The sequence below is a fragment of the Asterias rubens genome, chromosome 8 (genome assembly GCF_902459465.1).
Source record: "Asterias rubens chromosome 8, eAstRub1.3, whole genome shotgun sequence".
NCBI classification, from domain to species: Eukaryota; Metazoa; Echinodermata; class Asteroidea; order Forcipulatida; family Asteriidae; genus Asterias; species Asterias rubens.
Window position 1 is genome coordinate 16,007,687 of NC_047069.1, and position 141,641 is coordinate 16,149,327.

The 141,641-nt window shown below is 38.4% G+C and overlaps 2 protein-coding genes across 2 annotated transcripts; one reads left to right on the top strand and one right to left on the bottom strand.

Annotated features, from left to right (window-relative positions):
* Positions 1 to 1,418: 1,418 nt before the first annotated feature.
* On the top strand, positions 1,419 to 63,238 carry LOC117293890 (guanylate cyclase soluble subunit beta-1-like). The gene is made up of 8 exons (XM_033776366.1): positions 1,419 to 1,792; positions 2,994 to 3,067; positions 28,886 to 28,986; positions 45,052 to 46,027; positions 46,929 to 47,154; positions 50,757 to 50,897; positions 52,381 to 52,535; positions 63,085 to 63,238. Exons 1-8 carry the CDS (start codon positions 1,790 to 1,792, stop codon positions 63,224 to 63,226), a joined length of 1,818 nt encoding a protein of 605 aa, XP_033632257.1. The 5' UTR covers positions 1,419 to 1,789; the 3' UTR covers positions 63,227 to 63,238.
* Positions 63,239 to 69,431: 6,193 nt separating this feature from the next.
* LOC117293907 (L-aminoadipate-semialdehyde dehydrogenase-phosphopantetheinyl transferase-like) lies at positions 69,432 to 86,526 on the bottom strand. Its single transcript, XM_033776385.1, has 5 exons — positions 85,843 to 86,526; positions 85,224 to 85,458; positions 83,831 to 83,952; positions 82,780 to 82,998; positions 69,432 to 70,451 (listed from the first exon to the last, which is right to left on the bottom strand). Exons 1-5 carry the CDS (start codon positions 85,984 to 85,986, stop codon positions 70,296 to 70,298), a joined length of 876 nt encoding a protein of 291 aa, XP_033632276.1. The 5' UTR covers positions 85,987 to 86,526; the 3' UTR covers positions 69,432 to 70,295.
* Between the last annotated feature and the right edge of the window lie 55,115 nt (positions 86,527 to 141,641).

Here is a 141,641-nt window from a genome sequence, read left to right on the forward strand (position 1 = left end):
ATATTCATGTTGTAGTTTATTCTAACAGACCATGATTTACGTCTTTAAATTCTCGCTTCAGGACAAGATTTGTTGGTGTACATGTGTGAACAGAGTATTCAAATGGCCAGAATAAAACATATTCACAACCCTGCGTGCCTGGTTCTTCTCAAATTGCAGAATGTTGACTCATTTATGTCAAACCTATGGGGGACATGACACTGCTAAATATCATTCAACTTTACGGAGTTTATGAACTACTTTTACCAGCTTTAAAACACGTTAAAATAATTGACTTTATTAGGGATTATTTGTTTTTCACAAATTTGAAATTCGCTCAAGTTCACTTCAAGGAAGTCATCCTGCAAATCTCGTTTATAATATAATCGAATTATTTTCAAGTAGCATCAAAGACTCTCATGCTTCAGATTGAGTTTGTCTCTTTTGCTTATAATATTGTGCCCGGCTCGAAATTCCAGAAATATTTGGGTTTTTCTGACAAATATATACACATGTTCACACGCACGTGACCAGTACATCTGTTATTGCAATTTAGAAATTCAGGCAAACCGTCTTGTCATTGACAGTGTCTCAGACCCATCTAAGATGACATTGGTTTATTATTGTATACGGCGGACTGAGACTGTATACACTCCGACAGCTAGATCATCCTGGACTATAAAGGAGTTTGTAGAAAGAACGTTCTAAGGACGTCTTGAAAAAACAATTTTTTTTTATTGCAAATTCTTCTCTACGTCCAAACTGACCTTCGTCTCATGCCAAGGTGTCCAATTCAAATCTCAAGAATTGCTCCATAATTATTTTCAAGACCAAGGTGTTCAATTAAAATCTTTAAAAAGGTTGCTTTATTATAATTTAATCTGCTGACCTGGCAACTAGATACACACATGGTGTTACCGTCAACCAAAATTATCGATACCTCATCATGCAATGCCTCAAATTTTCCTTTGAGTTAACTTTGAATGCATGTGTGGACACTCAAGGGTTTATTTTAAGTGGTTGTTTTGACTTTTTGTGTTGTCTATATTTTTTTGGCGGGAATGGCGAAGCTTGGTGAATTCAAACTTCTTAAGGACAGTCTGTAATGGTTTCTCTTAGATCACATCACTCGTCAATCTCATAGCAGGCGTGTTTTGCATCCCCCTTGTACCATCCCTCTGATATGGTCTTCCACAGTGCTAGAATTCTTGCCGGTAATTTCATCTTTTTATGGATGGCGGCAACTGCCTCGCGTGTAATGTCCAGGAGCAATTGCAGCGCCTATCTCATCCAATCCGAACCCAGTGCTATTTTTAGCCTGCTGCGACATCAAACGAAAGACAGCACGGCCGTGTGCACTTTTCCCATCCACGGCTTGATACGAAAGTTAAGGAGAGAGAGAGAGAGAGAGAATCTATACATCACCGAATACGGTCACGAGAGGGAGCCCTAGCCCATTTGTAACATCACCAACCCAACACAGCGGTATAGTCGTAAGTGAAGGCAGCGAATTACTGCTTTGCTCATTCCCGTGTTTAATACAGGGACAGCTTCCCGCCGAAATAAGTTTCGGTAAGAAAACAGGATTTGGCTTCGATTTCGGGGGGATATTGCGAGAAAGAAAAGCCTTCGCGTAAAGCTCGCTTGATTGAAGGCATTGGTTTCTTGGCCGTGAATGCGTCTCTCAGCCCGCTCGAAAAATCGAGGGAAAAAAAGGTGATCCTTGGAGAAATTGTTTGCGATTATTGCCTGATAAAGCCGCAGTGACGGAGTGATCGAATTGTGACGACGTAAGACTAAAGATAGAGCCATGGTAAGTTTGTTTTTAATTTCATGTAAAGGAGTGTCATTTATCTGTGGAATGGGTTACCAATTTTATCAAAATACACTTTGCCGAAACGTGCGTATGCAATCACCTCATTTTAAGAATCGCACTGCCAGTATGTATATAACAACTTGATTATTTCGGCCCAGAAACATAACAGTACAAGTGGTAACCAATACACCTCATAGTACCTAATGAAAAAACATGGATTATCTCGAATAATACATGAACATGGAACAGACAATTGCGTTCGAGTGTGTATATCTATTGACCGTAACACACGAGGCTGGGTTTAGAGCACGAACTACAGGCTAGTGATACCCAACATGTTCCGGGCATCTCCAGAACGGACTTAATCTATGGGGCCGTTGACGTGTGTCAGCTATACGGCATGTAAGTAGCTTTCAGCCCGCCGAACCACTATGGTACATCAACTCTTATCAGCTAAAGTCCCAGGTTGGAGTGTGCTCCCCGCAAATAACAAACGAAAAGCTATCTCTACCCTCTCTCTCTTTCCATGGAAAATAAAAAAAACATCAAAGGAAAAAGGAGAGTTGAGGGTATACGGTAATTGTAGTCGCGGGTGAACTGTTGAAAAAGGCGCAGTCCGCCGACTCCTTGAGAAAGGCTGTTATATGTTGAAGAGTCAAATCATTTTTGCACGCTTTTTAGCTTCAAGTTTCGGCGGTTTTTCCGAACGTCCTTGTGGTGCTCTGAGAGGTAGCAATGCTTGATTTCATTTTTGAGTCACACGACTAAAAATAGACCACTTTGTGTGGATGGATAAAGGGCCGCTGGGATAGCATAAGATTGTGTATATAGACATCGTAAATGTTTATGTAAATTATTAGAAGTATTCTCTAGTATATCATTGTGTATAAATTATTCGACCTTTTCTGCAAGAAGAAAACAAAAAATCTTCGGCTATTCAAATGTTTACATTGTCTGATGCATTCACTTAAAACTCCGTGTTTACATAAAATTATCTTTTTTGATGGTTCGTTATACCAATCTAAAACTCAGGAAAAGTTTCCTTCCCAACAGCTTCATTCTGTGTGGTAAAATAATCATCAGTGTCAAAAAAAGAAGAAGTTAATTTCACTTTCTAAAAATCGTCAAACATTTCAAAAAGCATTGACCCCTTGTTCTGTTTGTGTTATTGCTCCCAACCCCCCTCTTTACTGCACAGTACGGTTTCGTCAACCATGCCTTGGAGCTACTGGTGCTTCGCAAGTTCGGTCAGGAACAGTGGGAGGCCATTAAGTAAGTCTCGGTTCCATTCCTTCCATATTATATTCCATGTTTTTTAATACCAGCTCCCCGTGATGTAGTACACTGACATTTTCATGTCCTTTTTTTATAAAGCTTGCGGACCGGGCCACATCAAACTAGAAGTTTATGCTAATTTGTGAAGTAGGCATGATGCGGATTAGCATAATTTTACGCATGGGTGTTGCTTCTTAGCTTCTCGATGACGGTTAAAAATGGCCGCTCTTAAAGTACTTGAGGCGTATGACCAATGAGTCGTATACTAGAAATAAGTACAGCGACCTCAGTAGTATTGGTAAAAGCAAGAGATGCTGATAAGAAAATAGTTCGATTGGTAATTTATCTTCACGCATTAGAGCAGGGACTGTGTGCTACTTGCTTTTCCTCATTGATCCCAAGTCTCGACACTCATGGGGTGACAGGTCTTTTTCTTCAGCCGCGCCACGCATCTGGAACTCTCTACCACTTAATCTTCGATCTTGTGTTTGTACCGCAAAATTCAAGTCTCTTCTCAAAACTTATCTTATGTCACAGGTTTTCAATGACTAATTTTGTTGTGTCTGTTTTTCGTTGTGTTGTGTTTTGTTTTTGTTTTGTTTTTGGTTTTACTGCGCCCTGAACACCCAGCAGGGTGGATATGTGCGCATTACAAGTCTTATTATTATTATTGCTATTTCCTTTACTTTGTCTTTATATTTGTATTAGAATAAATCAAATTTAGATCAACAGAAATTGTCATATGTTAGCATTGACACGATCCAGTGGTTTAGACCTTTCTTGATCGCGATAAATAACTGCTGTCAACTGCAAGCATCCAGCCGCTGAAATTGTTGTTTGAGCTGCTGCTGCTGGGCTGCATGATAATGCTGGTGTTGATATTTTTGCTGCTGCTTCGGGCTGATTTTGCTCATTGATGGTGTTTGTGCTGCTGCTGATGTTCGACTTCTCATATTGCTGATGTTGCTGCTGTTAGGCTGCATTGCTATTTGCTGCCTGGTTATTACTGCCCATGTTGCTGCTTCTGCTGCTTCTGAGTTGCGATTCTTCATGTTGCTGCTCGTGCTGCTGCAGGGATGTTATTGCCCATACATGCTGTTTGTGTTGCTCCTGAGTTGCTGACGGGCTGCTATTGATCATGCTGCTACTACTGTGATGCTATTTGTCACATGTCTTTTGGTGCTGCTGCTGTCTGGATGCTTTTTGAATGTTTTCGTGCCTAGTGTTGCTGCTGCCGCACTGCTGTTGCAAAGCTATTTGCTGGCGTATTGCTGTTGCTCCTGGTGTTGCTGCCGCGCTGATGCGCTTCTGTTGTTGATTTCGTGTGTGTTGTTGCTGCTGTCTCACTGCTGCCGAAATGCTGTTGCTGGTATAATCAACCAATCAATGCAGCATGCTGTTGTGCTACAGTTGCTCCTGTTTAGTTGCTGCTGTCAGGAGTTACATGTTTAGTAGTATAATGTATGGTCTTAAAGCTTTGTAGCAAACATTATTATGAGTTGTTATTAATAAAACGTACTCGCCATAGTACTTCTCCATTCTCTATAGGTTGAGCAATAAACAGCGTTTTTTAAACGCATGACTGAGCTCACTTCATTATAATATAAGTAGCACAAACCCATAAAACTGTTTCAGTACTTCCCTTATTGATCACAGCGGATATGAGTTATAATATTGCGTTTTTTATGACCCCCTCGAGATTCGATGTAACTCGACACTTCGTTTTCATTATGCGAAATATAGAGAATACATTATTTGAACAATCATCTTATGAGACGCAGTGAAATAGAGCCAAATATGGAGACATATTCCAAAAGACAAAGTCTTTACACCAACACAGAACTAAAGTTAAAGACAGTGGACACTGGTAATTGTCAAAGACCAGTCTTCTTTACTTGGTGTATCTCAACATATGCAAAAAATAACAAACCTGTGAAAATTTGAGCTCAATCGGTCGTCGAATTTGCGAGATAATAATGAAAGAAAAAACACCCTTGTCACACGAAGATGTGTGCTTTCAGATGCTTGATTTCGAGACCTTAAATTCTAAACTTGAGGTCTCGAAATCGAATTCGAATTCGTGGAAAATTGCTTCTTTCTCGAAAACTACTTCACTTCAGAGGGAGCTGTTTCTCACAATGATTTGTACTATCAACCTCTCCCTTATTACCCATTACCAAGTAAGGTTTTATGCTAATAATTATTTTGAGTAGTTACCAACAAGCTCGGACGGAGCAAGAATGTAAATCATATTGACTAGGAACTCAGAAAGGTGAAGGATGAACAAGAGAAGAAGCTACTCAAGACAATCAGAGACAAGATGTTTCTTGTAAGAGTTCTTAAAGCAACCCACAGACGACCCTGCCCTTTATTACTATTCCAAAGACGAGGTCCGCAAAATCTCAAGGTGTTCAGAGAATATGTGGTGCGTGTAAATGGAAGAAAAACTTTGAGGTTTGATCTGGTGTTATGACTAAAATGAACGATTGCAGAAAAATAGGAGGACGAAACTATACAAATACAATGTTAACCCATTATTACATAAATTGAAATGTTGCACATTACATGACGTCACTAAGAATGTTTGAAATCAAAAAGAACATTGATTCATAACATTGAATTTGGATTCATAATGTGGCTACTAGACAATATGATAATGTGAAACTAGACACTTATACAGGTGAAAGATAAAAAGAAAAAAGCTTCTCAAAATATATCCCATTTTGAATAGATTTGATGATGCACTTTACATGACGTCATTCAGAATATTTTAAATTTAAAAGAGCATTAAGCCAAGATATTGAGTTTAGATTCACCTTGCGTCTAGAAACTCACAGAGGTGAAGGTTTTGCACTTTACATGACGTCACTTATAAATAAATGCTTACATTGCAAATGCTTACATTATTTATAATGTTTGAAATCGAAAAGAGCATTGAACCATGACATTAAATTAAAATCCATGTTGTGGCTAGAAACTAGAAAAAGCTACTCAACATTTAACCCAATAGGATCCTATATTACATTTAATTAGATGTTGCGCATTACGTATTGTCATTTACAATATTTAAAATCGAAAAGAGCATTGAACCATGACATTAAATTAAAATCCATGTTGTGGCTAGAAACTAGAAAAAGCTACTCAACATTTAACCCAATAGGATCCTATATTACATTTAATTAGATGTTGCGCATTACGTGACGTCATTTACAATATTTAAAATCGAAAAGAGCATTGAAGCGTGACATTAAATTAAAATCCATGTTGTGGCTAGAAACTAGAAAAAGCTACTCAACATTTAACCCAATAGGATCCTATATTACATTTAATTAGATGTTGCGCATTACGTGACGTCATTTACAATATTTAAAATCGAAAGGAGCATTGAAGCGTGACATTGAATTGAAATCCATGTTGTGGCTAGAAACTAGAAAAAGCTACTCAACATTTAACTCATTAGGGACCTATATTACATTGAATTAGATGTTGCGCATTACGTGACGTCATTTACAATATTTAAAATCGAAAGGAGCATTGAACCGTGACATTGCATTTAATAGATTTATTTCGTGGCTTCCAATAGAATAGCCAAGAAAAAAGACAAGCATGAGAAAATGATGAAGACACCAAGCCACGTTTCCGCTTATTACATACAGTCATGTAAGCGAGCAAATCATACACGGTCTAATAGAGTTCCAGCGTACATGTGCATAGTTCACTGCAGCCTCTTTAGTCTGTAATTGCAATGGGCATGTTGCCCCGGGCCGGCCCAGAACACCACACAGACTAGCGAGTCCCTCGGGCACAAACTGCCATGAGTTGAATGATTCATTTAGGGAGAAATCAAAAATAAAAATGAAGGGGGGATGTTATTGGTGTATGAAAGTGAAAACGGTGTCTGGTTTCCGTGAGATATTTTAAACCACAGGATTGGTATTTCTTTACATGGAATGCCATGAAGAAATTGCATTACCTATAGTTGAGGGAAATACATTCCATCGAGTTAGGAAGATGATGTTAAAGATGATGTTTAAGACGATGTTAGATTCCTGTGAGATAGTCAAACCCATTTACCAGAATAACATTGATGTAGGATCAATAACTAGGAGTACGTACTTGATCGATTGATGTAAGCCACACAAAAAAACGTCCTGCCAAGTAATGATTACTGAAATAAGGAAATCTAACCATAAACCGTGCATCTCGTTTACAGTGACAGAGGTCCCCTCTTAGCACTTTATCAAAGGGCCAAATTTCATAGAGCTGCTAAGCACAAAAATTTGCTTAACGTGAAATTTCTTCCTTGATACAACAGGATTACCGACCAAATTTCCATGTGATTTTCAGGATTTAGCAAACAACATTTGGATACCAGTATTAAGCAATATGCAACATATGGAAATTTGGTTGGTAATCCTGTTTTTATCAGGGAAGAAAATTCATGCTAAGCAACTGTTTGTGCTTACAGGCTTTATGAAATTGGGCCCTGGTGTTACTATAAAACCTGGTAATGAGCAATGTAGAGTTGTAAATAGTTTAAAACATGGTGGTCTTAGGTAACGTTGTTTTCGAGAAAGAGGTATGATTTTTCATTAATAATGTTAAAAAAAACATTTTCAGGCAGCTGAAAACACCCACATTTGTGAAACAAGGATGTTTTGCTTTCGTAATTTTCTTGCAACTTCGATAATACCAATTGAGTCAAAATGTACACAGGTTTGTTAGTTTATACATATGTTGGGATACAACTTGTGTGAGAATACTAGTGTTTGAAATATACCAAAGGTGTCAAGGGATTGGTTTCACAAAGAGTTAAGACTAGTCTTATCTCGAGTTAGGATGGTTTACTCGTTCTAACTTGTCTTATCTCGAGTTAGGATGATTTACTCGTTCTTACTTAGGACTAGCTATATGTTTTTAATATCTCCTACAGGGCTAGTCCTAAGTAATATGACTAGTTTTAACTCTTTCTGAAATCGACCCCAGTGCCTTTAACATCCTCTCATTGATTGAACATGCACACCCATAAATGCACGACACAAAAAAACAGATACAACAAAAGGTATCTCACTTCACACACAGCATACCTCCATAATAAGGGCACCCAGCAGTTTGAAGTATTTTTTCAACAGGATCGCCAGAAGTTGACATGTTTTGCTAACATTCAACGGGGGGTCAATGATATGGGACAGTGTGTAATCACCAGAACAGTCAGTCGACCCATATTAACGGCTGGGGGCACAGTTCGTGTGTAATGTACGACACCTCCAGCTTTAGTGAAACATATAATCAAAAATTAATTACAACTCAAAGGACCCAATTCAATAGTCACAAAAAAAAAAAAAAAAAACACACACATGCCTTTCTTCATATTTTCCAAGGGTAACTTTTATATACACTGACCCGATTCTACTTACGTCAAAGGTCTATTGTGGCAATATGTAAACCTCCATAATTATATTTATTTATGCCCAGTCATAAGTCAGTTTTTGTATTACTGTCTGTATCTATATACTGTAGTTACAAATTTATTTATTCTACCAAAGAGCCGGTGCACCGCGGTGCAACACACTCATTGATCAACGTCATACAACGGCATTGTGTTTGGGTTTGTAATGTAATTTCGATTGAGAAATAAACAGGCCATGAATATAGTATTTTATACAACATTATTCAATTATGCATATGCTTGACAGAAATGGAACAAAAGCTCTTTAAGTTCACATCTGGAAAATATTTACTTCCCTGGTGAAGTGTGCCAGCGTCCTACAAGCTCATTTATAGCGATTACTGACTTTCGTTTCCCTAAAACACAGTCTTGTTCTCCACAATTGCACCTGGCAAACAATTTTCTAATGTTTCAATGGCGGCCAAGTGACGCATACAAGAAGAGAGCGTAGAGAGAGAGAGAGATAGATAGCCCGCTGGAGGGAACAGTTGCCCATGCCGGGGCATTTACTCTTCGAAATTAAACACACACTCAAGTTGGCCCACGGCTTTAAAGAGTTGTAAATTGTGGCGGCTCGCGAGCATTGGAAATCGCGTTCAAGTCACCGGTAAAAAAAAAAAAATTCCCGGCTTGACATGAAGAGCCTGATTGCTGTATTGCAATTTACGTGGGCAGGTTAAAGACACTGGACAGTATTGGTAGTTGTCAAAGACCAGTCTTCTCACTTGGTGTATCACAACATATGCACAAAATAACAAACGTGTAAAAATTTGAGCTCAATCGGTCATCGAAGTTGCGAGATATTAATGAAAGAAAATTACACCTTTGTCGATTTCAAGACCTCAAATTCAAAATCGGAGGTCTCGAAATCAAATTTGTGAAAATTTACTTCTTTCTCGAAAACTAGGTTACTTCAGAGGGAGCTGTTTCTCACAATGTTTTATACTATCAACCTCTCCCCATTACTCGTTACCAAGTAAGGTTTTATGCTAATAATTATTTTGAGTAATTACCAATAGTGTCCACTGCCTTTAAGACAGGCTGAGAGCAGTAAATGCAGCTTGGGAAAGAAATTGATCGATTCTACGGAGGATCGGGTTCATCTTTCAAGAGGATTTCAACATGGAATACAGTTTAAGTGAATAGAGAGAGATCTAGGGACGCGCATGGGGGAACAGGACAGGTAGATGTGGAAAACCAGTCAAGGACTAGTAACATAATAAAATGTGTCTGTGTTAACCTTGATTTTAAGTGTTGGATTTTTAAATGTGCATGGTGGAGGTATAGAAAGGTTTGCAGTAGCAACATTTGAATATCTCTTTTAGGTATAGTGTACGGAAAGAGTCGTTAAAGGCATGGACAATATTACTCAAAATAATTGTTAGCATCACAATCTACTTGGTTACGAGCAGTTGGGAGCTGTTGATAGTATAATATTGTGAGAAACGGCTCCCTCTGAAGTAACGTAGGTTTTGCGAAAGAGGTTATTTTTCACCAAAATATGAAAAGATTTAAGGTTTGAAGCCCTTTTGGAGATCTGAAAGTACACCATTTGGAGCAACCAGGTTTTTTTCTCCTCTTTCATTATAATTCTTAACACTTGAATGGCCAATTTAGTCCAAATTTGCGCGAGCTTGTTATTATTATGTTGGGATACAGCAAGTGAGAATACTGGTCTTTGACAATTACCAAAGCTGTCCAGTACCGCAAACCTTGATTTCACCATTTCTAGATTGAAAAACATAAATTATCCGTGGTTATATGTAAACAGACCATAAAGGTAACAGTGAACGACTCATTACTCAATGTTAAGTAAACAAACGAGGAACATTCGATCAGAGGTTACGTGTGTCTGTTCACGTGCGCCTGGAGTGTGCACTTAGTAGCAGTCAGTCATAAAATGCACTGGACACCTTTGGTAATTGTCAACAACCATCATTCTCACTTGGTGTATCCCAACCTTTGCATAAAATAAAACCCATGGAAATTTGGGCTCCATTGGTCATTGAAGGCGAAAGAGAGCAATGAAAGAAAAAACACATTTGTGTGCTTTCAGATGTAAAAAGGCTTCATATCAGGCCCTGAAATATTTTAATATTGAGTGAGAAATTCCTTTTTCTCAAAATCTACTTTATTTCAAAGGGAGCCGTTTCTCACAAAGTTTTATATTGTCAGAAGAAACCAAGTAAGTTTCTATGCAACATTTATATGGATTATTAACCAATAGTGTCCAGTGCCTTTAAACGGCCCTTTTAGAAATATAAGCACAGAGAGAGTACAAGTCAGTTAAAGGCAGTGGACACTATTGGTAATGGTCAAAGACTAGCCTTCACAGTTGGTGTATCTCAACATATTCATAAAATAACTGACCTGTGAAAATTTGAGCTCAATCGGTCATCAAAGTTGCGAGATAATAATGAAAGAAGAAAACACCCTAGTCACACGAAGTTGTGTGCGTTTAGATGGTTGATTTCGAGACCTCAAGTTCTAAACTTGAGGTCTCGAAATCAAATTCGTGGAAAATTACTTCTATCTCGAAAACTACTCCACTTCAGAGGGAGCCGTTTCTCATAATGTTTTATACCACCAACCTCTCCCCATTACTCTTTACCAAGTGAGGTTTAATGCTAATAATTATCTTGAGTAATTACCAATAGTGTCCACTGCCTTTAAGTCCTTGGTGCATGTGCATAGCTATACCAGGCATATCCCATACCAATCACTTATACCTTAAAGCAATGGATGAGATGATATAGCATTATAATGGCAATGCAACTGCTACTTATGGTCCGATTGGATCGATACCTGCCATGACATATCTAACCTCTTTCACTAACAAAGTACGGTAGCATTAAAGTCTACAATCATTCTTCGGTTAGTCAACCTTCTCCTTGTAGAAGAATTTGAAACAAACTCAGCTCAACATTAAAGGGTTTGGGTACTTTTGAACGACAAAAAACACACTGCCCAAAGATTTTATCTAAGCTTACACGGTTTTAATTTAAAGATGGTAGAAAGCTTCCCTTAAAATTGCTGAGGTGCTATAGTTTTTAAGCAATGTCACGAACAACGTTCATCTCAGGAAACGAAAACTATTTTAGCCTGTAAAACCTATTTACGCGACTCTCCTGAGCATTGCTTGTGATTTCACCTTTTTCTCAAAGACTTGACGGCAAATGAAGCTGAAACTTCTACAGTCATTAAACAAAAATACATCTTCCTCCATTCAGAGTGAATATGGATTCATGTCATTCAACAACGTGATCTACAAAAGGTATCAAAACCCTTTAAAGGGAAGGTAAACGTTTAGTTATCACTCTTCAAAATTAATGACAATAAAACTTACTTGGTTTAGAAGAACAGCAAAATCCGACGGTACAAAAAACATACGTCATACTATGTTTCTCCGAGTGTGCGTTCCAACTACGGGTTATTCTTCCTGCGTGGACATAACCGCTCCGGATATTCGGTGATATCTCGCGACAACCTTATGAAACGAAATTTTCACAGGTTAGTTTATCGTATCAGTCAGAGAACAATCGAATGGTAATTAAATGTATACTTGCACTTTAAAGGAACACGTTGCCTTGGTTGGAAAGATGTTTTAAAAGTAGAATACAATGATCCACACAGGTTTGCGTTGTGTTCCTTTTTACTGTGCGAACTAACACGGTCGGCCATTTATGGGAGTCAACAATTTGACTCCCATAAATGGCCGACCGTGTTAGTCGACGAGGTAAGAGGAAAACCGTGCAATTGCGAGGCATGTTTGTGTGGATCATTGTATTCTACTTTTACAACATCTTTCTACCCATATGCATTTTATAACAAACGGTTACAAACGCTTTTCAAAGACCAAGTCGACCGATTCAAGGCAACGTGTTCCTTTAGAGATGGGAAACAGACGAAACCAGTAGAGATTAAAAAAATGATTTCTTTACAGTTCAACATTGGGGGGGGGGGGTGCTTTGATTAAGTTAACCTTCTGTTACACTAAAGTCTGAAAAAGCTACTTGCTTATAAAGGGACAAGCATATAATATTACAACCATTTCCACATCCACAGTACTTTTAAGTGCTTAAAAGCAGCATGTAGCTTTAGAGTCCAGCTTCTCCAGAAGACGACCAGAGCATGCTAGTCGAAACGTCGAGTTGAAACCGACGGTTTTTCAGAACCACCTCAACTCATTTAGAGATAGTCATTACATGATGTTACCGCAACCCTTTCCATATCGTATTTCCACCATGAAAAGTTTCAAATCATACTGATACATTACAGTTAGTTAATTTGTCGATTAAAAATGTTACATGACTTATCTCTGTTCACGGGTTTATTTATTTGTTAATTTTTGCCCACTGAGTGTTCAAAGAAACGTACACATTCCCTTAGATTGTACAAATGTTTCATACAATATTCATCGACGTTGGACAAGTTCGACTGTAATCTCAAAAATACGCGAACCGCCAAAGTCCACATACCCCTTCTCAATTTATTCTCTCTATATACAGCACAAACAAACCACAAATCCAAGCAAACTTGTATTATATTGCCCGGCGGTTTTTGTAGGATTTGGAAAGTTATCAAGTCTGTATTCCTTCGTGATCCTGTGTAAATAAGTCTGAGAAAAGAATCGCCTTAAAGCCTTCAATCACAGAGCACTCAGTCTAAGGAAGAAAAAGAAAAATAGTCCGCGGTAAATCAAGAGGATAAATTCCCGAGCGTTCAACTACAGAAGATACTTTCCTTAACGTGAACAGAATTCTGAAGCGTGATGTTGGCACAGTTTGATGAGCAAAAGTTCCAATGCCCTCAAGGCCATCTTGTGAGAAGTTTCAGCTTTAATTTCGTGTCTCTAGTTATCTAGACTAGCTTCTTCTCTTTTTCATCCTTCACCTTCTTGAGTTTCTTGTTGGCAATTGGAGGGGAACAAATTATTGTAGATCAGAGTAAAAGAGAGTACGAGGCTGTCAGATAAAGCCCATGTTTGGAGAAGACAGCATGTAGACGGACAGACTACAATCACAGTTAAAGCAAAACAAAAACACAGACTGACTTAAAGTGATTTAGTTCAATTGATTGATTAGTTGATTGATTATTTGACATATTGATTGACTGACTGACTGGTATTGTTCAATATATATTGTAATGTCTCTCTGTGTTTGATAATTAATTCGTCGTGAAATACCATCTGAATGTATTATTTGTTCAAGAGAAACGCACACATATTACTTAGCAGTCGATCATAAGTATATACAGAAATGTTCCTCTCTTCAATTATTATCTGATATAAATTCCTTTTGACCATTTGCACCATCATGCTACAAATTTCACTAGATTAAGGCAATAGAACCATCCAAAGCCACGTCAAGACCACACATGAATCTGTAATACGATGGGAGGGGTCAGCTGTTATGGCATTCAGTGCAGTAATGATCACATCCGTCCAGAGAGAGAGAGAGTTAATCTTGATCACATCCGTCCAGAGAGAGAGAGAGAGAGTTAATCTTGAAAACTCTGGAGACTCTGGAGGGATTAAGCTTTCCTTGCTCATTATTTACCAAGATGAGAAAAAGAGTCTTAGATCAAGACAATCATCGGCTGTATTGAGAGTTTGATATGCTACCTACTGACCTCAGTGGTGTCTAAATATAGGCAGATTCTAACATTGAGATTATTGCCATATGGTACGCTAATGTTCGGATGTTTTCCTCCTCTGCTTTTTTTTTTTCATTAACAAATAATCGCAGGCGGAAGATCCTTCCAACGGATGGGTGAGCGAAGTAATCTGCAATAAAGAACACAATGGCTGGAAACAATTCGCCCGGATACAAAACAGAGTGTCCATAGATTTTTTTTTTTTAAATCAACAGCCACAAAACATCTTCGTGGTTAAAAATCCAAACAACGTCTACCTTCGCTCTGATATATTGTTTACTTCTTCCACGAGAATCTGATAATTTCCCCCACAACGTAAAAACAAAACTGTTTTCGTAAACAACAGACCACTTTACCTTCCGTACAAATTCAATTAGCTTCGTATTTTGACAACCTCAATAGTATACGTTACCACATTATTGAGAACACAATCCTTGCGTTCTAATAAATAAATCTCAATCTCTTTTTTTCTTCTCGAAAATGTTCATCTATTGCACTGAATCGATAAGTATCAGGTGACATTTTTATATATCCTCTTCAGCGCATGACCCAATGTAAATATTAAAAAGGAGAAACAATCCCCCCTTCCATCTGCCAAAGGGAAACCGATCCTGCGATTTCTGATTTGATAGCAATCATGAATAACTTCTCTGCGTTACATTTTAGTGTAGACCCGAGGATGTTGATACCATCCTGGCAGGCGGTAGGAACTGCATAGCATTAAAGGGTAGCTGCATTTAAACGATTAAACATGACTTTTTAAACCTGAAATATATATATATATATTTTGTAATAAATGCGTAAGTATTTTAAAAATAGTTTTCAAGAGTTTAGGGGAACCCACCCCGCCCCTAAAATGGAGCCTTCATTTGCCTAAACGTGACGTCATGTCGGTAACTCGAGCCGCCGGGCCCCCTGGCTGGGTGCATACAGAGACGTGTGCACTGTGTGGCCTGGTACCTAGGCGTGTGTAGTTAGGGACCAGACTCTTTTTGCCGACGATATGTTTGAATTCCCGACGTGACGTCGATGGTAGGGGGCGGTAACAATCCACAAAGGGGGGGGGGCATGACTTATTCGCTAATAACGCAAGTCAGATATGTCGGGAATAAACAAAACACATTTTATTGATGTTCAATACATTATCAGAAATAAATTACAGCAAAATGAACTGTTTTATTTGAATTCACTGCAGCATCCCTTTAAAGGCACTGAACACCTTTGTAATTGTCAAACACCAAATTCTCATTTGGTTTATCCTAACATATGGGATACAATTTGGACTCAAAAAAAAGAACCCTTGCTGCACAAATTGGAGTGCCTTTATGTGCCTTAAAAGGCTTCAGGACCGAAGTATTTTATTAGATTCAAATATTTTAATGAAAAATTGCCTCTTTCTCTAAAAAACTAAGTTACTTCAGAGGGAGCAGTTTCTCACCAAGTTTTATACTATCAACAGCTCTCCGTTGCTCGTTCAAAAATAATGCTTTTAATTTGTTTTATAGTATTTACCAGTTGTGTCTAGTGTCTTTAAAGGTATTCAAGCAGCATTGTTAGAGCTGACAGAATAGTCGTATACAGTGTTGTGCGATCAACTATATTCATGAAATAACAAACCTGTGAAAAATGGGCTTAAGCCATTCCGTGGGTCAGAAGCGAAAACCATTGAAGTTTTCATCATCAACAAAATGCATATACGTTAATAACGTTGGTTGTAAGAACAATCACGTGTTGCGTTTGTTTCTCCCGGATGCGATTTCATTTTAGAGAGAAATCTGTCACTTATAATAGTTATAGTATGAGATAATCAGTAAGCTTTCAGACTCAAATTAAACAAAGACGTGTTTTACCCTTACCAAATAATTATGAATAAATACCTACTATTCACACGTACCTATGGTTTTAGTGAATGGTATCAATGTTTGGATGGTTTATATGTTTACATTTAATCCACATTCCTGCCTTTTGCCCACCAACCCACTTAGCCTATCCAAAAACATCAGCACCATAGAAGTAGAACGCTTAATAATCTAGACAGAACTTTCACTGGCTCTCCTTGTCCTTAAATTGATTTCATATTTGATAGTTCAGATTTCTAATTGATTCTACAAGTTCATTACAAGTTTGCTCATTGGAATACAAGCTGACAAAGTTCAGTTAGGTTTCAAAACGTGTTCGTTTGCTGAGCAACAAATTTATTCAAATGTAAAACACTATTACGTCACAATATATGTTAAATTTGCATCGGGGATAAAGAATATTACGTCACAAATCAATAATTTTGTGAATATCTTGAAGCGTGTAAATTTTGAGTTTGAATTAATTTTGAAAGTTGGAATTTCCACAGTTATTTTTTTTTTTACGAAATGTTATTTGTTTATCTACAGCATTTTGTAATGTCATTGTTCATTTTGTCTGTCTTGTCCTTGTTTCTTCTTCGCTGTTTGTATGTCTGTATATGCTAATTTATACAAGCCTCGGTTTATACCCTAACAGCATCATGCTCTCGCTTCTCTCTTTCACATATTTAATTCCTATTTTAATCGTTTATTATTTGCTCTAACATTATTGTGGATACTTATTTGATGCGCTTTGGATTTTGTATGTACTGATAATTCTCATTATTGACTTGAATTGAATTGAGTGGAATTGTATTGAATGAAATTAAATTTAATATCTCTAGTATATAAAACAATTTCAGACACCGAAATGTTACTGGTCGTATTTGTTGTTCTGCCACGGCTTTGTTCTTCCTCCGTGCTAATCAATTGTCCAATCAAACTACTCAAGAAAGAAAAAACAGTCGGGTCACAAATCAGAATCCCAAAACACACTAATTTCAGCAGTCAGGGTACGAGACAGGATGCTCCAGCTTGAATCACAAGCCCTCTCAAAACGTCGGCATTTAGCTTATGCAGGCTCTACCTGACCGTTAAAACCTTGTACTGAAATCACACATTTTCATTTAACTGATGGATCCAAACGCCAGAGCCCATCAAGCAAAAGCCCGCAGTTTCGATAAGCGCCACAATGCGACTAATTACCCAAAATAAACCGCCACCGTAAGCTATGGTAATTCCCGACTGCAGACAAAAACAAATACCGTGTGATAAGAAGCCATTGATGAGTGTTTATTTCCTATGGATGACTTATTTATGGCGATGGTATTTCAGATGTAAATACTTGACGGCCCAACACCATATTCATTTCTAGACAGAGGCTCCTCTAAGATGAATAACAGACATACTCAATAATTTAGTCTGTGTCAGTAAGCTGAATATATCTAAGTTGTCTGGACAAGTATCGAGGTGATACATGTAAATCTATCTAACCATGAACCCTGCTTTGTTTGATTGAATTTATCAATGTGTGATTGAAAAACCTACTTGCAAATCTTGTCCAATTGACCTTTAACTGAGTTTGAAACTAAAACTTGGTGTGGAATATTGTCACTGTTAAAATGGCTTACATAGACGTTGAGGTCACTGTTACTATATCGTTAATACAGACGTTACTGGCACAGTTCTAAGCATTCACACACACGTTATTGTCACTGTAAATAGCGTTAACACACAAACGTTACTAAAAGTCATTAGCATCTATACACACGTTACCGTCAGTGTCATGAGCGTCCACTAATTAATAATAATTAGCGCTGACAAAGAAGTTGTTGTTCATTCGTTGTCATTCGTTGTTGTCACTGTCATTAGCGCTTACACAATTGACACAGCTTACACGTTACAAACAAATAATAAGCGTTGGCAAAACGTAATATTGTCACAGTTTTAACTGTTGACACAGACGTTATTGTCATATCTATTAGCGTTGACACATCCGACACTGTCATTGGCATTTACGTAAAAGGTGACACAGACGTTATTGTCAATGTCATTAGCATTAACGTAAAAGCAGATGGTGTTTAAATTCGAGTTTAATCTGTTATACAGACAACGTGATAATGTTCTCGTAAAAATACGTAATAATACAGTTCTCGGTAGTTAAACACACTACTGACATTAGACAGGAACTGAACTTGTTCCAATGTTGATCCACACGTACAGAAATGCAGAATTTGTTATTGGCTTCACGTTGGACCATAGCAGCAGATTTTTTCCTATTCAACAACACAACACAAACTTACAAGAAAATTTGTGCAAACAGAAGCAGTCGGGTGGAATAAAAGTAAATGGGAAAGGCACAGCTAGAACACATTGTGATTTGAACCTGAATACCCCATTAACGTTTACGTATAACAGCCGGCATTGACTGTGTAGTTGTCAATTTCATTGTCTTTTTCACGCACAAAAAAGAAGGCCACAGATTTACACTTGTGTAAGTTATGATTTTTTCAATCTAAATTATTTTCCCTTGTAAAGTCCTGATTACTTTCTCCCGAGCATTTAATTACATCAAGTACAAGGTCACCACGCGCCATTCCAGCCTAAATAAATAAAACGACTTTAACGAAGTTACCCTTGTATTCATTTCCTCAGTGTAGTTGTTCAATCGATCCCTTCATAATCACGGACATCAGGTCCCACCGTCCAAGAATATATCCCTTAATCAAAAAAGCAAGCCCCAGTGAGAAATCCCGGACGCAGCCAGCCAAGCCAGCCACATGCCAGACCCATCAATGAAAATTGATGACACCGGGATTTCAATCTGTCATCATAAGATAGTTTAAGGTCAGAAGTAAAAAGAAACGAATTCCTGGGTTTCTGTTTATGTTTTTGTGTTTCAAACTGGAACCCGGCTCTAATGTACGTCAAAGCTCGACGGTAGATGGTAGTGCAGACTGAGATCATCTTTCGTTCCGTTACCAGCAATGGGGGACCTAGTTTTGTTTGGGTGGATATTGACGTTTGTGCACACGTCATGATGAAGTTGAGAGGGTTGGAGAAATGGAAGGAGATTGAACGTGTATGATTGCACTCTTTATCATTTTGTGTTCTATTTCCACATGACAGGAATGAGCTCACATTGACTGGTTCTTTTTCATTGCTATTTGGCATACCATTCTCCTCTTTTTGCTTAAAGGCACTGGACACCTTTGGTAATTGCAAAAGACCAGTGTTCGCACTTGGTGTATCCAAACATAACATCCATGAAACAAAAAATCTGTGAAAATGTTGACTCAATTGGTAACCGAAGTTGCAAGAGATTAATGAAAGAAAAATTATTTGAGAGAGAAATTACCCCTGTCTCAAAAACTAAGTTACTTCAGACGTACCCGTTTCTCACAATGTTTTATACAGCTCTCCATTGCTTGTTACCAAGTAAGTTTAGTATGCTAACACTTAAAGACCAGTATTCTCACTTGGTGTATCCCAACATCATATGCATAAAATAACAAATCTGTGAACATTTTGACGTAAATGGTCATCGAGGTTGGAAAAGAATAACGAAAGAAAATTAGTTTAGTGAGAAATTACCTCTTTCTCAAAAACTACGTTACCTCAGAGAGAGCCGTTTCTCACAATGTTTTATACCATCAATAGCTCTCCATTGCTCGTTACCAAGTAAGTTCTCAAGATGACACTTATTGTGAGTAATTACCAATATTGTCTAGTGCCTTTAAATATAGGGGATGACTTGTGGCACTCGTATCTTCTATACATCCACTACTCGATCTTATTTGACAGCGAAGAAAATGAGGTACTATATGATTTAGAGTGTGGTGTGTTTTCATTTGATGGCATGCAGTGTTTTTGCATAAACGTGACATGTGCTGAAAATAGGTTTGAATAAATTGGAGCTACAACCGTGCACATTCCATGTATAAATCAAAACCATTGGAACATCTCTTAAAATAACCTTTTTTGTTTTAAAGCAGTGTCGTTTGTCAGTGATGGAAATAACACACTGGACACCACGAAGGAATTTGTCTGTTTTGGTCTTCTGTAACTCAATCAGATGTGGAAGTTCATTGGTTAAAGGCAGTAGACACTATTGGTAATTACTCAAAATAACTATCATCATAAAACCTTTCTTGATTACGAGTAATGGGGAGAGGTTGATAGTATAAAACATTGTGAGAAACAGCTCCCTCTGCTGAAGTGACCTAGTTTTCGAGAAAGAAGTAATTTTCCACGAGTTTGATTTCGAGATCTCAAGTTTAGAACTTCAGGTCTCGAAATCAAGCATAAAAAAAACACAACTTCGTGTGACAAGGGTGTTTTTTCTTTCATTATTATCTCGCAACTTCGACGACCGATTGAGCTAAAATTTTCACAGGTTTGTTATTTTATGCAGATGTTGAGATACACCAAGTGTGAAAACTAGTCTTTGACAATTACCAATAGTGTCCACTGTCTTTAACTAAGACAGTTTTGCGGTAACACCATGTGAATATCTTATTTGAGAAAAGGTTGGTTCTGAAAAAGAACCAGTTATTAACGCCTGAACGTTTTGGATCAATATGTTCTGAAGTCTATTGGAAAAATGTTGAAGAGTGGGATTAAATTTCAAGGCAAAACAAATGTATTTTTCTTGTTGATATTTATTGATCAATGGCTTCATAAAATGTGCTTTGTATATAGTGAGCTAATTCAAAACTGCAAGTCAAAAGAGCAAGAGTATAGTTATACTCATCCCCGGTTTACAACACTGCAAAGTCTGTGTGTTTGTTTGTTTGTTTGTTTGTTTGTTTGTTTGTTTGTTTGTTTGTATGTTTGTTTGTTTGTTTGTTTGTTCGTATGTTTGTTTGTTTTTTTGTTTTTTTGTTTGTTTTTTTGTTTGTTGTTTGTTTGTTTGTTTGTTTGTTTGTTTGTTTGTTTGTTTGTTTGTTTGTATGTTTGTTTGTTTTTTGTTTTTTTGTTTGTTTGTTTGTTTGTTTGTTTGTTTGTTTGTTTGTTTGTTTGTTTGTTTGTTTGTTTGTTTGTTTTTTTGTTTGTTTGTTTGTTTATTTATTTGATTTCAATCCATACATTCATGCACTGTTTCTTGAATCCAAACTTATTTCGTGGTAATAAACAACATACAAAGAGCAAGTTTGTCATATAATAATAATAATAGTTTGAATGGGGGTGTCATCCTGTGAGGACTGGCCTACTTTAATATACAGGAGCATCCAGAACTGCTTAAATGTGATAAAATATTCAGTCAGATGTGATATACATTATGTTTTTAATTTCAAACATGTTTTAAATAGCGATGGATATTCTTTCCACATGGTTGGGATTGAAATTAGTTTAAAAAGGTTGAAATGTCACTCCGAACATTAATGTCAGTAAGTGATGTTTGAAGCTTTGCATGTTGTAAAGGAACATAATAAACTATAAGTTATAGTACACTTGCGGGTACAACCATGTATAAGTATATCTCTTTTGATGGAGTGTTGGCTCTGAAAAGCCAGGGATGCAAACTGACGCAGAATCTGACTAAAATCACATCATTACCTCTTTTGTGAGTCAGGCTAACTCATTTCTGGGTCAACACGACACTTTTCCGGGTCAGGTTAATCCGGAAACGGGTCAGGCCCGAAATCCAGATCACTTCTGACCTGGTTGCTTTTAGAGTGAACAAATAATGTTGGAGCGTATGTTGAACTGGTTATAGCAGTCCAATGCATTGCCACTGTGATCCGTTCACCGATGCGTCGCAAGCAATCATTCCTCATAAGGTGTCACAATATCAACGATTGGTATTCAGTTTGCTCGTGTGATTACCAACGGTTCACTGAAGAGATCAAAGGGACTCATATGGTACCCGGAAACCTTTGTATTAATAATACACGAAGAAGGAGGTCAGACTTCATCGTGTATGAATCAATCACAGAGAGACCCATGGTGATGCCGCTAGTCAAACTAGAATACTGGAGTACATGAATAACGGCCCTTGTGAAACATTGAAGACAGTTAAACACTCACTTCATAACCTGCATCCTTTGCATAAGACCAGTTACACATTTTAGATCACAATGGTGTTATAACTGCACTTATTCGAAGTTCAAGGGCATGCACCCATAAGATATACGTGGATTCTGACGTAAGGCCAAAGAGCTTACTAAACACACATCATTTCTCAAAATAATTATTAGCATAAAACCTTACTTGGTAACGAGTAATGGGGAGCTGTTGTTAGTATAAAACGTTGTGAGAAACGGCTCCCTCTGAAGTAACGTAGTTTTTTTAAAAGGAGTAATTTTCCACGAATTTGATTTCGAGACCTCAGACTTAGAATTTGAGGTCTCGAAATAAAGCATCTGAAAGCACACAACTTCGTGAGATAAGTGTGATTTTTCTTTCAATGTAATCTCGCAACTTCGACGACCAATTGAGCTAAAATTTTTACAGGTTTGTTATTTTACGAACATGTTGGGTTACACCAAGTGAGAAGACTGATTTTTGACAATTACCAATAGTGTCCAGTCTTTTTAAGGAACTCAACACCTTTTGTGAATGTCAAAGACCATTTTTCTCACATGGTGTATCCCAACATATACATAACATAACAAATCTGTGAAAAAAAATTCTCAGTTGGTCATCAAAGCTGCAAACAAATAATAAAGAAAAACTACCCTTATTTCACTTCAGAGGGAGCCGTTTCTCACAAAATGTTAAACTATCAACAGCTCTCCATTGTTGTTACCAAGTTAGACTTAAAGCAAACAATCATTTGGAGTAATTACCCATACCACACATGACCTTAAATACTAGTCTCACTTATTTAATTTCCACATTTCTGCAGTATCGGAAACTTCACAAAAGGCAATGAAAAAAAATTGCTTATAAAACGAGGTCTCCCATCCCCTGTATCGATTTGATACAAATAGCTGCACGTGTGAAGGCATTTTAGCTATGGCTTATAAAGCAAAAAGAGATAAAATATTATATCTTCAGCTGTCACGTGACCTTGATGACGCGCCAACCTTCACCTGACTTGAAAAGGTCAGCACACTTCTCGACAGGGAGACTACCAGCTGAGAGGTATCAACGTGCCATGCATCAACTTCTTGAGATGCCACCACGCATCTTAAGACTGTTACACGCGTAGTAACGAAATTGACAGCATACCTGGGCGGTTGCCAAAATAGCATCACACTGCTAATAACAGAAGCTGCATTTAAAGGGGAAGTGTAATCCGAGTGTATACCAATCATTTACACAACTTTGTTTATTCTCTTTCTGAAAAAACAACATCCCACAACACGTTTCGTCAAAGAGGAGTTGGTACTACTTTGACCTTCACATTCGAAATTAAAAACTGTTTGAAGCTAAAACTGTTTACGACTCTCCTCTTAAACAGCCTTAAACAACTACATATTGGTAGTAATCGAAAAGTTGACTCAATGAAAAAAATGGAGTCGATGGTGGCGTATCACCTACATGGTAAGGACAGATACTTAGCATTTTTGTAGACTATGGGGCATACAGGATCGTGTATTGTTGGGTTTGGGACACATTTACCCAAACCTAATAGTGTCATTATAATTGTGCCCACCATTACTTAAAATTAGCTTATGATGTGGCGATATCACAGTATTGACAGCAAGAAAGTTTCCAATATTCTGCACTATTTCATGACAAGTATTCTAAAGATGACAGCTTCTTGTTGTATAATATTTGTAAAATTAAATCTCTGTCCCCTCGGTGTTTCTCTGACATTACGTGACAAACGACTTATTACTCCGTCAATTTTCCAGCTCAACAAACGTACACAAAACACCACTTAGAGAATTCTCAGGTTGCATTAAAATACTTCAAATTTTCACATTTTTATTGAAGTATAGGTGCACTTATCTTACGATTTTTTGTGTGTTCGCCCTACTCTTTGACTTGTGTCTCTAGCGCAGAATCTTGCCGTAAAAGGTAAATCTTCCGCTGTTTATGAATGTGTAAGTTAAGTAAATCTTAGGAAAGAGCCGCGAGGTTTCTGAACGTGCTGATCTGTGGCATACCAGCGGTGAGTGCTACACGCCCCTCGGGGCACCTCCCCATCAAGGGACTCATCCTCAGCGGGGTGCAGAGAGCTCATAGTACTTCTACTCTACGGGGTCGGCACAAAACCCATTTGAGATTGATACTTGTATATATATGGTCATCCGACGGGAGCTTCTTTCTTTACACAAATTTACATCTTTAAGAGGAAGTATTTTTAGTTTTACTTTGCTTGTCTCAGATGGTCTAAGGGGCTGATGGGGAAATGCTTTCAATATTAAGCAAGGTTTGGATAAAGGGGTTGCATTGAAGCAGAGAAATCGATTCGCGAATACGTTTTTTGTTATTATAGAGCGTTGAGACAAACTGGTGTTCCCACACACTAGGGAATTTACCTAGAACCGTCTCATTTGGCTACGACTTATAATATCACATCCCGAGTTTCATGAATGTTTTGGGTTTACATACATCTTTTTGTGCTTTCTCCTTCCTTATGCATAATTCCTCTTGAAACAATATATACTTTGGCTAACGCTGATCACTTTGCCTGCCTATATCTGTCTCTTCCTTTTATCGCTACAGACAAATCACCATCCATCCATCACAAAATCAAATAAACTATTCCACACTACGACTGATGTTTTTTAATACCCATTAACCAATGCACTGAATGTCCATGCAAATATAAGGTTACAAAATAACTACAATGAATAAATATTACAAGGAGAGAAAAACAATAATGGCCTATCGCACCGCTACACCGCAGGTCATCTCAAGAAAGTAAACCCAAATGATCGTCTTCGCTATCCGTGATTTGTTTTTGCTCGATTCTCAGAGACACCAAACATATAAATTAATTTTCTTAATGCCCGTCGTCTTTCTTAATGCTGTGCCTTCAGGGGGGTTAGCGAACTGGTTTGTCCAGTAATAATGCCGTGGAGAATTCTCAAAGCTACTCTCGCCAAGCTAGAGAGAGAGAGAGAGAGAGACAGAGCAGGCGAGAAATAGAGAAACGGCAACCGAGAGAGCATGAGCTACGCCGCGTAATACTTAGCTTTTACCCGGTAATTATTACAAACCCCCGGGTAGTCTTGGCATGGTCTTAGCTACAAATACCTGCCCCCCCCCCCCCAGTCTCTGTGATGTGTAATGTATCCTCAGCAATACATCTACATGTATTGCCGATAGGAGAGCTTCGTATAGCAAAAGGCATGCAGCGGTGTGTAATTAATATGAACCATTTTTAAATGGCTGCAGGAATTGTTATCTGTTATTAACATACTAATTTATTGTTGTGGTGTTTTCGTTCATAAGAGGAGCAAACGGGACTTTGCCAGAAATGCTATGTTATTGAATGATACGGTTGGGGAATGGCGAAACATCGAATTGCAACTTACTGAGTAGGCAATAAATACTCATGTTTCAAGTGGTCAAATTGGTATGTAAATTGTATAACAAGGATGTAGATGTCTATGCTCGAGAGCTTCCCGAAAGTACAAGACAGTGGACAGATCTTGTTAGGTCAACTGATTCCCTACTTAACAAGCTGTGTCACCAACGCACCCTTAAAGGCAGTGGACACTATTGGTAATTACTCAAAATAATTATTATCATAAAACCTTTCTTGATTACGTGTAATGGGGAGAGGTTGATAGTATAAAACATTGTGAGAAACAGCTCCCTCTGAAGTGACGTAGTTTTTGAGAAAGATGTAACTTTCCACGAATTTGATTTCGAGACCTCGTATTTAAAAAATTTGAGGTCTCGAAATCAAGCATCTGAAAGCACACAACTTCGTGTGACCATGGTGCGACAAGGGTGTTTTTTTCTTTCGTTAATATTCTCGCAATTTCGACGACCGATTGAGCTCAAATTTGTTATGCATATATGTTGAGATACACCAAATGACAAGCCTTTGACAATTACCAATAGTGTCCAGTGTCTTTAAAGGGGGTGTGCAAGAAATCAACCATCAAAACATCGTCTTCGGGAAAGTCATGTAAAACAAAAACTAGCGGCCACCAATGTTAGCTGTTGGATGCACATTCCAAGGATCATGCATATTCATTAGCATATTTGTGGCGTCATATTAGAGCAATTATTATTAGATGCATCCTTAGTTTATATTGTCTGCAAACATTGTAGATATAACAGCAATTAGAAGTCAAGGGTGCCATATCAAGTACACCCTGGAGGGGGAATATGCTAATTCAAGACAAATTTGCAAGAAACTCTCTCCAGCCAACTGGAAGAATTGTCGTCCGTTCGGAAGCAATCATCCGTTTTATGAAGTGCAAACGCAAGAAACCCATGACCAGCAAAACTGAACAGAATGAACATAATCAGAATGTGGTTGCTTATTGAATGGTACTTTACACGGAATCCCTAAATAAAACCTAAACCAACTAAAATCAGCCTATGCTACCGCGTCTGCTAACCTGCTTCGTGAAAACATTTCCGTGACTATGGAGCAGAGCTGCTAACATTAGCAGTTTGCAGTCAGCGATATTTTGGCATAACAATTTCGGAGATTTTGCAAAACAATTAGGGAGATACCGCAAAAACAATCATGGAGATAATGAACAACAATCAATGGATATCTATAGAGTTGCATCAACATAACGGGAAACACCTTTCCATTATCACTGAGAGAGGTCTGTGGTAGTATAACACACAATGTGGACATCTCTTTTTGAGTAGTGACGGTTCTGAAAAGAACTGGTGGATAACGACTCGACATTTCGATCAGTATGCTCTTGTGGTCTTCAGAAGAATGCCATATCCTGGGATATTTTCATTAGTTCTCAATAGATCATGTAAAGATTGTTTGATTTTCGTCTGCAAAACCAGAGAAAGAGACAGTTGGCATGCTCTTTAGAGATTTGTGTGCAAAGCGCAGTAGCCTCTGGGCTACCCGAACCATGACATGACGCGTATTCACAGCCCGTCGCACTGAGTCACGCCGCGGCGTTTCCCCCCATCATCACAACTGCACAGTGAGTTCTTTATCGATGAGCACATCCATCCATCATACACACCTGAAGATGTGCACCACAGGAAGAAGAAGACGAAGAAGAAGAGGAAGAAGAAGTCCCCGTCCCCTTCTCTCTATAAGACTCCCGGGGTTTTCAATCAATGCCAAGATATTACCCAAGGAGAGCGTCATCATAGATGCGGACTAATCAAGTCTACCTCAATCACCAGACGCTGTGCTATAGACTGGACTAGCATTCATAACAGCTCAACCAAGATGCACTACTGGAATAATGTGTAAACAGAGCGCCAGACTGCTGCAATTATAATTAGAGCTCTTGGGGGAAGGGGGGGGGGTCGAGTAGAGTACAAAACAAAGTTCATCTACATTTACAATCACACCACGAGATATTGGACTGACCTTTTATTAGGAAAGAGGGTCAAGTGATTAAAACCGGGGGTTTATTCTGGCCTATACTCGTTTGAATTCCAATTTGCCTTTTAGCAATTTTGTTGGGTTACATCGGGTCAGAAACAAACAACAAAACCCTGCACCTTTCAAGATATCTCCTTGACTATATTACAAAATGTTACTCTTGTATTTTGTGTATAAAAACTGCATATTTTAAATAGGAAACCTGGGACAAGTGCGCCCCGTGCACCCCCCCCCCCTTTTAAATGCAGTCATTAATTTACCATAAGGAGACCTCTCAGTGAAATATTGTTTTCAAAAGTGCCCAGCATCTACAAACAAACATCACCATTTTAAAATTGTATTAATATAAATACATAACATAATAACGATTCCATGGCAGTCAGTTTTAAGTTACTAGTGCAGACAATCGTCACTTGACAGTGAAAACATTTAAGTCCGTGAGGTTCAGAAGCACGGCAGTAATTTAATGCCCTTGACATTTCACTTCATTATTCGGTGCTTAAGAAACGACTTGAATAGAGTCTAAATTTACGACGATGCGTTGATATCATGATCCTCGCATTGTGTTTATAAAAGATCAGTATTTACACGCCTGACTACTATTTTGAGGCCATTGAAGAGAGCGCTGAATAGATTATTGTACAGAATTGAATGGGTCCTTGATTGAACACTTAATCAATGCAGAGACTACCATTGAACTGCTAAGTCAACATTGTTACCAAAATACATGTATGATTCACTACTAGAAAAACTGCCAGTCAAAAATAGTTCAACCTTCTGCCCTGCTTTCTTGTCCGTTCTCACCTTGCGATACGCCGGCGCAGAGCAAAGGTAATGTTTGACCCAATCCAGTGATGTTTTTTAGATCACCAGATTTACCACTTTGATCCATTGACCAACAAGTTGAATCAAAATAATGATATTAGCGAGCTTTGGTTGCACGTTACGTGAGCAAATACGTGAACGTTTACGTCAAAAAGTTGTGTGGTTTCTGGTTGACGTCACCACTTTGGGCTTATTGCATGCTCATGTATGACGTATGCAGGCACGTACGTACCTGACGTGAAAAATGGTAAATTCCCGTATGCTAAGATTGTGAGATTGTAACGCCAACATTTTCTGACGTTCACGTTCACGTTCACATTCACTTTCACGCGGAACGTTCACGTTCACGCGGAACGTGCAGCTAAACCTCCCATAGTAGTTAACAACAAAATGTGAAAAGGTTTAAAGATTTATCCACGGACTTACACAATCACATGACGTCATCACACAAATGTCAGTGGAGTAGAAAAAAAACAGTCTGGTCCCCATAACATCAACAAAATATTGCATTAACTTTACTGGCATAGCTTTGAATCTGATGGATTACAAGTGCGTGTGTCTCAATCGAACTTTTCTTATATCTACTTCGTACCTTACAGGAAAGAGGCAGCTGTGGAGGTAGATGGACATTTCCTAACTCGTATGGTATACGATGACATGAAGACATATGACTTGGTGACCGCTGCTGTTAATGTCCTAGGTAATGTATATTTAATGCCCATTTTGAATCACCATGCGGTTGGCAGACCATCATGCGCTGTACACACACCAACTAAGTTTCTTTTTGTTAAAGGATTTGGGTACCTTTTCAAAATGTCCATAGATTTACATTAAACTTTACTTACCGAGGTGCTGTACTTTTTGAGAAATGAGTAAAACAATGTAATGAAAATACGTTTGTAAATGATTAAAATAATTTTCGTCTCATGAGACGAAAATTATTTTCATGACATTGTTTTACTAATTTCCCAAAAAACTACAGCACCTCAGCACATAATATTTTCAGGGAGCTTTCTACTATCATTATCTTCAAACTGTGTAAGTTTAGTGTAAATCTGTTGACATTGGTTTGTTGTCCTACAGAAATTACATAGACCCTTTAAGGTCGTGCAGAGAGTATAGTGTTTTTGAGGTTACCCCCCCCCCAAACCCCAAAAATAATAGATTTGATCCACATTTTCCTTTCGAAATACATGCACATTATTTAAATATCAAAATTTAAAGGTCGTACGTAGGCTACTAATCCCTGCAAGTGTTGTAGCCTCTGTGGGCGGTGCTGCCCAGAACTAACATTTCGCCCAGCACTCTGAGCAAAATGCACTGTGATTCCCCCAGATTGCACAGGTTTCAGCAATGATGACGCCATATCTAAACATAAATAATTTTGCTGCTTGCAGTTTATGGACTAATAAATTTGCTTTAGAGCGCACCACTAAATTTGGTGTATGCTTCAACACGAGTCCCTGACCAACCCCCTCCCCGCGCTACTCACCGTGTGAACGCAACACGCCGGACACACTGGATATCTCCTGTATTTTCTCAACAGATGATTTTACATTTAAATGGTTTATCTGTCCCTCGGGGTGCACGAAGGAGATATTAAAATTGACTGTCGCAGTTGCTTCATTGGCATTTGAAAGGTATGATGAGCACAACTCGCTTAAAGACACTGGACACTAATGGTTATTGTCAAACACCAGTCTCCTCACTTGGTGTATCTCAACATATTATGCATAAAATAACAAACCTGTAAAAATTTGAGCTCAATTGGTCGTCAAAGTTGCGAGATAATATTGAAAGAAAAAAGAAGTCATGTCACACTAAGTTGTGTGCTTGATTTCGAGACCTCAAAATCTAATTTTGAGGGTCTCGAAATCAAAATCTTGGAAAATTACTTGTTTCTCGAAAACTACGCTACCTCAGAGAGAGCCGTTTCTCCTAATTTGTTATACTATCAACAGCTTCCCATTACTTCTTACCAAGTAAGGTTTCATGCTTATACATACTCTGAGTAATTACCAATAGTGCCACTGGCTTTAAACAAACAACGATCACAACAATATTCTGAGTATGCAGGTTTCTTAATTCACAACCCATCCAATGGGAATCGCGGTAAATGTCAACCCGTTTGTTGATTTGCATCACAAATAACTTTTAGATCACTATTTAAATACAAACCCTTTTTCAAACATGATGTATTTTCCTTGCATGATCTTGCTCTATATTTTCCCTCACCGCCTCAAGCATGGGCAAAATTTCTTAAAGCCTGGACGTAAGCATAACAATTTGCTAAGCACAAAACGCTTGCTAAACAGAAACTGGTTGGCAGTCATAAGTCCATTAAGTTTACATTATTGCAACTGGTGCCCCTCTCAGTAGGTTTATGACATTGGATGGGTCTAATTTAATGCATCTGCTTTAAACTGTTTGATGCTGTGCTTACGACGTCCGGTAAAACACACAGTTCTATAAATCGTAAGCACAGATTTCTACAGCAAGCATTGCCATAAAATTGTTTTGTTTTTTTCATAAAGCTGCTACGCAGACAATCTGCTTAGCAATTTTATTTTACTAAGCAAGAAATGACCGGCCACCAGTCGAAGTAGAGGTAACTGTAAGGTTTTCTCGCTGGTAACCTATTTTTGCAAGTTGTTGCTCTTTGGTTAAGAGAATAAGGCCATGGTCACTGTCTTATAAAAAAAATTCTTTAGAAGGATGTAGGTTGGACGTTTTAAGTGGGTTTATTTTGTTTGCTGGACCATTTAGGCTCACAGTGGTTGAGCCTTGGCTTTTAAAGTGGCTGTACACAATACTGTACCATTTAAAACCCTATGTATCATTCCGCTTAGCAATTTTGTTTTACTAACAAAGCAAGAAATGACCGGCCACAAGTCGAAGTTAAGGTAACTGTGTGATTTTTTCGCTGGTAACCTATTTTCTCAAGTTGTTGCTCTTTGCTTTAGAGAATTGGACCATGGTCACTTTATGTTTGTTTTTAAGGGATGTAGGTTAGATGTTTGAAGTGGGTTTCTTGTGTTTGCTGGACCATTAATTTGACTTATTCGTTGAAGTTTGGCTTTTAAAGTGGCTGTACACAGTACTGTACAAAATTAAACCTTACAAAGCATTCTGCTTAGCAATTTTGTTTTACTCAGCACGAAATGACCGGGTACCAGTCGAAGTAAAGGTAACTGTGTGGTTTTCTCACTGGTAACCTATGCTCTTTGCATTAGAAAATTAGACCATGGTCACTTTATGTTGTTTTTTAGAATGATGTACTATAGGTTGGATGTTTGAAGTGGGTTTATTGTGTTTGCTGGACCATTTTGACTTACTGTGGTTGATGCTTGGCCTTCAAAGGGACTGTACACAACACTGTACCATTTTAAACATGTTAAAGCATTCTGCTTAGCATTTTTGTTTTGCTCTTTGCTTTAGAAAATTAGGCATGAAGGTCCCTTAATGTGTTTTGTTTGTTAAAGATGTAGGTTGGATGTTACGGATGTGGGTTGGATGTTTGAAGTGGGTGTATTTTGTTTGCTGGACTATTTTGACTAATACTGGTTGAAGCCTGGCTTTTAAAGTGGCAGTACACAATACTGTGACGTTTTAACCCTTATATGGGTAAACATTGGAGGCCGAATCGCCATCTATCATCAATGCATTTGTTGACATTGGTTGCTTGCTTCTGTTCTTGCCTTGTTTGATAAATGGTATAAGGGAGGCTGAGTCAGACTAAACTCGGAAAGAATATTAATTTGACTAGAACCGAACTCGAACCTACTCAAGGAAAGCCGTCGTTTACGCTAAATCAATCATCACATATGCTGTTGTATCAATACAAGCATAAACTGGACTGTTACCCTGAAAATATTATGTCAAGCAGTAACGTTTAATGGTAAATTTGAAGGAAGTACAAATGAGTTTGATATGCCCCGATGTTTCGCACTAGGTGATTGATATTAACTTTCCATAAATTTTGTAGACCTTAGTAACGGGACATCAAGCAACGGACATTTATTTAATAATAATAACAAACATTATCATTTTTATATATTTTTTTTTTACATGTTTATTTATTTTTCGCAACTCTTTTAAAATTATTGTTTAAAACCTTATTTAGGTCCAATTGTTTTGTTTCATTAGCTATTATTTTCATTGGCTGTAATGATTAAATTGATATTCAAACACATCGGGGGTGGAAATAGACTCGAAACAGTCGTTAGATATTACTGAGTAGCCAAAGTTTCCTAAGGATCAAAGGGATATGATAAAAAACCTTTCTTCGATTTACAATTTTAGGAAAAAGCCAAGCATTATGGAAGTGTTAAAACCCTTCAGTCCATAAACAAAAATCAAATTCCTCCAGAAAAAATAGATTGACACGTACGGAGTATAGATTCTAGAACACACTGACAGACAAATCCATTAAACATGCTTAAATAATACCACTCTTCATAAGCCAATTGAAGACCAAATTGGATCAAAAATGGTTCTTCTCCAATCCTCTAGGCCGCAGTGACCCGGATAAAAATGGATTGAATACTTCGCCCAAGGATACAGGAAAAAATTACATATTGTGACCATTTTGAATCACGGCAATTCGGTTAAATATGACCCGGGGATGAAAGGTGTTCACACGAGCAGTTAAAAGTGTACTTTGTGGTCAAAGTTCACAAATCTTCACCCAAAACAATTTAAAAGTAGAACAAAGTTGTATAGGATATTTATAAACCTGAGTATTTATAACTCCTTTTTCCTTATGAATAGAAAATTGAGCCACGCAGTCTGTGAGATTAAATCACGCTATCGAAGCTATAATGCTCGCTGAATTGAGCAGGTTTTCTCATTGTGTTTTTTATTCATTTCACTGAACATGTAACGCAAGAAATGGCTCGAAAATAATTTAATTTATTCATTTGTCGGATTCCTAAAAGGCGAACTGTATAGATTGAATCAGTTAAAAGTTCATCGTAGCAAAGCCGCTTAAATCATGGCTGAATTCCCCTGACCATCGAGTAGTTTGTTGATGTGCTAAAGACTCAACACTTGTCCGGTTTTGGTTCTATTCCAATGACCAAGTCAATGTAACGACGGGCCCTAACGGACCTGTCCACGTTTTATGGGGGAGTTTCAAAGTAGCCAGGTAATACAACACGTCTAGGTACCACACTGCCCACCTTTATCTAATACCATACATGCATTATTGCGTTTAGTAAGGAGTTCCAATTTTATAAACATTAGTGTAATTAGGGAGTTCCAACGGGGTGGGGGGGGGGGGGAGCAACACGTCTAGGTACCCGATGCCCACCAACGTCACGTACATTTTAATACGTTTTAGTACATAATCCCAAAAGAACCAATACATACAACATATCCAGGTACCACACTGCCCACCTTCATGACATTAATATTTATACCCGAACTCCACAAAAAACGAATCTAAATTTAAACTAAGTCATTACCAAACGTTAATGAAAAACACGAACCACTTCTAACTCGACCCAGAAATCACCGCATTTTGCCAGATAGATTTTCAGGTGACGTGATGATGCAATTTTCCCGTTCATTTGACATGTAAAGAAACTATTCCTAAATCAACGATCTTTCTTCGGTTGCTTCAACCTTCAAACTAAACTCACATCGAAACACTGAAGATTCTGACTCTATACGAAGACACACTTTTGCTTCTCATCCAGCTATATGGTAATGTATATTTGAACTATTTCTGTGACGTCACTCAAATTCAGAGTTTGAGAGACGGTATTGAATGCGTGAAAGACTCTGCAGTACCGATAGCTTTGCTGATGGCTTCTCTTGATCCGCATGTTGTGCTCTTCAAGATCGTACACCAAATAAATGATAAGTGTAGTATAGCTTAGCATTATGAATATTGTTCGCATGAGTCATGTTACGAATCGACACTTTTTATTGAGGAATCCTTTGAGTTGAAATTGTTACATAACCAATGGCTTTGATGGGGGAAAGTTCAAGTCCGAGATTATACTCAAAAGTGTAGATTCGTTACTACAATGTACTCGCCTTCGGCTCGTCGTAGATGTACATTCTATCAACGAATCTACACTTCCTCGTACATCAACGTAAACATACACCCTCAGTGACTGCCACTTTCATCGCCTAATTTTAATTTACAATCCAACCAGACGTGTCTTGCGTTTTGTCGCGGTATACCTTTCTGTATCACTCAACTTACTGTTGCTTATCTCGTACCTATCAAGGACAGCACTAATTCAGTGACTGTTCCATCCAATGACTATATGCCTGATTTAACTATACGATTGAAAAGAGGAAGGGTATACCGGTAGGGAAACACAAACATAAACTAATGACAAGAGGATGGTTCGGGGCTAAGTGCACTTTCAACTTTTAGATGACCTATGGATGGAAATCTCTAGTTCTCCTCCTGAGCACTGAGATCTTTCGTTCGGTACGAAAATCACTGCAGATTTCCAGTACCAACTATTAATGACAAATGCCATACGACCCTCCGTAAACAACGCAATACAATTGTGAGTATTGTAATATAACGTCTTAAAAAAAGAAAAAAAAAAAAAAAAAAAAAACATACATTACTCGAGACAAGATGCTGGTTCGGCGCTGCACTATCAACTCTATGACCTCCTCTTGTTGATATCACTAGTGGAGATATCTACCCCCCCCCCCCCCCCGTGCATTCTGAGATCCCCTACATTCGGTATAAAAATCAGTGCTGAACTAACAAACATATTTCTAGTGTCCAATATTCATGACAAATGCTGTATGCCCCTCCCTTTACAACGCAATACAAATGTTAAGTTGTTGTAAAATGCCTGGGTTTAAAAAGAAAGCTTGACTCTTTGAGAAACAGAATCTTATTGTACGTAATCCTACCTCCCAACCTCTTTGCTGAGGCGCACAGACAACTATACTACGGTAATTGAGAAGAATACTACTAAATCTAGACATGAAGACAGAGTACATGAAACGTCAAGTCTGATATTCGAGCATGTATGGCTATACAGATGACCCAAAGCTTTTTAATACGAACACATCTGGAAGGCATGCAGAGTACATGAAACGTCAAGTCTGATATTGGAGCGTGTGTGGCTATACCAATAAATCCAACACTATTCAAATCAAAGTGGTGTCATGCAATTGTTCATTCAGCAAAATTAAACTGTCCATACACCTTTACAGCTAGCGCCAACAACTACCAACAGCTGTATACATGACAAACTAATGACATACTGAACCAATAGATGGCGGGTTTTTGTGTTACTGTCGTGTTCACGTACAAAGGATACCATAACGTGAACGGTCCCTTTCCTTGTCAGTACATGTGATAGTCCGTCATAATAATGGGCACTTATTCGTCAAAGTCACAGTGTGCAATATGTAATCATTACGTATTACCGTGTGCAATATGCAATCAATATGTAATCATTACGTAGCACAGAGGCACACCTGCATGTCATTTGTCACTTAAGCATTCCTTACATTTATGGTATCTCGAATGTGACTTTGATCTTTAATAACACATGTCTTATACTGCCTTCGTGTCAGGGTTTTATGTATGTTGTTTTAAATTCTAATGGTATGTCCAAAGGGGGCACCAGGGCAATTTCAAGGGGCACCAAGAAAATCACTAGGGACTATTAAGTGTTAAATATTGCTGGATTTGCCTTAAAGACACAGCCGTCGATTTCACCAAACTCTTTCTAAGTTAGGATTAATCATAGGAATTGGGACGAGTTCAATTCCGTATCCAAATACGTAGGACGCATTGAACTCATCCTAAGTTAGGACGGGTTACTCGTCCTAACTCGAGATAGGATTGATCCTAGCGTTTCGTGAAATCGACTGCTGGACACTTTTGGTAATTGTCAAAGACCGGTCTTCTCACTCGCTGTACCTCAACATATGCATAAAATAACAAACCTGTGCAAATTTGAGCTCAATCGGTCATCGATTCGAAGTTGTGAGATAAAATGAAAGAAAAAACACCCTTGTCACACGAAGTTGTGTGCTTTCAGATGCTTGATTTCGACACCTCAAGTTCTAAATCTTAGGACTCGAAACCAAGTTAGTGGAAAATTACTTCTTTCTCGAAAAGTACTCCACTTCAGAGGGAGCCATTTCTCACAATGTTTTATACTCCAAACCTCACCCCAATACTAGTTACCAAGTAAGGTTTTATGCTAATTATTATTTTGCGTAATTACCAATAGTGTCCAATGCCTTTAAGCCAATCCGATCTAACCAATGCTACCAAAACAAAGCTGTTTTTCTTTTGTAAACATTCCATTTTGTGTGCACAATGTTCAACCTATATGATATCAATCGTCCAATACAATTATAGTTCAAAATCATGTCCAAAAAAAATGCTTTCTTTAAAGTTCCCTCTTGTCTGTCTTATCTGTTTGGCGCCCAATTCAGCATATATATATTTCAATGGTCGTCTGCTGATTTAGTGTTACAGTTGGGATAATAAATTATGCACAATATTGCCCCCACTGGAACAGTTCATTCATATCACTCAAATTAAGGAGTTACACCATCTCATTCCCTCGTGCTGCAAACGATTTCGGGCATCATCTGACAGTTCCTCATCTATCTCATCTATATACCCGTCTTCAAGACGTGTTCTAAGGAGGAGGTATTGGGAGGGAGGAGGATAAATATAGCAGGCATTGATTGAGAGCGACGTGGGGGTCGATCTTGGGTCTTACCCAGGCGTGATGCTAAACTCTCTTGTGCCTGTCACTTGTTTCCCCCTCATGATTTTGGTATGTCCCTCACGGGGATGCGTCGCCGCTCTTACGGACTTCAAACGCTCGCTAAAGTGCTTGGTGTAGAGTGCACTATTGAAATAAAACAAGTTTTTTTTTATCCTGCGAGCCTATGGCCTTGGGTTGTTTTATTAGTGTTTTGGAGGGATAGTTTAGAGTATGAATTCTTATGGCGTGTGGTGCGGGGAGTTTTAAAGATGTCTTCTCACCAAATAGTGAGTTGTTCAAGTATCGTGTCACACTACTCGATTATCTATGGCAACTATAAAGTGTATACTGACTATTGTTACAAAATGATGACAGATGGGGTTAATTCACGACCCTAATTAAAAACTGTTGTACACACCCCTTGCATAATTATGACATCTCAAACACGGCTGCACTTAAGCAAAATGAGGCAGATAATTTAACTTAATGCACAAGACGTCATTTGAGTAGGGCACCCTCGCCGTGAGATCGAAAGAAGGTTGCTCATTGGTCTATTCTGTGCGCCGTCTGTATGCGGCTGCGCGTTTCCATTATTTCACCTCTAAGGTTGTCAGTGTAAATGCTTAAGGAGCAATGATCTCTTAATATAGATGTCAATGATGAGGCCAATACATAATATGCATTGTTACAACTTAAACAACCAATCATTCCCAATGAATGGATTGCGCGTTACGTCATTGGACGTCATCTTTGATGACAAACTAATTGGAAAGTTGCATGCAGTAACACGCTGCACCTAAACTCACAGCAAATGACGTTAGCATGTTTCACCAACGATAGGGGGCAATTCAAGGGGTCTATATCGTTCGCATTGTTTTTGAATCCTTACGAGAAATAATAAGGTAAAGACAAGTTATTATTCTGATCATATGGAAACCTGAAGCCGGTTTATTTGTCAATTCATGAATAAATGTACCTCGGCACTTAAAGGATTTGGGTACTTTTTCAAAATGTCCACAGATTTACTTTAAACTTACAGGGTTTGAGGATAATGATACTGGAAAGCTCCCCTTCAATCATTACTAACTGAAGTTCTGTAGTTTTGTTTTGAGAAATTTGTAAAACAAGTCACAAAATAATTTTCGTCTCACATGAGACGAAAATTATTTTAGCATGTAAAATCCCGTTAACCAGTTATGATATTATACCATAATCATAGCATAACTGGTTTTAATACGTTTTTACATGCTTAAACTCAGACGAAAATTATTTGTTTTACTCATTTCTCAAAAACTACAGGACCTCAGTAAGTAAAATTTCAAGTAGAACTATCATAACCTTCAAACTGTGTACAGTTTAATGTAAATATGTGGGCATTGTGTTTTGTGTTAGGAAAAAGTCCATAGACCCTTTAATGCGTTTTATCGCTTGTATGAATGATTGATAATAGATAGATACGAATGCTTGCCCAGTTTAATATAAAGTACTAGGTATATTGCTGATAGTTACAACAACAGCGCTATTTTGGAGTCACGCCATGCTAAAGCATACACGGAAAACATCTAGTATATGCAGTGCAACAAGAATGTCCCAAACCGTAACCTGGTTGTTTTGACCCTTCCAGTAATTCAGACACCTTCAGTAATAATTCAAAGGCCAGTACTCTCACTTAAGTGTATGCCAACATATGCATCAAATAACAAAACTGTGAAAATTTGTGTAAATTGGTCATTAAATTTGCAAGAGAATAGTGAAAGAACAAACACCACTGTTGCATTACTTTGTGTGCTTGCAGATGCATAATAAAGGCTTCAGCTCAAGTATGTTATAACTTGGGTGTGAAATTATACCTCTTTCTCCAAAAAGACGTTACTTCAGAGGGAGCCGTTCCTCACAATGTTTTATATCAACTACTCTCCAATGCTCGTTTCTATGCTAACAATTATTTTGAGTAATAACCAATAGTGTTCAGTGCCTTTACATATCTAATGCTTAATTATTACAACTTGTCAACTGACTCTCTTCCAGGAAGATGAGCCGCTGGTGACGTAGATATATCGGTAAGGGATTTCCGTGAACAAACATGGCGACTGTTTCTGCCGCTGTTTCTTAAGTGTCCTATTCTCTCCAGGGGAAGGAGAATGTGATCAGTATGCGAGCGAGTCTGTACCGGTGTCTCCTGCCGGTGTTTAAGCAGATGGATGCATCGCTAGCAACCTGAACAAGTAATGGCAGGAGTCTAGGATAATATGCACTGTTGTCATAAATATCATTTTCAGTTTGATGATGACGTTCTTGCCTGACTTTTCTTCAAGGTGTAAAGCATGCTGTTTTAGTTCATGTGTGCAGTGGAAATGAACCAGTCTTCGATTTCACCAAACTCTTCCTTACTTAGGATCAATCTTAGGACTTTAGGAGGAGTTAAGTTTCGTGACAAAAGACGTAAGGACGAATTGAACCCATCCTAGAGTTAGGACGGGTTACTCATCCTAACTCAAAATAGGATTAATCCTAGCGATTCATGAAATCGCCTGCAGGGTCGATTTTACAAAGACAGTCCTAACTTAGGACTAGTCCCATAGGAGTTATAAAAACGCAGGGCTCGTCCTAACTCCAGATAATACTAGTCGTAACTCTTTGAGATATCCACCCATTATGCAAGATTCGTGCAGTTTATACTCGCCTATAAAGGACGTGTTCAGTAAACAAACTACCTATATTTCATGAAAAACGCTTACCATCAACAGGTAATATAAAGACCTTGGGTCGAGTTGACATTTTGTTCCACTCGTGAAATAACGCAGGTCAGAGAGAAACTGTTTTAAAAGTTACTTTCACTGCCCCTAACTAAAAGTATTCTGGAGAATATGTTAACATTTATTGACAGAACTTCTTACTGTTTGAACTTAAGACCACGCAAGCTATTATTGAATCAATTCCAAGCAAAGCATTGTTTACACCTCCACTTTAACAAAATTAACATATTATTCAGTTTCTTTACGTGTAACACAACCCAAAAGATGGACATTTCCTGCGTGCAACTGGAAAAAAAACTTCCTTTGGATTAGAAAGTGACGTCGATATCAATCAAAGAAGGGTACACGATGCAGAACAGACAACTAAAAAAGGGTGAACGGACGATACAGGGCGAAGACTGTCAGCAAACACTGGTCCGGGAGTCTCACACACACCAAAGCCCTCGTTTTACATCGCGGTAGTATAAACTAGGCCGTGCCCTGCAAACATTCCACACGAAACATAATGCCAACCAATATTGATCAGGCTCGGGAGATGATGCGCTATTTGGCCAAGAGGTGTTTTATCGATGACAAAAAAAAATCAAACAAGGGTGATGATAGACTTAAATGAAAATGTATGCGTAGAGGTGTTCCATTTCAGAAAAAAAAGAAGTTAATACACGAAGGAAGACTATCTTTCAGGTTAATTAACCGTGAGTCTTCTCAGCTAATCTGAAAGGAAGTTCTCAGAAAACCGCGCAAGTGTATCCTACAGCCCGTCCCACCGTTTTTACATAATCGATGATTGTCTACTAGCATAACCAGAGAACCGTGTGCCCCCCCCCTTTGTCTACTACAGATCGTTTTACACCAGTTCAAAAAGATACGATTGAAACTGAAGACTTCCCCCCGTGAGCCCTAAACAGGTCAATCGTTACAAAGGTCTTGATCCCACATCGATCCTAAAATTGCAGCGGTCACTTTGATGAAAAATCCAAAACGTGCCTTTACAAGGTCGGGAGAAAGAGAGTCTGCTTAAATTTTGGAATTTTGACCAAATCCACAAGTCATACACAATATCTTGCGGTATTAAATTTACTTATTTGGTTGCAGGGATGGATATAATGCAAACAAAAAGCTATAATGGCCTGGCGTTTCGACCCTAGCAGCGTTTTTCTCGCAGACTAAAATACTACAGCAAAACAAACATGATCAGGTAACAAAGTGTAATACTTAACACACAACTAAATTTGTAGTTACTATTTTATTCTATTTTTTTAATTTTTTTTTATGACAGTTTTTTTTTCATATTTGTACCTGTCTCGTGGAAGGCGTCTGCTTGTATTACTAATTTTTGTATTGTCCGAGGAAGGAAAATAAAATAACTAACTGAGAGGACCTACCCTTTATACTTTTTATGTTTGTTGTGTTGTCATTAATTTAGCCTTCGAGAAAGACTCTGCTAGGGTCGAAACGTTGCGACGTTTCGACCCGGGCCATTAACTATTTACTGCATTTATGCCATCGTTCCTTTCGGTTGGAAAGTTGATTGCAGCAGCCAATTATGTTTTTTCAGGATGGAATTAAAAATATTAAATTTAATATTTAATTGTTCTCAACGCCCACGGGAAGCCAAGACAGAGGGTGTTATAATACAGAATATGCAATAAATCTTCCGGATGTGTTAAGGACTGTAGATGAATGTTCAGACTTCGATATAGATGAGGAAGTCACCATCGAGTTGACTATTTACCGTATCCAATAAATGGACTCGATTTCCTCCATGACTTATACCTAACCTCCCCAACACCTGCTAACCACTTAAGAAACAATAATACAAGAATAACCGAGCTCTACATCATGGCTTAATAGGACACTTCTACATGTTAGCTGCTTCCTTCCTTCCTTAGGAAATATCTCATTCCTAGAAACCATGATAACCCATTCTTCAAAAAGCAATGCTATCTTCTCTGTAGGCAGGTGGTATCTCCATTTGAACCATTTCTATTGAGTGAGTGAACGCACAAGTTAACCTGTTTCCGACGCTGTGTTATACAATGCGTCTCCATTCTATGAATTCAGCTGCGGCTGTAATCGTGGAACTGTTAGCGTTTTCTAATTCCCATGTGGCCTTCTTTGAGAAGCTGAATACAGTGAAGCAAAAACCCTCAGAAACCATTAATATGAATAGTTAAGGCCATTGACGCGAGACCAAGGTACATGGCTTTACAAAATTTATCAAGCAAGGATAAATTGTTATTTAGTTACTTGCAATTGGCGTCTGTACCAATGGCAGGGCTGCAAACCTTTTGCAGTTTACAATCAGGGAGACTTTAAACAGCAATTATTGAGATATTTAGAATCGCTTTCACCTTAAGAGGGGAAAAGTTTCCACAATCAGAGAGATTTCCGATTGGGTTAATCAGAACAGGGAAAGATTGGTTTACTTTCAGGGAACTCTTTCTGCAGAATCAGGGAGAGTTTGCAGCTGTGTAATGTAGGCCCAATTGGTGCTTCTTTGTAAACTAGGGGAAAAAACAACGTCTGGTACCCAAAGTTCACTAAGGTGATGAACAACATCACAAACCGGTACGCTACCAAAATGACTGGTCCATAGACGCAAATACAAATCTTGTTTTCAATTGGATTGTACTGCTAAATAAGTTGACTAGCATTCTGAGCAGATCAACGAATTTTTTTTTGTCGAACGTTTCTCTCTAAAAATTTACCGGGTAAAATTTAAACCATTACCGACTACCAAGTACCATGAGCCTGACCAGTTTCCGGGTCTGACCCGTTGAATCCGGTTAATTCTTACCCTGGATTGTTTAGGATATTACTGGGTTGTTCAGTGCTTTACAACTGCATATGTTACATAAATACCATTGTTTTCTCGGTTATCCAAGTAAACTTGAAAACTGAAGCTCGGCTCTAGGATGAATTCTCCTGTCCTTGCACGTTCGACCCCCCGGAATACAATAAGAAGTATAGCAAACTCTAACGTAAAGTGGGACACTTTTCACTGCAAAAATAAAATCCATCCATCCTCACCATCTTCCAACACCATACGACTTAGTAAATAAAATATTACAATCTTGACATCTTTCTCTGTAACTGAAGTCAGTATTTGGAGTACGTTATAAGGTTAAATTTCCAAAGGGACCGCGGTAGCTCTTGCGAGCACCCGTAAATTTACTCAAATACACGGTCCTGCCATGGGCCGTTGCTGATGTTTGCCAAGCGAAGATGCCTTCAACATGATCAGCAAACAAACATCGCAGAGTACAAGATATATATATAAAAAAAAAAACTAAGTTGTTTTTTTCTTGGGGGAGCGTACATTAACCTAATTTAAATGTAAAGCTACGTGACTTTTGGTTGATTTGGCGTGCCACGTGACCGACATGGTATAAGGGATAACTGGAATGAAAGAGTCAAAAACGTGTGCAAATGGGTTTTTTTATCTAGCCGGTATTACCTGATCGTGCCGGGTTCAAACCACTAGAGCCGGCCTGGACCGAAAATTGTTTCTAGTTCCTGGACGTTAAAAAACCTTCGAATACACCGAACAATGGCAACGAGGAATCACGGCAAAGAAAAAGACAGGAAGCAAAGCGAAGAAGAACAAAAAGTGTGAAAAGGAACTGCGTCTCAATGACAAAACTTCAAATAGATATATCTTATTCTAAAGCTAGGGAAAGGTATCCTGAAATCGGGGTCGAATACATTTGCATGGGTTGAATTAAGATAAGATAACACTAGATAAATGTAACTTGCAAGTTTCTAGTCAGGCATTCTCAAGAAGACGATCAGAGCATACTGATCGAAACGTCGAGTTAAAAACCACCTCAACGTGTACAGGGGTGGATTTCACAAAGGTAGTCCTAACTTAGGACTAGTCCTAGGCAATGCTAGGACCAGTCCTAAGTTAGGATGGGTTACTGGTCCTAACTTAGGACCAGTCCTATCTCTTAGCCATGCTTAGGACTAGTCCTAAGTTAGGACTACCTTTGTGAAATCCACCCCAGGCAACTTAGAGGCAACCAACTGCAGTGCATGCATGCTGCAGGACCACTTTGGTGGCACAAGAGTAATTCTTCGAACAATGTCTTACGATCCCTCCGATCAATTATGTGAATAAACAAATGTGAATGCATTTTCTTGTTGGAGATTGGATAGAACTAGTTACCTGAAAATTAAATTGAGGCGTGTGGCATGGGCCTTGGTGCTCACATACAAATTGCAGTACTAAACGAAATCTTATATTACGACTCTGACATCAATTTTGAAACTAGTCAGCTCACTTCTTCCAAAACCAATCATGATACATCCTTGATGTCTTTGATGGGTTAACCAAATCTTCTTGGATTTATTCCAAGGATCCATTAACTAATTGTTGGGAGTATTTAAAAAAATGTTGAGTTGGATACCGCATGGAATTCGGTATTTCGTGGTAAATAAATTGTAGCTTGAGCACTTCATCACCGTCTTCTTTCCCAACAGCTTTCTTCAGGCACGAGGGTATTTTAAAGACATTGGACACTTTCGGTAAACAGTATTGTCCAAGGCCCACACTTCGTGTATCACATTTTCTTTATACAATAAAAAACACCTGAAAATTAAGGCTCAATCAGTCATCGGAGTCGGGAGAAAATAACGGGAACACCCACCCTTGTTTCCGCACGTTTCACCGTGTTATGACATGTGTTTAAAATAAATCCGTAATTCTCGATGTTTTAATGTTTTCTCAACAATATTTCAAGAGAAGTATAATAATATTTCAAGAGAAGTCTTTCACTATTACCTTCTGTAAACCCTGTAAGTTATTTGTAAATCTGTGAACTATTAAATTTGTTTCTGTACCGAAAGTGTCCAATGGCTTTAATAACATTATTATTATGTATTTAATAATGAAATCAAGGAAGCCTCATAAAGTGAGCTTAATCACTTTACCTCACAGGCCTGAGGAAACCTGGGCACAATGGTGCTGGCTACGTGGACCAGAAACACCGGGTATAACCCCCCTACTCCTTCAAAGTGTTATGGGTTATTTTACGTTACGAAGACACAAATGGCACGAACGGGACTCGAACCCACATTCTGCTGATCAGAAACACCTAAAGATTTAGTCTGGTGCTCTTAAAGCTCAGCAACGTCACACATTACTTTAGTCACTGCTTCGGATTTTCCGATATATTGATATTTAGAGTAGAATAGTAAACTACGTTTATTGCAAATTAGAATACATGGTGCTTGTATTGTATTTTAACAATCATTTTGTCTTTTTTTCGTCCATTTGTGTTTTGACAGGAGTCAGTGCAACCGATCTTTTGGAGGCATTCGGGCGGATGTTTTTCGACTTCTGCCAAGAATCCGGCTACGATACCATCTTGACGGTTCTCGGTTCCAACACACGAGACTTCCTGCAGAATCTGGATGCTCTCCACGATCACTTGGCGTCCATCTATCCCGGGATGAGGGCTCCTTCGTTCAGGTGCAGTAAGCGAGAGAGTGACGGTGCCCTCGTGCTTCATTACTACTCAGAGAGACCAGGATTAGAGAGGATCGTAGTGGGTCTGGTCAAGTCTGTTTCAGAGAAGCTCCACAAGGGTGAGGTTGACGTGGAGATCATCAAGACCAAAGGAGATGACTGCGACCACGTGCAGTTTGCCATCATTGAAAAGAGTGAGGCTGAAGATGAGTCAGCCGTTCGCCAGGACCATGGTAACATGGGACTACTGTCCAAAGAACCTAGCATTAGTCCAGCAACCTTTTGCCGTATCTTCCCCTTTCATATAATGTTTGATGAGAACATGGTGATCCATCAGTGCGGAAACTCGGTTGTCCGTTTGATACCCACGTTGGGTTCAGACCGATGCGTCATCACAAACGCCTTCAACCTCGTACGCCCTCACATGGACTTTGCGTTCAAGTCGATCCTCAGTCATCTCAACACCATATTTGTCCTCCGGAGTAAGCAGGGGTTAGAGGACGTGAGTGACGCGGTGGCACACCACAGACTCAAGCTCAAAGGGCAGATGCTCTACGTCTCGGGCTCCAACGAGATCCTCTTCCTCTGCTCGCCCAATGTGGTCAATCTGGACGATCTGCGCCGGCGTGAGATGTACCTGAGTGACATACCGCTTCACGACGCAACGCGAGATCTCGTACTGGAGTCTGAGAAGTTTGAAGCTGAGTACAAGTTGACACAGAAGCTCGAGATCCTTACGGACAAGCTTCAGATGACATACAGAGAGTTGGAGTTGGAGAAGAGTAAGACAGACAGGTAGGGAGTAGAACCTAGAACCAGAATGCATCTATCGATGCCAAAATGGCCAAGCGATAGGTAGGGAGTGAATCCCAGAACCTAAAACCAGAGTGCATCTATTTATGCCAAAATGACCAAGCGACAGGTAGGGAGTAAAACCTAGAACATAGAACCAGAATGCATTTATAAATGACAAAATTACTTATTCAATCAGTTACAAATAGTTTGCTTCTTATATAGCCTTGTTACACGAGGTGATTCTTACTGGTAACTTAGAGGCAACCAGCTGCAGTGCACGCTACAGTAGCACATGAGTAATGTTGCCAATCTCCAGGAAAAATATGCATACATTCAAATTTGAATGGATTCTCTCTTCTTTTTTTTTTAAGATTACCAGGAACTGGTTGCCGTAAATTGCTATGTGTGACATGGCCCTTAGATACGGTCTGTCTCCGTGTGGTTGTTATTGTTTTAAATTAAGGACACATGCAAGATGACACAAAAGTGTCAAGGTCGAGATCTTGAAAGTACTTCACCGGGCAGATGCCAATCAATTACACTTAAAATCAGTATCCTCAAAATTAACCTGTTTTTGGTTACAAATCAAACGAGGCAATTTACATGCGACCAGTTCCAGGCAATCTCCAAGAAGAAAAGGCACGGACATTTGTAGGTTCACTTTTTTGTCCTGGGCATCGTTTGAAAAATTAAGCATGTGCTACCAAAGTGGTCATGTAGCATGTAGTTGGTTGCCTTCAAGTTGCATGCATAAGTCGCAAGGCCCTTAAGCTATGGTGACTTTATCAGTTTCAAACGAAGGGGTTCGTTAACAACTTTTCCCTGAAACAAACAGCATTTTCAATCACACAATGTTTCCTTATGTAAGAACTGATCTAAAAGCAGCCTTCTTAATTCGCAGATTACTCTATTCAGTTCTCCCGCCATCAGTCGCCCAGGAATTGCGCCACCGACGGCCAGTCCCAGCCAAGAAACACGAGAAGGTGACCATCATGTTCAGTGGAATCGCGGGATTTGCTGATTTCTGTCATCGCAAGTCCGGGGACGCCATGAAGATTGTCAACCTGCTCAACATGGTGTACACCAAGTATGACACACTGACTGATAAAAACCCAAATGTATACAAGGTGAAACATTATTATTGATCGCTGTTTAAAATCAACACCTTTCTTTTAGGTCAATGGGCGAAGGCTTCTGGCTGAATGAGTGCAAATAATTGGCTGCGGCTTGCTCACGACGTCATCACGTGTTCAAGCATAGCATACCCATAGCAACACCTTTAGCGACAGCCGTAGCCGTAGTTTTTGTGGCTTGATTGTGACGTCATCATGCGTTGATCCTTTGGATACCCGAAGTAACACCCTTAGCAACAGCCGTAGCCGCAGTCGTTGTGGCTTGATCGAGACGTAAATATGTGTTAAGCCTTATAGGACACCCACATGCAATACTCTTCGCAACAGCTGTAGCCGCACTCATTACGGCTTGGTAGTGACGTAATCGTGCGTTTAGGCTTTGGATGCACACAAAAAGCACCCTTAACAACAGCCGTAGTCATAGCCGCCGAATTGCTGCATTTTCTCAGTGCTTCTCTCAATTCATGTGTAAACCACACAGTTCTCGAAGTTCCCTCTCAACCAGTTACAACAAACCAAAATAGTCACGAGAGGCCGATCAAAATAGGATTAATTTGCAACCCAGTTACCAAATAAATTCACAGTTTTAAACTGCACGTAATAATGTCAGCTGGCTGTTGGTATCCCATGGTCTCGAATCCACATGTTACCATTTCGGATTTAATGCACCAGTCTATAAAGACGAGTTAAACCAACGGTTCTTTTCAGAACCACCCCAACTCATTTAGAGATAGTCAATACATGGTGTTACCGCAATTTCTTCTATATAAAGAACATTCCTCAGGGACAAACTTGATTCGAAAAATCCGAGTTGAATTGAAGGCTATTTCACTTATCACCAACTAATGCCACTAGCGTTTTGTTCCAGGATATTTACCTTCATCATCACAACACAAACAAAAAACATTTGTTATTTTCAAAATACACCGAGCTCAAAATCTCACAAAAATGCTTTATGCTCGCCGTTTTTTCTATCCATTTTGATCTCCATTAAGTGTTCGTTTTGACCGTCTAGCTTTCAATATTAAGTCAATACCTTTATGCCACTATACAGCCAAACCTATATGGAACCCAAGTCATTGACACTGTAATAGAAGCACGCTAAACAGACAGTCTTGAACAAATAGCAGGGGATTGTTCCTCAAGCTGCGAAGAAGACACATCCAAAACAAAAAAGGAGTAAGTCCCATTGATTGAAATCAGTGTTGTCCTGATGGTATAAAACACCATGTGTATTGAGAGAACCCGTAAAGCTGCCTCGAGCGATACTGCATTTCAGCCAGGCGCATGCAAGATACAATCCTTTTTAGATATATTTGAATCGCTCCGGGGTCATCGTCCTCGGAAGTTAGTTGAAGATTGATAACAAACTGAGATATTGCTTTAATCATTGGTTCATTGCCCTGAATCCCCTGTGGTTTTAATGGCAAAGATATGACAGGGTATCCACCAGCAACAATCCGCAAGGCACTGCGGGGGGAGAAATACACCCGTTAACCCCCAACTACGGGACCCGTGGTGACACGGCTCTGATAGGGCTTATTTCTCGCAGTCAAGCGAGATGTATTTATAAAGTCCCTCCACGTCCAACCGAGAAAACATGACTTCTCATCGTAGGTCGCTACATGAAATTACTCCTGCACTGGTGGGTTCTTCTGTCTCAAGGATGTTTTCATGCTGTCCTATTCTTAATGCACAAATAATTGGACATTCGGAGTTCGCAATTGACAAGGGGAGACAGTTTTCCACACTCGACATGACAGGAAAATTAGAACACTGCCTAAAGCAAACAACCAATTAAAAAAAAGAGAAGACTGCTTGACATTTTAAAAACAAAAGAGATAATGAGCATGATCACCTTAGGAGAACGTCTAGTCTTCGGTCATACTTCGTAAAATCAATATTAATTACATGAGGTATGGATTGAATTTTGAGAAGGGAGAAAAAAAACACTAATATAAGAAACATAATACAATTTGACATAACATTATACGAGAGAAACTATGGAGACATTGTGTCAAAGTCACTAGATACGTTTGTTGTTTTCCCAAGTGTCTGCTTAAAACCTCATCTTAAGTTTCTTGTGTAATCTTAACTACCACCCAAACCCATGTTTGCATTTTATGCTTCACCTTCGTGATTCTACAAAACACAGTGGGGAGTGAATGTTGTGAAGGGGGGGGGGGAGGTGCTTTTGGGGTTTTCTTCCTATTTTTCTCCATAGTATGCAAGGCTTCAAATGATATGCACTAAAATTATTGATCATCTCTCACAAACAACTCTGCACGCTTAGATTACTACCTTATACTAGGTAAAGTCTACCAGCAGCATGTATAATGGCACTGGACACTATTGGTAATTGTCAAAGACCAGTCCTCTTACTTGGTGTATCTCAACATATGCAAAAAAAAAAAAAAAACCTGTATGTGAACGTTTGAACTCAATTTGGTCGTCGATGTTTTATACTATCAACCTATCCCCATTACTCGTTACCAAGTAAGGTTTTATGCTAACAATTATTTTGAGTAATTACCAATAGTGTCCAGTGCCTTTAAACATATCTGGGATTAAAAGGTTATACTTCCATCAACTGCATGCATCCAACCCAGCAACGAAACACATTGAACGTGTTTGTAGAAATTCATTTGCATGTACTGCCCGTGGCTGCTATTAGTCTAACCAAACCCAACGGCCGATTGTATAACCTTCCTTTCTCTACCTTCAAGCTCAGAGCGATAGAAAAAACACAAAATCTAGGTCAAAATGATTACAGGTCCTTGGACATTTTCTTTCCGTGGAATTAATTTCATTTCATCCGATTTTTCTACACGGATGACGCTTTTAACCGGAGCCGTGAAAAGTCTCACCCGGCGATGGTTATTGTTTGTTTTATTAGTCTTTTGTTGAAGCCGTCCAAGCCAAAAACCTTTTTTTCCCCAATTTTAACGGAAGTTTATTTATTGTGAGTGATATATCCGTGACGGAAAGATTCTCTTATTGTCCAAGGAGAGCAGCTTGATAATAAACGTTAGACAAATGAAAGTTTCTTCACCAAAAACCCCCAAATTATTCCAATTTGCGAAGGACAGTATTGAGCATCTAAGGATAATGCACTTTTTAAAATGTATCATTAATTTAAAGGGTCTAGAAAAAAAAAATGGATACGTGTCATTTTGTCTGCACATTTTATCAAAATAATGACGGTTTTAAAAACTGTTTAATTCTATGTTGTTTTAAGAGTGCATTAAGTCTTTAGCGTTTTGTTTTGCGACCGACAGCCGACCTTGAAATGGGTAAAACAGGCAGGTGCTTGGCAAAACAGTTATCATGGCCCCTTGGAATTGACGTTGACCAAAACATTATGGAGTCTGGTAGCCATACTTTTGTTTACACCACCCATTATGCAAATTGCATGTTCAGATACACCAATGATTTCAGTTATAAATTGATGACGTCACTTTATTTACATATGTTACACCAATGATTGCAGTTATCAATTGATGACGTCACTTTAAAAAAAAATACATATGCTACACCAATGATTGCAGTAGATGACGTCACTAATTTTATACATATTTTGACATTTTGACATACAGGTAGAAACGGTTGGAGACAAGTACATGGCTGTGAGTGGCTTACCCGAACCATGTGACACGCATGCGGGTTGCATTGCCAGAATGGCTTTACAGATGATGAAATTAGCTCTGGAGATCGAAGTGGACGGACAGAATATAGTGGTGAGATATTAAAACCAAACGATATATCGATGACAAGGCAAACTATTCGTCAAATCAATTTATTTGTAGTTGGGAATATTTATTGACTCCTAATATAAAAAAAAATGATAAGACAACAACTTACTTCTAGAAAAGAAACTTCTGAAGGCCCCCGAAAGACTTCTTTTTTTCTCATTGATATATCGTTGAAACCTACTCGATTATCAAACCAATGCATTTATTGATCTATCCTTTAGGATATCATGTTTCTATTTATCATGTTTATCATATTTACTGGAAGAAATTATTAAACGCTTTATTTGGGAAGATTGATTGGCTGTATGTATATTATTTTAAAAAAATATAAAAAAACGATTTGTGGGGCCACTAGAAAGACTGACTTGTTTTTGTCTCAATGGCTAATTCCAGAATAAATACCTGTTTTTAGAACCAAATGAATAAATCGTATGGACCCTCGTTGCATTTGAAGCACTTTTATAACTAAATAACAAAATACACTAATATTTAGACTCGGTGTACACACCAAAACGGGTTGTCCCTCGTGAGATCTTTTCTCTCCTCTTCAGAATTGTAAATATCAAATTTCCTCGTTTCTTACTCTGAAATATGATAATTTCGCTAAATCGAAAAAAGGTTGGAGTAATAGTGCAAACATTGGTCGGTATGGACTCCAACTCCTAAGGGATTGAGTTTCATTTATCATATCACTGCCTGATACTCAACACACGGCTACAATCAATAATGGTCCAGAGCAAAATGTAGGCTGGTGTGTTTTCATTCAACACAGCCATTCCCTGACAATATTTTTCTTTCCGAAAAAGGCAAGCTATGAGCTTGGTAAGACGTTATTATTGTCTCTTTTTTTACCAAGGGGAAAGCTGCTTCGAAATGGATCAATATTTTGGACGGAAATGTGCTCCGAAAAGGGGTGGTGTACCTTTTTAGAAGATTTGTAGAAGTATTTGAAATATTTTTTTGCAATTTAGTAAGATTGCAATGTTGGCAGCCATCTTTGTTTTTCGGTTAACGCTAAATCAGCGTCTATGGGTTAATGTCATGCTAAGAACGCGTTGTTTGCTATGCACTATATAATCTCTTGCACACAATGCCATTTGTTGACCTCAGCATCGGCTCCAATTGCAATACGTAATTTTTTACCGCAGAAAACAAGTTGATCGCGAGCGTTTTCACCATTACACTTTCAAACATAAGGTGAAAAAAAACTTCAAGTTTGTATAAGCCTTCAAGGGAAACTTATATTGGCATGGTAACTCTATTTCCTTATTGTAAAATTAACAATGAAACAATTAACAGAGCAGGATTCGAACGTGCGACCACAAAGTGAAAGTGAGGCGCGCTACGATCATACCCTAGCTAGCCCTATGGCGGCAGTCTTAAATATACATCTTTGTTTTAAACACAACTAGTGCATTCTGTACGTGTATTTGGTGATCCTAATTCCCTGGTACCCCTCTCTCCACAGATCACTATTGGTATCCATAGCGGCGAGGTCGTGACGGGTGTCATTGGTACCCGAATGCCAAGGTACTGCCTGTTTGGAAACACGGTTAACTTGACCAGCAGGACGGAGACAACAGGCAAAACTGGAACAATCAATGTCTCTGAGTTCGCATACAGGTTAGAGCATTGAATGTTACTTTTTACTTCAATTAAATGCACTGGACACTGGTGATTGCCAAAGACCAGTATTCTCACTTAGCATCCCAACCTGCATGACATAACAAATCTGGGAAAATTTTGACTCAATTTTTCGTCAAAATTGCAAGAGAACAATGTATAAACACCCTTGTTGCACAAATTAGTGTGCTTTCAGATACCAAATATAAGGCTTCAGGCCTGAATTCTATTTTAGGGAGAAAATACCTCTTTACGTTACTTCAGAGGGAGCTGTTTCTAACAATTTTGTTTACTATCAACAAATATATCTTCATTGCTTGTTTCAAGTAAGTTTTTATGCTAAGAATTATATGACCAATAGTGTTCCGTGCCTTTAAACAAAAGGTAATGCAAAAGTTACCGAGTCCACATGTACATTTCAGGATATTTAATCATAATTTCCACATTTTCAAAGGGCAAAACAAATCGGAAATCAGACTAAAGAAGGAAGAATATGCTGTCATGAATGATCTTAATCATTCATGTAGTCAAGGTTCGCAAAATATCGGCAGCCTAAGGAAATTCAAATTAGCTATTTCTACAATCACACAACTTTTGATTTGCAAACAGAGCAACACATTAAACGCAACCTATGCCCATCGCTTCACGGATGAGAGTTGGCTCCGTTGCCCTTTGGTCATTGCCTCGGTGCCCCTCTAAATTTTCCAATAGAAATTTACACTTTCCTCTTTTAGGGGTGCTGTTTACCAAAGTGAAAACGTCATTGTCCTTGTCCGGAAGCACCAGGCTTGCAAAGAACCTGACGCATTGTTGATTTATTCCAATACAATGTTTGTTTGTGTATTTTCTATTTTTATATACCTATATATGGGTGTTCGTTTCTTTGAGAAAAAACAGGCTCATAATATTTCGATATGTTATAAACGAATGATTATTTTCACTTTTAAATACGCAACATTGTATACATGTTTTGCAGTTAGAATACCTCAAACACTAGAAACTATTATGCATGGAACTGCGTGTGACGAACGGCGGCATTCAAACAAAAAAATAAAATATTCAAGAAATGGATCAAATTTCGCTACAGAGATCGATTGAGCATTAAGTTTCATCTCAGTGCGAAAAAAACAAAAACAAGATTCCGCGATTTTCTGCGTGTCGTATTCTGCGAGCAAACACCTTGATTTTAAACCTTCTCACACCGTCCACGCTCAACCTGTTCCATTCATTCCTCTGAGGTAAAAATAGTGCTCTTTTGAAGTCTGGAGCACAGTGTTTGATAAGACTTTCTCGCCCACGGCGTGCAGGGTTAAAAAACATAATTTTATAAAGACTTGTGGATCGGGTATCACTGCTGCGATTGATCATTTAATAAGCATAGAATTCAATGAAATTTCAATAGCGGATGTCGCGATGCTCAAGTACGTGACAACGCTACCTCTCTGGAGCGCGAAGGCATACAGTACATTTGCTCGCCATATATCAACACAGTGTCAAAAGATGTTTTGCTCACGATGTTTTTTTTTTAGGTCTGTGGCATTGAAGGCAAAGAAAATGCTGCAAAAGTTTTGTTAAACCTGTCGTGAGACACCCACTTTTTCTTCTCCCACCATACAACGAATCAAAACAACAGCGGGTGACCATAAACACTAAACAAAACCAATTCAAATTGCCGTCACTGCGGTGTAAACAATCCACAATGAGATGAAAATAGGCCTGCAATGATGGAAATTGTGTTGCCAAAAGGAAGAAAAAGCAGAATGTTTTTAAATTTGTATTAAGGATCAGGAACCGCCATCCTCTTAAAGTTAAATTCACATTGCTTAGTCCAACAATCCAAATAGTTAAGACAATGAAACAAGTATTTGTAAACTGGTAGCCAGAGTACTCATGTCATACTGTAGAAAAGTGGCGCGCACTTCTTCGTCAAACCCTATAACCATGTCTGCATAAAATAACGCTGAAACTCCACCCAAATCTTTTTCAATTGAGTCTCTTCACACCGACTTCATCCATCCATTTGCTTGATTTAGACCAGACTTAATCTCAACTTGCCCCGGGTGCTTTCACAACGAGACACGCTGAAGGACTCCAACCAGCCGTGGTCTTCAACCGCTTTCACACCACGTGGGATTGTTTCTGCATGGTTGGAAATTCCCGCCAATCTGGTTTTACTGCGGGAGGTTCGCGCCAAAATTATATATGCCCTCACCGCACGGAGCTAACCTGAATGACGTTTTTGTACATTGTTTTAGCGACAGTGGTTGACTGAATGAGAACTGAGAGTCCTAAGGTCCCAGAGGGGACAGTTTGTATTGCCAGACAATGATCTGAGAGTAGTTTTTATATTCCGTTCTTACAAGACTAAGGTAAGGAGGGGTGTTTTGTACACGGAGGTAAGTACACAAACAGCGAGGTTCGTCAATATTTACGGTAGTGTTACCTGTCTATTCAATTTGTCAGGGATCTATCTGATGAGGATTTAAAACTTTCAATATCCAAGAGGAAAGTATACTCAGCATTACACATAGAGAGAGAGACTTTCCTTGTGTTGATCTCCGACGTGTGTGAAATCCAGATTGCAGATTATTACGCAGGCTCCGTGATATTCAAAATTACAATTTAGATTAAGAGATAAGTTATTCTATAAAGGTAATGTTGGTATGAAGGCTGTGTGCTAGCTACCCACGTTGTCAGAAATACCAGAAGTAAACAAGTCCTAAATTATTCAATCGAATATTGGAATCGAATATACTTCGAGTTGAAGTGGTTTCAATTTGTTTGAGCAGCCCTACCCAGTTCTGGTATAAAAAAAATATATAAAAAAACAGAAAGAATTTCTCATTTATTGGCCTGTTATGATTAAAACCGCATGATTTTTATCAAGGTTGTTTTGGTCATTCATTTGAGTCTAAATTGAATCTACACGAGACTTGACTTTACTTTAGAGGAAAGAAAAGCAATGATGTATCAGTTTGATTTAGCGCTGGATAAATTATCATCAAGTCCTGACCACAAACTACTCAGATCTAACAGGCAGTGCGTTAAGATCACTGCATGTAACTCAACACTATAGGGTACTTATGTCCCAAGATCTCACTCATGCTAAGTGACAAGTAGAAGACGTAAAATCCATCTCAAAAGAAAAAAGCAAAAATCGTTAGCTTAAGAGTTGTAGAAAAATCACACGGACTTTGCCTTAAAGGGTCATCCATCATTGAATTCGAGAATCATATCATTCTTTAAGAAAACAAAACAAAAAAAACAACAACAACATCGTTAGCTTAAGGATTGTAGAAAAATCACACGGGGTTCGCTCTAAAGGGCCATTCATTCTTGAATTCGGGAATTGTATTCTTCATCTTTCATAAAGAAACAATGTGTATTTACATCACATTGGGTGTAGGCCTTTTTTTTTTTGGAAGATGTATTTCACATTGGATTTTTTTTTATTGGCAATTAACACTAAACTTTGAATAAGATTTTGTTGACTTAAAGTGAAGTTCCTTTTTAAAACGGCGTTGACGTTTAAAAAATGCATGAACATGTTTTGATGCGAAGAATAGCAAAAATAAAAAATTGCTTGCTCTTAATACGAGAGTTTTTTTTTTTTAGCACATCTCCAAAAACAACTAGCCTACCCTACTCTAAAACAATATTTACTTTTTTGCTATAACATCTTGGTATTCTTGAACCGCACATCTCCTTTAACCCCAAAATGGGCATAGCCATATTTACTTAATTTCTGGATATATAACATGCACGCAAAACACTAAGTGATTTACTAATTAAATTATATTCACATTGCGGGTGCGCCGGACGGATGCTGAAACATAATTATTGCTACATGGGATTTACTCTTGCAGGCCTATACCTTGTGGCTATAATATATTCCACAGTGTAGAACCAATCGCATGGTAGAGTTATCATTTACATACACTTATAGTTTATTAGAAATACACATGGAGATCCAAGTGTATGTTGAAAAATTGACATCGGGGGGAGGGGGGGGGGGAGACTCCGGATCTGCATATTAAGTATACTCAACACTCTAACATAAGAGCCAAACGAGATGAGAGAATGTATACATGGATTGCGGTAACACCATGTGCGTATCTACTTGCCAGGTAGAGTTGTTCTCAGAGAACTGTCTTGCTTTATTCTACTACCGCGGAGTAGATGTTCGGGGGTTCGGGAGACTTCTCAGTTCTGAAAAGAACTGTCCTGCTTATTAACTATTACCACTACTTAAGCTTATAGGATCATGATTTAACTGTACTACCGCGGAGTCAGTTCTTAAATTGGTCTCAACGTTGTTAGATGTGATGGGAGGAAAACCCCAGCGAATGATTCCAGGGAAATACAACGCAGTCAGGTAGGGACTGAAAACCCAATTCACATAGTGCCCCCGGTGGGATTCGAACCGGGATCCAAGACGAGGAAGGCGAGGAAAGATACCACTACACCAACCTGACCGCTTACTCGGACCCTGACCGGGAGGGGGCAGGACTAGACTTAATTTCTGAGAGGGCAAGGCCATTTCGTTTTGCAAAGGGCACTTCCAGTTCACAGTTCCAGTTCACCAAGGCCAGAACCAGGGGCAATGAATTTCACGCTTTGGATGTTCTTGACTTCAATCTTACATGATACCATGAAGGCTAGGCCATTTTGTTTCGCAAAGGGCACTTCCAGCTGACGGGGCACCAGGGTCACGAGCAGGGGCAATGTAGGTCACGACCTGCATGACCTCCGTGTTATTCTTTAGGCTTCAGATGTTCTTGAAATCAATCTTACAAGACACTATGATAATAAGATTGTTTTATCATGACTGGTCTCGAATGTCATGACTTGTTTTAGGGACAACAGCTTGAATAGGCTTTTTACAATGGAGTCCCGAAACAACTCAAACCCTTTTTGTAAACATGTTCATGATACATCGCCTATAACATCACATTGCCGGACGTGCACTCCAAGGCAAGCGCATCGATTCAAATCAACTGACACTTAGGGCACGTTGCCACCTACCCTTGGGCTGAAACAGGGTTTTACCCCCCCCCCCCCTCCACAGTCAGTTAAGGTGAAGGCATAATCCACTAGAAACCTGGTTGGTAGAGCAGAATGCACTACCTTCCAAAGTTTACCAAATCATTCCAATTATATAGAAAGGTTTGCGGTAACACCATGTAATGACTATCTCTATTGAGTTGGGGTGGTTCTGAAAAGCATACTTATCGAAACGTCGAGTTGAAACCAACGGTTCTTTTCAGAACCACCCCAACTCATTAGAAATAGTCATTACATGGTGTTACCGCAAACCTTTCTATATCGTATTTCCACCATGCCAAGTTTCAAATCCTACTTATTCCAATTATTGTTACGGAACAGAGTCACGGCACACCAGGCATGTTTGCCAACATGGTCAGCAACCTAGATTCGCGGTAAGGGATACAAACACCAATAACTACCGAAATAAAACAAATTCCATTTCCATCTACTTCATCTGGAAATGTTTCAGTCTCCGAGGACTGTACGCTGTTTGTTTAAATCTCCACGACACACTACATTCTGGTGTGAGCGATCAGTTTTTACGGAGAGTAGAGTATCCTAAATGGATTTACATTTCCTATTATAGAGTCTCCCAAACGGCAACGATGCTTGTCGCTTTCAAAGCTCCTCAAAATTAATTTAAAATCTTGTTTCGCTTTGAGAGGGTGCAATGTCCGGCACCATATGGGTTAGTGACATGTAATGACATTTTTCTGACCCCAGTTTTTACACCGATGAATGTGCATTCGAAGCAACTGTTTCCCTTCATTGCATTCATGTTATAGCGATGTAATAATGTAACGGCGGCTAACAGTGACCTTCATTTGATAACGGTTTCTTGACGTATTAAAGAGCGCGGACGTCCTGAATGATAAAGTATTAATTTTGGTATCTAGTACGAATCCAACACTTGCACATTACTCAGGGAGAAGCTTAGTGAGTGCAAAGCCAACACGTCTGGAACATAACTCAGTGAGATGCAACACTGAGTACAAACCAATACATCTTCATCAAAATGCTACTATTTAAGTGAGATGCTAGATTGAATACAAATTTTGACTCAATTGGTCATCGAAGTTGCAAGATAACAATGACAGAAAAAACACATCACTGCACAATAAAAGGCTTCAGACTTGAAGTCTTTTAATATTTGTGTGAGAAATTACCCCTTTCTACGTTACTTCAGAAGGAGCCGTTTCTCAAAATGTTTTATGCTATCAACAGATCTCCATTGCTCATTACAAAGTAAGTTTTGAAACTTACAATTATTTTGAGTAATTACCATTAGTGTCCAGCGCCTTTAAAGCCAAACTGCCATTATCCACTTTCGGTACAGAAAGAAAAAAAAAAGTTCACAGATTTACAAACAATTTACAGGGTTTACAGAAGGTAATAGTGAAAGACTTATCTTGAAATATTATTCCATGAAATGCTTTACTTTTTGAGAAAATATTCAAACAATTATCAATTCTCGATAGCGAGAATTACGGATTTATTTTAAACACGGCGAAACGTGCGGAAACAAGGGTGGGTTTTCCCGTTATTTTCTCCCGACTCCGATGACCGATTGAGCCTAAATTTTCACAGGTTTGTTATTTTATATATAAGTTGTGGTACACGAAGTGTGAACCTTGGACAATATTGTTTACCGAAAGTGTCCAATGGCTTTAACGTTCAATAACAGTTGCTGCTCTCATACACAATAACTGAATAACTGAATTGAAAACTGTATGTACACGTACAGTACAGCTACATTGATTGACCATGACCTTGAGTTTACTATCAATTGACGCCTATAGTTCTGAAAATAGAACGGGCCAGGATAAGTGCACATGGGAAAACGCTGACCACTGCAGTGAAGCGAAATAATGACATCATTGTCAAAACAAACATTTAATTGTGCATGCATGAAGACATCAACTTACTCACACGTACAAGCAACGTTTCTTAAAGCGAGACCCCAAGCTTTAATCGCCACAAATCGTACACACATCCTTTTTACTTTCTTGTGTATAATGTGAACTGTATATAATGTGAAAAAACGATCAGTTATGTCTTTAGAGAAGGGAATCTACCATAAATAACAATAATAATAATAAAAGCGCTGGTATCTAGAAAACTATTCACTGCGCTAAAATATGACCAAGGGAAAAATTAATGGTAGGCTTGACTGAAGAGGTAAGTTTTGAGATTGGATTTGAATGAAGAAATGTCAGGTTGTGATCTAAGGGTGAGAGGCAAGTCGTTCCACAGGCGGGGGGCTGCAACCGAGAAACTTCTATCCCCATAAGTTTTCAACCTGGAAGGTGGAACGGCAAGCAAGTTGGCATCACTGGACCTTAGCTGGCGAACGGGCTTATACGGCAGGAGAAGCCTCTGCAAGTACAACGGGGATGAAGTCTCTGTCATACAACGGTATGTTGTACAAAGGAGTTTGAAGATGATGCGTTGCTCAACAGGGAGCCAGTGTAATGCTTGAAGAACCGGGTGATTATGCTCAAACTTTTTTGAGCGTGTTAGGATACGAGCTGCAATGTTCTGGATTCTCTGAAGGTGATGCAAGGGGAAGCTGGAAGTCCATATAAGAGTGAGTTGCAGTAGTCGAGCCAAGACGTTACAAGTGCGTGAATGAGTTGCTCTGCTGTTTTGTCAGAGAGCAATGAGCGGATGTGGTTTATGTTCTTCAAGTGGTACATGGCGATGCGGGAGGAGTTTTTGACGTTGGTTGTGAAGTTCATGTGCCTGTCAAAGATGACACCAAGGTTTCTAGCTGTGTTGCTACAAGGAATGACATGGCCATCAATCAGGATGCTGTGAATGGTCTTGTGACGATGTTGACTTTGGGAGAAGTACTTGAGAAGTACTTGAGCGAATTCGTTGTTGACGAGAATGCTTGTTAAAGCCATTGGACACTTTCGGAACAGAAACAGAACTAAAAGTTCAAAGATTTACAAATAACTTACAGGGTTTACAGAAGTAATGGTGAAAGACTTTTCTTGAAATACTATTCCATGAAATGCTTTACTTTTTGAGAAAACATTAAAACAATATCAATTCTCGAAAACGAGTACGGATGTATTTTAAACACATGTCATGACACGGCCACACGTGCAGAAACAAGGGTGGGTTTTCCCGTTATTTTCTCCCGAATCCGATGACCAAATGAGCCTAAATTTTCACAGGTTTGTTATTTTATATATAAGTTGTAATACACGAAGTGTGGGCCTTGGACAATATTGTTTACCGAAAGTGTCCAACGGCATTAAAGGAACACGTTGCGTTGGATCGGACGAGTTGGTCTATAAAAAGCGTTTTGTAACCATTTGTTATAAAATGCATATGTTTGGAAAGATGTTTTAAAAGTAGAATACAATGATCCACACATATTTGCCTCGAAATTGTGTGGTTTTCCTTTAACTTTGCGAACTAACACGGTCGGCCATTTATGGGAGTCAAAACAAAAATTTGACTCCCATAAATGGCCGACCGTGGTTGTCGACGAGGTAAGAGGAAAACCACGCAATTTCGAGTGATACTTGTGTGGATCATTATATTCTACTTTTAATATATCTTTCTAATCATATGCATTTGATAACAAACGGTTACAAACGCTTTTCAAAGACCAACTCGTCCGATCCAAGGCAACGTGTTCCTTTAAACTTGTTTATATTGTGTTTGTTTGACATTTAAATGTTATTTTGATATTTGTACAGTTCCGAGTTGATAATAACTCAAAATAATTATAAGCATACAAACTTACTTGGTAAAAAGCAATGGAGAGGTGTTGATAGTATACAACATTGTGAGAAACGGCTACCTCTGAAGTAACGAAGTTTTTGAGAAATAGGTAGTTTCTCACAAAGGCCTAGTCTTTGGTGTTTTCCAGCCTGATTTTATATTGTGAGCGACATGATAAATCGTAGGTGACCAATACTTTTTGTTGCGGCGAGCCGTAAATTATGACGTCAGTAAAAAGTAACCGTAACTCCTCGTTCATGTGTACAAGTGTAACCAATATTCAATACAGACAATCATTCATTGATTGAAAACCAACATCGTAGAAAATATGATGCTATATGTATCGCCGAAACTGACATAGGTCAATAGTGCCTTTAACGTATGCCGTAACTCTCACTCCATTATTTTACGCAATGGCTTTATGCATTGGAAAACATTCAATTAAAGGAACACGTTGACTTGGATCGGTCGAGTTGGCCTTTGAAAAGCGTTCTGTAACCGTTTGTTATAAAATGCATATGGGTAGAAAGATGTTGTAAAACTAGAATACAATGATCTACACAAATATGCCTCGAAATTGCGTGGTTTTCTTTTTTACCTCGTTGACTAACACAGTCGGCCATTTTGGGAGTCAAATTTATGACTCCTATAAATAACCGATCGTGTTAGTTCGCGACGTAAATGGAAACCGTGGAATTTTGAGTGATACTTGTGTGGATCATTATATTCTACTTTTAAAACATTTTTCTAACCACATGCATTTCATAACAAACGGTTTCAAACGCTTTTTATAGACCAACTCGTCCGATCCAAGGCAACGTGTTCCTTTAACTCTCTCCCTTTTCTATGTCACTGAAACAAAAATGAAGTTGTAGTTTTTATCATCACCTGTACTTGTCACAAGAATCAAGCGAGCGAAATTGCACATCTACAATATTTGTCTGTCAGGGACCGGTAATTAATGTATAGTGCCTCCGAACTGGTACCGTTGGGAACGGTGATAAAAGGTAGCCAATTCGGCTACGGACATCATTGTGTTATATCCAGACGTGTTTTGATTGTAAAATTCATTTTATGGGTTTTGGAAATGAGTGTAGCGAACATATTTTCCAGGAAGAATTCTGTACGACAAAACGGTATGATTGATATGATTAGCGTAATACGCGTCACATGTCATCCGTTATTTCACCATGTATATCTATGGCCTCAACGCTCCAAAATTCTAATACATGGCAACAATAGGCCCGTCCAATATTGATCATAATGGACGCCTCGCAGCGTCGTTTCCAAAACAATCGTTCCCCGTCTGTTTGTAAAAATGAGGCAAGGTCTTATTACAGCGGACAACAAGGTTGGTGTTTACATGGAGTCATCACGTTGTGCAGAAGTTATTCATTTTGATTTTGGGATGGACGAGTTTCCCTGTTTATTTATTTTATTGTGAAAAAGATTCAAATAACAGGGATTTTTGTGTGAGCGACATTTTAACTGCGATGATATTTTGCTATGTTCAGCAGCCTGAGCTGACCACACCACACCAGTCGCCCCTTTTTATGAACTTGATAAATTTACTTTTATCCAACAGCCTGATAAAACCACACCCAGTACGCCCTACTAGATTGGTCCCATCTTTTTTTTTTACAGGGGTTATTTTCTTTGACCCTAATACTCAGGTGACTGGTGAAACAACACCAAGTACTCCATATTGAATGGTTTCCACCCCTTTGATTAAAACTGTATTTATTTACTCTTCCACCCTACTCAGGTGCCTGATGGAGCCACAGAACCATGACCCGACGTTTCATTTTGAGTACAGGGGGCCAATCGTCATGAAGGGCAAGAAGGAACCAATGCAGTGCTGGTACCTGACGGAGGCAACCGACGGGGAGATCCAATCAGAACAATAGAGGCTTTTCTTTGAAGGAGAGAACAATAGGGGATCATTCTTTGAAGGGGAGAACGATACAGGTTTATATTACTTTACGGAGAACCAAAACCAAACCCTAAAACCCAATACTAAAGCAACCCTTCAATAATGCTCAGGGAGTGGTCTTACAAAGGGAGTGGCCTCACAAGGGAGTGGTCTTGGAGGGGAGTGGCCTTACATTACATTACATAATGATCACCATTTTAATCATTACAACCGCAACCATCTCCATATCAACCATCACCATCCTACACTCACCACCATAATCATAACCATCTTTACCATCATCGTTATCTAAATCATCACAATCTTAATCATCACCATCTTATCATCACCATCTTAACCATCATCATCAACATCTTAATCATCACCATCTCAATCATCACCATCTTAATCATCACCATCTTAACAACCACCACGATCTTAATCATAACCATCATCACCATCACCACCATCTTTACCATCATCACCATCTTAATCATCACCATCTTAATAATCACCATCTTATCATCACCATCCTAATCATCACCATCACCATCTTAATCATCACCATCTTAATCATATTACCATCATCACCATCTTTACCATCATCACCATATTAATCATCACCATCTTAAACATCATCACCATCTTAATCATCACCATCTTAATCATCACCATTTTCATCATCACCATCTTAATCATCGCCATCTTAATCATCACCATCTCAAACATCATCATCTTAATCATCACAATCCAAGCCTACATCCGTATGGACTGTAAAAGGGGTAACCCTGTTTCAGCCCGAGGAGTTAGTGGCAACGGCCTCTGGAATAAAACAATTGTAGCCCAAACCTTGAAGTGGCCTTCAGGCCTTGTGTGTCTGGCGACTTGCATGCATAAAAGAAAGAAAAAAACATCACCATCTTAATCATCACCATCTCAATCATCATCATCTTAATCATCACCTTCTTAACAACCATCACCATCTTAATCATAACCATCATCACCATCTTAATCATCATCGCTTAGAAATCTTGTATCAAGCGATGTATAAATGCATGTTATTACTATTATTGTTAATCATCACCATCTTAAAGGCAGTGGACACTATTGGTAATTGTCAAAGACTTGCCTTCATAGTTGGTGTATCTCAACATATACATAAAATAACAAACCTGTGCAAATTTGAGCTCAATCGGTTATCGAACTTGCGAGATATTAATGAAAGAAAAAACACCCTTGTCACACGAAGGTGTGTGCGTTTAGATGGTTGATTTCGAGAGCTCAAGTTCTAAATCTGAGGTCTCGAAATCAAATTCGTGGATTATTACTTCTTTCTCGAAAACTATATCACTTCAGAGAGTGCCGTTTCTCACAATGTTTTATACAATCAACCTCTCCCTATTACTTGTCACCAAGAAAGGTTTTATGCTAATAATTATTTTGAGTAGCTACCAATAGTGTCCACTGCCTTGAATCATCACCACCTCAATCATCATCATCTTAATAATCACCATCTTAACAACCATCACCATCTTAATCATAACCATCATCACCATCTTAATCATCAGCGCTTAGAAACCTTGTTTTAAGCGCTATATAAATGCATGTTATTACTATTATTGTTGATCATCACCATCTTAACCATCATAGTCATCACCATCACAATCATTACCATCATCACAATCATAATCATCACTATCTTAATCATCACCATTTTATCATCACCATCGTCATCATCACCATCACCATCTTTACCATCATCCACATCTTAATCATCACAATCATCATCCCATCTAAACCATCATCACCATAACCCCTTTCATCATCATCACCATCATTTCTCATCATCACCATCATAGATGTCAATTGTCAACAATGAGAAACACTTTTGCGTCAATCAAATTTAAGTAGGACATGTACGATTTTAAAGAGACCTGGCACTCTTCCCTCAATACAAATTCCGATACAAACACAAATAATTATTTTTATTAAAAAAAATGATATTCTCAAACGACGGTAATGAATTCATTGGTCTGGTTTCGAATCTCTATCAATGGTACCATTACCAAACCTCCTAATACAATGGAAATCACCACCAAAAAGGGCCAGTCTACTTCCATCTCTACTTCGCTATTAGCATTCAATACATTAAAATTATACATGCACAGCTGTGTTACTTCATCACAAAGTTGTTTGGCTTTAAGGCATTGGACACATGTGGTAATTGTCAAAGACATGTACTCTCACTTGGTGTATTCCAATGCAAAACATAACAAATCTGTAAAAAAAAGGGCTCTTTTTGTCATCGAAAGTGTAATTGATAGTAGTGAAAGTGTTGCACAAATCTGTGTGCTGCCCAGATGCCTAACAAAAGGCTTCAGGCTCAACATTACGTTATTTTAGAGGGAACCGTTTCTAACAATGTATTTACTATCAACAGCTCCCCATTTGTATGCTAAAAACTATTTTGGGTAATTACCAATAGTGTCCAATACGGTATAAAGTAACATATATCTATACCGTGTGGTATCCCATGTTGTTTTTCAAGTGAGTGGTCTATGGCGATATAAGCAACATGCAAGAAACTCCCAGATCTAATTACGGCATTTCATACTTGAAAAGTCATTCCCTTGTCGCGTTTATCTAACAGCCTTTATCAAAGCCAATTGTAAGTCCAACACCTACGTATGGTGAACGTGATTCAGAAGCAGTAGCACAGAGTCAGTGTGAGCCTACATAGGCACAGGCGTCACGCTAGAAGACAAAACGTATCCGTGCGTATGAAATTAATTTTTCCCCTCATAATCCCATCAGGGGAGAAAATGAGATGAGTGCCCGTCAAATGTCAATGGAATCCCCCAGGGCGAGTCTTGGTGATGAGGCCAGCCTCGATGGATGATGGCTTGTTAATCAGAATTAAAAGATTTAGAGGGACGAGTGACGAGTTGACTCCATTGGAGATTAAATGGCAGGTGGTTTGTTATGGTTGGGAAGCCGTCGGGATGTCAGTTGTAAGGAGTGGTCTTACAAGGGGAGGGGTCTTACTCAAAGGGGAGTGGTCTTACAAGGGAGCGGTCTTACAAGGGAGGCTTCTAGGGAGTGGTCAAGGGAGTGGTCTTACAAGGGGATTGGTCTTCGAGGGAGTGGTCTTACCAAGAAGAGTGATCTTACAAGGGAGTGGTTTTAATACAATGAAGACTTCTAGGGAGTGGTCAAGGGAGTTGTTTTACAAGGAGAGTGGTCTTACGAGGAAGTGGTCTTACGATGGAGTGGTCTTACAAGGGAGTGGTCTTACCAGGGAGTGGTCTTACCAGGGAGTGGTCTTACAAGAGAGCGGTCTTACCAGGGAGTGGTCTTACAATAAAAGTGGTTTAATAGAAAGAAGGAGTGGGATTGTTCTTGCAGGGGTAGTGGGCTTTTGCAAACCAGTGGTACTTTACACAATAGAGAATAATACAAGGTTGCCTTTGTTCTAGTGGTACCCCAGATCAGAGGATTTCTTCAGAAAACAAACATCAGACCAGCACTGGCAGAACCCTCATAGCTGTTTCCTTTAAGGGTGTGTGATCTTCGAACAAAGTGGTCCTAGAATAGACTGCGAGGGGTGTATTCTCACCGAGATGGCGGTCTTTATAGAAGGGGTGGTCTTGGTGAGTGGTTTTGCAAGGAGAATCAACTTGCACAGGGAGTGGTCTTAAAGGCAGTGGACACTATTGGTAATTACTCAAAATAATTATCATCATAAAACCTTACTTGATTACGAGTAATGGGGAGAGGTTGATAGTATAAAACATTGTGAGAAACAGCTCCCTCTGAAGTGACGTAGGTCTCGAAATCAACCGTCTAAACGCACACAAATTCGTGTGACAAGGGTGTTTTTTCTTTCATTATTATCTCGCAACTTCACAGGTTTGTTATTTTATGCATATGTTGAGATACGCCAACTGTGAAGACTAGTCTTTGACAATTACCAAAAGTGTCCACTGCCTTTAAAACGGAAGTGTTTTTTTATAAGAAAGTGAATCAGTTCATATGAAGAACAAAAAACTACTTCCAGTTATAAAACGAGTATATTTAGTTTGTTCGAAAGATGATTATTTGTTAAGGTTAATTTCATGAGAACAAAAATAGCTATGTACAGGGGGAATATTTATGAATTATATTTTGGGTTTATTCTCAAGTTTAGGTGCAAAGATATCATCAAAATATCATGAGGTAACGTTGAGGTTCTGTTAAAGCGGCTGAAGTTTTCATGGAATAAACAAAATTAACAAATGAAATATTGCTGTGAATGATCAGTTGGGTTTTTAATTTGTTAAATTTAATTAACATTGATTCATGCAACATCAAAATGAGCGGGGACTAATCCTGACTCCGAATAAAACTAAATTTAAATTGAATAATAAAAATATATAAAAGTGTACAGTCTCACGATTTGATAACAACTTTGAAAATATATTATTAAAGGATGCTCCCGGAAAATGTTTAACTATTGGAAAAGAAATACTGTTTTATATTTAAATTATACAGTAAATAATAATGTTCGCTTTAACAAAGGCTTTGAGTAAAACAAACGAAAACTTCAAGTACTTAAAGAACTAATTGTACAAAATGTGAACTATTTATTATAAATGTAAAAAGTGTATGAATTTTCCAAAATATTGTCACAATAGAACATAGTATATTGTTAAAATCAATAACTGTAGTCAGAAAATAGCATATTATAATGTTAATAACAATGAAAATACTTTCACAGTTTTATATTACAAGGGAGATTGTAACATAAGAGAAATGACGCACGAAATGTGTTTAGTTCTGATGGGTGTTTCCTAACCCAAAATGACACCTTGCTAAACTACCGACTAGTACATACACTAAACAGTTTCCAGGCAAATTGCTTCAAGACAGTGGACACTATTAGTAGTTGTCAGTCTTCTTACATGGGGTATGTCATGCATAAGATAAGAAACCTGTGAAAATTTGAGCTCAATCGGTCATCGAAGTTGCGAGATAATAATGAAAGAAAAAACCCTTGTCATACGAAGTTGTGTGCTTTCAGATGCTTGATTTCGAGACCTCACATTCTAAATCTGAGGTTATCGAAATCAAATTGGTGGAAAATTACCTCTTTCTCGAAAACTACGCTAATTCAGAGAAGCCGTTTCTCACAATGTTTTATACCATCAACAGCTCCCCCTTACCTACATTTTATACTAACAATTGTTTTGAGTAATTACCAATATAGTGTCCACTGCCTTTATAACCAAATTAGCGGTAAGCAATCTGCTTAGCAGCTAGACTTCATTAAGTCTCTCATGTGTTAAATGTATGCATCTCTGGAGGGAGCCGGACAGTATTTTTTGACGAGAGTGTATGAATTCATATCTTAACATTATAGAGAATATCTTGTATATATAAATTATATAACACAGTGACCGATTGCTATTTATTGTAAAAAATAAAATACTATCTCAGCGGTATGTACTTTGATTATTACAGAAATCCTTTTGTAAATAATAAAGACTCTTCAAATTTATTTATTAATTATCGAAATAGTTTTTCTTCACATATAAAAGAAAATAAAAACCCAGAAATCTAATTTCCTTGACCTCGTTTTCAATGTATCTGTTTGTCCCATCTCCAAAGTGTTTACGTTTGTAATAAAGATGCCTCAAAAAATATCTGCATAACCTCTGCTATTTGCTAACAAATGCACGGAGGTATAGGAAGAGTCTTAGATTAATTGGAGACGTTGAAATGATATGTCCCCATCTTAGAGGTACGAGCCATCTTAGGGGTACGTGGTGGCGATTGATGGGTAACAGACAAAAATCTTGCTTAATTTCAACAAAGACTCATAAAAACCCCAAATGAATACAATTATGGTAACTACCTATCAGGCCTTGAAATAATCCACGGAACGCACATCAACAGGGGCCAATTTCATAGAGCTGCTTAAGCAAAAAATTTGCTTAAGCGCGAAAATATCTTGCTTATTTTACACATGTTACTGGCCAAAAATTCATGCCATATACATTGCTTGTGACTGGTATTTAGCTGTTGTTTACTTAGCCTAACAATTGAGTGAAGTCTTGGCCGGTAATCTGATTTTACTAAGCAAGGATTTTTTTGCTTAAGAAAAAATGTTTGCTTAAGCAGCTCTATGAAATTGGGCCCAGACCTTTATCATAGTGCAGCCATCTTGAAATTTCACCATTGATATCAATGTAACCATTCCGAGGCTGGAAGAAGAAAGTAGTCTGGTTCCTATTTGCATAATGACTATTAGCATTCGTTATTGACAAGGAACAAGACCAAGATGGAGGCAGCATGATAAAGATCTATTGCCGTGGTGCCCTGTGCTTTTGCAGTGGTGCCCTTTGTTTGCAAAGTTCCAATATATTGGTTCACGTAGACATTTTCCTAATAGAAGGGCCCCTTATGAGAGGAACATTGCTGTGCCCCTGAGAGCGAAGGTCTATGTCTGATGAATTGAACCTAAGGGTGTGGGTCTTTGACTTAAAGGAACCACGAACTAAAGATAAAAATGGTCCTGAAAACCCCCCACATAATATACTACATTGGAAGTTGCAGAATGCAAGCTCTTACGCAATGAGTTTCATGCATGTTAAACTGTGGGAGCTGCACTTAAAACAGGAAAGGGAACTTCAAGAAAGTTTAAAATAATTACTTCAACTTCTGTAATTGTGTTGTTATTATGTCGTGTACAAAAGTTTGTTTTGTTTGGTTTGCTGTTTTTTTCTTTTCTTTTTCTTAGTCCGCCGCCCCCACCTTTTCGGGTAGGGGTGAGAAGTCATCCAGTATAAAACAAACCCTCAAAATAATAACTTGTTTGATGTTCACGGTGGATAATTATTTTCAAGTGCCATCCAGGATGGCAAGTGATCTCTTTCAATTCCATGTCAAAATTAATTCCACTGTCAGAGATAAGCTATCAACAGAAAGGGGCGAAGTCCTTAAACTTTGTTTATAATCATCGAATTTAAAGTCCATTAAAGTCAGACTCAGACCTTGACACTTTGGGGGAGATGTTATCATTACATTTATTTCTTATCGAGACCTTTTGGTCTTTCCTCCTTCTTATTAAACGTCTCCCAGTACGAAGCATCTTCTGGCAATAACGGCTCCGCTGAGGAAACTAGTTCCGGGAACTTTAACTCCTTAAAGACAGTCGGAGGAACAGTGATGTCATCCGACACCTGTAACGAATGGGAAAGAAATAATATGATGTCAGAGAGTCGGAAGACGGTGGTGGTCCAGAGGAAGACACGCATGCAGGAAGTTTTTCCACCACGAAGGATGTAATAGCGACTATAGAATCATGCATAGCATGTTTGCTTTGTTTTTGAAAGGACGAGGAAACCAAGGAAATTGTAAATTCCTACTGGAGCATTTCAAGGGCACCAAGGCAATGAACCAGGAGCATGAAGGCAATCGCCTTCGTTGCCTCCGCGGAGTATCGGGCCTGCAAACCTTGATGATAAGCCCAGGCCTTTATGCTTCGTTTTTGAAAGGGCGAGGGCACCAAGGCATTTTGTCCTTAGGTAAAGGGCACTCAGTAAGAAAATTGTAAATTTCTACTAGAGCTTATCAAGGGCACCAAAGCAAGACCATGCAGGGGGCATGAAGGTGAAGTTGAGGTTTCCTCCGTGAAGTATCAGGTCTGTATTATGTTAGCGAGGAGGGGACTAAACCTGTTATACAGGCTAAATAATGAAGCATCAGAACGTCCTTCCCTATAAGATAGGTCAGAGACAATAGTTAACGAAGATGGAAAATTATGATCGTGTTATTTAGTGTTGTGTTTTAGAGATTTTATCATTGTTTTAACATGTAAGTTAATTTACAATTTTTTTTTAATGGACAATAAATTGATTGAATTGAGAAGTAAAATACGTTCAGGAGGGGATATAGAATGAGAACGATATTCAGAATGTGATGGCCAAGTGGTTAAGAGCATCGAATTAAGTTTTTTTGTCAAATATTTGGTCAACTGAATGTTGTTGACCTGAACTTTGTTTGAGTCATCGGAGTGTGGGTTCGGGTCCTCGTCTTGACAATTGTGTACTTGAGCAAGATCCTTTACTATACTTGCTTCTCTTCACCCAAAGGGGTATACGAGGGTAGAGGTTGATCTGTTTGTGTATCAAGGAAGAAATGTCATGCTATTGTTGTGCTTAGCAGCTCTATGAAATTGGGCCCAGGGCACTATTGTAAAGCGCAATGAGACGTTATTATTACAATTATTATGAGCAGAGTTTGATTCTCAGGAAGGAGGCGTTGGTAGATTACCGTCTAATTATTTTTGACATGGAGTACAAATGCACCAGGTTACAGAATGAAGACGTTACAATAAGGGAATTCGGTATGAGAAAAATAACCTCCAAAGAGAAAATTGGAAGAGATAGCATCTCACCAAGATGAGGAAGAGATAAACCAGGATGCTGAAGACGAAAGAGAGGCATTTGGATCTCAATAATTTATGAGGATGTGTCGTTAGATATTCAGGAAATGGGAGAAGGCGGCTATGGAAAGACTCGAGATAGAACAGGATAATTAGTAAACGGTAATCGAGACTGTAAGGTTCTGAGAAGAAGGGAAGATTTGACGTCAAACTTAGACAGAATGATGTGGCGGTGTTTTTAAGAAAGGCTGAGTATTCATCAAAAAGGGTATGAAGCCCGTACAGTGTATTGTTATTGGGAGCAGATGAAATAAAGACATCAGTAACTATGACAAGAAATTTATTTGAAGAAGACAACTCTTCAATCCGTGTCAGGGTCAGTAAGACCCAAAACTGTTTCAATTCAAAATTACCCAGATATGGGTAAAGACTTTAAAGCGAGTTTGTAGTGTGTTTTGGCATACAGACACGCGTGACATATGTAAATCGGTCTATCTGTCAAGCATGAAGCCTTTCTCAGATTCAAATCTTGGTTTGAAAATTACCCCCTTATCTTAAACTACATGCCTTCAAATGTTGTCGTTTGTAACAATGTTTTATAATATCAACAGCTCTGGAGCGCTTCTTTACCAAAGTAAGTTTTTCAAGTTGTATGGTCATCACTTTATTGATCACCAAAGGTAAAATCTCCTTTTGAGGACAAGCAACGACGACGTGTTTAAAACTAAGAAGCTTACGTCCACGTGAAGAAAAAAAACAATAAGTCTACAGAACTGAAGTCTGATCAGTTAAGAGTTTGACGACACCTAATCCATGTATCAGCCACAGCCCTAGCGGGATTGGAACCGAAGTCCCTTGGGGTTGGGGCTAAGTCACATAGTGGAGAATGCAAACATTCAAACTTGTAAGGACCAGCCGGTGGCTTTGTTGAAAGGATACATGGGAAAGCCGAACTTGTGGAGAATTTAGACTGAGACGTGACATGTAAATCAGTTTATTTTAAAGTAATGAAGTTGACTCCACCAATTTTGAGTCCGTCTTTGTGTTGAATCTGATCTTACGAAAATCCTTTTGTTATATATAAAAATTTCACGAACAAAAATTTGAAATGTTTTAAAAGGGGTACAGTGCTGTTTTCTTTTACAAAGTAAGAGCTGCACATTCACTTGATCATGGACATAACCAATATTCCATGCCGTTTCCCTCAACAGAACAAACCCGTAAGAAAATAATAATACCAGCCCGTACTACTACGGGGAAAATGAAGCTACGGAGAATTGAGTTTTGCTCTGTAGGACACAAAGTGCAACTCAGAATGATAAAAAGTGCACCAGACACATCCAAAGTATGATCAAGCCACAATCACCCAGTCAATTAAAATGTTCTTACCCATCAGCCTTGGCCCAATTTGGTAGAGCGGCTAAAGCAGAAAATACTGCTAGTAGACACATTTCTGCTAAAAGCCGAAACGAACAGGGTACCAGTCACATATTTAGCATGCAACACGGTAGTTTGTCCGGTAACCTAATTCTGGTAAGCATAATTTTGTTGTGCTTAGCTGCTTTTTGTGCTGAAATTGTGAAATTGGGCCCATCCATCTAAAGTTTGATTATACATGATGAATTTTAAGTCCAGAGTTTTATTCCCGGAGAGTAATATTCTGCAATATCAAGACTGACTGATCTATAAATACAAATCTTGTACAAGACGTTACTCCAGATTTAGTCCAATCTTGTGCAACGGATACTTAAAATCCCTTCCAGCTTAGGACCACTGGGCACACTTTCTTTAAAATCGAACAGCAAGACACCAACCTCTTTAAAAAAGTTGATTGAAAATCTCACTGGCACCAAGAAGACCCAGATTCACCCAAATTCTTACATCCTGTTACTAGACATGTTCGTAATATTTCTGATTAAATGGGGGCGATAAAGGATGGGGCGATATGTCCACTTGGTGTCTCCTTCATCACTTGCTTTTTTAACATGCCTAGCATGTAAGCCTCGAGGTGCCCGTTTGGTTTCGACAGTACACGTAAATCCAAATCTTTGCCAACAGACAATATCTGGAGATAATGGCAACCTTAAAAGCATTGTACCCTTAGTTTTGGGAGCCTTTCGATTGTTTAACCTATACATTAACTAACCTGTGAAAATCTCATTTCAAAAAGTGGTCATCAAAATTTCTGATATATCGCCGAAAATCCGGAGTGAGTATGTCCACAAGGAATACTTAAGTTGGGGGAAAACACTGATATCTTTTTACATAACCACATTCTTTCGAAGTGAAATGTTTCTCAACATGATTTATACTATCGGAAGCTTGCTGTAGGCTTCTAAATAAACCAAAAGTTTGTATTGACAATATTTTTTAAGAGTGATTGCCAAACGTACACCTTCCCTTTAAATGCACTGTTCACATTTGGTAATTACGAAAGAATACATATTAGCTTACAAGCGTTTGGTAACGAGCACAGAGTGTTGATAACACATTGTGAGAAACGGTTCCCTCTGAAGTAACGTAGATTTTGATAAAGAGGTAATTTCTCACTCAAATAATCAAAACCTTCAGGCGAAGCCTGTATTTTTACCTACTGAAAGCACTTGAACAACAAAAATGTGTCTTTTCTTTCATCATTTTCTTGCAAATTCGATGACCAACTGAGCAACAATTTTCACAGGTGTTGGTATTTTTTGGATATGTTGGGATACACCAAGTGAGAAGACTGGTATATGACGATTACTGAGAACGAATATCTTCCCTTTAAGTTAATCTGATTCCAAGACAAAGATCACGACGAGACATATAAAGAGATTAAAACATGAATTATCTTAAACCTCAATTTGAAGACGGGTTTTTATACTTGGATATCCCCCTTGTGGTGGGATATCTTAAGCAACGCTTCAGGATACTTGTGGTTATTGCCAGATTTTTGTTGAGAGGATGAGCTTCTTAGAGCAGCGGTTGATAAAGTAAACCGTCTTAAAGTTGAGGCACTGGTAAAGTATGGTTTGTTTATGCCTGTTTACTTCAAAGTAGAAAGTATACCGGGCAGTCCCGTTGGTATTGTTGGTTTACTGGGCCCAACTTCATGGCTCTGCTTACCGTAAGCACATAATCGGCGCTTACGGAAGCAGGGAGTTCTGTGCTTACGACAAGCGTATTTCACGGGTTAGCGGCGAATTTTGGCTTCTGTGCGTGCGTACAGAGCCATGAAATTGGGCCCGGCTCTTGATTGGCAAATGTCGTGGGTTTGACCCCCAGCCGAGTTATATGCCTGGATTTTTTTTTCTCACAGCATTCATGCGCACATCGGTGTAAATATTGGTAAAACAAAATAATAAATGTTCATCCGGTAAACTATCGGGCATAACACTTTCAAAACAAATCGCGTCCGAAATGATCAAAATCCTGATCGTATAATAGTCCTGCCCTGACCTACTGCATGTACAGGGTCACTGTGACCAGGATTCTGTGTAAAATTGACCTAAAAATGAGTCAAACTGACGTAGAGTCCCAGTAAAAATTCCACTGTTTTAACCACTTTCTGTGTCCACCTAGTTGCAGCATATATTTTGCAGCATATATTTTGCAGCTTATGCGTGACAAAGTCCTATGACACGCATGCAGTTCACCAGACAGGATAAATAGTCTCTTTACCTCGTTACACTCAACCTTGTACCCCTTTTTGTTATCAGCGAAATTTGATCATATATAATAATATTTACATCTGAAAAACAATCGGGAATACTAAGTCATCCGTAATGAAACAAACCCTCATTAAAGGATCATAATTACACAATATTAATTAGTGGTTGCTCTATCTCTACTTAAGAATACTAACAGGTCTATTAAAAAAGATACTCTAATACGTTCTATTGTTTTGGAGGAAAAACAACTTTGGTAATGGGGTAATTAATTAAATATTCACAAATTGCATTTGCAGACTTCTGACGTCGGAACCTCTTGCTGAAAAACAGCCTCAAGGAATAACAACAAACACACAATTCCATCAACCCAGACACAAGGGATATTAAAAAATAAAATAATAAAAGGACGTACAATTTCAGAAAAGTGAACAGTTTATGGCGTCATAATCAATTTGCAGCTAATGGGTTTATACAGGAGTGGTTATTTTGGGCAAATGAATAGAGACAAAAAATAAATATCTGTGTGTTGCTGCTGCTATTAATTATGTTGGTATTTTATTGTTGTTGATATTTCTGGATGTTGTTCTTGTAGCTGTTGTTTAATTTGTCTTACCTTTTTGTTTTTATAACCCCCTTAACTGTTCCAAAAGTAATCTACGAAAACAAAGTTATCTTTAATAAATACAAATCATAATGAAAACCATTCAATGTTTTTTTTATGAATAGAGCCTCTTACAAATGTCCACACAAAAATAATACACAGGCCAAGTGCAGTAAAAGAAATAAACAAATTTACAGCTTTGACAATAAATGTAATTCACACTGCGACTGCTGGAACTACTGTATGTTGCCAACAGTCGGAGCATCTTGGAACACAACAACGACCATTAATTCCCTCTCGAATGGGAGTATTCCTGAACTTCAGAGAATACTACATACTTGTCATTTGAATTTATTAATGTAACATGTAAAATTAAATAACACTATGATAATGAAACTGTGGCTGTTCCCCGTGACATTCATTCACACTATAGACACAATCTGAGGGAAGTGGATCATGCGTTTTGCCTGGTGGTGGCAGACAATGGGACAAATAAGCTTTTTGCTTTAGCTCAATTCAGACATCCAGCTCAGCCGAATGAAAATATTTCAATCACAAAACAGGCTTTGTTTTTGAAATTTTTCACAAATGGTTTGTCTGTTTTGTTGGGTTTGGAGTATAGCTTTTGGATTATCTATCTTAAAATTGTCGTAAACATTTATGTGTGACCTAGTCGAAAGCTAAATAAAGTTGGTATCGTTTGTTTGCATAAAGCATCTCTCAAGAACACAGAAATGAGGCAACAGAAAATAACTGTCTTATGATTCAGAGATATCATGATATTAACTTGATACCACGACAGAAAGTGTCTACAGGCACACCACAGACCTGCATATTTTCGTTTTGAATATTTTTCATTATCGGGTGATTCGTTAAACATTCACGTCTTGGTCGATTATTTATGATATTTATTGCTTACTTTTAAATGTTCTTATTATTACCAACATTTCGGACGTACGGCACTCAGCTATACTCTGCTCATACAAGAGGTTTCAGGTTTATAGGATTTGAGGCATTGCACGGTGAGGTATCAATATATATTTGGTTTGCGGTAACACCGTGTGTGTATCTACTTGCCAGGTAGAGTTTGTTCTTAGTAGAGAACTGTCTTTCTTTATTCTACTACCGTGGAGTAGATTTATCGGTTGTTCCGGATACTTCTCAGTTCTGAAAAGAAATGTCCTGCTTTTTAACTACTACTAGGGCGGATGGTTATCGAACATTGGCTGGGACTACTTCTTTAGCTTATAGGATCGTAATTAACTGCACTACCGCGGAGTCAGTTCTTGAATTGGTCTCAACGTTTCGACTAGCTCCCCCTATGTCATCGTCAGGAGACCTGGGCATAGGTTTATTACACTCAAGGTCCTTACCATTATCTCTGATTTCTACAGTGTTCTACCTCCCTAATTTGAAGTCACTATTAATTTGTCTCTTTGAGTTTGCATCCACACTAATGTTAATTGCAATTACTACTAAGCGAAGCTTCCTGTGTAATACAATCAACCTCAAATGGGTCCAAATTTGAAAATTAATGACAAAACTCCCGGTCGGAACATGTCATATTACATTTCCATTAGTTTCGACAACGAAGAACACATTGTCAGCCAAAGGGCAGACAAGACTGAGTTTATAACGAACATGGGTTAAAAAATGGATGTTACTTTCCAGTAAGTGCACATTCAAGGCAATCACAAATGTGTTAAAATTTACCCGTAAATATTAAATACTAATAATAGTGGCTTCTTGTAGAGCGCCCAGGCATGGCGCTCATGGCGAAGTGTCAAATAGAATGCACACATTAATAGATATGAGCACATAACATAATATTGACATGTTAAAACAGATATACTGCTCGTATACAGTTGGTCTATTGTGAATCAACTGAAATAATGATGAGGTAAAACCCGCTCGATTCATCCAAACGGGATGTTGTTTGACAGTGGCAAAAAAAAAAAAGGACGAAGACCCCAAGACGGTCTAGGAGCAGGCCTGGAATTGAACCTTTGAGAGGGCAAGGCCATTTTCAATTTGCATAGAACCTTTTGGTAAAGGGAACCCTGTGAGGATATTGTTTCAAGGGCACCAAGGCATTTAGAAAACTGTGGGCTTGGAGGCAATCGCCTTCGTTGCCTTCGTGAAGTATCAGGCCTCACAATTCCATTAATAGGGGAAATCTTAAAGTATGTGGGAAACTTTTGAAGGGGCACCAAGGCCAAGACCAGTGGCAACATAGGCCATGCCCCACCTCCCACGTTGTTCTCTTTGTAATTCCAGGCCAATGGGGGCCACGTACCTAAGATCAAGTGACTAACTCTGCCTGTGCCAAACTTCATCGAAAAGAGAAGGGGTTCGCCCCGGTGTTCCTGGCCGTGGCTGCTGAATGCCTTATATATAAGGTGCTACAACAATGTACATAATTGGGTCTCAGAATTCAGCACTGTAATAATCTGTCTGAGAGTTTGTATAATACTCAGCGCTTTGAGTAATTTGTTTGGTGGATACGTGCGCTATAAGACTTCGATATTATTATGTGATTACATTCTGTGAACTTACTCCCTCGATCATGAATTACCACAACTAATAAAAACGGAGGTTGGAATAAATTGATAATGAATATTCCAGATGAAGGGAGAATTGGTCTTTCATTGGCTGACTGATCGATCATATCTAAATGACTTTTCTGAATTAGTTTTAAGTACAATTCAGTTGATTTTGTTCCGGGTAAATTATCATCTTCACCTCCCATGGCAGCTGTGTAGTCCCCTTGTGAAAACAATTAAAAACCATCCCCCTTGAGACGGGCGGGTGTTAATAATGTCACCACGATCGTTAATTGTTAAAGTAACATTGTATCCTGTATCAACAGCTTGAAATGTGTTATTAATATAACGAAAACACAACAGGACATGAAACTCATCAATACACGACACCTGCCGGGACATCAGAAGACATGTCGACCTTTGACCTCCCCCACGAGGGCATTGTCATCATCATTTATCATCTTTGCACCAATTACAATCCCAAATCTTATCTTATTGTCTGACCACATTTTGTTGTGTTGTGTTAATGAATAGATGTCATTTACAGATTGTTAAATCCACCTGCGACCATCATCATCACATGTATGAAGATGACATTGACAAGACGACCGAGCCCGGGGAATATTATGTATAGCGGTCTGAACTGATGAAGAGCAATATCAGCTACCTCGGTATATACACAGCAATCCAAAACGATGCCAGTATCTAATTGCCCATAAAAAAACAGCTGGTTTTCAAAGAGGGGCACTTCCAAAGGAATTTCATAATGCAGTGTTTTGTCAATCTCATCGGTGACGCCACATATGTTTCAATGATTAAAAATAGTATAGCCTTTAACTAAGCTTGTTTAACGGTGGGGAGATATTACAAATTTGGCGTTGGTTTTCTCGACCAGCAGCAGGACGAGTGACTATTTTTTTTTTTTTTTAATTTGTTTTTTCATTCCAAAGGCACTTGACACTATTGGTATTTACCCAAAACAATTGTTACATAAACACTTAATTGGTAACGAGCAACGGGGACGGTATAAAACATTGTGAGAAACGGCTCCCTCTGAAGCAAAGCGTACTTTTAGAGAAAAGTGTAATATTTCTCACTCAAATATTGAAAAACTTCAGGCCTGCCTGCAGCCTTTTATGTGTTTGAAGTACACAAATTTGTGCACCAATGGTGTTTTTTTCTCTAGTATTTAAATGAACAATAATGAGTTCAAATTTCCACAGATGTTACTGTATGCATATGTTACTGTATGCATATGTTGAGATGCACCAAGTGAGAAGACTGGTCTTTGACAACAACCAAACGTGTCCAGTGCCTCTAAGTGTAGATATGCAGAGAGGTAGCCCGACCTTGACAAATTAAGAGCGCTTTTTAACTCCCCCTCCCCCTCTCTCTCTCTCTTCCCATCCTAACCAAAGGACTAATTAAAAAAGAGGAGGCCATCCTCTGTGCACATTATTGCCGCATATAATTGCTGAAATCAAAAAGCTTTCAAGCTATTGTTGTTTAGAAATGCACTCATCTCAGACACGCGATTCATCAAAGCAGTTACATTCAAACAACAACATGCCTGACAGAAATGACATTGTGCATGGTAATGTTTTGTTTATGTTCTGCGTCATTTACTTTTATTTCATATAAGACAATGTACAAGACGACTTTGAAAATTCTCCGGGCGTCTATCCTACGGAAATTGATAATATCTGCTGGTATGTTTACTCTTCGAGTCTAATGAAACTGACAAAGAGATTGAAATATAAGTGGCGACTTTTAACAAGACTTAAGATGCTGGTACCACCTCAAAGAAAGACTTAAGATGCTGGTACATTAATTGCATTAATTCAAGGACAAAGTTGCAAATTCTATTGGTTGTAAAATAGCATCAGTGTTTCCTTCACACTGCAAATACTCCATTGAAAACAAAATATCTGAACAAAACAACATGGTTAACTCAATCTCCCGTCCACCCCTCCAACACACAAACAAACAATCTTAATAAAGTATTTGGTGGGTTGGTTAACTCCACCCCCTCCCTCCCAGTACCAATGCATGTTACTTGATGGTTCCTGCGCACCCTTCCCAGAATCAGTGCATTATGTATTTGATGTTGATTGTTTACGCCCCCCGCCCCCCAAGAAATGCATTTGATGGTTCACATCCCCTCCAAGGTATTTATTTGATGGTTCAAGACCACCCCTTAAAGAATCAATTAACTTTGGATTTAATGGTTGCCCCCTCCCCTCCATAACAGAGTCAATGTTATGCTTTTGATGGTTCACACCCACATCATACCAGAATTAATGCATTATGTACTTGATAGCTACCCCTCCCACAGTCAATCATTATCGTGTAGTTTATGAATCTCCAAGAAACATACTTAAGGTAATTCAAAGATATGTCTTTAACGGTAAAGGGCACATATCTAGAGCACCAAATTAATGCTCAGCACTGCCAAACAGAGCCTCATCAAGGGAAGGTACACGTTTGGTAATAACTCAAAACAAATATTAACTTAAAAACTGACTTGGTAACGAGCATTGGAGAGCTGTTGATAGTAAAAAACATTGTGAGAAATGGCTCCCTCTGAAGTAGCAAAGATTTTAAGAAAGAGGTAATTTCTCACTACAATAATACAAGACTTCTAGCCAGAAGTTTTTTATTCATATCTGAAAGCACACAAATTCGTCCAACAAGGGTGTTTTTTCTTTCATCATTTTCTCGCAACTTCGATGACCAATTTAGCTCAAATTTTCACAGGCTTGTTATTTTATGCTTATGTTGGGATACACAAAGTGAGAAGACTGGTCTTTGACAATTAACAAACGTGAACCTTCCCATTTAGCTCACCAATCTCCAAGCACAACAGCATAGTTTCATAACACAAAATCAAGATTATAACCACAGAGTACAACCACAGAGAACAGTACAACTATCTATTGCCCATTAATTGGATGTTCAGTATGAATACAATATATTTTGTGGTGAAGGTAAAGTGCGCCCTCATTGTTATTGACTTCAGCACTTCTTTAATCTCAACCACTGAGGGCAGCAGATCTAAGTAGAGGATGGATGAAATTACAGATATATGCACGAAGATAACATTACTGGCCTAGATTAAGAAAAGAGCCACAGGCTATTCATGATTGCATCACTATTTAATATAAAAGAAAAACGATCATTTTAAAGTATATTAAAATCTTACTTTTCCCACTTTCCCAAACTCTAGTGCGATTACCAGGGCAAATGGTAAACATTATGATACGATAGGTATTTTTTGTGAACAATATGATAGCATTATAAGATCAAAAGTATCATGGATGATGAATACAATCTTTTGCGTTGGGAAAAATGGCTATTAAGCCGATTTAAAGGCATCAGATATTACGCAATCACAGGCAGGCAAAATAATTTAAACACAACTTTAACCCAACGGTCCCAAGTTCTGCAGTAAAGTTCAGAAAGATGTCCAAACCGGTTTGGGACTGCTGATACCAAAAACAATTGCCTATCACAGAAACAGACATACCAATCATACCCAAGTCCAAACACTTGGGGAAAGCTTTGGCGGTCGTAACCAATAACTGTTTCAGTTGAGTTGGCCATGGTTAATCACTGGCCAATTACCGAAACAGTTATCGGTTAATACGATGGCCAAAACGCACCCTTGGTTTTATCACTGAGTAGAGCATTTTGAAGGATTATGGGAGGGTCTCTCGCCAAAGACACTCAGGGGTTAGAGTTAATCATTAGTGAACCCCTTTGGCTAAAGGGGGAAGCGGGGTTAATTTGCCAAAAACTGTACACAGATAAAATCATTTAATCTTACTTCCAAAACCAGGTGAAAATTGTTTTTATTGCTGTCTCTTACAAACTTATTTTGTTCATGCTGTACACAAACTTAATTTGCTCTATTTTGTCCAAATACGGGAGAGCAGTTGCCCCCTGCCCCCTGGAACCCTTTGGTGATACAACTATAGATGGATTGCACATGACCTCATTACCCATCATCTTTGATGAAATGTGCACAAGTGCAAGGCTATTATTGGTTGAGAGGTATACCCGTGCACTTTTTACAATTTTCATCACCAAAATAAGAACACTGACAAATGTTATCCCAGAGGGACCTCTCCAGACTGGGCACTGGGGGGTCAATGGAATGGAGGAGGCAGAAGTGGCAGCCCAAGATCGGTCTATTTGACAGCTTCTCACCAGTCAGGCAGCCAGTGCATAAATGCATGATGCTAACCGATGATCATAATCAAATATGGCGGTCGAAGGACAGTATGTGCAATCCAGGTAAAGGGCTAAAAAAAAAAAATCAGGACTCACCCCATGTGGTTTCTTGAGGGCAACACATACAAAATGAAGATCGTCCAGCTTAGATTCGTGATAAGCCCATGTGGTATCGAGTTTGCCGTCAAGATAAAACTCTGTATCCGTTGTGACAACTCCTTGCTGTAGAGCAAGTGTCTTCGGATGGAATTCAATCCTCTGCAGATTAAACCCTAAACCGATTCCGATGGCCTTGATGTAACTTTCTTTCAAGCACTGAAATGATTACAAGTTAAAAATTATACAAATAGATTGGGCATTTATCACAACTATTAAAGACACTGGACACTATCGGTAGTTGTCAAAGACCAGTCTTCTCACTTGTTGTACACCCTCAACATAATGTATAAAATAACAAATCTGTGAAAATTTTAACCCAATTGGTCATCGAAGTTGCAAGAGAATAATGGAAGAAAAAAAAACCTTGTCGCACAAGTTGTGTGCTTTCAAGATGTTTGATCTCGAGACCTCAAAATCTAAATCTGAGGTCTTGAATTCAAACTCAAAAATTTTAGTCAGAAAATACTTCTTTCTTAAAAACTATGTGACTTCAGAGGGCGCCGCTTCTCACAATGTTTTATACTATCAACAGCTCTCCAATGGTTGCTAACAAGTAAGTTTTTATGCTAACATTTATTTTGAGTAATTACCAATAGTGTCCACTGCCTTTAAGTCATCCTAAGCCAAAGCCAAAGCTCAGTTCCTTGAATCATACGATCGGTGTAATGTCACCCATACAGTGAACAACTTTCTATAACTCCTTAAAGCAGAAACTATTACACATTTCTGTGTGCACGCTGCGTGTAATTGTGCATTCTTATTGGCCAAAAACTCATCACACTCATGCATTACATTTCCCCTAAAAAAGACTAAGGGCTAAGCAACAAGTTGCTTGAAACCAGCCAAAAATGGTACATATATGAATTGGCATTTTGGCTGGAAACCCAGTTCAGGTAAGCATCAGTGGTTTGTGCTTAGCTAATGTTTTTGCTACTCTAGCTTTTTAAAATTGGGTCTAATTTCACAAGTTGCCACCCTAATCACTTACCCAGAATCTGTAAAACATTTCTAGTTGTTTCCACTCTGTGCCCTCTGCCTTCACAACTGTCCATTCATGGGGAGTAAACTGCTTTGTCATGATACGGAAAAACTCTGGGATATCTGGAGTTCCTTCGGATTTATAAAATAAAAAGTAAATCAAAGATTATATTTTGAAAGGTGCAGAAGCGACGACTAAACAATGAAATCTCTGTACTTGTTCTTTAAAATTACATCACACTTATTTTGAAGGCACTTCCTCTGTGGAATAAGTGGTAAAGATTTGATAGGTACAAGTTTGTGCGAGTACAGTTACAGAGTGGTGGAACAAAACCCGTCTCCTCAAATCCAACCAATGTTTCCCCCCTTTTTTTTTCTTTTTTTTTTCGTTCGTATGTTTTCAAGTGTGAATAAAAGATAAATGAACAGACTGAAAAATAGAATCAGACTGAAGGCTCTCAAAAGAAGAACTCTGATTGGCTAATAAAATGACTCACTGCAGCTCAGAGTTGCTAGACAAGTATTTAACAGAAAACAGAGATAAATAGTATCAAGGAAACACTCTGCTGATTTATATAAGAGGGTGTTCATTCATGCAGCAATTGAAGGACTGAATCCTCAGTGATGTTGCCAACAAAAGGAACTGGAAGACTGCTCCATAGGGGGATGGCAGTGTGAACAAAAATGTAATACGAGCAGCGAGTTGATATTTTGTGGGTGTGTTCTGTTGGCACTGCAAAGAGCCGGTGTGTTCTCGACGTTTCAATCAGTAAACTCTGCTTGTCTTCAGCAGATTGAAGATGAGCAGAGTTTACTGAAGAGTATACCGTTTGAAAAATGTCAGGCGCACACTATTGGCCAATGAACAACCTCTTTTTGAACTCCAGGTAAGGGCACCTCTAGGTGGGTTTTTATTTTGGCTTAGGTTAGGTTTCCTGCCTCTCACTTCTAACTCTGAACATTTATTTCTCCATCAAAAGAAGTAACTATAGGTAGTAAACTTGTGTGTACAACCATGAGTAAACTCACTTTTGAAGAGTGTTGGCTGTGAGAAGAGTTGGTGTGTCGCAAGAACAAATCTGTCTGCTTGTTTTGTCATCTTTTGATTGCTTAGATGGCAGGTAGATGGCATCAATAAGGTCAGTTGACAAATAGGGCGCCCAAAAACATACATGTAGTGCTCTTGTCAGCTGTTTTCGTAGCACCCTGGCGCCTAGACAGGTTCAGGTTCAGGTTCAGATTTATTTCCATACCATTTGTACATGTACAATATGAGGGGCGAATCATTGTAGAACTTAATAACAGTATGTGGAGGTCGCAGACAGGAAGCCTAGGCTTGTACAAGGTCTGGCCTCAAGGTCTAGACCAAAGGTCGAAGGTTAAAATCCTGCCTCTGTACTCACCTCTGCTTTCAACCTTCATAACATCAATGCCACATGAGAACTCTGGCTCGGCAGCCAACACAGTAAAGTCTCCCTGGTGTGATGCATTGAAGTTAAAATTAGGGAAGAATTCGGGATCTGCAATGAATTCATTGCACAGGTAAGGTTTGCCTTTCTCGGTCCGGGCTAGACTGATGTCTTTCCATGGGAAATTTAGGGTATCTGTAATCACTTTCCGTAACAACAGTCTCCCAGCCTACAAAAAATCAAACAATTTAAAACAACATTTTGAATAAGAGGGAAACATTTTGTAAGGAATGGTTCCCCACAGTTGGATAACTTTCCGTATGGAGCCAACACTTTTCCACTCTTTTTTTAACAAAAAGGGATATATCTCATTGAGGTAAATTAGATACTATATTATTTCATATCGAATGAAAAAGTGGTGGCGCCATACGGAAACTTTTCCACACAGTTTAATGAGCAGAAAGTGTTCAATCCATCGGCCAGACACACTTTTCCCAAAACGCACTCATGTGCACGTATTAATGTGTAGGCCTATATCGTGCAAGATACAGTTGATACATCACGTAAATATTTACAACTGTGCTTATAAATCATAAATGACATTTAATCTCACCATGGAAGCTTTTCCATCTTTTGTGAATACAAACTTTCCAATCCTTTCCTTTTCTTCCTGTTGAATACACCTTGATGCGAGAGTCCATTCAGCCTGGGTTGGATTCCAGGCACCGAATCGGAAGGCCCAACGTACACTCCCCATTTTATGAATTAATGAATACTTAAAAAGATGAAGCAGAAGCAGAATTCTCCCTGGATCCTTGTCCGTTTGTTTTGCTTTAACTAAGCTAGAAGACCAGAGGGTGTCACTGTTAGTGTTAGGGGACCAGGAAGCTAATAAGGCCAAATGTGTGCCGTTGAAGATGAATCCCCACTGGAGGGTTGTGACTGGAATGTCAACTATCACGCAGTCCGTTCGATGAATTTAAGTCCCGCCACGCCCACACCGTCCGAATACACCGAAAAAGTTATACGGCAACAACGCACACTTGTCCTTGACACTGTTGTCAACAGTGTTGGTTTCCTTTGTCTGCCCCACGTAAATTTGAGTTTGTGCAATGCAGTCTGAGAACAAATTACTGCCTGTACTAGGCTTGGAGTCACTATACGCAGTTGTGGGAGACACTCACATACTAGTTCAAGGAATGTGACAACCAAACGATTTGATTAATCTAAAAATCCGGTTCAGAGCACACAAACATCCGTGTTTGTTTCGATGGGCGCAGACATCTTTGTTATTAGAAAACAGCGCCACCTGTTGAATTGGAAGGGATTGAATGTCGGTTACCAAATGAGGGCGCTCTTTAGGTCTTCTGTAAATCTTGTTGTAGTAAAGACAACAATTATTTTAGTCATAGCCGTTATGTAAGAATACTTTTTTTGGTGAGAATTACTGGGTCATAATTGAGCAAAATTGAGCCAGATTATTGTCAAGTGATTAGTAAAAGATATTCATCCAGAAAATATGTATGGTTCCTAGACTTATGATTTTTGTTATACTGTACGTGACTTTAGTTGAATGAGTCGTCCTTTTCTTGGAGATAGTAGTAGGCCTTCTATGTTGAATATATACCTTTTATTTATTTATTTATTTATTTCCAGGCAAACAGTACATACAAAGAATAGGCAATAAAAATATGACTACACAGAGAACAAGCCTGCGAAAGGCGATCCAGACAATAAAAATAACAAAGGCACAAAAGGGCACAAGGACAAAAACGTCATAAAAATTGCACATCAAATACCATATCAAATAAAAATATATATCAAAACTATAGACAATTCATGAAATTTTGTATTAAAAAATAAGACCACGCATCCTCGCTCCTTTCAAAAAAGGTAGGAAGCCAATCAATTTCCATTCTTAAACCCCAATACTTTTTTCATACAAAGCCAAGAAAAATACAGCCGTTTGAAAATTGCACAAGTTTGTGGATTACTGACTTATACTTATGAGAGTCACTAGCTTTTTCTCTAATGGGAACGGGTAAGCTATTCCAAACAATAAAGGGAAATTGATAAAAACGGAGTGTTTAAAAGCATTAATTCTAGCAAGTGACATTTTAAATCTATATCACGCTGCCTTCATCTTGCTCATGTTCCTTGTATCGAATAACAGTAATGAATGCTAATAATCATTATGCAATTAATAATAAGAACTAGACTGTTTAACATTGTTAAACATGGGGGGGGGGGGGGGGGGGGATGAAGATGGGCACATGATAAATGTATGTATTAATAACAGATAAGTACCGTCGAAAGTAATTAAGGTCTAAACCCTAAAATGTGAAATACATATCTTGTTTCCAGTTACAGATAACGGAACGTTACCCCACAGCTAGCTGAAGTTAGATGCAACCCATAAAGTAAATAATATTAGATATAAAACTCAAGACCTTCAATGTAAAAAGAATCTCTAAGTTTGAAGCTTCGCATTGTAAGAAAACACATAGAAGAGTTTTGTTTTTGTTGTGCTTGTCTTTCTAGACAATTAAAGACTAAAACCAAACCCCCAACAAGGACAAAAGAGAAATTTCAAAAACCTGCCTGCTCCAAAGGAATTTTGGGTATTTCGACTGCATGGAAAGTGTAGGGACGAATATAAAAAAACAAAATAACATTGTATAGGTTTTCTCGGTCAAATTCGGCAAACTAGCTGTCAATTTAATTTTCATACGTGCGAATTAAAGCGGTATTGCCTTTACAGTTGGTACTGCGTTTCAAATTCAGAATTCAGCCATTCAATTTCGTTTTGAGTTGAGACAAATTCCTTTAGTACTATTTTCAATTAATAGCGTATCGTAATTCTTCTTCGAGACACACACGCCTCAAGATGCGACTGCGAATTTTAATGCTGCTTTGATGATAGTTATTATTGAATGATTATTTTGTTAAATCGAATGACGTAACATTACATTAATTTTTTGACTAATCTTAAAACGAAATCGAATGACCCTTTTCAGTAGCATTCGATTTCGCGCGAAATAGAATAACTTGAAGGCTAAATTGGCTGCTCATTTTGCGAAATTGGCCGAGAAAACCTATATTATACGGTTGCATTTTGAGGATATGTTTACGATGGCTTGGATTAATCTGACAGCTTTATACTCTCTTCACTATGTTGGTTTGAAATAAATCAACTGTTTTCCCTTCATCATATTAGTTTGGCTAACTTGATGAGTTGCATCAAACTTCAGTTAGCTGTGGGATAACGTGACTGGTATGCAAAAAATAATGTTGATTTGAGTCGAAGAATTTAATAGTTTTTCTCGGCCACCTCCTTTTATATATACATGTATTGGTTGCTTTATTGATTGGGAGGTTGGGAACTCACACCTGTACTGCTGAGTAAGAATTAGTATTGAACAACAGGTCAAATTGACTAAAGACTAATCGATCACGCAACATGGTCAGTGGTAATCTCAGTGTTAATTTAGCACAAGACGTGATGTAACGCAAACAATGGAAACACTATGGGTGGACTGTCGTAGGTCAAACCATATAGAACAAGTGAAAAGTTAGCTACGCGATCACAAAATTGAACTTTTCAATAGCATAGTTTTGCCTTAGAACGGCCATAGAAATTACCTTTTATAGGCACTGGAGTGGACGTAAATACTCGAAATAATGTGAGCATAACAACATCTTTGTAGCGAGCAATGGAGAGCTGTTGGAGGTAGACAACGAGTGGAGAAACGGTTCCCTAAGTATCGTGCTTGAAAAGAGTTCATTTCTCAAGTATTGTTTGAAGCTTTGCATGCGGTGTGGAGAAATAAGAAGAAACTATCATAATGAACTTGCGGGTACAACTATGTGAAATCTCTTGGCGTTTTGGCTCTTAAAAAAAACAGTTTGGTCTCAACGTTTCGAACAGTACACTTTACTCGTCTTAGGTAAATTCTGACTCAAAAATAATGACACTTCGGTCTTGCAGCCTTTATTTATCTGAAAGCACAACAAATTGTGCAACAATGGTGTTTGTTCTTCCATTATTCTTTTGCATGACCAAATGAGTCCAACATTTCAAAGATTAATGCATAACATATTGGGATACATCAAGTGAGAATACTCGTCTCCGACATTTACCAATGGTGTCGAGCCGTCGATTTCACCAAACTCTTCCTTTTATAACTTAGGATTCATCTTAAAGGCAGTGGACACTATTGGTAATTACTCAAAATAATTATTGTCATAAAACCTCTCTTGATTACGAGTAATGGGGAGATGTTGATGGTATAAAACATTGTGAGAAACGGCTTCCTCTGAAGTGCCATAGTTTTCGAGAAAGAAGTAATTTTCCACGAATTTGATTTCGAGACCTCAGATTTAGAACTTGAGGTCTCGAAATCAAGTATCTAAACGCACAGAACTTCGTGTGACAAGGGTTATTTTTCTTTCATTATTATCTCGCAACTTCGATGACCGATTGAGCTCAAATTTTCACAGGTTTGTTATTTTATGCATATGCTGAGATACACCAACTGTGAAGGCTAGTCTTTGACAATTACCAATAGTGTCCACTGCCTTTAAGACTTCGGACGAGTTCAGTTCCGTACCCGAAGTCGCAGGACGCATTAAACCAATACTAAGTTAGGACGGGTTACTCGTCCTAACTCGAGATAGAATCAATCCTAGCGTTTCGTAAAACCGGCTGCAGTGCCTTAAAGAGCCTGGCATTTTATAGATACAACCGTTTGCCGCAACGACACACAATGTCGTCATGGCCATTGCATAGATGCACATTAAGTCTGGTCATAAAACAATGCAATGCCAATACACAGTTGTTTTCATTTCGTATGCCCAACTGGCTGAGAACAGTAAGTACCCTTTTCATGAACGAGATACTTTTCTGTTCTCCTTTAATTTTCCATTATTCTCTCGAAAGACCAACAAAGGAAATAAATCACACACATCGTTGATTTGTATAAGAATTCCTCCCACGTATAGGCTTAACATCTTTCCGCTGGATGTTCATCCTTTATTACGCGGAAGGATAAAATTAAATTATGTCGGTTTTGCGGCGGCATAACAAAAGCCTATTCCTCCCTATGGATGTGCAGTTATCAGTGCACGAGGGGACTCAAAAGAACATCTTGAACCAGACCTGCAGCATTGAGCCTTATCATGCTATCTCTATCTTGGTCATGTTCCTTGTATCAAATAACAACAATAATGAATCCTAGTAATCATTATGCAAATATGAACCAGACTATTTTTGTTCTTCCAGCCTCGGTTTGGTTACAATGATATCAATGGAAAAAATTCAAGATGGCTGCACCGTGATAAAAGTCTACAGCCCTTACCCTCCAAGATATGATTGTATTATTCAGAATGAAAATCATAAACTCGCATTCATAAATACCTCAGACAGTTTCGCTATTCCTATTGGTGGAGAGCGCGTCACGTGGGTGTGCATTAACCTTTTGTTTATGCACAGTAAAAAGTGTTAACAACATGGGCGTGACACGCGACCTTGCACCTGTGCTTATAAGACAGTTTCTTCATTCCTATTGGTCGAGAGCAACGGCCAGGAGCAAGTTCGAGTGTGCACAATGGTTAACTAAAGGTTGACCATTTTTACTCGAACCCAGGCTGGTCGACCATTGGTTGACTACTGTGGTCGACCATTTGGAACCAGCCTCGAGCCCATGGTTTCTTCACTGGTCCCAACAGCATGTTCCATTCTAACAAAATAATGTGTGTGCTTTCAGATGTCAATATGAAGGCTGCAGGACTGAAGGATTTTAATATTTGAGTGAGAAATTACTTTTTTTCTCTAAAACTATGTTACAGATAGAGAGGCCGTTTCTCACAAAATTGTATACTTACTTGGAACCATTGCTTGTTACAAAGTAAACACAATTTGCTTTCAATTATTTTGAGTCTAACAAGTGTCCAGTGCCTTCAACAGCTTCATGAAGGTCTCAGGTGCTACCTAAGATCTAGACTTGGTGAGCAGATCGAACTACAACAAGACAGGTTCTTGGTAATACATCTGCTCGGATCAGTGTTGCAAGATAAAAAGAAGAAGAAAAAATACTTAAGTTCTCTGCCAAGGGCTTTCTCATCATCCAGCCATCCTTGAAAGAATTCATGTCTCGGAATTATTGCCATTTTGATGTGGATTTTCAGGAAATGACTAGGAGCTAGTTTCCTGACCGGTCGACCGGGGCCCTTCCTCCCTGCCGTGGATCGGGAGGCTGGAGCGGCTAATAACAGCGCCGTCTATACCCCTCGAGTTTCCGCACTTCGTTATTATTACTCCTTCAGGTGGGCTCGGTAACAACCATAGAACGCACCGCTAAAGCGGGCTTAATTCTATTTTTATGGGGCTAGGCTTTTAAATTACTGAATAATCTCATTTATCATTGCGCGGTACAACATTATATAGGAATATAGATAACCAGTGTATATTGGTGTATACATTTATATAGTGATCTTGCATTCCCTTGAAGCATGGAGGTAGGAACTTGAAGCTAGTATTTTTTTCTTGTGTGGCGAAGAAGGCATGTTCCTTAAAGCCACTGGACACTATTGGTAATTGTCAAAGACTAGTCTTTACAGTTGGCAGGTGTATCTCAACATATGCATACAACAACAAACATGTGAACATTTGAGCTTAATTGGTCGCAAAAGTTGGGAGATAATAATGAAAGAAGAAAAAACACCCTTGTCACACGAAGTTGTGTGCTTTCAAATGCTTGATTTCGAAACCTCAAATTCTAAATCTGAGGTCTCGAAATCAAATTCGTTGAAAATTACTTCTTTCTCGAAAACTACATTACTTCACAGGGAGCCGTTTGTCACAATGCTTAATACTGGCAACCTCTCCTCCCCATTACACGTAACCAAGTCATGTTTTATGCTAATAGTTATTTTGAGTAATTACCAATAGTGTCCACTGCCTTGGAAGAGACTGGACACCTGTGTTACATTGTGAAACACTAATGATCGTGTTCCGAAAAGGAACCAGACATGTATGTTTACTCGGTTGTTTAACTTCATTAATAGGCTGGCTATAGACCGTGTGAGCTTTGTTTACAATAAGTGTGACCTTGTGCATTCTTTGAGTATTCTGGCAGGCACAATACTGCACAGGTCTGGGAAAGTTGAAAATTTGTGTCATAATTTCCACATAAATCCAAGAATTAAGAAAGTAAAAGCTGGACAAGTTTTAAGATGTGCCCCCTTTCATCATATCAAAAGTTGATAAGAATTAGACAGTTCAATCTCCGTAAAATAAAAGATTTTATGTTTTCTTTCATTAGGCTGTGTACAAATCGTGCCTGCAGTAAGTCCAGGCTCTGTGGCTCTTTTTGTAAACATGTGATGTCACAAGTCACATCGTCTAAACGCAGATGCAATAGCTGACAATTATACGAGCTTTGCCTACAAGTACGTTTAAAATCCATCATATATAAAGCTGAATACGGAGTTCACAAATTGAAGAATGAAAATTAAAGATTGAAGATAAAAGTGATAAACTTTAAACACAATGCCAACATCTTGGTCCGGGATAAAGCAACAGCATTTGTTCTCCAGCCTATGGAATGGCATGTAAAATGACAGACATACACACAAAACAAGACGGGTGTATATAAGACAGAAAATAAGGCCGTTGTTATATTATTCCCATTCTGTACACAATTACATCCAGGAAGGCTACGAGCATGTCGATACCATGGCGACCAAAATAACGATTAATTGTGTTCTGAAAAGAATCTAATTATATGATAAGATCTCTTAGAGTGAATGGTTTCTTGTGATCACCTGTTACAGTGTACTTAGAACTAGTCTTAACATTTGGACCATCCTAGGGGAAATGTAAAAAAAATACCGTGATTGATGAAAAGATAGGAGTAAACAAGCAGAAGTTATTCCTTTAAAGACACTGGACACCTTTGGTAATATTGTCAAAGACCATGCTTTTCACTTGGTGTGTCTAACAACATAAAGTACAGTTTTGCATGAAATAAAAATAAGCAAATTAACGACTACAACAGTAAAATATTAAATTAATTATGCCTTATTAATAAAAATAATAAAAAAAAGTCAACCAATAAACAACAGAAACCACACATAAATTAAATTGCATTTCAATAAATATACAATATAACGACCCCCCAAAAAAGTCATGAAAACAAAACTTGTGAACAAAAAACAAGATGAAACTTTAAACTAATGAAGTATAAAATATTTTTTTTTTATTAAAATAAAAAATTAATTAACTACACTAAAATGGAAACACACTACATTTAAATACCAGTAGATAAACAGAAAAAAAAATGAATGTAAAAGTCCAATGAATAAATATATATATATATATATTTTTTGAAACAACAGTGATAAATACGAAAGGCTCCAAATGAAACTAAACTGAAATAAAAACACTATACAGTAAAATAAACGACAAATTATTTATGTATATTTTGAAAATCAGTCTTAGTGTTCGATTAGGAACGAACGACCCTCTTCTGCACCCGTCGAACCTTCTACACAATTTGGCTGTTTAAAGGCAGTGGACACTATTGGTAATTTCTCAAAATAATTATTAGCATAAAACCTTACTTGGTAACGAGTAATGGGGAGAGGTTGATAGTATAAAACATTGTGAGAAACGGCTCCCTAGTAACGTAGTTTTCGAGAAAGAAGTAATTTTCCACAAATTTGATTTCGAGACCTCAGATTTAGAATTTGAGGCATCGAAATCAAGCATCTGAAATCACACAACTTCGTGTGACAATGGTGATCTTTCATTCTTATCTCGCAACTTTGACGACCGATTGAGCTCAAATTCTTCACAGGTTTGTCATTTTAAGCATATGTTGAGATACAGCAGGTGAGAATACTGGTCTTTGACAATTACCAATAGTGTCCAGGGTCCACGACATAAAAAGAAATTATTAAATAAAACATTAATTAACTACACTGGAAGTACACTACATTACATACCAGTAGAGTAAACAACAGTGATGAATACAAATGGCCCTAAATGAAACTAAACTGAAATAAAAACACCATACAGTAAAATAAATGACAAATCAGTATATTTTGAAAATATTAGTCTAAATGTCTGTTTGATTAGGAACGAATTACCCTCTTCTGCACCCGTCGACCCTTCTACAAAATACGGCTGTTTAAATAGTGGATACATTCTTTTTAAAAAAAGATTCAAGGGTGCACCCCGCTAAGGGAGAGAAAATGGAGCCTCCAATTTTATTAATTCTGAATTTGAGAGCCACTACATGAAAAGGGTACAAGAGTGTAAAACACTTCCCCAAAATTTGACCTGGGGTTATTGAGTTCAAACACGAAATATGCCTTTAAAAACCTTGGCCCTAAAATTGGTCGTATGGACGCCTTCCCCGTGGTTGGAAGCTTGCCAACATCACCCCTGTGTTTAAATCTGGTGACCGTTCCCTTCTTAGTAACTATAGGCCTATTGCTCTCACTTCTCTCGTTAGCAAGATCATGGAGAGACTGTTAGCTAATGCTGTTAAAGATCATTTAAATTCTAATTGTTTATTGTCTGATAAGCAGCATGATTTTGTTCCTAACAAATCTTGTGTCACCCAACTTATGAATGTGTATCATTCATGGGCTACAACTTTAGATAAGCGTAGTCCCCCAAGGATTGATGCAGTTTTCTTGGATATGAGCAAAGCCTTTGATCGTATGCCCCACCATATACTTGTTCGTAAACTTGCCAGTAACTTTAACATCCGTGGATCTCTCTGGAGCTGGATAAAAGATTTTCTGGTTGATCGTCAACAAAGAGTCACATTTGTTGGTATGAACTCCTCATGGTCCGTAGTTAGCTCTGGTGTTCCTCAAGGGAGTGTTCTTGGGCCTCTGTTATTCAATTTATTCATCAATGATATATCTTACAACCTCAGTTCTAACTGTGTTCTTTTCGCTGATGATGTATTAATTTATCGTCCAATCCGTTACTGTTTAGATGTAAGTTCCCTCCAGCATGACCTCGATGAGCTAAGCACTTGGAGTGTTTCCAATGGTATGACGTTCAACCCTACAAAGTCCAAAATCATGCATATTTCCCGTAAACACTCTCTCGACCCCCCTGTTTACACTCTTTCAGGTTTTCCTGTGCAACCCACATCCTCTATCAAATACCTTGGAGTCACTCTGAATGCTCAGCTCTCTTGGAATAACCATGTAAAAAATGTTGTTTCAAGTGCCAACAGAACATTGGGCCTTATTAAGACCATTGCTTTCAATTCTTCTGTTTCAGCTAAGTTCTGTCTTTATAAATCCCTAGTTCTCCCAATTTTAGAATATGGCATGCCAGCTTGGCTCCCTCATACATCTCTCCAGACTCAGGCCCTCGAACGGGTACAAAAACGTGCTACTCGGTTTATTCTTGGGCAGAGGATGGGTGAGATGTCCTACCCCGATAGACTTAAGTCCCTCAACTGGTCGTCTCTGTCAATTCGTCGTAATTTTTCTGTTTTGTATTTTATCATTAAGTGTAAGTTTAACCTTATTCACTGCGATGTGGCAGACATCATTTCTGTCAACCATAGATATCCTAATGTTCTCACCTTCGAACACCTGTATGCTAGAACCGATGCTCTGCACTTATCTGCTCCTCATCTTTTTCCCAGACTTTGGTCTAGTTTGCCAGAAAACATTCGTAATTCACTACTGCTCTTGCCCTTCCACAGCTTTCTCAAATCACTTAGATTTTCTGTCTGTCAACCTCATGAATCTACTGAATAGTAGCTTTAGCCCTATCACTTGTGCAATATTTTAAGTCGTTTTAATTTATCTACAAGTTTAGGTTTTATTTATTTATTTATTTCCCTTTATTGTTTATCCTTACCCCATCTGTTATTTTTACTTATTTATTTATTTTTAATTTAATTTATTTTTTATTCTTAATATATATTTAGCATTTTCTATTGATTTTTAAATTTCTGCTTTTATTATTGCTTTGTGTACTATATTATGTTAAATCTATATTAATTTTATTGTGTACCCCAGATGTGGGGCAACAGATCTACGGATCATAGTATGTATTTGCTTTTGTTGTCCCTTGCCCATCTTGGGGTATAATGTTGTCAATGTATTTTGTTTTGTACTGTTATGGCGAATAAAATAATAATAATAATAATAATAATAATAATAATAATAATAATAATAATAATAATAATAATAATAATAATAATAATAATAATAATAATAATAATAATAACAGGTGTGGGCCATAAACTTCCAGATAGAAGTGGTCAATACCACCCCCCGCCCCCTCCCCCATACATACACACCCACACACACTCTAGCAGCAGGCACATCAGTAAGCCATTGTTTTGTTTTCTAAATTGTAGTCTTTTTTTAGTAACTGTAGTTGGATTTGTGTTTTTTAATCGAAATTATGTTAATAATATCTCTCAACTTTATAGAAAAGGAATGTATATAGATCCACCTCCAAGCATTTGTTGTGATTATCTTTTTGTCTGCATTGTGTATTTACTTTCTCTCCCATTCTCTCTTTATCTTTTGTTCTCTTGTGTTTTGATTTGAAAATGAAGGTCAGTCATTACCTCTTCATCAAACATCATAATGAGGTCAACTCTTGACCCCTAAAGGAAGGTCAGCGTTTGGTTATCTCTTAAAATTAATGGTAAACAAATTATTGGATGCCTACAACAGATGTAAGATGTAAAATATATTTTTAATACGAAAATCGTTACTCTATTTATACTTCTGAGAGGCGTTAGTGACAGTAATACTTCTCATATTCGATTTGTTAAGCCATAAAAACTGACACCTTTGTCCAAAACTTTGAAGTGAAAGGATTGTCAAAATTCCTTAGTTAATTAACCTAGTTAATGTTTATTGCCATTGATGGAGTGATTACCAACCCCCCTTTAAGTTATTGAAGCTAAAAATTGTGTGCAGTTGTTACTCTTATGATTATCAACAAGTCAAATGTATATAGGATTTGAGGCACTGCATGGTGAGGTATAAATATATATTTGGTTTGCGGTAACACCATGTGTGTATCTACTTGCAAGGTAGAGTTTGTTCTTAGAGAACTGTCAATAGATTGTTCGGGGGTTCGGAGACTTCTCAGTTCTGAAAAGAACTGTCCTGCTATATAACTATCACTATAAACCGGGCGGATGGTATAAAAAAGGGCTGGGAAGTTTAGCTTAGTATGATCGGAATACACTTTCGGAACAGAAAAAAAAAGTTCACAGATTTACAAATAACTTACAGGGTTTAAAGAAGGTAATGATAAAAGACTTCTCTTGAAATATTGTTCCATGAAATGCTTTACTTTTTGAGAAAACATTGAAACAATTACCAATTCTCGACATCGAGAATTACGGATTTATAGTAAACACCTGTCATGACACGGCGAAACGTACGAAAACAAGAGTGGGTTTTCCCGTTATTTTCTCTCGACTCCGATGGCCGATTGAGCCTAAATTTTCACAGGTTTGTTATTTTATATATATAAGTTGTGACACGAAGTGTGGGCCTTTGGACAATACTGTTTACCGAAAGTGTCCAATGGCTTTAACTGTACTACTACGGGAGTCAGTTCTTAAATATTGGTCTCTGATTGTCAAAATGCTTTATACTATAATCGAAAGCTGATGTACTTCTAACCTAGTTAATGTTTATTGCCATTGATTTTAGGAGTGATTACAAAATTAATACATTCCCTTTAAGTTCCCGAGCTCAAAATTGTGTGTAGTGAGTGTTACCCAGGCCTATATGATGAACAACAACTGCCTACAAAAGAAGTAGGGCCTAAAAATAAAAACCGATGTAATTCAAAACAATGTCATATCGATCACTTTGTGCATGATTTGTCCATTGTTTACATTCGACCGTCACTGCAAGTCAGTTTGTATGTGTCATGATTGTCTTTACAGTAAAAGAACAAAGATAGTTGCTGTTGAAATCTCCGCATGTTGACGTGAACATAATTCATTCATTCATTCACAATTGGTTTATTATTTTAAAAACAAACTCCCATGGCGACCGGAGGTCGAATTACAGGAAAATATACAGAGATTAAAAAAAAAGAAAAAATCACACTATTTCACATTATTTAAGAAATAATTGATTAAGGAGAGACAAATATTTACAATGTATAAAATAAATTGTTCTGAAAGTTGCGGGAAAAAAAAACCTGGATAAAAAATATTCAGAATATCCCACGTTCGTTGCGGTAGGTTGGTTTTTTGCAATTTCCTTCCTACGTCAGTGAGACTCTTAGCAGAGTATTTCAGGACTGACGTCATCATTGCTTAGATTATATCACAACTGGTTAACGGTAGAGAGATGCCTGCAGTTCCACAAAATTACGAAAGCAGTTCAAAAATATAGTGTATATGTGTAGGGAAAACAAATCTCAATTCAAGATTTTTAAATTACTATTTTTGTGACTGTCATTTTGAAAAAAGAAAAAACAAAACAAATATTGTCCACTTTCAATTGAAGTGTTAATAGACATTGTTACTGTTCTTGACAAAAGGGCAATCTTGTACCTTCTACGGCCTTTCCGACACTGGCAATAATAGGGAAATTCTTTGTATTTTGTGTCATGATTTCCGCCTAAATTAAAAATTTATAATATTCAAGGCACTTGACACTATTGGTAATTACTCAAAATAATTGTTCGCATTAAAACTTACTTGGTAACAAGTAATTGAGAGCTGTTGATAATATAAAAAAACATTGTGAGAAACGGCTCCCTCTGAAGTAAAGTAGTGTAGTTTTTGAGAAAGAGGTAATTTTCCGCTAAAATTTGATTTCGGGACCACATCAGAATTAGATTTGTAGGTCCCGAAATCAAGCATCTGAAGGCACACAGCAAGGGTGTTGTTTTTTTTCTTCCATTATTCTCTCGCAACTTCGACGACCAATTGAGTTCAAATTTTCTGCATTTTGACAATATGAAAGCTTACCTGTGTCGTTAACAGCTGAATAAGTCATCAAAATATTTGTACATATTTATTTGAACTTATTTTATCATCTGAGGATCTGAAGATATAAAAAACTAACGAAATCTTTGACTCATAATGTTAAAAAAATATATATATTTTTGAGAAGCTAGCTGTTTTTGCAGTATATGACCCCAGGGAATTGTACACAAAGACATTGGGTGCAGTGTTCACACAGTACAGCTGAACAGGTTGGTCGAAGTTTCCCAGATAACTGGAATATGTAATGATATGGTGTGCATTGATATGATGATGGATTTACACAAAAAGGGTGAAGATATTTTTGATTAACAAATAGTTCAATAGATGGAAATTTGCATCGGGGATAACGAATATTTATTTTGGTTTTTACCCATTTACACCGATGTTTGTGCACTAAATAGTACTTTCCCGAGCTCTGTGTAAACAAATCACAGACATATTACTCGGGTGGGATTCGAACCCACGACCTTCGCAATTCTAGGGCAGTGTCATACAAATTGAATAAAGTATTAAACTAGCTAATATGTGATTTGTGGGGATGAGCCACAGCTAGGGCTGTCTATCCGAATGTTTTGGAGTTCTTTGGATAAATTCAGACATGAATTTTCAAAATTGGGTGGGCAAGGCCTGTTTTCATTTTGCATTGGAAATAATGTTTAAATCTTAACCGGATCCTCTGAAGGGGGCAGGGCACCAAGGCCAAGAACAGGGGCAAAAGAGGCTTCCATGGCATCCGTGTTATTTTATTAAGTCTTGTTGATTATTCTTGGTTATATCAATGACCTTCGGTCCCACGTTCAACCCTTCATCAGTCAATGAATTTATACAGAATCTGCTCAACCAACGTTCGCTGGTGCTATTACATTGGAGTCCATTCAAGTGCACTCATATTGAGTAGAACACTTGACTTTGAGCACTGGACACGGTTGGTAATTGTCAAAGACCATGTATTTTCACTAGGTGTATTCCAAATATAAATGCTTAAAATAACAAACATGTGAAAATGTGGACTTAATTGATCATCGAAGTTGCACGAGAATAATGAAAAAGGATCCCGTTGCACAAATTGGTGTGATATTTTCAGACGTCAAACACTCAACGTTACTTCAGAGGGGGCCGTTTCTCTCAATGTTTTATACTATCAACAACTCCCCATTGCTCGTTGTTAAGTAAGATGTATGCTAACATAATTTTTTAGAAATGTCCAATTGTTTCTAGTGCCTTTAACCTTCAACGATTTAGAATATATGTGTTTGCTTTGTTGTACATAAACTTGCCCGCATACCTCGGTAGCAGGTATGGCAGTAGTATTTTGTATAAATGACCTTCCAAAATAGCACAATAAGTCACAAACACTTAATCATTATTCAATGATTGTGTATGATAAATTTTCTAGCCCAATTGGTAAATGGTTTGTCAAAATAGTGTTCCTGTTTTCTCAATTTGGGCAACCCGTTCACCGGCTTGGTCGACACCAGGCCAACCCCATCCCTCCTCCCCGCCCCACGGCACGCAACATGCGGGGTTAAACCAACATGTCATGATGAAACACAAACACATATCTTTTAACAAACTGTACAAGTGCGTAAACACACACCTGTTGGTTTATGCATGGGTCATGTTGGTCTTATGTTGATATTTGCTTTTCCACTGCAATAATATTATAGTTAAGTAATTCCCATGATAGTAATAATTGGCGATATTTCCTGCGTATAACAACCACGTGCTACGGTGGTTGTCCAATTTATCATCCCCTAACCCTTTCCCGCTCCTTTTTCATCACAACAACCAAAAACGAAACACGCCAAATTGCACAATTATGATAACGAAACGTCAAAAAAAAACATAGGCCAAAGAACTCCACAACGCCAGCGATGTGCAGCAATTGATTCCGTTGCTTTCAATATGTCAGTCCCGCTCTGACCAATCATCGATCGCCTCGTCCTGACAAATAAACGTAGCCTACTCATTCATGAACGCCTAATAATAAAAAAAGAGCGCGAGTGACTTTCCACTTTCCAATCGCTGTCGTCTGCTACTACTGAACTTCAAACCAAAAGTGTATCCTCTCCCGTTGCCTACTCGACACGATTAAGCCATGGTCTTCATTGATAAGAAAGAATGCTCGAGTTAGGCTGCGCCTCCATCAAGTTGGCAATAAGGCGACGGTAGGTTCGCATCGGTTCTATATGCCTGCAGGGACTTAGACGGGTTTTTTTCCTTCTAGACGGAGTGCGACGTAATCGATGGTGGGGTGTCTTACCAACTGGAGTTAGTTCACGTGAAATCTCATCTACGTTTTGCACATTGAGTCTGTTTGCGTTCTCTCTCACGCTCACATCGTATAGACAGAATTGTATTTTTAGTAAACGAGACTTCTTGATCTATCCACGTGGACTGTGGCACTGACAGCACTGACAGCGTGGTCGAAACCAAACCGTTTGACGGCAATTATTGTGATATTGCACGGGGGCGAAGTGCTGGCTGATTTGCTCGACAGTTTTAACTCACTGTGTAGTGGTTGGTCACGGGTGGCTGTGCTAAAGAACATCGTGTCGTAAACTCCTCGAGCAAACGTTTCACAGGAAATAAATGTAAAACTCTGAACGACATCTTAACGGTAAGTCACTCTAACCATAGAGTAAGGACAGAGACTGTATTAACCCTCACCATCAATCGAAAGCCATTGTATCTTTATCTTGTTGTAAGAAATTTAAATTCATCGGCAACAAAGAAATGCTTTTTAAGAAATCAATAAAGTATTCCTTCATTTAATAGACTCGTTGTACTGCATTGTACTTCGTATACTTTTCCCTGCCCATTCACATCGATGGTCACTTAGTCCGTCAAAGAAATTATCACACAGTGACTATTACTACATAAACAATAACTGACATACATACTGAGGGATATACTGACTAAATAAACACATTGTGTATATTTCAAGCAATAGAATTAAACGATCAAAATTATGGTTGACAAAATTGCTCGCTTATTTAGTTGATGGGAAAGTAAAGACTGCATACCATGATAGAACTTGTCACGCTACGCTACGGAGCCAATTCACATGAAAAGGAATTCACAGGAAAGTCATGGTGAATTTTAACCCCACCCACCACCGACCTCACACCATTTTTTTTCTTCTTCATTTTGATTCAATTTTCCTGGAGATAATTACCACTCAATATGCTATTACCCACGGGCTAATCTGGCTTTTAATAATACCCTTAAACATAGCTATTGGAGGCTTCGACCATGCCCGTACTCATTGCAATTTACATGCAACAATCAATGTTGCCGTTTACATTTTTTAACAACTTAAGCTGATCTTTTCAGAAATTCGACAAAATGTATCTCATCTATAGTCCTTGAGACAAAGCCCCAAACAAATACATCTTTGTCATTTACTCATTATATTTGATTTGAGGCAAATTCTTCGAGTTTCAAATAGCTTATTATCAGTAGACAGCTGGCAGTTTGCCCTGGGCATAGGGAATAGTTTCCCGTGGCAGGATGTGGGTGCAACCATGTGCAACTGCCCATGTTGGAACAATGAACTGCTCATTGGTCTTAACAGTTGTTTGTTTTACGGCTTTTACGGGCAGCGCCCCCCCCCCCCCCCTGGTTAGATCTGTCGCCCACATGGCGAAGGCACTTCACCTTTGTATGATTTGAGCATAGAGGCTCCATGGTTTGAGCTTTATAGAGCTAGTAATGGTTTGAGCATTCTACCCCCATGGTTCAAGCAATATCTTTCCCTTCTTGGTATTTCCAACTAAATCTTGCACTAATTTGCTCAGCAATGCTTCATACTTGTTTGCCGATTGTCAAAATGACGCCACAGTGGGGTCTGGTTCAGATGACAGATTTTCAAAGTGACTTCACTACAGATTAATAGATATAATATTATCTCGTTATTAGAGATTCCGTTCAATAACATCACGGCCTGTTTGTATTATTTTTTAGGTTAGGGCCTATTTGACCGTGAGGGCTTCTAGAATCTACAAATCCATTCAGGAAATGTTTTTTCGAAGATTTCAAAAGTAAACTTGCTCAGCATGCGGTCGTTGTGAGTTATGAAGTATGAGGCACCTGTTGATACGCACTAGAGAAGGTTAGGGAGGTGACAACAACTAAACAAATAAATCAATTCAAATTGCGAAATCTCAACTGACGGATAAATAAAGTTTAACGAAACTTGCAGATAGATTGTCGATTAAGTTAGTTGGATAAACGAGTGGTCAAATTGGCTATCCATTACTTTGACGGTGAATATGGAATTTATGACTAACTCAACAGTGATAGCATGGATGGAATATCATGATCTTTATAGATAATCGATACTGTGAGGCTCTCTGCTTGCTGCCAGTGCTTGCGGATATTTTTCTTTATTTAAAATACTATGTTATACATTGAACTGTGTGGAATGTCTATGATTTAAACTTAAAGGGTAATTTGTGGCAGTGTATTTAGGTGAGGGTAAATTCGTGTACAGTCATTCGGAAGTACAAGTATAGAATAGCTCTCTGTGCAGTTTTATCTCTGTTGAAAATGCTATTTTAGACTGAGTGGAATTGCTATGACAAACTTAAAGAGACATTCATATGGCAAAATATTTAGGACATGATAAACACACTATTCTGTACGAATAAATTACGTACGAGTTACTAATTCGTACGTACGGTTTCATAATGCGTACTTCTGGAACACTACGTTGTAATTATTGGCAGTCAGTAATCCGTACGAACAGATAACTAATCATTACGTACGAATACGTTCGGTACGTATGCCTAATTCACGTTTGTAATAGTAATCCGTGCGTATAGGAAATAATATCCGTACGTACGATTAACTCAGTTCGTACGGACGGAAAGGTTTATTTTTTTCCCATGTCATAATACACTTTCATTATAAATTACCTCATCGGTATTATATTATTGTCATTCCTTTTGAACATGTGGGTTCGTCCGTTTACATGTTCCGCGTCCCGTAAATGCCGTAAAAGAATGGTGAAGATTTTAAGCTGTCGGTCAAACAAACCTTTGTATATAGGATTTGAGGCAGTGCATGTTGAGGTATCAATAATTTGGCTTTTGGCATGGAGGAAGCAACACCATGTGTGTGTCAATATATACTTGCCAGGTAGATTTTGTTCTGAGAGAGAACTGTGTCTTGATGCTACCGCGGCGTAGATTTTCGGATTTTGGGGAGACTTCTCAGTTTTTAACTACATACCTTGTTGCATAAAAATGCACACCGTTGCTTCAAAATAACACAACATTTAATCTTTAAAGTTAAATAACAGCTGTGTCGAAACGATTTCATATAACATGTTGTACTCAGTCAACTAAGTTATTTTGTAGTAGTAACTTTGACATACATATTTTCATGCCTGCAAAGCATGATGTGTTCTACTTTTACAGGGACACGTTGCCTTGGATCGAGCGAGTTGGCCCATGAAAAGTGTGTGTAACCGTTTTATTTGTTATAAAATGCATACGGTTAGAAAGATGTTTTAAAAGTTGAATATAATGATCCACGCAGTTTATTGCGTGGTTTTCCTTTTATTTTGCGAACTAAAACGATCTGCCATTGTGTGAAAATGGCTTGCAGTGTTAATTCACGACGTATAAGGAAAACCGTGCAATTTTGAGGCATTTTTGTGTGGACCATTATACCACTATTGGTAATTGTCAAAGACCAGTCTTCGCACTTGGTGTATTTCAACATATGCATTAAATTGGTCGTCGAAGTTGCGAGATAACTATGAAAGAAAAAAACCCCTTGTCACACGAAGTTGTGTGCTTTCAGATTCTTGATTTCGGTGAGGTCTTGAAATCACACTCTGGAATATTACTTCTTTCTCGCAAACTACGTCACTTCAGAGGGAGCCGTTTCTCACAATGTTTGATATTATCAACGTCTCCCCATTACTCGTTACCAAGTAAGGTTTAATGCTAATAACTGTTTTGAGTAATTACCAATAGTGTCCACTGCCTTTTAGCGAGTACCCACTGCCTTTAAGCGAAGCTTGAATGTTTCCATAACCATCAGGTCATTACGTAGTTTTTGCACTAATGGTTCGTTTGCTTTGTAAGCAGTTTGCATCAGGTGTTTCTATGGTGGTTTGTTTTTCATGAAGGGGGAAAGTCTGTTTTTCCATGAAAACGTGTATTCTTTCGGCTGTGCGTAACACAACATGCACGCTAGCTCCAAAATATTATCTGAACAATTATTTATATATTTAAATCCAACTTTTCAAAGTCAACCCCACATAATAGAACCAGGACTGAATGATTTCATGGCATTGTACAAGTTCAACCATGGGGACAAGGACATGTCCTCCATTGTTATACAACCTACCACTACCATTTAAGACATCGTGCAAAATGAGTGGTTGCGTTTGTAAGCAAAACATATAATGTTTTGTGTAAACCTTAACATTGATCTCATTGCAGCTTATCTTAAAAACATGAACTCAAAGAAGAACTGACTTTTGACGGATGACTTATTATTTCCTTTTTACACGAATATTACCCGGTGATTTTGTTTAATCGTTTATCAATATTGTGACAGAAGTATTAGGAAAACTAAAAGGGGGGTAATTTATTTTGTGCTCCCGGTCGTAAACATGTACCCCTGACCTTTCAAATCTGCTGGACGTTTTCTCCGGAGACACAAATGGAATTAGACAATCAGAACCAATTGTAAGGAATATTTGTTAAGAAAGATTCCATGAAAATATGTCTCGACCGAAATGAAATAATACTGAAGAGGTAAAAGATGCAGATATTTATCGCAAGTCATTCACCCAGTTTGGCACCTCTTGCCTAAGATAAATAAACGGTCGAGCACAGGGGAAATAAACGCTATCCGCTTCTATCAGACTTTGATTGATTGGTATATATATGTACCCACAATGTGGATATGGAATTTATTTTTGCAAAATATTGAGACAAACTCTTCAAGAAAGCAGGGCCTTGACCCGATCGGAGCCTTACTGTTTTTGGCACATGTTTCCTACTCAACATTGACCCTACTAACCCTGTTCACCATACCCCTCAGCTTCAAACACAGAACCCAGCACAGCTTGACTCCAATTTGGTTTACTCAAATTTAATTACACACAAACATGATAGTATAAAAAAGGTTTCGGTCCCTGTGGACTGCAAAAAGACCTTTCCACGAGTCTCGGTGAAATTATGACAATGATATCAACTCCGGAATACGGGAGTTTGGATGGTGTCACGGGGGCACTGCACAGCGGTGTACGTCGGGTAATATTCTACACCAGATTGTCCACATCGTTAGTTGACATGGAAGTATAAACCCTATGGTATGACCCGTGTATCTCGCCCAAACTTAGAGGTGAAATCTTACCCTTGCATACTGTGCGACCATCAAATCATTGGGGAGCTTCGTGAAGCCAAGTTGGTTAGAATAACAGACGTTAATATTACAGGCGGGTAAATTAATATTTTTATCAAATCTGCAAAAAAACATGTTTGCCTTCAATGCGTGTATCTTGAATTACTCATAGGGAATGAAATAATAGTAGAACATGTGGTTACAGACGGCTTGAAACATAGATTTCTATGCTGCTTCGATCATTCAGCCAACGGATGCAACAAACAAACGAACAGATTTACTCTTCAAAACGTCAGGACTACGCCGGTGACAGATGCAATTGTGTCCGCCATGCAATACTGTCCGCTCCGGATTCCCCTGCATATGCAATGGTGACCGGGGCTATGCAAAAACCGTCCGGTCGACCACATGTCTGTACATTGTATGTGCGCGCGTAAGCGAGCGTGCATGCACTTAAACCTACGTATTTATGCAGCATGGATATTCACGTATTTTATGATTGCAGGTAATACCCAACGGCCGAACATTTCCCATGTCATTCATGACATGCACTTAGCTTGTAAAAAAAAAAGGCAAATGTGTTCCGTCGACCAAGGGCGTTTAATTTACCGCAAGGACGGTTTTGCACGGGGCGGACACAACTGCATATGCAAATGTGTCCGGGCTGACACAATTGCATTATGCAGCAGCGTCCGGGCGGATACGATTGCATAGAGGACATAATTGCATGCGACACCGGCTCTTTTTAGAGTCAAACACCCAACAAGTTTATTAGTTATCGATAATTCCCTTGTTTACACCATGCAAACCTTCAAACATACACATAAGTGAAAACATCACATTATACATGAATCCCAAGTTAAATGTTGTTAACAAATATATCATTAGGGTCATGTTACACCAGACAATTTGCAGTGGTACCAGTTCCAAGCAAATATCAAAGGCGATAATTCCATTTGATTGTTCACATAATTATTATTATTTTGGCAGGCACTGTAAGTGTAGTTTATTGCCTCGTGTGACAAGGCCATTTCAAACTCCGCAATCAACACGTGTGCAACGCACCATTAAGGGTCCAGGGGTGGATTTCACAAAGGTAGTCCTAACTTAGGACTAGTCCTAGGCAATGCTAAGAGATAGGACTGGTCTTAAATCCCCTTAGGACCAGATAGGACTGGTCCTAAATCCCCTTAGGACCAGTCCTATCTCTTAGCATTGCCTAGGACTAGTCCCAAGTTATGACTATTGTGAAATCCACCACAGGCTCTGTTTAAGCCTAGGCTTTTTACTGGTGCCCTCCTCGTATCACCCTTTGTTCTTTTTTTCTTGTATGTTTTATGATTATTTATTGTGATATTTGGAAATAATAAAAAACAAACAAACAAACAAACCACTTTCGTAAGATTCGAGGCTTGAGTCGAGAGCATGTCAGCGATATTTCCGGGATAAAATGTGCTCCCCCAAGTGTTTGGCATCATCGTTTTATCTTGTGGTGCGAGTGTCGTCGTGTGGAATTCACCAACCACCTCACCTCAAAATGTTATCAACACAAACATATTAAAGAATGAAATAAACACCGACATTTAATCATCATCATTATTGGGTTAAAGTATGCTGACTGAAGCATGGAGTTTCTACCTCAATGACTGAAGAAACATCGGCAGTTTCATCCTTAAAAAGTGTGCATAAATTTGCATTTGATTATTGAGCAAATAAGCTTTGAATGCCACTGTCATTGAAGACGATCGGAGCATACTGATCGAAACGTTGTGTCGTTAACCACAATGGCCCAAAATGATCTGCTTAGCAAGGAATCTGCGCTTGCGGAAGCAGGGAATTCTGTGATTACGCAAGCGTATTTCACGGTTTAGCGGCGAATTTTGGCGTGTGCACTCCTCTAGATATTCTACGCTAGACATTACACAGCTAGCGCAGAAATTCGGCGATTGCACGTAAGCGGAGAATGGTGATCATAAGCGAAGAATTCAGCGGTAAGCAGAGCCATAAAATTGGGCCCTTTCCTTTTTCAAAGCAAACATTACTCAAAAAGAGACATTCACTCTTATATAGTAGCTGTCTTGTAGATAAACAGGGGGAGAGGTTGGCGGAGCTTTTTTTTTTTTGGGGGGGGGGGTGCAGAATGTGCAGCCTCTTCTCCTTTAGGTAGCTGTAATTAGGCAAGGTTTGCGGTAGCACCATGTGAATATCTCTTTTGAGTATTGTAGTTTCTGAAAAACACCAGATCTTGCGAAACAACCACCTGTTCTTTCCAGAACCAAAACAACTCAAAATAGATATAAAGCTAAACCCATTAACACTATTCAAAGTAATTAGTTTTCAATTAGTTTTTAGATGTATATTGTTGTTAAGACGTGTACGAGCCTTGTGTGTTACACAACTTGATCAGAAGTCCGTCTTGTACACAAACATAAAGACAAAAATGACAGATGTAGAATTAGAATTGTATAATTTGATTCCCCGTATAAAGAAACCACAGTCTGACTTGTTTACGCCAAACGAGGAGACTTCATATGATTTCCTGTATTCCTCATGATTGACTCGCCGTATCTCGCTACTATTTATATCAATATTGCTTATTATATTGAACAATAAAGCAACCTTGTGATGAATTACATAAATCTATAATTGTATACGACTTCTTTTAATGTATTGAAGCACGCAAATTAGGGCCCTGAGTTTTCATGGAAACTGAGCAACGAATCCTCTGTTTAAGTAGTCTGTCCGACCCAAAGTCTGAAAACATCTGTGTCGTACTTCCTTTTTTAAAAAACAGTTGACCAACTTCCACCAACTTACCCTGGAGCTTTCCCCCTCTTTGTCATCTGTTTTTTTTTTATCGTAACAAAGATGCAACGCAGTTGTAGACACACCCCTCTCCCAAAAAGTAGTTTTATTTCGTTCAATACCATGCCTGGTTTCCCGTATATTACATGTAACTCTTAAATTAATAGCAATACAAATAAGACTCCCTGAAACGAGACACTGCGCCCCTCCTCATGCATGCTGGATCGGAACATTTGGACAAAAATCACTCGGGCATGCTCGAGCTTCTATCATGGCGCTCGACTTGATGAAAACAACAGAAGTACAATAGCTTTTGAGAGTAAAAAGCATGCTTACAGATTATTCGAAATGATTGTGCTTTACGGAAAATACTTCAGTTGTTATCCCTAAATTTCGAAACTGAGAAACGTACTGCCAGATACGTTTCTCATAATGTGAAGGCCTACTCTGATCACGAAGTATTCTTCCTTGGTTGAAATAACCACTCCAGAATTCCATCCTTTGAAATTAATTTGTCATCAAGTACGTATAATGGTATATTATTTATCTTTTATTATCATAATCGACTGGCTAAATAAACTCAAATGTTCACTTTCATTTGAAGCATGCTACCGTCGACCCAAGTCCGTGATACTTTCAAGGTTTGTGTACTTTCCAGAAGTCAATCTAAAAATAAAAGCGTGTCAAGCGGTAAAACATTTCCAGCTGTTTCCAACCATTATTTGTTTCTGAACTTTAAAGGCAGTGGACACTATTGGTAATTACTCAAAATAATTATTAGCATAATACCTTACTTGGTAACGAGTAATCGAGAGCTGTTGATAGCATAAAACATTGTGTGAAACGGCTCCCTCTGAAGTGAAGTAGTTTTCGAGAAAGAAGTAATTTTCCACGAATTTGATTTCGAGCACTACAACTTCGTGTGACAATGGTGTTTTTTCTTCCATTATTATCTACAACTTCGAAGACCATTTGAGCTCAGATTTTCACAGGTTTGTTATTTTGTGCCAATAGTATAAAGTGTCTTTACGATACCAACCTCGTTCCCTCCAATGGTTTACATTACAACCACATGGTGTACCGACATTTTAATATTTGTCTTTCCAGCCGAGCGTAACGATATGCTTTATTTATTACTAATAGTGTCCAGTGTCTTTAAGATATCAACCTCGTTCCCTCCAATGGTTTACATTAGAACCACATGGAATATTTATCTATCCAGCCAAGCGTAACGATATGCTTTATTTAGCAATATCAAACACCACTTTGGTTGGAATGGTACCGTGTAATATGCACACGGGAACGCACTTTTAAGGTTAAGGGGATTTTATTTGATTAACAAAATATGAGGAGTAAAGGTTGAACATGAGTTGACAATAACCATTCATGTGGTTTGCGATCGATGCCTGGCATAAATGAATTTCTCTTACGAAAACAACACACCACACGTGTCATAGATCAATAGTCACGAATGGTACGAGTCACAATAGTCTAGGCAAAGTGAATGTCATTCTATCCTATTCTAACTATTTTTGCTAAAAAGAATTTGTAAAAAAAAGATATTTTTTGATGCCAAGTTTCGAGCCACAAACATCGAGTCCGAGTCTAAAGTCTGAGTCCCGATGGTCAGGTCTAAGTCATTGCCCATCGTGGGTGACACGCCAGGTTTTTTGTTCGGTGAATGGAGAAAAGGTGAAATGTGATAATATTGGTAACAATAATTTTGTAACATGTGAATTTATGTGATAATTTAATCATAGATAAAGATAATTATTAATTTGTTTACACATTAGTGCATGGATAAACATCATAATAGTACAAATGTACAACTCCAAAATCATACATTTACAAAACAAAATCCATGAAAAAAGACTATTTCTGATCCACTGTAAACGTAACGCGAGACACATTTGAACCATCTTAATGTGTTTTTTACACAAACACGACACCCGATTCTATGGTAGTCTTTGACTGCAAGTCAGCCAAGAAAAGAAAAATGATGTGTTAGGAAATATCCGATAATCTGCGACTCATATAGGCACAGCTGTCGTGCAGAGGATCGGAAATACAATTATATGTCAGCTGAGATGGCATAAGATCAATCGCTCAATAAAATCAGTTAAAGTTACATCTCGGCAAAATACATATTATATTTTAAATTTGCATTGCAGTGTTGAGTCTCTTGTGCATTTAGTAAATAGTTTGATCTTGTAGCTAATCTTTTATATATTATTAATATGTATATAATGAATAGGGTAGATGGCCTTAGCTTTCGATCCAATCCGGACCTTCTTCAGAGGCATAAGACAAGTACAAACAAATACATATCCATTTATAGAAAGAGAGAGGGGGAAAGGGATTAAGGAAAGGATCCAGAAAGAAGCGGGAAAATAACAGCCAATCAAAGTTCCTATTTCAGAAACAATATTGGTGGCTATGAACCAATAGGAGTGAAGTGGCGAGGACAAAGGATGTTTAGAATGAAAGGAAGGGTTACTGGACCATAAAAGTGGTACAAGTATTGTTCGACAACAATGCAGGGAGACATGAAAGGGTAGGATTAGAGAGCAATATGTATATTATATACGTTGCTATTATGTTTAAAGGCACTGGACACCTTTGGTAATTGTCAAAGACCATTCTCACTTGGTGAATCCTTAATATATGCATACAATAACACATCTTAGACAATTTGGACTAAATTGGTCATGGTAGTTGCAAGAGAATATAAATGAAAGAAAAAAACCACAAAGTTGCACACATTGGTGTGCTTTCAGATGCCTAATAAAGGCTTTGGGCCTAAAGCATTATGTTAAGATACAGCAAGTGAGAAGACTGGTCTTTAACAATTACCAATAGTGCCCAGTGTCTTAAAGGCCCACACAGTTATGGTAAAAACAAGTAACCTATTTACATAAGACTGTCACTCCAACCAAACTTTCTCTTTACAATGATTGTAAAAGGCTGAACACAATTTGTGTCACAACGATAAAACTGCTCATAAAGACAAATACAATCTGTATTCTAAAAATTATTATAATTTATGCATATATGTTGCGGTCATTCCATTCAGTGTACACAAGCGAAAAACAATCATGAAATAAAAACAATACAATTAAAGAAACATGTGATTTTGACAAGAAGAAAAAGATCCTGCTGCTCCAATAAGCAGCTCATAAATGTAGAAATAATCAATAAACCTGGCTGTCAATCATTTCAATATATCATGACAAACCCTACGGGGGAAATACACATAAAAATGATATTTCCCCCCGTCTCTCTACTTCTAAATGACGATCAATTACTGCCCCCACGCCCGTCTACTTGGTCATGATTACCACACAAAAATCCATATTCTGTGCTATAAAAAGTTAAACATGCCAGAACAGGGTTTATATATTGAATAAATATCCAATTCGTGGCTGCTCATTGCTATATTGACACCTCGTGAGACCTTGCTCTATCCCCCTTTGATAAATAGAAGAACCTTGCATAATTAATTTCTGTGGCACGATGCTAAATAATATACTGGTATGATGGCTGTGTGAGGCACATGTATGAAAAGCCAGCACGCTAGGCGTCAAACAGTTATTGATATGAAAGTTGAATATGAAAATTGCTCGACTGAACATTTGTTGGGTAAAGTGTTCAAATTTGCACACGGTGTGTTTCAGATTATTCGTGAGAAAATCAGAACGTAAAATGTCGTCATGATAGCATTGACAATAATGTCACAAGTGACGTCATATGATTACGAAACTGTCACAGAGCCTAGATGATCCTTCAGGCAAGATGTTTGTAAACATATCAACGGAAAAACATTCAATCTTAGGAGATTACTCTGTCTGATTTATATCAGTTTTTATGAAGAAAGAGTGGGGGGGGGGGGGGGGGGGGGTAAGCCTACATATAACACCTTGTTCAGTTACATTTGTAACTCTTGAATTAGTGTGGACATTATATCACGAAAAGTTGAAATTTCCCCAATGACAAGTGTGGCTAAAAAGTCATGGAATGTACAAGGCCGACATTTTTGTAACTAAGGTGTTACATAGTGTAGTGGGGGGGGGGGGGGGGGTCAGTCATGTATGACACGCACTTTCACCGGTTTAATTATTCGTAAAGATATTAAACAAACACTATCAGCTTGTATCGTAGAGGATGGGAAAGTGGTTGCAGATGACTTTGTTCCCCTCTCAGTCATGGAATATTAAATCGTCATGATGGTATTAAAAAACGGGGTGGGCTTAGAGCACATTTATTGCATGCACTCTTGCCGGTCAATTGTTTTAAAATGATGAATACCGCATGGTGGGAAAGTGGTTTTATACAGGAAGTGTTTCAGTCAAACTCAAATTCAGGGTCATAGTTGACCAAGGTTCAATTTTCCGGGTCAAGTTGACCCGGAAAATGGTTAACAAGTGGAGTGAGGGGGGGGGGGGGCTTTTATCTCATGTTTTGAATCATTTTCGGGATCATCTTGACACAGATTCCGGGTCATACTGACCCCAAAATGGATAGAGCCCCACGGTACCCAGATCTGGGTCATTTCTGACCTGGGTGTTTTGTAAGTATGTCTAGATCACGATATGTTCCTAAGTCCATACATGAAATACCAGGCCAGTGGGCTTTGTTATAATGGTTTAGTTAAACACATCAAAATGACCTTCAAGTTTTGAGCTTAAAACAAAAAATTATGCCACAAGAAGAAATTCCACATGTTTCATCACAGCAAATATCGGCGTATCCCAAAGTATTCTGTTGGCCAAATGTTAGTTAAAACACATTATATGAGACTAGTCAAAATTCACTCCGAGTGGTCCACTTAGCTAGTTTGGTGTTGACAAGAATCCGTCTGTACAAAATTTAGACTTCGATGCACTGGACACCTCTGGTAATTTTCAAAGATTAGTCTTCTCACTGGGTGAATCCCAACATATGCTAAAAACAAACCTGAGAACATTTGAACTCGATTGGTCGTCGAAGTTGTGAGAGAATAATGGAAGAAAAAACACCTTTGTCACACAAGTTGTGTGCTTTTCAGATGCTTGAATTTGAGACCTCGGTTGAGGTCTCGAATTCAACTTAAATATTTTAGTGATAATCTAATTCTTTCTCAAAAACTTCGTTGGGCCTACTTCAGAGGGAGCCGTTTCCAACAATGTTTTAAAACATCAACAGCTCTCCATTGCTCGTTACCAACTAAGTTTCTAAGCTAACAATCATTTTGAGTAATTACCAATTGTGCGCAGTGCCTTTAGTGGAAAAGCTAGTTGAACAGTTAAAGACCCTGGACACTATTGGTAATTGTCAAAGACTAGTCTTCACAGTTAGTGTATCTCAACATATGCATAAAATAACAAACCTGTGAAAATTTGAGCTCAATCGGTCGTCGAAATTGCGAGATAACAATGAAAAAAAAAACACCCTTGTCACACGAAGTTGTGTGCTTTCTGATGCTTGATTTCGAGACCTCAAATTCTAAACTTGAGGTCTCGAAATCAAATTCGTGGAAAATTACTTCTTTCTCGACCACTACGTCACTTCAATGAGAGCTGTTTCTCACAATGTTTTATACCATTAACCTCTCCCCATTACTTGTAATCAAGAAAGGTTTTATGGTGATAACTATTTTGAGTAATTACCAAAAGTGTCCACTGCCTTTAAATGAAGATCAAATAGTCCCGATGGCCAGTCACTACAACACGTGCAGTGCAAACCGTGAATATATTTAGCAAATGATGTGTTTTGTTATTACGGTTTAACAGTCATATTAAAATAAAACAGGCAGTCCACTCCCTTTGTCATAACTAACTCAATACCTAGATTAATAATTATGCCTGACATAGTCTCAGATCAATGGCCAATTTCCTATCGTCGCTTAGGCGGAAAATATTGATAAATAATTGCCGGCTAAGCACGAATTTGCATGATACCAGTCACAGTTTGTATGACACGATAGTTTGGCTGGTAATGTAATTCTGGTAAGCATAATTTGTTCGTAATGGGCTACGTTTTGTCATCAAAGACACTGGACACCTTTGGTGATTGTCGAAGACCAGTCTTTTCACTCGGTGTATCTCAACAAATGTATAAAATAACAAAGCTGTACAAACTTGAGCCCAATTGGTCGTCGAAGTTGCGAGATAATAATGAAAAAAAAACACCCTTGTCACACGAAGTCGTGTGCTTTCAGATGCTTGATTTCGAGACCTCAAAATCTAATTTTAATCATTACTCGTTACCAATATTAACGTTTTATGCTAATAATTATTTTGAGTAATTACCAATAGTATCCACTGCCTTTAAGAGGAAAATGTTGCTCAACAATTGCCTGCTAAGAAAACATTTACCGGATACCGGTCACAAGTTGTACATGTGACATGAAACTTTGGCTATGGTAAAAGAATGATTTTGTTGTGATAGGCTACTTTGTGTGCTTAAGCAGCTGTATGATACCTGGCCCTGGATCCCACTTCATAAAACTGCTTAAAGCGCAAAAAACATGCTTAGCACAGCGAAATTATGCAGAATAATTACCAGCCAAAGTGCAATGTCACGAGTACAGTTGACTGGTGTCCTGCTTTTTGTTGCTGAGCAGAAACATGTTAAGCACAATTATCTGCTTAAGCAGCAGCTCTACGAAACCCGGCCCAGTTCTTAAAGCTACTTCAAGACAACCGTCGTTGGCTTCTACACAGTCAAATCAATATGCTTAAATATTTGAACATTCGGTGTTTGTTGTGCTGATCGCTCTGACATTATTCAAATGGTATAACTAATGCATAGTCATGGCTGTAAACTTCTTAAGTCTATACAAGTGACTGTGGATCGAAAGTGATTAAGACGAATTGTCAGGAACTAATGAAGGTCAGAGTTCATGTTAGGAGGAAGCCCTCTATAATTCTATAGTGATTGAAAGCGAACAATCGGTCCAATCTTCGAGCATAACGAGAACGTGGACTTTGATCAAAGTCATTCAATATAAACTTCTTCTATTCGATTAAAAAAAAACTATTACCATGCCTTGAAGGGTATCGTGGAATCACACACTGTTCTTGAATGGTATCTGAAGATTGGGAACAAGATCAAAACGATCAACTTCATGTAATTCTCTTGAACCCAAATTTGAATCTCTCCTAAACCTAAAACATGAAACACAGACGGGTACCTTTTCTCATACGATCTAAAACTCCTAGGTCAAAGTTGACAATGATCCCGGGTCACAGGGGGTCATTGCTGAGTCAGTATGACCCGGAAACTGGTTTGAACAAAAATTGTATTTCGACTCTTTACTGCGTCAGTTTGACCCATAATGATTCAGGCCCTTAGGAATAAAGAAATACACCGGGTTAAGTAAGACCGGTTGTTGCTGTTGTTGTTGTTGTTGTTGTTAGAGTGTGCTACCTGAATATTTCGCCTTTGATTTTGAATGTATCTTCACACAGGTTTCTTTTATCGTTTTAGTTTTTGTACTGCTTTTAGTACAATAGCGGAAGAGTATTATTAAAGTTGCAGTCCCAAAAACATATTTTATCTGGGATACTGATCCCCTTCCAATCCCAAATGGAGGTGGGGCTTCGGAATCATCAAGTGGTAGTTGTTTATAAGCACATTGCCATAGTAGCAGTTTCCTTTTGTATCAAAAATCGGGTAAATGACCAGCAACAGTGCGTGTAACGCTTTGCAATAATGAAGAGCCATTGGAGAAGGGGGGGGGGGCGGCACTAACTGTCAAGCGAATAACTAAACGTTGCCAATCTTAAACCCCCCCCCCGCCCAAGCCAGATTCGCAACGATTTTCTTCTCGTTCATTCGATTTAAAGTGAATGAGAGCGACTACATCTCGTTGTAGAATGTATGCAAATTAATAGTCCCTCTATTTAAGGAGTGAAAACAACCCCTTTTCGTGTTGGAAGCTGCCAAGAATTGGTTATTTTGTGTGTGCACAAACTCAAGGTCAAGGTGACGCGTAATTAAGGTATGGGGCATGAACGTGCTCCGAAACACTGTTAAACCAACACATTGCTTGTCACTCTATATCAGTTCACAAATCGTTTTTCATACCATTTGGTTTTTGGATGATGAAGACGTGTGACATATCTCATATCCATTTATCATTTATCATTTCGTTTAAGATCCTGTTTTTGTACGTTGGTTTTGAACAATTATATGAATAGTTCACAGACGAGCAAAACAGGAACATAGGCCATATGTAGTATTAAGCTGTGTGCATTCTCACTTTCTCTAAAGTGATTCGAAATATTAGTCTTGTTTTTATTATAGGGAAAAATGAGAAGGAAATTATTTTATATGGTGTATTTTTAAATCTGTATTGAAAAAAAAATGAAAAAAAATACGACAACCCGCTTCATAAGTCAATAAAGAAACCAACGAAACAATCAAATAAAAATGTCCTTCAAATAGCCGAACGCATGATACTGTTTTTTGTATATATTATGTTAAACAAAGCCTCTTGTTTTTTAATTTTGACCGCAAGAAATTTACACAATACAGCTGACCCGAACAACAAAAGAATACCAAATTGTTCCCTGTCCGTTAATTGGTTGTGAAATAATGTAATTAAGACGACAACACACGAAGTATTTTCTGTGTCACTTCTCCGTGTGTTGTTTGCCTGTACTCGATGCCTCCTCAAATACATCAAAAATCATCGCTCGTCATGCATCTTCTTGTTTGGCGCCAAATTAAATTCTGGCGCGAAACGGGGAAAAAAGAAAGCAACTGATCAAGTTATTAAAGGCCACCCGTTCCACCTAATGCAATATTGCTGCGATCAAGGATAGAAGCAAACATGTCTTCGGTCGTGTTTGGTGTGATGATGCGTTTACATAAGCACTGCATCGCCGTTGGTTTTTGGCTGCGACTGTGACAATGTTACACTTCTCAATATCAAACTCGCAGCAGACATGTTCATGGACAAGTTGAATTGTTTGGAGGCGAGAAACGCCCTTAAGAAAATAATGAGTTTTTTCCTGTTTCATGTATCAGGTGTTACACACACACGTGAACCCAAATGGTGAGGTTTAACCTTCAAATCAATCAATAATTTGTTTTTTGTCCGCAAACTTTACCGAGGGTCATAGAATTATAAGACATATTCACGAGCACTTTAGAGGGTCTCCGGGACAAAATTAAGTTTGCTGATGCACTTGGAATCTAATATAGATATAGCCATTGTGAAAGTAAATTTTCAAAGTCTCTATCTAGACCTCAAGCTAAAATGGAGTAAAATGTAATTTTATTTTATACTCTTTATAAATGAGTGAAATTTGAATCATGGCTGCACTAGATATCAACAAAATATGGGTGTGTACCATATTTTTGTGTAGTCACTAAAGGTACCAGTATACAATTGTTGCACGCTGTGACGAGGTCCATGGCGTTTTGTAAACCCGAGGGGGGAAACGGCACCCGATGCGAAGCCGAGGGTACCATTTCCCCTCGAGGGTGATGTACAAAACCCATGGACCCCATCACAGCGTGCAACAATTGTTTTGTTATACCTTTGTTATTATCCCTCTTCTCGAAGTTCTGTTGTCATCTTCAAACATTATTACGGCGGACTATTCACTGTTTAATAAGCAGACGAACGAGAAACAACTTCCTCGAACCCGAGGTTGTTTCGTACACAGCGCGAAATCTACCAACGCTGGGAACGATCAAGGTGATGTACACCCGGTGTACATCACTTTTCATGTTACCCGGCGCGTCGCGAGCCAAGTACCATGCGTTTTTGTTGCGCGTCACATGATTGGTTCTCGACCAATCAAACTGCACTGTTTGTTACCGAGGTATAACAATTTAGGCTGTTTTAATTAAATATTATCAACACTCCGGAATGAACTAGAACATTGTATTTCCTGTACAGTATAATAATAACAACGAAGTCTTATTTATAGCACACGTATCTACCAAACACGGTACTCAATGCGTTGAGTATGTGCAAACTTTCAGAAAGATAGGTTATTGTAGTGATGAATTCTGATACCCAATTATGTAGCACCTTGTAAGGGTTTACAAGGTGTACGCGCATACAGCACAGCCAGGAACACCGGGGCCAACGGCTGTGCGTCCCATCCGAAGGATGACACGAACCTTGGTGTTTTTGTTTTATGTTGACAAAACTCGCACTGAAAGGGTATAAAAGAAAAATGACTAAACTAATGGCATTAACACAATTTTAACGCGGGGTTGGGACACTAATTAATTTTCCGCTTTCAGAAGTATTCTATCTAATGGAGAGAGGGAGTGCATCATACAACTGAATTTAACCTTGGATCTTCTCTTTAAAAAAATGATCTAGAAAATCTTCAGAAACCTCAAAACACCTAACTGGTAAAAGAAATATAATTCTCTTATAATTACGTAGGCGTAGGGGGAGAGTTTTATGCCACACTTGCCGCATAACGACGTTGCATGGCGTGGGGAAAACAAAGGACAAACAATGGCCAAAACGGTCGTTCTCATATTTTATCGAATTAACATTTTTTTTTTTTACATTAATAATAAAATTGACCTAGATGTACCCACGTCGGTTTTCAGTCACAACTTCACACTTCCCACCCACCTGGATTTGGTACTGTTGTATCGCTTCGCTTAACTGGGCCTTGCCCCTGTTCTTAAGTGGTATTACGGAAATTATGATTCCGCTTATTTGCATATTAGTGACGTGGACGTAAGAGCTATCAACCCACGCTCAGGGAAGTCGGGTAAACAAAAACGTCAAAAGCATAGAAAATTAATAAAATATAACTCAGGTAAAGTAATAACTTTTTCATATTTCAACATCGGTAAATTAGTGAACGCAATGTTTACGTCGGTCAGTCGTCGTTGTGGTGCTCAGTTTCCATGGTTATGTTAAATCAAGAAGGCAACAAATATAATTAAAATGTAAAAACATGAATGAGAACGGGACCTTTCCTTTTTTGATTACTTTTATTAGATTCTGTTTGTTTTCCTGAAAAAAGGTGAAAAGTCACACAGACAGCGTTGTCATAATGATAAAAGTAATATGTATTAAGGCATTGAGTTTGAATTATTCTGTATTTCAATGGATTTTGCTTGAAGCACGGGTGTACATCTTGTGTAGGTTTAACAATTGGGAAGAAGTCTTATTGTAAACATGCAATATTGAATATATTGAAGTATTATTATATCAATATATTATATCAATATTGAGTTAGCCTACTTAAAGGCAGTGGACACTATTTACCCAAAATAATTATAAGCATAAAAACTCACTTGGTGACGAGTAATGGGGAGAGGTTGATGGTATAAAACATTGTTAGAAACGGCTCCCTCTGAAGTGCCATAGTTTTCGAGAAAGAAGTAATTTTCCACGAATTTAATTTCAAGACCTCAGATTTAGAATTTGAGGTCTCGAAATCAACCATCTAAACGCATACAACTGCGTGTGACAGTTTTTTCTTCTTTCATTATTATCTCGCAACTTCGACGACCAATTGAGCTCAAATTTTCACAGGTTTGTTATTTTATGCATATGTTGAGATACACCAAGTGAGAACACTGGGCTTTGACAATAACCAATAGTGTCCAGTGTCTTTAACATTGTTTTATATGTCATTATAAATAAACCATTTAAACTTGGGTTAAAATTTCATCTGCCGACTCGGGTATTCCCTGGCACTTTTTGTTAGCATTGACTATCGATTCATGGTAAAGTTACTGACGTTCAGATTCTTGGCAAACTCTTTTCGTCAACCAGAGCTCACAGTGTAAACACATGTCGGCTTCTGATTGGCTGAAAGACTTATGAGTCAAGCCAATTAAAGTTGGAGCTGTTTAATTTAGTTGCAGTACATTGGTGATTATTTGAGACTAAGTCATTCATGCGTCGGCAACAAGTTGAGATTATGGCTTGATTTCTGAATGGAAATTGACTTAAGGCCCGCGGGCGATTGTTTTATTGGTTTTTATCCGCGACATGAAGTGTAACGTACATTTACCATGACGCCATCAAAAAGTGCATATCAACCTTCATTGGGTTTTATTAACAATTTTATATAATTACAGAATGCCAGTTGAATATTACTAGAGTTGCTTCAATCGGTGTTTCAATACATGTACAGTGAGATATACTGCCTTAAGGCGAGATGGTTGAGGTTATCAAATGTTGGTTATTGCGCACTTGTTGATGAGGTATATTACTGTATATCACTGTATATCATGACCAACTCAAACACATGCAATCTGTTAGGGCTAATAACTGCGGTTGTCATCCTCGTATTACTGGAATTCAATACGCCTATAGTCTACAGAAATCAATAAACTCAATACTATACAACTTGGTATTGTTGTAAAGGAGAAGATGGAGATGAACGTAAGTAAACAAAAAAAAAGTGACAACAAAAATGGTTAATTACAAATATAATACGATGAGGAGGAGGTTGAATAATGATGCCCTTTTCAAGTTAGTTGGCTCAGCTGGGGTAAACAATTAAACTGTTGAGTTTAAAATAAACCTCGTTCTCATAGCGTTCGCTCCCGCCGCAGTGGTCACACTGGCTAATCATTAGTTGGTAGCAATGTTTACTCCGTATAATAAAGTGTCTTGCACCGAAAACCGGACACTACAAACTTTAATCGATTGATGAATTATAAACGCGGTATCGTGTCTTCTCAAAATCCTTCAAGTTGGTACTAAGAAATAGATTGTATTGATAATAAAGGTAAATGTAATATTCATCTTTTTCCATTATACTATAATTTTTTTTAAATCTAGCACAAAGAGAAATATTTCCTTTTTTTTTTAATTAAAATCACCCAGCATTTTCGGCAAACCAAAACAGCCTATTTCGGCAAACCAAAACAGCCTTTATCATTTGTCATGTATATTATAATGAATAGTGTAGGTGGCCTTAGCTTTCGATCCAAGCCGGACCTTCTTCAGAGGCAATGTATATTATAATAAATACAAAAGCGATTTTGCATCTTCAATTTGAACAATTATTCAAATTCCTTTTAAAGACATGCACAATCTCTATTTAATTTAGCAGAGTAGGCGTAACTAAAGACGAAAAGCTGCTGAGAATTTAAAATGCTGCTTTTAAAAGATGTGTGTTCAATCGAATGGTTATATGTTTTTAATCGCAATTCACAAAAGAACAATTTGCTTCATTAAACGTGTGTTTTGAGAAGCTCTCAATTTCGCGCGAAATACAATAAGGTGGCGTTTTAATTGGCCATTTGTTTGGCGAAAACGACCTTGGGGAAAAAATATAAGGAAAAGGCATTCGAAGAGTTGGATAGGAAAAAGGTTAGGGATATTTTTTTTTTTGTCAGGGATTTTGATATCGGTCTTATTTCGAATCCAATATTTAAGAGCAACGGAGTTTTTTTTTTTCTTTTTTTTTCTGGGGATGGGGGAGGAGTGGAGCGATGTGAGTTGTTATCAAATTTTCTGAGATTAATTAATTATTGCATTTTATAGATTCACGGTCTGACAAAACTTGACGACAGCCGGTAAAGTTGATGTCCCAAATGTTGACGAAAGATTGTTTTAAAGAGTCTTTTTTTTTCTCTGATCAAATTCTGACAGATGATGCAGTTACAAACCGAAAAACATTCAAAAAAAGTTCCATATGCGCCAGACAATCGGCAACATATTGTATGTATTATGCAAAAGTGTTTGTTTATGGCTTATGGACGTGAAATAGTGGCGGGATCCAGACAAATAGTAAACTTATAGTTTTAATTGATTAACTAGACTTATCAAATGCAGATTGTTTCGCGTGCAACAACTTAAAAGAAAGCTTACTGTCTCGATTCCATAACAAAATATATATTTGAAAATTAGATGTACAACTTTGATGTCAAATTGTAAAAAAAAACTGGAAATATATAAACACAAGCACAATCTAAACCTGGTAATATTTCAACACTGAGAAAGGGTCTTTGACTTAACATCGTGGTGAGTAGACAACGAAAACCGTTGTGCCTCTCCGTAATTCTACAAACAAAAATATAAGGAACCGTTTGTGGCTATAGGCCAAATTGTTTTCTCTACAAATTCTCTCATTATCTTGGGGTACAAAAACAGCCCTTAACTCGCCGTTTCGGTTATTTAATAATAGCAGTGTTCATAAACGGGAATGTTATAAGGCAAAAGTGTGCCGAGCAATTGTATTGCTTGGGGTATTTTTGCTTCATTTTGGACTCTTTTCTAAACATTTATTTACTAGCCCTACCCTGACAGATACGGAAGCATATTGCTGCCATCCATATGCAAAATAATAATGTCTATCGTATCTTGTACGTACACGACACATTGCGATTTATATAGTGTACTTCATATGTGCACACGAAAAGACAGAGTTGTTATTTTATACATTTGGCAGAAGATACGTAGCAATGACCCTCTGGAATAAACTTCCTTTTTTTTTAACCGGGAAAATAACTGCCTCCTTCATTTCACTGTTAAAGACACTGGACACTATTGGTAATTGTCAAAGACCAGTCTTCTCACTTGCTGAATCTCAACATATGCATCAAATAACAAACCTGTGAACAATTGAACTCAATCGGTCATTGAAGTTGCGAGATACATTGTGTAATAATGAAAGAAAATAATACCCTTGTCACACGAAGTTGTGTGCTTTCAGATGCTTGATTTTGAGACCTCAAATTCTAAATCTGGCCTCGAAATCAAATTCGTGGAAAATTACTTCTTTCTCGAAAACTACGTCGCTTCAGAGGGAGCCGTTTCTCACAATGTTTTATACTATCAACCTCTCCCCATTACTTGTTACCAAGAAAGGTTTTATGATAAAAATTACTTTGAGTAATTACCAATAGTGTCCACTGCCTTTAAACACGTTTTTACCCATCAGCTCCATAATCAAATTTGCTCATGAATATTCAACAACTGACTCTCTCCATTGTTGGCACGATTTAAATAATGTTTAGGCCTATACACATTCCTAAATTAAGTATTTGACACTTTGTTTTTGCTTGTATTGTATGGTTTCACCTCTTTGCACCCCGGTTCGAAACACACCTCAGACCCCCAGAGCCTTGCACGTGGGTTGGTTTTTATTTGAAGTCCCTACCTGACTGCGTGGGTTTTTGACCATTAATTTGTGAATTTCCACCCACATCTAAAACTGAATACTTCTTCTCGTTTCTTAAAAAAAAATCACCATCCCGTTATAATATAATATTGAAGAGCAGGAAACAAGTAGTCATATTGCCACAGTGGGTGGTTATAACGCAATCACACCTCCATTGAAGGAAACCTTGGTTATTTTGACACTTTTAGACAATACATCTTTAGCTTGAACGATTCGTCGCATCTTTATTGGCTTAATAAACCGAGGGCACTTCTGGCCCTGTTTTGTATTTCTCTGTAATTGAATCAAGTCTTGATGTTCCACGTGGGACGCGAAATTGCTTGTTTTGTTTGTGGGTGGAAGGTGGGGGAGGGTGGGGGCGGGGGGGGGGGGTGGATATTCACGAAGGGTCAAGGTGGGGTTAAGATGTTCCCATTACAATCTTAACAAGGTTGGCCTATGTCACATCAATCAATAAACCCATGGATATGGCAATTTTCCAAAACAATCAGGAAGAGATAGTCAGGACAACTCAGTCGAATGCTGTATATGTCGATTCATTCTCCAAATTTTCTAGTTATAAAACAGTCAATTTAAATTCAATATAAGTTGTATAATATTTTACAAAATAGTAAGTTCAAGTGTTCTTTTCGTAAATTTAAGTGCATTACAAATGCACCTAATTTAGTAAATTTTTCTTCTTTTTTTCCCATTTCCTTTTTCCCTTTCTTTTTTCTTAAATTAATGTTTTATACATTTTTGTAATTTCAGTTTAACATAATTTCTATCAGATATCCTATAGAGTCAACAAAAATGTTTTTCAATGAGCCGTGCTGTATAAATTCATCTCAAAATTGAAACACAATTAAATAAGACATATCAGTCATCGTTTTAAATCAAATTTGTCTCATTACATACACTACCAAACTAATTCTCAGTCGATCCTGAACCTGTTTTTAAATTCGCCAGATTCTTCAATTATAGAAACTTGGTCAAACGTCCTATTAAGAAGCTTTGAAGAAGGATGTTTTGCTTTCCAGTTAAGCTGGCTTTAAGACGTAAGAAGATACTTTATGTGCCAAAGTTTCGTTAAGAAGGAAGTACCTCGTCAATCATACATTATTCTGTTCAATCATAAATTATTCCTTTACAGCTAAAAAACAGTTGGATCCTTCGAAAACACGTTTTCTGCCTCTTAGTTAAAACTAATTGTTTTCCGGAGGCACATCACTGCTAGAATCAGACGCGGCGATTTTGTTGTGTATTCAAAATTGTTCAAACCTTTCGCAAGTGTCTGGGAGGTTAAGGCATTGACGGATGAATCTTCCCGTTCATTTTGTCATGGGAAATTGGAGGGTCCTTCTATTGAAGCCCAAACATGAAAAGAAAGCTAGACGTGTCATCAGTACTGTATCAAACTTTTTAAAATCTCTAAAATCGCTTTTTGTATATTTTTTTAGTAATGCTTTTAATTGATCTAATGACACAAGACCATAATATTGTAAAAACAGCTGTTGAGCTTACTTATGTCTGTATTCTGTTTAAAGACAGTGGACACTATTGGTAGTTGTCAAAGACTAGCCTTCACAGTTGGTGTATCTCAACATATCCATAAAATAACAAACCTGTGAAAATTTGAGCTCAATCGGTCATCAAACTTGTGAGATAATAATGAAAGAAAAAACGAAGTTGTGTGCGTTTAGATAGTTGATTTCGAGACCTCACGTTCTAAACCTGAGGTCTCGAAATCAAATTCGTGGAAAATTACTTCTTTCTCGAAAACTATGGCACTTCAGAGGGAGCCGTTTCTCACAATGTTTTACACCATCAACCTCATTACTCCCCATTACTCGTCACCAAGAAAGGTTTTATGCTAATAATTATTTTGAGTAATTACCAATAGTGTGCACTGCCTTTAAAGATCTTTATATAAAATAAATAAACCACAATAGATATACAAGTTCAGGTGGAAGGAAGATGAAGAGTTGAAGAGTTGCACGTAAGACAGAATTGTGTAGAAGGCCATCTCGGAAGAGAAGTATTTTGAAAACTTAATCTGAATCTGAATAATATAGTCGGCAAAGCATCCCCATGGAAACATAACATCAACTTTATTTGAAAAAGAAGACAACTTTGACATTTCAGTTTAAGACGTGGGAGGAGAACCCCAAGAAGGGAAAACCCACGCAGTCAGCTAGGGACTGAAAAAAAATCCTTATCCTTAATGCAAGGCTTCGGTCCAGGTATTGAACCAGGTTTCATAGAGGTAAAAGGCAGGAACCAAAACCACTGAGCCAACCTATTTGCACCAAGTCCAATTTCTTATGAATGTTTCTCAAGAATGTTTTTTAAGAAACTGTTATTTCCTGATGTATATTGAGTAGGCTAGGCCTTCAGACATAATCAAAACAAAGTAAGACAATTAAACTACATGACCGTATATAAACAAGATTCCAGATGCGTTGAGGTTCGGAATACATAACATAAAGCGCTTAACTCTCTTTGAAAGTGGACGCTTAAAGGTAAGATACACGTTTGGTAATTACTCAAAAGAAGTATTACCTTAAAACCTTACTTGGTAACGAGTAATGGAAAGTTGTTGATAGTATAAAACATTGTGAGAAACGGCTCCCTCTGAAGTAGCATAGATTTTGAGAAAGAGGTAATTTCTCACTAAAATAACAAAAGACTTCTTATCTGTGAAAGCACAACAATTGTCCAACAAGGGTGTTTTTTCCTTTCATTTTGTTTTCTCGCAACTTCGATGACCAATTGAGCTCAAATTTTAACATGCTTGTTATTTTATGCTTATGTTGGGATACACCAAGTGAGAAGAGAAGACTGGTCTTTGACATTTTACCAAACGTGTTCAGTGCCTTCCATTGACAAGGCATGACATTTTCATCATTGAATTTAACGCGCTCGTCAAAAACCACATCACTCCCGTGTTATTCAGCCGGTATAAAATGACGTCACTTCCGCTTTATTATAACGTCATTTCAATCACTTCAAGTGTCCACTACTCAATCTTGCGAACCGGAAGAGTCCTTTAATTTTCTCCCTTGGATTGTTGAGAACAAGGTTGAGAAAAAAAAGGTTGAGTCTACTTTTTGCTCCGTCCCTGACTTTTGGTCTCTCTCCTCGACCGCGGTGGATAATTGATTCGTTGAATTAGCCGAGACAAACGAGATTGTCAGCTTCGATTGTGTGGTTTTGCGTCTTCTTTGATTACTGGCAAGTTGCGCGTTCACGGTCATAGCGTAATACAATGTATTTGATCAGTGTTGTTCTGCGTACCTCTGGTGGGAGGGTTATGCAATCTTGTTGGTGTTTATTGCGAAAGCGGCTGACGGAGATTTGTATAATCGTGGAAGGAGGAATTTTACTTCATCCGTGGTTTGATTGAGTATTGTTTTTTTCCCGATGAATGTTCCCCCTTTCCTGTGGCCATAATTTGTGTCCACTTTAAAAAAATGGTGCATCACAAAACAGAATTTGGCATTGAAACGGTATACGTTTAAAGGCAATAAATTGGTTTAAAAATCTATATTTTACAGTCCAAAGCCCCTTTGAGAGCAATTTAGCAAGCGTCCCTTGCTAGTATGAAGCATGGTTGTACAAGTTTACCTCGTGTGAAAGGAAAAACTATTATTTTACTTTTCAAGTTCCATTGTAAAATATTGTCAAACATAGCAACATTTTACAACCATGTTAAAAATAAGCAAGCAGAAAAAGTGCTGTCGTGTGAATATGGCTCAACAGTTCCAGCAACCCGATGTATACACGCTCCCTTTAAGTACAATCTGCGGAGACTGCAGGATCAACAAGATGGGTTTATTTTTGTCTCGCATGATGTAGGGGTCAGTTAACTTCACGGGACTTCATTTTGTGACAGCTTCAAACAAACTCGGTTCTCAGTCAAAGGCTAAGGACAATCTTCTCCCGTAATTTGTAACCTTGGGTTCAATTCCGTAATGCTTCGGTTAGCTGTGGTTTACCTAGGGTCATGAACCCGTTGAGTTAAAGGGTGTTCGTATATAGTCGCACCTAGTGTAGATCAAGTTTTTGACCATAACATGAATCCCTACTTACTGTGAATGAAGATGTAATGTACTTTACCCGTAAAAGTTTCAGCTTCAGGTTTTTGAGAAAACAAAATGTGAAAATCACAGAGAATTTTTTTTTTAGGAGAGTCGCGTACATCCGTTGTACATGCTAACAGTTTTCGTGAAATTGTTTGCTTTCTACAATCATTTTCTTAACAAAAAAACGTGTAAGTTTAATGTAAACATGTGGACGTTTGTGTTTTGTGTCCTACAAAAAGCACCCAAACCTCTTTAAGGAAAGCTGAAGCATTATTGACTGCTGAAGAAGTCAGGGGGGGGGGGAGGTAGGTTGCCCTCAGCCCTAAACTAGGTGAACCAACTCACAGGTGCAACTGGTTAACATAACTTGATATTGTAACGCGGAGAAATATGAGCTTTATAGTTTCACGTTATAAAAAAACACTGCAAAGAGGCCCGCTGTCAGCACCTGCCGACATGTTTATATTTTCATTGTCATCAACAACACTTTTTCATTATCGTAAACCACATCGTACACACAGGTCAGGTCATATGCCATAATACCCTAAGCTGGACCATACCACACGTCCCAGAGGGGGTTTCAATCAACAGGAGTCAGTGGTTTTGGTTAAATAAAAGCATCGTTTGCGTCAAACTAGGCGTGTGTCAAAATGTCAGTGGTAGATTCCACATGACAAGTTAACACACTTAAGCAAACCATAGATTTAACCAAGTTAAAACTTTATATACAGCAAACAAACAATCCTAACTTAACCAAGGATATTCCGAGAATGGGCAGATGTTGTTGGGTATTCTAAACGATTTTACAACCTCATTGGAGGTTCTGCAGTTCATGGAATATATTACAAAAAACTGTGCCGAATTTAGGAACCTTTCTTCTTTCAACTCAAACACTGATAAAACAGTATTCCTGAATAGAGATTCACACAAATCAACACAGTCAGATATTCGACAATTCCAGTTCGGTAGAGCGGGTATTTTAATCAACGAGTCAAAATCTTTCTTGTTCTGTTGCGGTTTTAACAAGAAGGAGTTTTGAAGAGCAAAGCCATTCCGTTGTGGATTCGTGGGTATAGAGGGGGAAATGATTTGGTAGGAAGGGATAATTGATGGATTGGGTGAGTGTAAGTGCATCAGGTTGAAGGAGACGACATGGATGGATGGATGACTAGCCTTATGAATCAAAGAGGCGGTATAGTGTAAAAGGGAACTGATGCACCGGTGGGTTTCTGGCTAAGAGATATAGTCCACTATAAGTCAATGAAACGGCTGCAGTAGTCTGTTGTTGACAACAAAATGTTGGTATTTTTGTCCACAGCCACAATCATGGATACAAATGGTTGTTGGTTTCAATGTTAACAAATATAGTCCAAATAGTCTTACAACGTCACATTTCAAATGTCGTATGTTTTGTACGTTGAAGTGAAGCTCAATCCCGAATGCGGCATATCCGATTGAAAAGGCATTGAACTTGAATTTTTAACCGACGCGCAAAATGCCCCTTTTGAATGTACAGACCTAATTGCTGCGTGATATCCATTGATAGACTATTGAAATTTCGCTCTAAAAAAAACGGTATTAAAACACATACAATGGCATTACATTAGGGTGGAGCATTTTAATAATTTATTCATTGAAAAATTGGCGCGTCGTAAAACTGAACTTGACCTTGAAGATCTTCTTTGAGAAATAAATTTATTATTGAATTATTAACTCATTTACACAAAGAACACAAGTTGAAATGGGGCTGTCAAGGTTATGCAAAAGTATATAAATAAAAACTGTCATCGAAGTTTGTGTATAGCCAGACCCCTGCCAACGATAGAAAAATATGATTATATAATTATTAGAAAACGAAACCTTGCCCTTCAGAATATTGTTTGTTCTTTCTTTACGCAAGAAACAGAAACAATCAAGTGTTTTCAATGACGCTGTTCAACCATGCCGTGAAAAGAATTCAAATAACACAAATTAACGATTCGGCTCCCCCCGTATCAATCAAGTATATAGCATGCGGGAGAGTTTACCTGTTGGCATATATATCGTCAGTTCCAATGCAACCCAACGCAAGAACATCATGAAGCCTTGGGGCGTCGATAACGCTCAAGCACAAATATCATTCTGGTATAATTTGCCTTGTTTTATTTGTAGCCTCGAGTAGTTGATATTCAGGAGAGGTCGCGCATGGATATGTTAGGTTTTTCCAGACAGAAATGGAGCCCGAAGGCCTCGCCATAACCCCCCCCCCCATTAAGGTATTTTTGATTTTGAGCACTGATGTAGGAAAGAGGAGGACATTCGACAACTGAAGCCAGAAACTTGATTATATAAAACCTCCTGAAACTGAGGCGAAGACGTAGTGCATCTTGCAAGTCAAACACCGTCACAAAACAATTTTCTTTAATCAAAATCAGTTTGATCTAAAAGCCTTCCATGTAGGCCATGAACTATTAATGTTCTGGGATGATTTACTCTATACAGCATGGCGGCAAAAGTCGCGCCAAGAAGAGGCGCATGTGAACATCCACCATTATGCCAACTTCTGCCCTGTCGTCTGTAAAATCAATTCCCGACTTTTCCTCAAGTCTTCACCTTTTTTTATTTCTCCTCCTGCCGCTTCATGGGCAACAAGAGGCATCTTGGTGACGTCATCTCTAATGAAGTTAGACGTTGGGGCTAGTCATTTTTTTCATATGATCGGGCCTGAGGGGGGACGCACGATCAAAGGACAAGCCAAGAGCCACTGCGAAGATGGTGGTAATTCTTAACGGTTGCAGGATCAAGAAGTTAAGAAAAAAACGTTGACACAAAACTAAGACGCTGGATGTGATGAGGGTAGAGAGAAGAATGAAGATGATGTGTTTATCTTAAGATTGACAAATCATGCAGTTAATATGACCGTGGATAATTTAGATCTTTTAATGTGATTACAGTTTTAAATCGCTATAGGCGTAAGTCAGCGTGTGTATACTCAGCGCCATCAACAGGAAGCGATAAAACCATATTTGTCATGTAATACATCTGCCGAGTGGATCGTGTGGTGAAGGTGGATTTTGGAAGTTCTTTAAAGGCATTTGACACTATTGGTAATTACTCAAAATAATTGTTAGCATACACACCTACTTGGTAACAAGCAATTGAGACCTGTTGGTAGAATGAAACACTGAAACAGCTCCCTCAGTTTTTGAGAAAGAAGTAATATTTCACTCAAAGTTAAAAGACGTCAGGCCTGAAGCCCTTTTTAGGCAGCATCTGAAGGCACACTGCACTTTGCTCCCAGAACACTGTCTTTCTACCAAGTCGGGGCCACGTGCCGGGCCCCCACTGCAGCCGGACGAGAGCCACGCAGCCCTCCTCGGACGTACTTTAATACCGCGTCTTCAACACGAATTTATGTGCAACAAGGGTGTTTATTCGTTCACTGTTCATTCTTGATTCTCTTTGTTATAGTTCTCTTGCAACTTCAACGAGCAATTGAGTCCAAATTTTCGCGGATTTTTTATTTCAATGCATAGATTAGTGAGAATACCGATCTTTGACAATTACCAAAGGTATCCAGTGCCTTTAAGGGGAAAAGGGTAAGGGTCACAATCATTGTAATGGAGAGGAAGGCACTACTTTCTGTTTGAATTATGTTTTGTTTACACGTATAGAGTGCCTTTTATTAGTTTGATTTGGCAGTGTCCTTCCTTATCAGTGGTTCGTTGGCATTATGCCAAATCAAATACAAGAGGACAAATCAAAATTCTGTCCAACACGTCCTGCTGGCTATAGTTATATTTCTGAAGTCACATCACTACGTTGAGTCCTTTATACTCGCTTCAAGCCCCAAGTTTATGCCAACGATGAAAGAAAATATTATACTGACAGACTACAACAAAAATAAAAAATAAAAATTGCCTTGTTTGATATGTCACCGAAGGGCACATTCTGTTTGGACAAATTTTTATTTTAGCGGCTTATCTGGACCCCCTCCTACCACCTGTGAGGTCACAAAATCAAATAATAAAACGCGTGATTTCCTAACAGGATTCATATAAAATCAACTGTAAGCAAATCATTCAGCATATGCATTATTGGTAATATTCCAGTTTCCCAAATTACCAATAAATTCAGTTGTTTTCTCATTTTGATGCCTTGATTCGCGTCACTCGTTTTCTAAACTTACACTTTCCTGGAGCTTCGCTGTCAACTGTACGGCCTAATGTTATCCAGCTTTACCAACTGAAACAAGTGAAAGTGCCAACAAGTCACATTGCGAGATCACTGACCTCGTCAGCAGGGAAAAGCTGCCAAAGAAAAGACGAGTTTGACGGCATCTGACTAATGGTAACGTCTACGGCTACACAGCGATGACTAACCCATATCCATAGCCCCAAAAAGCAAATGCTCTGGGATATTGAGTCATTGCTTAGTTTTCTTCGATCTTGTACCATGTTCTCCAACCGGGTTTAATAAGGTGATGAATTGAAAGGGGAGCGGCGGAAATGCCACGAGCGTCTTGTCTACCGAGACTAACCATGTACTAACCATGTGACTTATTTACCTTCTATACTGGCAAAGTGAAAACCAAGTAACATTGTGGATTCTGAGTGTACAAAGCTGCCGGGGCTCTTTCGTTTGGTTTTGTACTTTATCAATTTGATGATTGACAATGATTTTCAGCAGGGGCAAGAATGGCGTAAGTGTTTTGCTTTTCAGCCACTGTGGAACATTTTATTCTGCGTCTTGTGTACTGCGACTAACTATGACTTATTCACTCTCTATAGTTTAGTGGAAAGGATGTTGGCAAAGTGAATTCCAGGTAACATTGTGGATCGAGAGGTAAACAATTCTCCCGGGATTCTTTCGTTTGTTTCTGCCCTCCGATTTATCAAAGTAATACTTTTTCAAGGTTTGCGATAAATTACAAAACGAGCCGAGCTGCTAGGCATGAATGGCCGAATGTTAACAAAACATCCAATCGTGTTCACAGAAGTTCTAACCAAATACAACACTTTTTGAAAACTTTCCATTATTAAATAGAGTATCTCCCTCGATTGGTTCATTATTACAAACTTTGGCAATGTTTGGCATTGATGGCTTTCTATAGTTTTCCAACCTCAGTTGACAAAAAGTCGGGCAGTGACGTCGCAATAGAAAAGGTATATGAACTTGTGGTATTCCATGACTACGTGTGTAATATAAATTTGTCGTAACTGTAGAGGGTTTATTTAGTGTATATATCATGTTTACAAAAAGACAAGCAAAAAGCAAAGAGCCAGAGATTGCGTCCGGCCGCCGATTTCACGAAACGCTACGATTAATCATATCTCCAGTTAGGACGATTGTGCGGCACTACATTTAGGTACATGTTTGGGGCTACATTTAGGTCCGGTCTACATTTAGGGCATGTTTGGGGCTACATTTAGGTCCGGGCTACACTTAGGGCATGTTTGGGGCTACATTTAGGGCATGTTTGGGCTACATTATGGTGCCGCACAGACGATTAAGGGTCAATGCATCCTATAACGCCCATGTACACTGAACGTTTAACTCGTCCTAACTCCTACTTCTAAGTTTTGGAAGAGTTTGTTGAAATCGACGGATGGACGTTCACACGGACTCCCTTCGTTTGAAAGCGATCACCTTTGCAGTCGACCACGAAAGTCATTCTTTGCATTTTGGTGAATCATAGATCTAAACGACCGAAGGAAATGTAAATCGCTTAGTTTGACCGTTCCAGCTTGATGTTAGCATAACGTGCAACTCGATATACCTCACCTACGAACCGGAGTGTGTTCTGGCTTATTCTTGAAGCAGTGGGTAACGATGGGTACAGTATACGATACGAAGAGTGTGCCCTAGTACAAAGGGGCCATATAATAAGGCAGGGTTTTGCAACACTAGTGAGAAGACTGGTCTTTGACAATTACCAAAGGTGTCCAGTACCTTTAAATCAAGAAAATAAGCTGAACGCATGAAAATTGTGCTTACTAGAATAGCGTTACCAGCCAAACAAACAATTCCACATAGATCATCTGTGACTGGCATAACGGACGAATTGTGGACATGAGAACAAAATACGTCCACATAAGGCAGGGTTTTGCAACACTATGTGGACTAAAACACATCCACACAATGTTTTCCTCAGTGTTGAAGAATATGATTTTCAAAGTGTACAGAACAAAATAAAATAATATCCACAGAGTATATGCAACACAGAGCTGTGTGTGGATATACGTAGTGTGAACCCCAAAACAAAAGAGGTCCACATAGGGCAGGGTTTTTAAACAATTGGTGGACTTACACATTCCCAGACAATGTTTTCACCAGTGTTGATGAAGAATATGATTGTCCAAGTGTACATAAAGGAATGTCCACAAAGTATATGCAACACAGAGCTGTGTGTGGATATACGAAGTGTGAACCCCAAAACAAAAGAGGTCCACATAGAGCAGGTTAAACACTTTGTGGACCCCACAATGTTCTCACTACTGTTGAAGAACCATTATCGCCTTCTGCTTTTTACAGAATTAAGAAATATCCACAGAGAGAATGAACCACAGAGTTGTGTGTTTTTGTCAGTCTACATTGGGCTGGATACTCAGACTCTTGGAGGGGGTCCACATTGGACGTGAAGTTAGCATTTTGGGAGGCATTCCAAGATCAAACAGTATGACCTTCGCTCACCCTGTGATGCCATACTTGGGTCAGCTGTCTGGTAGTAAATGTTATGGTAAATAATACATTATTTTAACGTACATTTTAATATTGATGGGGGTGGGGTGGCTTGGTAATACTTGTTGCACAGGCGTACACTTCTCTGCGAGGTGCCGTTTTAGGGTTCCTTAACAAAAGATTGTTGTTGATGTGATGTATTGGTCTCCATCGTGGCTCAATATTTGAGTCAACTAACAAACACCAAAATCAATAGAGTGACACCGACTTCTATCGCCAAGGTGTCCTCGACAGGTATTAAGTGATCAATCGAATGGTAAATCATTGATTTCCCGTGTGTTTTCTATAACAAAATCGTTTTCCCAAACGGGGCCGTTCTCTGTGTCCTGTGTTTGTTAACCGTGCTGGGCTGTTAGTGTCAATAAGAGAATAAATATACTCGCCAACAACTTGGACAACATCGATGACCGAGCGTGGGAAGCCACTTCACAGCAGTTGATGATCGAGGTAGAATCGAGACGGTCTTGTGTGTAAAAAAACCAAGAAGATACCTTCAAGATGGGTGACGTAATTGATGATATCAAGCTGGTTGGCGAAGATGATGGGGATGCGGTCCCGATCAAAGATGGAGACCAATCGGAGAAATCGAGCGGGATTTCCGAAGGAACCGACCAAGATGAGCTCGCGATGGACGGGGCAATCAACGAAGCCTTCAGCGAGGTGTTCGGGGAGGAGACGGCTATACCAGACCCGAGAGATTCACCGGAAATAACGGTGGATTTAGAGCCTCTTCAACCCCGTAGAAAGTCCACTCTGAACGGGTCTGTTGAGAGTCTGTTGGAGAAGTCTGGATTGGGCGAGCACGCGGAGAAGTTTGAATCTAACGGTTACGAGAGCATGCGGACCTTGAGTCTGGCTAGCAAAGAAGACCTGATTGAGAGCGGTTTGAAACGGGGACATGCTAGTCTCGTGGTCCATATGACGGCTGGGAGGAAGATGAGGAAGGATCACGAGAATTCAGAGGAGTGAGTATTGAATTAATTCACCAGTGGGGAAGAACTTTTGGCGAACAGGCACTTTGCAGTCTAACTTGGAGTTACCAACCAAACATGACTAAAAAATCATTAACACTGCGCTGCATTCATTATAGTAGAAGAGGTAGACAGACATTTTATAAGCAGTGCAGCCATTTGATCGAAATGTTAGTGATGTGTGACATATTTCTTCATGAAGGGTGAATGTTGTTTGGAAACTTCCTAATTTTTTTTACAATTTGTCAGTTTGTCAGTCTCACATAATATACTCTTGGTTGTTTACGATTCTGTTTTGTTTGTGTGTGTTCAAAATGGCTTTTGGAAAGACTCAGTTTGGGTCACTGAGGTAATTTTCTGGAAAGTGTTGAAATTTTGAATATTGATAATTACTGTTGGCAAGCAAGACTACCATTTTTCAGGCAAAACAAAAGTGAAATAAAACATCACCAAATATGTTGTGCTTATTAAGTAAGCTTTACAGGTATATTGTCCGTAATAATGCATGTACAACGGAATACAACAGTCTTTAAATAGGGCATTCACCTGTCAATAAGGTTCTCCAGTCGCTGGAACAAACAGAAACGAGCACTCGAGGGAGTTAATAAAAAGGAATTATTATGTGACAACGTCATCATAGCACCCACCAGGGAATGCACAGTGAAGTAATTTGCTGTAAAATCATACCACAAACACCGTGGTGTAGAGAGGGGAAAAATACTAAAAATCGCAAAATATAAGATTTGAAAATCACGGGGGTGCTAATTCCTTTAACTGATAATTTCAAAGAACTTGATTCAAATATTGACAAGAATAAATATTATTTCCTTAAAGATAAAAACATAACTGTTAAACTGACTAAAAGTGGAATATTCCGTTCATCTCATAGAATATAGGATACATGTTAAATCTCAATGGAATCATCTTTGTAGGAGTATTTAATATCATGACCGTTGCAGAGTGGTTTAGAGCACCGGATTCAAGCTCTGGTGTTTTTGATCAGCAGACTGTGGGTTCGATACCTGGTCGTGGCACCTGTGTCAAGACGCGTTTCATGATTGCTTCTTCCTTCGGACGGGACTCTAAGCCGTTGGTCCCGTTTGTTGTGTATCGCACGTATACGAACCCAGTGCACTTATCGCAAAGAGAAGGGGTTCGCCCCGGTACTACTGGTTTGATTTGCTGCATACTGTGCTACAACACCTTGTAAACCAAGGTGCTATGTCAAAGGAGTAGGTATCATAACTCAAACGTATAGCCACACATGCCTTCGCTGATAAATACTGAATAGTGAAGTGCCTTGAGGGTTACTGAGTGACAAGCGCTATATAAACCAATTATTTATAAATAATAACAAAATTTGTTTTACTTTTTGGTTAAAAACAGTCGCCTGTAATATAGCCAGATGAGCTATGGAGCAGTTTGACCCGACCTGCTTTAAATAGGCCATCGCCTCCCACGATGTCTACACAAAGACCTGGATACCTGACTGTCACTTTAGCCCATCTTCAATCTTCAAAGATTTTATTTTTCAGGGAAAAAAAAATATAGATCATCAAATTAATGAAGCTATATTGACGGCAAATCTCGGGTAGTCAAAGGAAAGGTTTCTAGTGTAAAAACTCAGCAGTCGTCCAGCCTTAACCTTCAACACTTAGAAACGGAATAGATAGTTAAAGACACTTAACATACGAAATTACTACAAATATACTCTGTGGATATTATTTTATCTCGGGTAGTCAAAGAAAAGCTTTCTAGTGTAACAGAACACTTAACATACGAAATTACTACATAATTTTTGTTTTGAAATCAACAACTGCGGATAAAATGGATATAAATCATACAGCATTTTCCAATTCGCAGCTACAACGGAGCATGTCACGGAACACATTTAAAAACAATTTCAGAAAAAAAAAGAATGTTGTGGAAATGAGCTAATGAGCTGAGAGGGACTCCACTAAAAATTAAATTTACTCATGAAGACCATCGGATAATACGAATCGAAACGTCGAGAAATGACACACCTGGCCCTTTTTACAGCACTACAGCTCGTGAGTCAGCGCAAAAAACTTAGGTTCAATGTTGTTTTCAATAAAGTTTCAAAGATTTTGTTTATTTATTTACAGTTATGTATAGATATCGCGTGGGCGACACGCTAATATACATTACCGGTTTCATAGAAAAAAATGAAGGACTTACTAGTTAATTCCTTAAAATTGTGAAACTTTTGCCGCCACGCTGGTGCGCGACAACACAAGTTCCTATAATTGCACCCAGTTACAATTAATTAACAACATTTTGCCATGAGAAAGTACAGTTACTTGCCCAATGGCATACGTCATTGATTTTTTCTCTAGCCAACAAGTGTGTAAGTATGAGTTCCGACGTCAATGAATTTGGGACTAAAACTAAATCGATAATGAACTGTTTGTGGCGTGGCCATGTAGGTGTTCCGTTGGCGTCACAGGCCTGGACGCCATTTTATTTATTAAGTGTGCTGTAAATAAAGTCACTAACACACGGAGTGATGTCTGGGCAACCAATAAGGGAAGCGGGCTGGTTTAAAGGCAGCGTATACTTTTGGTAACTGCCAAACACTATTATTTTTTACATGGTGTAGTCCTATAATATACAATTTTGTGAATATATTTGTTCTCAGTTGGTCATCGAAGTTTCAAAAGATATTGAAAGGAAAGAAAGCACCCAGCTGAGGTTACCTGGAATGTTGTGCTTTCAGATGCCTGAGAAAAGCTTCAGGTCTGAAACATTCATCATTTCAGAGTGTAAAGTTAATCATTTCTCAAAAACCCATTACTTCCAAGGGGTTGTTCCTAGCAATATTTTACGGTCACAGATCCACAGTCAACACCCCAAAGCTGGGTACACGAACATCACTTCAATCTTCCTTAAAACCACTCCATCTCTGACATGATTTTACTTGGCACTGGGGCACTAGGATAACACAGAAAGACTGTTCGTCGGAATATAGGGATAAAATTTGGAAGGTGCAGTCATACCTTTTTATATAACACCCAAGCAGATCCTTGCCATTTGATTGGAGGATTGTCCGTGACGTGATAGCAAATAAAAGTACCAATACACGCTGAGTCACTCACCGTGCTCTTTCGTTCCATCCGAAAAGTACCATTGCACGCTGCCAGCGTGCAATGGTACTTTTCGGATGGAACGAAAAAGCTGAGTAAAAACATCACTGCGTGCGCGTGTCTTTGGTAACGCAGCAGTGTTACTGCAAGGCATTAGTAAAATTACTAGCATTCGGCTTCTACAATTAAAAATTGTAGGCCTACGCTGTGTTTGTTTTGAAAGTTGTATCTTTCAATCAAAATGACAAAGATCTACTTGGATGTTATATAAAACAAATAATGAATGTTTTTCATTCGTGCAATGGTGCGAAAATGTTCATTCGTTGAAAGCTGGAATGTTCCATTCAACTCGGCTCCGCCTCGTTGAATAGAACATTCCATCTTTCAACTCATGAACATATTCGCACCATTGCACTCATAAACATTCATTATGTGTATACTATCCAATAATGATATAACCTTTTGTCATTGCCTTATCCTTTTCTCCACACATCCTCCTGTTGTTAGGCCTGCCTCATTTATTACCATTTCTCCTACTTCCCACACTTGATCTTGTCCTTTAGCCCCTTCCTAGACTGGGCCCAGGTCTTTATCAACAATGATTCAGACATGTACATGTACCTGCCACTCAGATCCAGTGATTCCATTGGATACAATGTTATCATTGGATAAACGTGCAGTGACATGAGCTTTCCATAGATGCCCAAACAGTACACTCCTGTCATGTCCTCCATAGAAGTTTACTGCGTACCTCTAACTGAAATGAATGAAGGTCAAAAATGCATTAACACGCCTGCTGGAGGCCGGTCTCTGGCATTGTTGAAGAGCTTCGAAGTGTGATGTTAGATGTTCAGGCAAGCCCCTTCCCTCCACTCCACCAAGCTTTCAAAATATCTTGCTCTATTCATTGTCTTTCCACTCGACTGTCTATACTCTTGCCCATGCGGGTTGCGTTGTCATTAGACTTCGAAAAAGACTCTAATAGGTTCGAAACGTCAGGCCATTACTATTATTTTGGCAATGTTCTATAACATCAACATTTCCCCAGTGCCCGTTACCATGTAAGTTTCAACTTGTGGAGTAAATACATAACGTAGGGCAATTGCGAGCTACACCATGCATTTAACAGTACTTGTCTTAAATATCATCTGTGTATGGCACGGTTCGAATCCCCACCTTGGTGGCTTGGTGCGTCATTCATACTTGGGTATTCGGGCTGGCTTCTAGTTTGTAAATAGTACAGCCAGATAAAACAAATGAGTGAATGAATGTTAATTAAAGACAGTGTACACTATTGGTAATTGCCATAGACTAGTCTTCACAGTTGGTGTATCTCAACATATGCAAAAAATAACAAACCAGTGAAAAATTGAGCTCAATCGGTCGTCGAATTTGCGAGATAATAATGAAAGACAAAACACCCTTGTTACACGAACAGATGCTTGATTTCGAGACTATGGCACTTCGGAGGGAGCCGTTTCTCACAATGTTTTATATCATCAACCTCTCCCCATTACTCGTCATCAAGAAAGGTTTTATGGTGATAATTATTTTGAGTAATTACCAATAGTGCCCACTGCCTTTAAGTCAACAGGAAATCAAACAGGGTTTCTTGGGTTATTTGACGTCATGACGTAAGTTTTTACGTCATGTCAAGAGGGACTAGGCTTCGGGAAACAAGGTAGTAACACGAATATTATTAGGTTGTGGTTTGTTCGTCACTACTGTGACGTCGCATGTGACGTAGTCCAGTATTTTGTTTATGATCTTCCCGCCAATGGAACTGGGCACAGCTCCCACAAGTTTTGTTTACACCAAGCTGGCAACAGTCAATCTCTCTCACCCAAACATTGGTTATGAATTGTACACATCAATAAATCGTGATTCAGTTAACTAGACGACAATATCTGTTCCAGTCATTGTGAAACCACTTGAGTACATGACGTAATTCACCTTCCCTTTAATAGATGATTTTGTTCCCGTCAATGAAACTTGTTAAACTCTCACAAAGGGATATAAACACCAAGCTGGCATTAGTACTGTATTGACTATGAATTTTACAAATCAAGAAATTATGATTCAGTATGCTATATAGACGACAATACTCATTCTATTTATTGTACGGTCAAATCAGCGTTTAGCTTTGGGGATTCGAACTCACACCTTGTGATTGGAAGTCATGAAGTCCAACCACTGGATAACTGTGGCAAAAAAAGGTTCTTACGGTGCGTAGAGTGACAAAATACAAC

Bases quoted from the DNA above. Each gene is read 5' to 3' on its own strand.
- LOC117293890 (XM_033776366.1), top strand. The intron at 28,987-45,051 runs GTAATGTATATT...GTGTTTTGACAG, and splicing joins CGCTGCTGTTAATGTCCTAG to GAGTCAGTGCAACCGATCTT. The intron at 46,028-46,928 runs GTAGGGAGTAGA...CTTAATTCGCAG, and splicing joins GAGAAGAGTAAGACAGACAG to ATTACTCTATTCAGTTCTCC.
- LOC117293907 (XM_033776385.1), bottom strand. From the start codon at position 85,986: ATGGGGAGTGTACGTTGGGCCTTCCGATTCGGTGCCTGGAATCCAACC. The intron at 83,953-85,223 runs GTGAGTACAGAG...ATAAATCCGAAG, and splicing joins TATGAAGGTTGAAAGCAGAG to GAACTCCAGATATCCCAGAG. The intron at 70,452-82,779 runs GTGAGTCCTGAT...CATTCGTTACAG, and splicing joins CCCTCAAGAAACCACATGGG to GTGTCGGATGACATCACTGT.